Below are 144,179 nucleotides of genomic sequence, written 5' to 3' on the forward strand. Positions count from 1 at the left end.
TGTGAGTGTGGTTGCAACATTACGCTCCCATTGAGTACATTTATGGAGAAAGGACATCTGTTGCACCACAGGACAGGGAGGAGGGTGCCGAGCACGATACATTTTCATTCTTTGGTAAGAATTTTTTTGTGTTTTATACTTTTGGAATTTTGGTCTTTCATGTTGATTCCAAAATGAACTTTTTCATGTTTGAAATGTTCTAACTCTTTTTTTCTTCACAGCAGGTCAACTTGTGAGTGTGGTTGCAACATTACGCTCCCATTGAGTACATTTATGGAGAAAGGGACATCTGTTGCACCACAGGACAAGGAGGAGGGTGCGGAGCACGATACCTTTTCATTCTTTGGTAAGAATTTTTTTGTATTTTATACTTTTGGAATTTTGGTCTTTCATGTTGATTCCAAAATGACCATTTTCATGTTTGAAACGTCCTAACTCTTTTTTTCTTCACAGCAGGTCAACTTGTGTGTGGTTGCAACATTACGCTCCAATGGAGTACATTTATGGAGAAAGGGACATCTTTTGCACCACAGGACAGGGAGGAGGGTGCCGAGCACGATACATTTTCATTCTTTGGTAAGAATTTTCTTGTGTATTATACTTTTGGAATTTTGGTCTTTCATGTTGATTCCAAAATGACCTATTTCATGTTTGAAACGTACTAACTCTTTTTTTCTTCACAGCAGGTCAACTTGTGAGTGTGGTTGCAACATTACGCTCCCATTGAGTACATTTATGGAGAAAGGGACATCTGTTGCACCACAGGACAGGGAGGAGGGTGCCGAGCACGATACATTTTCATTCTTTGGTAAGAATTCTTTCGTTTTTTATACTTTTGGAATTTTGGTCTTTCATGTTGATTCCAAAATGACCTTTTTCATGTTTGAAACGTACTAACTCTTTTTTTCTTCACAGCAGGTCAACTTGTGTGTGGTTGCAACATTACGCTCCCATTGAGTACATTTATGGAGAAAGGGACATCTGTTGCACCACAGGACAGGGAGGAGGGTGCCGAGCACGATACATTTTCATTCTTTGGTAAGAATTCTTTCGTTTTTTATACTTTTGGAATTTTGGTCTTTCATGTTGATTCCAAAATGACCTTTTTCATGTTTGAAACGTACTAACTCTTTTTTTCTTCACAGCAGGTCAACTTGTGTGTGGTTGCAACATTACGCTCCCATTGAGTACATTTATGGAGAAAGGGACATCAGTTGCACCACAGGACAGGGACGAGGGTGCCGAGCACGATACATTTTTATTCTTTGGTAATAATTTTTTTGTGTTTTTTACTTTTGGAATTTTGGTTTTTCATGTGGATTTCAAAATGATCTTTTTCATATTTGAAACGTACTAACTCGTTTTTTCCTCACTGCAGGTCAACTTGTGTGTGTGGTTGCAACATTACGCTCCCATTGAGAACATTTATGGAGAAGGGGACATCAGTTGCACCACAGGACAGGGACAAGGGTGTCGAGCACGACACATTTTTATTCTTTGGTAATAATTTTTTTGTGTTTTACACTTTTGGAATTTTGGTTTTTCATGTGGATTTCAAAATGGTCTTTTTCATGTTTGAAACGTACTAACTCGTTTTTTCCTCACAGCAGGTCAACTTGTGAGTGTGGTTGCAACATGACGCTCCCATTGAGTACATTTATGGAGAAAGGGACATCTGTTGCACCACAGGACAGGGAGGAGGGTGCCGAGCACGATACATTTTTATTGTTTGGTAATAATTTTTTTGTGTTTTATACTTTTGGAATTTTGGTTTTTCATGTGGATTTCAAAATGATCTTTTTCATGTTTGAAACATACTAACTCGTTTTTTCCTCACAGCAGGTCAACTTGTGAGTGTGGTTGCAACATTACGCTCCCATTGAGTACATTTATGGAGAAAGGACATCTGTTGCACCACAGGACAGGGAGGAGGGTGCCGAGCACGATACATTTTCATTCTTTGGTAAGAATTCTTTTGTGTTTTATACTTTTGGAACTTTGGTCTTTCATGTTGATTCCAAAATGACCTTTTTCATGTTTGAAACGTCCTAACTCTTTTTTTCTTCACAGCAGGTCAACTTGTGAGTGTGGTTGCAACATTACGCTCCTATTGAGTACATTTATGGAGAAAGGGACATCTGTTGCACCACAGGACAGGGAGGAGGGTGCCGAGCACGATACATTTTCATTCTTTGGTAAGAATGTTCTTGTGTTTTATACTTTTGGAATTTTGGTCTTTCATGTTGATTCCAAAATGACCTTTTTCATGTTTGAAACGTCCTAACTCTTTTTTTCTTCACAGCAGGTCAACTTGTGAGTGTGGTTGCAACATTACGCTCCCATTGAGTACATTTATGGAGAAAGGGACATCTGTTGCACCACAGGACAGGGAGGAGGGTGCCGAGCACGATACATTTTCATTCTTTGGTAAGAATTCTTTCGTGTTTTATACTTTTGGAATTTTGGTCTTTCATGTTGATTCCAAAATGACCTTTTTCATGTTTGAAACGTACTAACTCGTTTTTTCTTCACAGCAGGTCAACTTGTGAGTGTGGTTGCAACATTACGCTCCCATTGAGTACATTTATGGAGAAAGGGACATCTGTTGCACCACAGGACAGGGAGGAGGGTGCCGAGCACGATACATTTTAATTCTTTGGTAAGAATTCTTTTGTGTTTTATACTTTTGGAATTTTGGTCTTTCATGTTGATTCCAAAATGACCTTTTTCATGTTTGAAACGTCCTAACTCTTTTTTTCTTCACAGCAGGTCAACTTGTGAGTGTGGTTGCAACATTACGCTCCCATTGAGTACATTTATGGAGAAAGGGACATCTGTTGCACCACAGGACAGGGAGGAGGGTGCCGAGCAGGACACATTTTTAATCTTTGGTAATAATTTTTTTGTGTTTTATACTTTTGGAATTTTGTTTTTTCATGTAGATTTCAAAATGATCTTTTTCATGTTTGAAACGTACTAACTCGTTTTTTCCTCACAGCAGGTCAACTTGTGAGTGTGGTTGCAACATTACGCTCCCATTGAGTACATTTATGGAGAAAGGGACATCTGTTGCACCACAGGACAGGGAGGAGGGTGCCGAGCACGATACATTTTCATTCTTTGGTAAGAATTTTTTTGTGTTTTATACTTTTGGAACTTTGGTCTTTCATGTTGATTCCAAAATGACCTTTTTCATGTTTGAAACGTCCTAACTCTTTTTTTCTTCACAGCAGGTCAACTTGTGAGTGTGGTTGCAACATTACGCTCCCATTGAGTACATTTATCTAGAAAGGACATCTGTTGCACCACAGGACAGGGAGGAGGGTGCCGAGCACGATACATTTTCATTCTTTGGTAAGAATTCTTTTGTGTTTTATACTTTTGGAATTTTGGTCTTTCATGTTGATTCCAAAATGACCTTTTTCATGTTTGAAATCTCCTAACTCTTTTTTTCTTCACAGCAGGTCAACTTGTGAGTGTGGTTGCAACATTACGCTCCCATTGAGTACATTTATGGAGAAAGGGACATCTGTTGCACCACAGGACAGGGAGGAGGGTGCCGAGCACGACACATTTTTGTTCTTTGGTAATAATTTTTTTGTGTTTTATACTTTTGGAATTTTGGTTTTTCATGTGGATTTCAAAATGATCTTTTTCATGTTTGAAACGTACTAACTCGTTTTTTCCTCACAGCAGGTCAACTTGTTAGTGTGGTTGCAACATTACGCTCCCATTGAGTACATTTATGGAGAAAGGGACATCTGCTGCACCACAGGACAGGGAGGAGGGTGCCGAGCACGATACATTTTCATTCTTTGGTAAGAATTTTTTGTGTCTTATACTTTTGGAACTTTGGTCTTTCATGTTGATTCCAAAATGACCTTTTTTATGTTTGAAACGTCCTAACTCTTTTTTTCTTCACAGCAGGTCAACTTGCGAGTGTGGTTGCAACATTACGCTCCCATTGAGTACATTTATGGAGAAAGGGACATCTGTTGCACCACAGGACAGGGAGGACGGTGCCGAGCACGATACATTTTCATTCTTTGGTAAGAATTTTCTTGTGTTTTATACTTTTGGAATTTTGGTGTTTCATGTTGATTCCAAAATGACCTTTTTCATTTTTGAAACGTACTAACTCGTTTTTTCCTCACACCAGGTCAACTTGTGTGTGTGGTTGCAACATTACGCTCCCATTGAGTACATTTATGGAGAAAGGGACATCTGTTGCACCACAGGACAGGGAGGAGGGTGCCGAGCACGATACATTTTCATTCTTTGGTAAGAATTCTTTTGTGTTTTATACTTTTGGAACTTTGGTCTTTCATGTTGATTCCAAAATGACCTTTTTCATGTTTGAAACGTCCTAACTCTTTTTTTCTTCACAGCAGGTCAACTTGTGAGTGTGGTTGCAACATTACGCTCCCATTGAGTACATTTATGGAGAAAGGGACATCTGTTGCACCACTGGACAGGGAGGAGGGTGCCGAGCACGATACATTTTAATTATTTGGTAAGAATTCTTTTGTGTTTTATACTTTTGGAATTTTGGTCTTTCATGTTGATTCCAAAATGACCTTTTTCATGTTTGAAACGTCCTAACTCTTTTTTTCTTCACAGCAGGTCAACTTGTGAGTGTGGTTGCAACATTACGCTCCCATTGAGTACATTTATGGAGAAAGGACATCTGTTGCACCACAGGACAGGGAGGAGGGTGCCGAGCACGATACATTTTCATTCTTTGGTAAGAATTTTCTTGTGTTTTATACTTTTGGAATTTTGGTCTTTCATGTTGATTCCAAAATGACCTTTTTCATGTTGGAAACGTCCTAACTCTTTTCTTCTTCACAGCAGGTCAACTTGTGAGTGTGGTTGCAACATTACGCTCCCATTGAGTACATTTATGGAGAAAGGGACATCTGTTGCACCACAGGACAGGGAGGAGGGTGCCGAGCACGATACATTTTCATTCTTTGGTAAGAATTCTTTTGTGTTTTATACTTTTGGAATTTTGGTCTTTCATGTTGATTCCAAAATGACCTTTTTCATGTTTGAAACGTCCTAACTCTTTTTTTCTTCACAGCAGGTCAACTTGTGAGTGTGGTTGCAACATTACGCTCCCATTGAGTACATTTATGGAGAAAGGGACATCTGTTGCACCACAGGACAGGGAGGAGGGTGCCGAGCACGATACATTTTCATTCTTTGGTAAGAATTTTCTTGTGTTTTATACTTTTGGAATTTTGGTCTTTCATGTTGATTCCAAAATGACCTTTTTCATGTTTGTAACGTACTAACTCGTTTTTTCCTCATAGCAGGTCAACTTGTGTGTGTGGTTGCAACATTACGCTCCCATTGAGAACATTTATGGAGAAAGGGACATCAGTTGCACCACGGGACAGGGAGGAGTTTGCCGAGCACGATACATTTTCATTCTTTGGTAAGAATTCTTTTGTGTTTTATACTTTTGGAATTTTGGTCTTTCATGTTGATTTCAAAATGTCCTTTTTCATGTTTGAAACGTCCTAACTCTTTTTTTCTTCACAGCAGGTCAACTTGTGTGTGGTTGCAACATTACGCTCCCATTGAGAACATTTATGGGGAAAGGGACATCAGTTGCACCACAGGACAGGGACGAGGGTGCCGTGCACGATACATTTCCAATCTTTGGTAAGATTTTTTTTGTGGTTTATACTTCTGGAATTTTGGTTTTTCATGTGGATTTCAAAATGATCTTTTTCATGTTTGAAACGTACTAACTCGTTTTTTCCTCACAGCAGGTCAACTTGTGTGTGTGGTTGCAACATTACGCTCCCATTGAGTACATTTATGGAGAAAGGGACATCAGTTGCACTACGGGACAGGGAGGAAGGTGCCGAGCACGATTCATTTTCATTCTTTGGTAAGAATTTTCTTGTGTTTTATACTTTTGGAATTTTGGTCTTTCATGTTGATTCCAAAATGACCTTTTTCATGTTTGAAACGTCCTAACTCTTTTTTTCTTCACAGCAGGTCAACTTGTGTGTGGTTGCAACATTACGCTCCCATTGAGAACATTTATGGAGAAAGGGACATCAGTTGCACCACAGGACAGGGACGAGGGTGCCGAGCACGATACATTTTCATTCTTTGGTAAGAATTTTTTTGTGTTTTATACTTTTGGAATATTGGTCTTTCATGTTGATTCCAAAATGACCTATTTCATGTTTGAAACGTCCTAACTCTTTTTTTCTTCACAGCAGGTCAACTTGTGAGTGTGGTTGCAACATTACGCTCCCATTGAGTACATTTATGGAGAAAGGGACATCTGTTGCACCACTGGACAGGGAGGAGGGTGCCGAGCACGATACATTTTAATTATTTGGTAAGAATTCTTTTGTGTTTTATACTTTTGGAATTTTGGTCTTTCATGTTGATTCCAAAATGACCTTTTTCATGTTTGAAACGTCCTAACTCTTTTTTTCTTCACAGCAGGTCAACTTGTGAGTGTGGTTGCAACATTACGCTCCCATTGAGTACATTTATGGAGAAAGGACATCTGTTGCACCACAGGACAGGGAGGAGGGTGCCGAGCACGATACATTTTCATTCTTTGGTAAGAATTTTCTTGTGTTTTATACTTTTGGAATTTTGGTCTTTCATGTTGATTCCAAAATGACCTTTTTCATGTTGGAAACGTCCTAACTCTTTTCTTCTTCACAGCAGGTCAACTTGTGAGTGTGGTTGCAACATTACGCTCCCATTGAGTACATTTATGGAGAAAGGGACATCTGTTGCACCACAGGACAGGGAGGAGGGTGCCGAGCACGATACATTTTCATTCTTTGGTAAGAATTCTTTTGTGTTTTATACTTTTGGAATTTTGGTCTTTCATGTTGATTCCAAAATGACCTTTTTCATGTTTGAAACGTCCTAACTCTTTTTTTCTTCACAGCAGGTCAACTTGTGAGTGTGGTTGCAACATTACGCTCCCATTGAGTACATTTATGGAGAAAGGGACATCTGTTGCACCACAGGACAGGGAGGAGGGTGCCGAGCACGATACATTTTCATTCTTTGGTAAGAATTTTCTTGTGTTTTATACTTTTGGAATTTTGGTCTTTCATGTTGATTCCAAAATGACCTTTTTCATGTTTGAAACGTCCTAACTCTTTTTTTCTTCACAGCAGGTCAACTTGTGAGTGTGGTTGCAACATTACGCTCCCATTGAGTACATTTATGGAGAAAGGGACATCTGTTGCACCACAGGACTGGGAGGAGGGTGCCGAGCACGATACATTTTCATTCTTTGGTAAGAATTCTTTTGTGTTTTATACTTTTGGAACTTTGGTCTTTCATGTTGATTCCAAAATGACCTTTTTCATGTTTGAAACGTCCTAACTCTTTTTTTCTTCACAGCAGGTCAACTTGTGAGTGTGGTTGCAACATTACGCTCCCATTGAGAACATTTATGGGGAAAGGGACATCAGTTGCACCACAGGACAGGGACGAGGGTGCCGTGCACGATACATTTCCAATCTTTGGTAAGATTTTTTTTGTGGTTTATACTTCTGGAATTTTGGTTTTTCATGTGGATTTCAAAATGATCTTTTTCATGTTTGAAACGTACTAACTCGTTTTTTCCTCACAGCAGGTCAACTTGTGTGTGTGGTTGCAACATTACGCTCCCATTGAGTACATTTATGGAGAAAGGGACATCAGTTGCACTACGGGACAGGGAGGAAGGTGCCGAGCACGATTCATTTTCATTCTTTGGTAAGAATTTTCTTGTGTTTTATACTTTTGGAATTTTGGTCTTTCATGTTGATTCCAAAATGACCTTTTTCATGTTTGAAACGTCCTAACTCTTTTTTTCTTCACAGCAGGTCAACTTGTGTGTGGTTGCAACATTACGCTCCCATTGAGAACATTTATGGAGAAAGGGACATCAGTTGCACCACAGGACAGGGACGAGGGTGCCGAGCACGATACATTTTCATTCTTTGGTAAGATTTTTTTTGTGTTTTATACTTCTGTAATTTTGGTTTTTCATGTTGATTCCAAAATGACCTTTTTCATGTTTGAAACGTCCTAACTCTTTTTTTCTTCACAGCAGGTCAACTTGTGAGTGTGGTTGCAACATTACGCTCCCATTGAGTACATTTATGGAGAAAGGACATCTGTTGCACCACAGGACAGAGAGGGGGGTGCCGAGCACGATACATTTTCATTCTTTGGTAAGAATTCTTTTGTGTTTTATACTTTTGGAATTTTGGTCTTTCATGTTGATTCCAAAATGACCTTTTTCATGTTTGAAACGTCCTAACTCTTTTTTTCTTCACAGCAGGTCAACTTGTGAGTGTGGTTGCAACATTACGCTCCCATTGAGTACATTTATGGAGAAAGAGACATCTGTTGCACCACAGGACAGGGAGGAGGGTGCCGAGCACGACACATTTTTATTCTTTGGTAATAATTTTTTTGTGTTTTATACTTTTGGAATTTTGGTTTTTCATGTGGATTCCAAAATTATCTTTTTCATGTTTGAAACGTACTAACTCGTTTTTTCCTCACAGCAGGTCAACTTGTGAGTGTGGTTGCAACATTACGCTCCCATTGAGTACATTTATGGAGAAAGGACATCTGTTGCACCACAGGACAGGGAGGAGGGTGCCGAGCACGATACATTTTCATTCTTTGGTAAGAATTCTTTGGTGTTTTATACTTTTGGAACTTTGGTCTTTCATGTTGATTCCAAAATGATCTTTTTCATGTTTGAAACGTCCTAACTCTTTTTTTCTTCACAGCAGGTCAACTTGTGAGTGTGGTTGCAACATTACGCTCCCATTGAGTACATTTATGGAGAAAGGGACATCTGTTGCACCACAGGACAGGGAGGAGGGTGCCGAGCACGATACATTTTCATTCTTTGGTAAGAATTCTTTGGTTTTTTATACTTTTGGAATTTTGGTCTTTCATGTTGATTCCAAAATGACCTTTTTCATGTTTGAAACGTCCTAACTCTTTTTTTCTTCACAGCAGGTCAACTTGTGAGTGTGGTTGCAACATTACGCTCCCATTGAGTACATTTATGGAGATAGGGACATCTGTTGCACCACAGGACAGGGAGGAGGGTGCCGAGCACGATACATTTTCATTCTTTGGTAAGAATTTTCTTGTGTTTTATACTTTTGGAATTTTGGTGTTTCATGTTGATTCCAAAATGACCTTTTTCATGTTTGTAACGTACTAACTCGTTTTTTCCTCACAGCAGTTCAACTTGTGTGTGTGGTTGTACATTACGCTCCCATTGAGAACATTTTTGGAGAAAGGGACATCAGTTGCACCACAGGACAGGGAGGAGGGTGCTGAGCACGATACATTTTCATTCTTTGGTAAGAATTCTTTTGTGTTTTATACTTTTGGAATTTTGGTCTTTCATGTTGATTCCAAAATGACCTTTTTCATATTTGAAACGTCCTAACTCTTTTTTTCTTCACAGCAGGTCAACTTGTGTGTGGTTGCAACATTACGCTCCCATTGAGAACATTTATGGAGAAAGGGACATCAGTTGCACCACAGGACAGGGACGAGGGTGCCGAGCACGATACATTTTCATTCTTTGGTAAGATTTTTTTTGTGTTTTATACTTCTGGAATTTTGGTTTTTCATGTGGATTTCAAAATGATCTTTTTCATGTTTGAAACATACTAACTCGTTTTTTCCTCACAGCAGGTCAACTTGTGTGTGTGGTTGCAACATTACGCTCCCATTGAGAACATTTATGGAGAAAGGGACATCTGTTGCACCACAGGACAGGGAGGAGGGTGCCGAGCACGATACATTTTCATTCTTTGGTAAGAATTCTTTTGTGTTTCATACTTTTGGAATTTTGGTCTTTCATGTTGATTCCAAAATGACCTTTTTCATGTTTGAAACGTCCTAACTCTTTTTTTCTTCACAGCAGGTCAACTTGTGTGTGGTTGCAACATTACGCTCCCATTGAGAACATTTATGGAGAAAGGGACATCAGTTGCACCACAGGACAGGGACGAGGGTGCCGAGCACGATACATTTTCATTCTTTGGTAAGATTTTTTTTGTGTTTTATACTTCTGTAATTTTGGTTTTTCATGTTGATTCCAAAATGACCTTTTTCATGTTTGAAACGTCCTAACTCTTTTTTTCTTCACAGCAGGTCAACTTGTGAGTGTGGTTGCAACATTACGCTCCCATTGAGTACATTTATGGAGAAAGGACATCTGTTGCACCACAGGACAGGGAGGAGGGTGCCGAGCACGATACATTTTCATTCTTTGGTAAGAATTCTTTTGTGTTTTATACTTTTGGAATTTTGGTCTTTCATGTTGATTCCAAAATGACCTTTTTCATGTTTGAAACGTCCTAACTCTTTTTTTCTTCACAGCAGGTCAACTTGTGAGTGTGGTTGCAACATTACGCTCCCATTGAGTACATTTATGGAGAAAGGGACATCTGTTGCACCACAGGACAGGGAGGAGGGTGCCGAGCACGACACATTTTTATTCTTTGGTAATAATTTTTTTGTGTTTTATACTTTTGGAATTTTGGTTTTTCATGTGGATTCCAAAATTATCTTTTTCATGTTTGAAACGTACTAACTCGTTTTTTCCTCACAGCAGGTCAACTTGTGAGTGTGGTTGCAACATTACGCTCCCATTGAGTACATTTATGGAGAAAGGACATCTGTTGCACCACAGGACAGGGAGGAGGGTGCCGAGCACGATACATTTTCATTCTTTGGTAAGAATTCTTTTGTGTTTTATACTTTTGGAACTTTGGTCTTTCATGTTGATTCCAAAATGATCTTTTTCATGTTTGAAACGTCCTAACTCTTTTTTTCTTCACAGCAGGTCAACTTGTGAGTGTGGTTGCAACATTACGCTCCCATTGAGTACATTTATGGAGAAAGGGACATCTGTTGCACCACAGGACAGGGAGGAGGGTGCCGAGCACGATACATTTTCATTCTTTGGTAAGAATTCTTTGGTTTTTTATACTTTTGGAATTTTGGTCTTTCATGTTGATTCCAAAATGACCTTTTTCATGTTTGAAACGTCCTAACTCTTTTTTTCTTCACAGCAGGTCAACTTGTGAGTGTGGTTGCAACATTACGCTCCCATTGAGTACATTTATGGAGACAGGGACATCTGTTGCACCACAGGACAGGGAGGAGGGTGCCGAGCACGATACATTTTCATTCTTTGGTAAGAATTTTCTTGTGTTTTATACTTTTGGAATTTTGGTGTTTCATGTTGATTCCAAAATGACCTTTTTCATGTTTGTAACGTACTAACTCGTTTTTTCCTCACAGCAGTTCAACTTGTGTGTGTGGTTGTACATTACGCTCCCATTGAGAACATTTTTGGAGAAAGGGACATCAGTTGCACCACAGGACAGGGAGGAGGGTGCTGAGCACGATACATTTTCATTCTTTGGTAAGAATTCTTTTGTGTTTTATACTTTTGGAATTTTGGTCTTTCATGTTGATTCCAAAATGACCTTTTTCATATTTGAAACGTCCTAACTCTTTTTTTCTTCACAGCAGGTCAACTTGTGAGTGTGGTTGCAACATTACGCTCCCATTGAGTACATTTATGGAGAAAGGGACATCAGTTGCACCACAGGACAGGGAGGAGGTTGCCGAGCACGATACATTTTCATTCTTTTGTAAGAATTTTCTTGTGTTTTATACTTTTGGAATTTTGGTCTTTCATGTTGATTCCAAAATGACCTTTTTCATGTTTGAAACGTCCTAACTCTTTTTTTCTTCACAGCAGGTCAACTTGTGTGTGGTTGCAACATTACGCTCCCATTGAGAACATTTATGGAGAAAGGGACATCAGTTGCACCACAGGACAGGGACGAGGGTGCCGAGCACGATACATTTTCATTCTTTGGTAAGATTTTTTTTGTGTTTTATACTTCTGGAATTTTGGTTTTTCATGTGGATTTCAAAATGATCTTTTTCATGTTTGAAACATACTAACTCGTTTTTTCCTCACAGCAGGTCAACTTGTGTGTGTGGTTGCAACATTACGCTCCCATTGAGAACATTAATGGAGAAAGGGACATCTGTTGCACCACAGGACAGGGAGGAGGGTGCCGAGCACGATACATTTTCATTCTTTGGTAAGAATTCTTTTGTGTTTTATACTTTTGGAATTTTGGTCTTTCATGTTGATTCCAAAATGACCTTTTTCATGTTTGAAACGTCCTAACTCTTTTTTTCTTCACAGCAGGTCAACTTGTGAGTGTGGTTGCAACATTACGCTCCCATTGAGTACATTTATGGAGAAAGTGACATCAGTTGCACCACAGGACAGGGAGGAGGGTGCCGAGCACGATACATTTTCATTCTTTGGTAAGAATTCTTTTGTGTTTTATACTTTTGGAACTTTGGTCTTTCATATTGATTCCAAAATGACCTTTTTCGTGTTTGAAACGTCCTAACTCTTTTTTTCTTCACAGCAGGTCAACTTGTGAGTGTGGTTGCAACATTACGCTCCCATTGAGTACATTTATGGAGAAAGGACATCTGTTGCACCACAGGACAGGGAGGAGGGTGCCGAGCACGATACATTTTCATTCTTTGGTAAGAATTCTTTTGTGTTTTATACTTTTGGAACTTTGGTCTTTCATGTTGATTCAAAAATGACCTTTTTCATGTTTGAAACGTCCTAACTCTTTTTTTCTTCACAGCAGGTCAACTTGTGAGTGTGGTTGCAACATTACGCTCCCATTGAGTACATTTATGGAGAAAGGGACATCTGTTGCACCACAGGACAGGGAGGAGGGTGCCGAGCACGATACATTTTCATTCTTTGGTAAGAATTCTTTTGTGTTTTATACTTTTGGAACTTTGGTCTTTCATGTTGATTCCAAAATGACCTTTTTCATGTTTGAAACGTCCTAACTCTTTTTTTCTTCACAGCAGGTCAACTTGTGAGTGTGGTTGCAACATTACGCTCCCATTGAGTACATTTATGGAGAAAGGACATCTGTTGCACCACAGGACAGGGAGGAGTGTGCCGAGCACGATACATTTTCATTCTTTGGTAAGAATTCTTTTGTGTTTTATACTTTTGGAACTTTGGTCTTTCATGTTGATTCCAAAATGACCTTTTTCATGTTTGAAACGTCCTAACTCTTTTTTTCTTCACAGCAGGTCAACTTGTGTGTGTGGTTGCAACATTACGCTCCCATTGAGTACATTTATGGAGAAAGGGACATCTGTTGCACCACAGGACAGGGAGGAGGGTGCCGAGCATGATACATTTTCATTCTTTGGTAAGAATTCTTTTGTGTTTTATACTTTTGGAATTTTGGTCTTTCATGTTGATTCCAAAATGACCTTTTTCATGTTTGAAACGTCCTAACTCTTTTTTTCTTCACAGCAGGTCAACTTGTGAGTGTGGTTGCAACATTACGCTCCCATTGAGTACATTTATGGAGAAAGGGACATCTGTTGCACCACAGGACAGGGAGGAGGGTGCCGAGCACGATACATTTTCATTCTTTGGTAAGAATTCTTTTGTGTTTTATACTTTTGGAACTTTGGTCTTTCATATTGATTCCAAAATGACCTTTTTCGTGTTTGAAACGTCCTAACTCTTTTTTTCTTCACAGCAGGTCAACTTGTGAGTGTGGTTGCAACATTACGCTCCCATTGAGTACATTTATGGAGAAAGGACATCTGTTGCACCACAGGACAGGGAGGAGGGTGCCGAGCACGATACATTTTCATTCTTTGGTAAGAATTCTTTTGTGTTTTATACTTTTGGAACTTTGGTCTTTCATGTTGATTCCAAAATGACCTTTTTCATGTTTGAAACGTCCTAACTCTTTTTTTCTTCACAGCAGGTCAACTTGTGAGTGTGGTTGCAACATTACGCTCCCATTGAGTACATTTATGGAGAAAGGGACATCTGTTGCACCACAGGACAGGGAGGAGGGTGCCGAGCACGATACATTTTCATTCTTTGGTAAGAATTCTTTTGTGTTTTATACTTTTGGAACTTTGGTCTTTCATGTTGATTCCAAAATGACCTTTTTCATGTTTGAAACGTCCTAACTCTTTTTTTCTTCACAGCAGGTCAACTTGTGAGTGTGGTTGCAACATTACGCTCCCATTGAGTACATTTATGGAGAAAGGACATCTGTTGCACCACAGGACAGGGAGGAGGGTGCCGAGCACGATACATTTTCATTCTTTGGTAAGAATTCTTTTGTGTTTTATACTTTTGGAACTTTGGTCTTTCATGTTGATTCCAAAATGTCCTTTTTCATGTTTGAAACGTCCTAACTCTTTTTTTCATCACAGCAGGTCAACTTGTGAGTGTGGTTGCAACATTACGCTCCCATTGAGTACATTTATGGAGGAAGGGACATCTGTTGCACCACAGGACAGGGAGGAGGGTGCCGAGCACGATACATTTTCATTCTTTGGTAAGAATTCTTTTGTGTTTTATTCTTTTGGAATTTTGGTCTTTCATGTTGATTCCAAAATGACCTTTTTCATGTTTGAAACGTCCTAACTCTTTTTTTCTTCACAGCAGGTCAACTTGTGAGTGTGGTTGCAACATTACGCTCCCATTGAGTACATTTATGGAGAAAGGGACATCTGTTGCACCACAGGACAGGGAGGAGGGTGCCGAGCACGATACATTTTCATTCTTTGGTAAGAATTCTTTTGTGTTTTATACTTTTGGAACTTTGGTCTTTCATGTTGATTCCAAAATGACCTTTTTCATGTTTGAAACGTCCTAACTCTTTTTTTCTTCACAGCAGGTCAACTTGTGAGTGTTTTTGCAACATTACGCTCCCATTGAGTACATTTATGGAGAAAGGACATCTGTTGCACCACAGGACAGGGAGGAGGGTGCCGAGCACGATACATTTTCATTCTTTGGTAAGAATTCTTTTGTGTTTTATACTTTTGGAACTTTGGTCTTTCATGTTGATTCCAAAATGACCTTTTTCATGTTTGAAACGTCCTAACTCTTTTTTTCTTCACAGCAGGTCAACTTGTGAGTGTGGTTGCAACATTACGCTCCCATTGAGTACATTTATGGAGAAAGGGACACCTGTTGCACCACAGGACAGGGAGGAGGGTGCCGAGCACGATACATTTTCATTCTTTGGTAAGAATTCATTTGTGTTTTATACTTTTGGAACTTTGGTCTTTCGTGTTGATTCCAAAATGACCTTTTTCATGTTTGAAACGTCCTAACTCTTTTTTTCTTCACAGCAGGTCAACTTGTGAGTGTGGTTGCAACATTACGTTCCCATTGAGTACATTTATGGAGAAAGGACATCTGTTGCACCACAGGACAGGGAGGAGGGTGCCGAGCACGATACATTTTCATTCTTTGGTAAGAATTCTTTTGTGTTTTATACTTTTGGAACTTTGGTCTTTCATGTTGATTCCAAAATGACCTTTTTCATGTTTGAAACGTCCTAACTCTTTTTTTCTTCACAGCAGGTCAACTTGTGAGTGTGGTTGCAACATTACGCTCCCATTGAGTACATTTATGGAGAAAGGGACATCTGTTGCACCACAGGACAGGGAGGAGGGTGCCGAGCACGATACATTTTCATTCTTTGGTAAGAATTCTTTTGTGTTGTATTCTTTTGGAATTTTGGTCTTTCATGTTGATTCCAAAATGACCTTTTTCATGTTTGTAACGTACTAACTCGTTTTTTCCTCACAGCAGGTCAACTTGTGTGTGTGGTTGCAACATTACGCTCCCATTGAGAACATTTATGGAGAAAGGGACATCTGTTGCACCACAGGACAGGGAGGAGGGTGCCGAGCACGATACATTTTCATTCTTTGGTAAGAATTCTTTTGTGTTTTATACTTTTGGAATTTTGGTCTTTCATGTTGATTCCAAAATGTTCTTTTTCATGTTTGTAACGTACTAACTCGTTTTTTCCTCACAGCAGGTCAACTTGTGAGTGTGGTTGCAACATTACGCTCCCATTGAGTACATTTATGGAGAAAGGGACATCAGTTGCACCACAGGACAGGGAGGAGGGTGCCGAGCACGATACATTTTCATTCTTTGGTAAGAATTTTCTTGTGTTTTATACTTTTGGAATTTTGGTCTTTCATGTTGATTCCAAAATGACCTTTTTCATGTTTGAAACGTCCTAACTCTTTTTTTCTTCACAGCAGGTCAACTTGTGAGTGTGGTTGCAACATTACGCTCCCATTGAGTACATTTATGGAGAAAGGGACATCTGTTGCACCACAGGACAGGGAGGAGGGTGCCGAGCACGATACATTTTCATTCTTTGGTAAGAATTCTTTTGTGTTTTATACTTTTGGAATTTTGGTCTTTCATGTTGATTCCAAAATGACCTTTTTCATGTTTGTAATGTACTAACTCGTTTTTTCCTCACAGCAGGTCAACTTGTGAGTGTGGTTGCAACATTACGCTCCCATTGAGTACATTTATGGAGAAAGGGACATCAGTTGCACCACAGGACAGGGAGGAGGGTGCCGAGCACGATACATTTTCATTCTTTGGTAAGAATTTTCTTGTGTTTTATACTTTTGGAATTTTGGTCTTTCATGTTGATTCCAAAATGACCTTCTTCATGTTTGAAACGTCCTAACTCTTTTTTTCTTCACAGCAGGTCAACTTGTGTGTGGTTGCAACATTACGCTCCCATTGAGAACATTTATGGAGAAAGGGACATCAGTTGCACCACAGGACAGGGACGAGGGTGCCGAGCACGATACATTTTCATTCTTTGGTAAGATTTTTTTTGTGTTTTATACTTCTGGAATTTTGGTTTTTCATGTGGATTTCAAAATGATCTTTTTCATGTTTGAAACGTACTAACTCGTTTTTTCCTCACAGCAGGTCAACTTGTGTGTGTGGTTGCAACATTACGCTCCCATTGAGAACATTTATGGAGATAGGGACATCTGTTGCACCACAGGACAGGGAGGAGGGTGCCGAGCATGATACATTTTCATTCTTTGGTAAGAATTCTTTTGTGTTTTATACTTTTGGAATTTTGGTCTTTCATGTTGATTCCAAAATGACCTTTTTCATGTTTGAAACGTCCTAACTCTTTTTTTCTTCACAGCAGGTCAACTTGTGAGTGTGGTTGCAACATTACGCTCCCATTGAGTACATTTATGGAGAAAGGGACATCAGTTGCACCACAGGACAGGGAGGAGGGTGCCGAGCACGATACATTTTCATTCTTTGGTAAGAATTTTCTTGTGTTTTATACTTTTGGAATTTTGGTCTTTCATGTTGATTCCAAAATGACCTTTTTGATGTTTGAAACGTCCTAACTCTTTTTTTCTTCACAGCAGGTCAACTTGTGTGTGGTTGCAACATTACGCTCCCATTGAGTACATTTATGGAGAAAGGGACATCAGTTGCACCACAGGACAGGGACGAGGGTGCCGAGCACGATACATTTTTATTCTTTGGTAATAATTTTTTTGTGTTTTATACTTTTGGAATTTTGGTTTTTCATGTGGATTTCAAAATGATCTTTAGTATGTTTGAAACGTACCAACTCTTTTTTTCCTCACAGCAGGTCAACTTGTGTGTGGTTGCAACATTACGATCCCATTCAGTACACTTTTGGAGAAAGGGATAGCTGTTGCACTACAGGACGGGAGGAGGGTGCGGATCACAATAAATTTCCTTTCATTAGTAAGCATCTTTTTTTGTTTTATACTTTTGGAATTTGGTTTTGCTTGTTGATTTTAAAATGACCTTTTCTATGTTTGAAATGTACTACCTTTTTTTCCTCACAGCAGGTCAACTTGTGTGTGTTTTCAACATTACGTTCACATTGGGTACACTTTTGGAGAAAGGGACATCTGTTGCACCACAGGGCAGGTAGGATGTTGCGGAGCACGTTTCATTTTCTTTCTTTGGTAAGAATTTTTCTCTGTGCTATAACTTTTGGAATTTTGGTTTTTCAAGTTGATTTTATAATGAGTTTTTTCATGTTTGAAATGTACTAACTCATTTTTTCCTCACAGCAGGTCATTATGTGTGTGGTTGGAGCATTACGCTGCCATTGAGTACACTTTTGGAGAAAGGGACATCTGCTGCACCACAGGGCGGGAGGAGGGTGCGGATCACAATACATTTTCTTTCTTTGGTAAGCATCTTTTTGTGTTTTATACTTCTGGAATTTTGGTTTTGCATGTTGATTTTAAAATGACGTTTTTCATGTTTGAAATGTACTAACTCTATTTTTCCTCACAGCGGGTCAACCTGTGTGTGGTTGCAACATTACGTTCCCATTGAGTACTCTTTTGGAGAAAGGGACACCTGTTGCACCGCAGGGCAGGTAGGATGTTGCGGAGCACGATACATTTTCTTTCCTTGGTAATCATTTTCCTCTGCGTTATACTTTTGGAATTTTGGTTTTTCCTGTGATTTTAAAGTGTATTTTTTCATGTTTTAAAAGTACTACTCATTTTTTCCTCACAGCAGGTCATTATGTGTGTGGTTGCAAGATTACGATCCCATTGAGTACAAGTTTGGAGAAAGTGACATCTGTTGCACCACAGGACGGGAGGAGGGTGTGGGTCACAATACATTTCCTTCCTTTGGTAAGCATCTTATTGTGTTTTATACTTTGGTAATTTGGTTTTGCATGTTGATTTTAAAATGATCTTTTTCATGTTTGAAATGTACTAACTCATTTCTTCCTCACAGCAAGCCAACTTGTGTGTGTTTGCAACATTACGATCCCATTGAGCACACTTTTGGAGAAAGGGACATCTGTTGCACCACAGGGCAGGTAGGATGTTGTGGAGCACGATACATTTTCTTTCTTTGGTAAGCATTCTTCTCTGTGTTATACTTTTAGAATTTTCATATTTTAATTTGATTTTAAAATGACTTTTTTCATGTTTGAAAAGTACTAACTCATTTTTTCCTCACAGCAGGACATTATATGTGTGGTTGTAACATTACGATCCCATTGAGTACACTTTTGGAGAAAAGGGACATCAGTTGCACCACAGAACGGGAGGAGGTTGCGGATCACAATACATTTCCTTTCTTTGGTAAGCATCTTTTTGTGTTTTATACTTTTGCAATTTGGTTTTGCATGTTGATTTTAAAACGACTGTTTTCATGTTTGAAATGTACTAACTATTTTTTTCCTCGCAGCAGGTCAACTTGTGTGTGGTTGCAACATTACGATCCCATTGAGTACACTTCCGTAGAAAGGGACATCTGTTGCACCACAGGGCAGGTAGGATGTTGTGGAGCACGATACATTTTCTTTCTTTGGTAAGCATTTTTCTCTGTGTTATACTTTTGGAATTTTGGTTTTGCATGTTGATTTTAAAATGACCTTTTTCATGTTTGAAATGTACTAACTCTTTTCTTCCTCACAGCAAGCCAACTTGTGTGTGGTTGCAACATTACGATCCCATTGAGTACACTTTTGGAGAAAGGGACATCTGTTGCACCACAGGGCAGGTAGGATGTTGTGGAGCACGATACATTTTCTTTCTTTGGTAAGCATTTTTCGCTGTGTTATACTTTTGGAATTTTGGTTTTGCATGTTGATTTAAAATGACCTTTTTCATGTTTGAAATGTACTAGCTCTTTTTTTCCTCACAGCAGGTCAACTAGTGTGTGGTTGCAACATTACGATCCCATTGAGTACACTAATGGAGAAAGGGACATCTGTTGCACCACAGGGTGCGACGAGGGTGCGGATCACAATACATTTTCTTTCTTTGGTAAGCATCATTTTGTGTTTTATACTTTTGGAATTTTGGTATTGCATGTTGATTTTCAAATGACCTTTTTCATGTATGAAATGTACTAACTTTTTTTCCTCACAGCAGGTCAACTTGTGTGTGTTTTCAACGTTACGTTCACATTGAGTACACTTTTGGAGAAAGGGACATCTGTTGCACCACAGGGCAGGTAGGATGTTGCGGAGCACGATTCATTTTCTTTCTTTGGTATGCATTTTTCTCTGTGCCATAACTTTTGGAATTTTGGTTTTTCAAGTTCATTTTATAATGAGTTTTTTTAATGTTTGAAATGTACTAACTCATTTTTTCCTCACAGCAGGTCATTATGTGTGTGGTTGCAACATTACGCTCCCATTGAGTACACTTTTTGAGAAAGGGACATCTGCTGCACCACAGGGCGGGAGGAGGGTGCGGATCACAATACATTTTCTTTCTTTGGTAAGCATCTTTTTGTGTTTTATACTTCTGGAATTTTGGTTTTGCATGTTGATTTTAAAATGACGTTTTTCATGTTTGAAATTTACTAACTCTTTTTTTCCTCATAGCGGGTCAACCTGTGTGTGGTTGCAACATTACGTTCCCATTGAGTACTCTTTTGGAGAAAGGGACACCTGTTGCACCACAGGGCAGGTAGGATGTTGCGGAGCACGATACATTTTCTTTCTTTGGTAAGCATTTTCCTCTGCGTTATACTTTTGGAATTTTGGTTTTTCCTGTTGATTTTAAAGTGTCTTTTTTCATGTTTTAAAAGCACTAATCATTTTTTCCTCACAGCAGGTCATTATGTGTGTGGTTGCAAGATTACGATCCCATTGAGTACAAGTTTGGAGAAAGTGACATCTGTTGCACCAGAAGACGGGAGGAGGGTGTGGGTCACTATACATTTCCTTCCTTTGGTAAGCATCTTATTGTGTTTTATACTTTTGGAATTTGGTTTTGCATGTTGATTTTAAAACGACTGTTTTCATGTTTGAAATGTACTTATTATTTTTTTCCTTACAGCAGGTCAACTTGTGTGTGGTTGCAACATTACGATCCCATTGAGTACACTTTTGTAGAAAGGGACATCTGTTGCACCACAGGGCAGGTAGGATGTTGTGGAGCACGATACATTTTCTTTCTTTGGTAAGCATTTTTCTCTGTGTTTTACTTTTGGAATTTTGGTTTTGCATGTTGATTTTAAAATGACCTTTTTCATGTTTGAAATGTACTAACTCTTTTCTTCCTCACAGCAAGCAAACTTGTGTGTGGTTGCAACATTATGATCCCATTGAGTACACTTTTGGAGAAAGGGACATCTGTTGCACCACAGGGCAGGTAGGATATTGTGGAGCACGATACATTTTATTTCTTTGGTAAGCATTTTTCTCTGTGTTATACTTTTAGAATTTTGGTTTTGCATGTTGATTTAAAATGGCCTTTTTCATGTTTGAAATGTACTAACTCTTTTTTTCCTCTCAGCAGCTCAACTTGTGTGTGGTTGCAACATTACGATCCCATTGAGTACACTTTTGGAGAAAGGGACATCTGTTGCACCACAGGGCGGGAGGAGGGTGCGGATCACGATACATTTTCTTTCTTTGGTAAGCATCTTTTTGTGTTTTATACTTTTCTAATTTTGTTTTGCATGTTGATTTTAAAATGACCTTTTTCAAGTTTGAAATGTACTAACTCTTTTTTTCCTCACAGCAGGTCAACTTGTGTGTGGTTGCAACATTACGATCCCATTGAGTACACTTTTGTAGAAAGGGACATCTGTTGAACCACAGGGCAGGTAGGATGTTGCGGAGCACGATACATTTTCTTTCTTTGGTAATCATTTTTCTCTGCGTTATACTTTTGGAATTTTTTTTTTTCGTGTCAATTTTAAAGTGTTTTTTTTCATGTTTTAAAAGCACTAACTCTTTTTTTCCTCACAGCAGGTCAACTTGTGTGTGGTTGCAACATTACGATCCCATTGAGTACACGTTTGGAGAAAGGGACATCTGTTGCACCACAGGGCGGGGGGAGAGTGCGGATCACAATACATTTTCTTTCTTTGGTAAGCATCTTTTTGTGTTTTATACTTTTGGAATTTTGGTTTTGCATGTTGATTTTAAAATAACCTTTTTCATGTTTGAAATGTACTAACTCTTTTCTTCCTCACAGCAAGCTAACTTGTGTTTGGTTGCAACATTACGATCCCATTGAGCACACTTTTGGAGAAAGGGACATCTGTTGCACCACAGGGCAGGTAGGATGTTGTGGAGCACGATACATTTTCTTTCTTTGGTAAGCATTTTTCTCTGTGTTATTCTTTTGGAATTTTGGTTTTGCATGTTGATTTTAAAATGACCTTTTTCATGTTTGAAATGTACTATCTCTTTTCTTCCTCACAGTAAGCCAACTTGTGTGTGGTTGCAACATTATGATCCCACTGAGTACACTTTTGGAGAAATGGACATCTGTTGCACCACAGGGCAGGTAGGATGTTGTGGAGCACGATACATTTTCTTTCTTTGGTAAGCATTTTTCTCTGGTTTATACTTTTGGAATTTTGGTTTTGCATGTTGATTTTAAAATGACGTTTTTCATGTTTGAAATGTACTAACTCTTTTTTTCCTCACAGCAGCTCAACTTGTGTGTGGTTGCAACATTACGATCCCATTGAGTACACTTTTGGAGAAAGGGACATCTGTTGCACCACAGTGCAGGAGGAGGGTGTGGATCACAATACATTTTGTTTCTTAAGCATCTTTTGTGTTTTATACTTTTGGAATTTTGGTTTTGCATGTTGATTTTAAAATGCCTTTTTTCATGTTTGGAATGTACTAACTCATTTTTTCCTCACAGCAGGTCATTATGTGTGTGGTTCCAACATTACGATCCCATTGAGTACACTTTTGGAGAAAGGGACATCTGTTGCACCACAGGGCGGGAGGAGGGAGTGGATCACAATAGATTTTCTTTCTTTGGTAAGCATCTTTTTGTGTTTTATACTTTTGGAATTTTGGTTTTGCATGTTGATTTTAAAATGACCTTTTTCATGTTTGAAATGTACTAACCCTTTTTTTCCTCACAGCAGGTCAACTTGTGTGTGGTTGCAACACTACGATCCCATTGAGTACACTTTTGGAGGAAGGGAAATCTGCTGCACCACAGGGCAGGTAGGATGTTGCGGAACACGATACATTTTCTTTCTTTGGTAAGCATTTTTCTCTGTGTTATATTTTTGGAATTTTGGTTTTGCATGTTGATTTTAAAATGACCTTTTTCATGTTTGGAATGTACTAACTCTTTTTTTCCTCACAGCAGGTCAACTTGTGTGTAGTTGCAACTTTACGACCCATTGAGTACACTTTCGGAGAAAGGGACATCTGTTGCACCACAGGGCAGAGGGAGGGTGCGGATCACAATACATTTTCTTTCTTTGGTAAGCACCTTTTTGTGTTTTATACTTTTGGAATTTTGGTTTTGCATGTTGATTTTAAAATGACCTTTTTCATGTTTGAAATGTACTAACTCATTATTTCCTCACAGAAGGTCAACTTGTGCGTGGTTGCAACATTACGATCCCATTGAGTACACTTTTGGAGAAAGGCACATCTGTTGCACCACAGGGCGGGAGGAGGGTGCAGATCACAATACATTTTCTTTCTTTGGTAAGCATCTTTTTGTGTTTTATACTTTTGGAATTTCGGTTTTGCATGTTGATTTTAAAATGACCCTTTTTCATGTTTGAAATGTACTAACTCTTTTTTTCCTCACAGCAGGTCATTATGTGTGTGGTTGCAACATTACGCTCCCATTGTGTACACTTTTGGAGAAAGGGACATCTGTTGTGTTATATCCTAGCCAGTAATGCCACCCGAGCCCGCTGCCAAAAGGTTGGCAGCATCTAAGTCCGGACGCCGTCCGCATAAGCAGCGCCAGTGAGACAGGAAATCGCCGCAAGTCTGCGCGCGCCACCGCTGGCTTCTGGTTTCTTAAGCGCTGGAGTCGCGAGCGCTAGGACAGTTCTGTATTCGCCGCTCAGTTGTATACTCGCCACCGAATTGTGTACTTGCTAGTCAGTTGTGTGTTCATCGCAGGAGAGTTGTTGTTTGTCGTCATTTGACGTTGACCTAGCCGCTCCGACTCGAACTAGACAGATTTCTGTAGACACGGAGTTCACTACTGTGTTTCTGTATCTTCGTTAATAAAGATAAGTACCGACTTTTATTTAATCAGAGTGTTTGGGTTTTCATCTTTCTGTTCACTGTTCCAGCGGACCGGTCGGCCCACTATTAAAAGTGTGGCGGTGACTTCGTAAGCCGTTTCTACAGCGAATTGTTTGTCGCTACGAACGCCGCCACAAAACTGGCGACGAGGGCTTCCGAACTCGTGTGCAGGGCTGGTTCAACTTGTTTCTGGTTCTACTAATTATAGCGATAAAATTTTGGGGGCTGGTTTAATTTGTGTTCACTATGTCTGCCGAATTACAGCAGTTGATCTTGTTACAGAGTCAGCAAATACAAAGTCTGGTGGAAGCAATCGCCAAACAAGCGGCTAATCCTCCAACACAGCAGGAACAAGCACAGGCAGCACCACCTTTCCGTGCTTTTGATGCATCACGAGAAGAATGGCGAGAATATTTCGCGCAGTTGCAGGCGCACATGACGGTCTACAAAATCACGGGTACTGAGCGGCAGCATTATTTAATTTCCACTGCAGGCGTGGAAGTCTATCGACTACTTTGTAAGTTGTTCCCGGAATCCAAGCCAGAAGCTTTAGACTATGACGTTGTTGTTCACAAGCTTGCTGAGTATTTCGAGTCGCGAGTTCATGTGGCAGCAGCCAGATTAAAGTTCTTCAGATTAAAGAAACTGCCACATCAGTCTAATAAACAGTGGTTAACAGATTTACGGGGCCTCACCCGTCAGTGCCGATTTAATTGTGTGTGTGGAGCTTCCTACAGTGATGTCATGTTACGAGACGCTATTACTCAAAAACATTGCAGATTCTCGTATTCGTGCTGCTATCTTAGCCGCGCGGGATTAGCAGAGCGGTCTAAGGCGCTGCAGTCATGGACTGGGCGGCTGATCCCGGCGGAGGTTCGAATCCTCCCTCGGGCATGGATGTGTGTGTTTGTCCTTAGGATAATTTAGGTTAAGTAGTGTGTAAGCTTAGGGACTGATGACCTTAGCAGTTAAGTCCCATAAGATTCCACACACATTTGAACATTTTTTTGCTGCTATCTTAAAGTTGCCTGACCCGTCATTAGAGACTGTGATGAACATCATTGAAGCCCAAGATACTTTTGACTATGCTGAGTGTGAGTTAGATCAGCCATGTATTTCTCAAATTGCCTGTGCTAAGCAAGTTATGTCACGCCCGCGGCCCCACCGGCAGGTCAGACTGTAAACACTAGCCGGCCGCGTCATGTTAAACACATTCGTCAGCCGCGTGTGCAAAATGATAGAGTTCAGTCTTGCCCTAAGTGTGTTCTTGCTCATCCTCGTGATCGTTGCCCGTTAAGAAACGCGGTTTGTCACTTTTGTCAAAGGAAAGGACACATCCAGACTGTTTGTTTGCGTAAACGCATGAACAATTCTAATCCTGCCCAGCCCATGGATATTCATGTTCTTCAAAGCCAGCCCGCCCAGAAGGTCGCGTTTAAAGACTCTTCCACGGTTCGTGTGGGTAATAAACTTGTTCGCAATAAGCCACCCACCCAGCCCTCTGCTATGCGACCCAAGCGTAATTCAAACGCTGTAAAACGTAATGTACAGACTGCAAGTGAAGCGGGAGTTGTTGTTCCACCCGCCCAACCCACGAGTTGTCGTAAGCAGCGAACACGCGCTGATTTTGTGTCTTCTGCCTCCACTGCACCGATCCAGAGACAGTGTAATAAACTATTTGTGAAGCTACGCATCCAGGATAAGACCTTTAATTTTCAATTAGACACTGGTGCGTCTGTGACTCTCATAAATAGTGCTACGTATGCGGCTATTGGCCGCCCTAAACTCTCAGCGGCAAAACATTCTTTGGCTACTTATAGTGGAGAACAAATTCCTGTGTTTGGTGTCTGTAGCGTGCCAGCCACATTCCGTGGCAATACAAAAACAGTTTCATTCACAGTGCTCCGTGCTACAGACAGTGTAAACATTTTCGGATTAGACTGTTTTGACTTGTTTGGCCTGTCTATCCAAGACAATGTGTTGCAAATTAATTCTGTTGTTGTTCCTCAAGACAGCATAACCGATTTGTGTAAACAATACAGTGACATATTTAAAGACGAACTAGGTTGTGCTGCGATCTTTGCCGCTCATATTACGTTAAAAGATAATGCTCAGCCTCGATTTTTTCGTGATCGTCCAGTGCCTCACGCCCTCCGGGCACCTGTAGCAGATGAACTTCGTCGTTGGCAAAACAACGGTGTTATTCAACCCGTTTCAGCGAGCCAGTGGGCTTCTCCCTCAGTTATTATAAAGAAACCGTCTGGCAAGTTACGTTTGTGTGCTGATTTTAAGTCGACAGTTAATCCTCAGACTGTCATTGATTCTTTTCCTTTGCCTAGACTGGACGAGCTGATGGATAAGTTAGGGGAAGCTCGTTTCTTTTCCAAAATTGATCTCCGTGAAGCATATTTGCAATTGCCCCTCGACGAGCAATCACAACAGTATTTTGTCATAAACACGTCGTTGGGGTTGTTCCGTTGTCTGCGTTTGCCTTTTGGTTGTGCGTCAGCTCCAGCTGCTTTTCAGCGTTTTTTGTCACAACTTCTGGCTAATGTGCCATCGTGTTGCAACTATTTAGACGATATTGTTGTGTCCGGTCGGACGCCTGCTGAACATTTCCGTAATTTGGAGTGTTTGTTTACAGTGTTGTCTCAGGCAGGCCTACGTTGCAACATCGATAAATGTTCATTTTTCCTTACGGAGATGGAGTATCTGGGACATGTTATTAATGCTCAAGGCATTCATCCCTCCCAGCCACATTTAGCAGCTATTCGTGATTTGCCCGCCCCTCGCAATCTGCAGGAATTGCAAGCAGTTCTTGGCAAATTGACATATTATATTAGGTTTATAACTAATGCATCACAGATTGCTGCACCGTTGCATCGTCTCCGCCGTAAGAATGTTCCGTTTGTGTGGTCAGCTGATTGCCAATCAGCCTTTCAGCAGCTTAAAGAGGCTTTCTTGAATGATCGTTGTCTGGTCCATTACGACCCTAACAAGCCTCTGGTGTTAGCTTGTGATGCCTCTTCTTTCGGCCTCGGTGCTGTGTTGTCTCACCGAGTCGGTAACACCGAACGTCCTATAGCGTTCGCATCTAAATTGCTAAACAAAGCTCAGTGTAATTATAGCGAATTGGACAAGGAAGCGTTGGCTATTGTGTTCGGTGTCACAAAATTCCATCACTACCTCTATGGTAGACCATTCTATTTAGTAACAGATCACAAGCCCCTGACGTCACTGTTTCATCCATCTAAACCAGTTCCTCAGCGGACAGCTCAGAGACTACAACGTTGGGCTCTTTTGTTATCACAATACCAGTATGAGATACTGTATCGCCCTACAGCTCAGCATGCCAACGCTGACGCGCTTTCTAGATTGCCGATTGCTGCGGATGATGTCTTCGATTCCTCTGACGACTCTTGCCATCAGATTGACGCCGATGAGCATCAATCCCTCCGGGATTTTCCGATTGATTATCGTCAGGTGGCACGTGAGACAGCTACGGATCCTCATCTGAGTTTCCTATTACGTTTTGTTCAACGTGGTAGGCCGTCCAAGGCAAAGGACATATCGGATCCTGTGGTTCGTCGCTATTATCCGCAACGTCATCTGTTGTCTGTTTCGCACGGAGTTTTGCTGTTACGCACTGAGAATGACCAGCTTCGTGTAGTGGTTCCCCAAGTGCTCCAATCCAAGGTCCTCGACTTGTTGCATCAAGGTCATTGGGGAGTGGTCCGCACCAAGCAGCTTGCCCGCCGTCGTTGTACATGGATCGGCATTGATAAGCAGATTACGCAGATGTCTACAGATTGTTCGACGTGTGCCGAACACCAAGCTGCTCCACCTCAACGCTATTTTGAGTGGGCAAGCCCTGCCGGTCCCTGGCAGCGGGTACATATTGATTTCGCTGGTCCATATTGGCATTCTCGTTGGCTCATCGTGATAGATGCATTTAATAATTTTCCGTTTGTTGTGCCCATGCAGTCTACAACGTCTGCACAAACTATACAGGCGTTGACTTCAATTTTTTGTATTGAGGGTCTTCCACAAGTTTTAGTGTCTGACAATGGTCCACAATTTACCTCTGCTGAATTTGAAAGTTTTTGTTCTGCCAATGGCATTCGCCATGTTCTTACTCCGCCGTTCCACCCTCAATCGAATGGTGCAGCGGAACGTTTTGTACGCACATTCAAGGATCATATGGACCGCCTTTGTGCTACGCACTCTCGTCAGCAGGCCCTCATCACGTTCCTGTTGTCGTACCGGACCATGCCACGCGACGGCCCTTCGCCTGCGGAGCTTCTCCACGGCCGTCGTCATCGCACCCTACTACGGTTGTTGCACCCCCCGGATCGACCCGCCGCTTCTGAGCATCGCACGCGTTTTCAGCGCAACGACGCCGTTTCTTTCAGAGTTTATCACGGTCGCCGTCGTTGGGAACATGGTACCGTGATAAGTGTCCAGGGTCGCGGTTTTTATACTGTTCAAGGTGCTACTGGGGTGCACAGGAGGCATCAGAACCAGTTGCGCCGCGCTGGCCGCCCGGATTCTGCCACTCGGTCTTTGTCCACAGATTTGGTCCGCGGCGGGTTCCAGCCGCGCCTTCCGACTTCGCTGCCGCCCCCAGGGCAGCAGCAGCAGCCGTCGCCGCTACCACGCCGACAGCCCGTCCCGTTGATGCCTCCTGCACAGCTTCATCTGGGAGCACCCCAGGTGGTCGCTCCGGCGCCTGCGGTCCCTCTTCAGTCGCCACCGCCTTCGGAGCTGATGGACGTCGACCCCGCAGCCGGGCCGCTTTCCCAAGCGGTGGCTGTGCAGCCTGTCCTGCAGCCGCTTTCCTTGGGCACCCCCAAGGAGTCTGCCACCGCAGCGCCTTGTCCGGCGCCCACTCAGCAGCCGTCGACGCAGCGTCAGGAGACGTTGCCTCTCTTCGTGGGTCCCGACGCCCCCTCGCGTCCAGTACCAGAAGCTGCGCCTGTGGTCGCGGGCGTGCACCCTGACCTCGGTTTTCAGTCGGTGTTTCACGAGGCCCCGCGCAGCCAATGCTGGGGTGTGGGCCGGGGACTGCCACCGACAACAGTCTCTGCCCCGGTCTCTTCTGCTACGCCTGCGGCCAGATCCCTCCCCCGCCGTCGACGCTCGCCATGTCATTATTCAACGACGGTGCGGCGATTTGGGGGGGAGGAGTGTTATATCCTAGCCAGTAATTCCACCCGAGCCCTCTGCCAAAAGGTTGGCAGCATCTAAGTCCGGACGCCGTCCGCATAAGCAGCGCCAGTGAGACAGGAAATCGCCGCAAGTCTGCGCGCGCCACCGCTGGCTTCTGGTTTCTTAAGCGCTGGAGTCGCGAGCGCTAGGACAGTTCTGTATTCGCCGCTCAGTTGTATACTCGCCAACGAATTGTGTACTTGCTAGTCAGTTGTGTGTTCATCGCAGCAGAGTTGTTGTTTGTCGTCAGCTGACATTGACCTAGCCGCTCCGACTCGAACTAGACAGATTTCTGTAGACACGGAGTTCACTACTGTGTTTCTGTATCTTCGTTAATAAAGATAAGTACCGACTTTTATTTAATCAGAGTGTTTGGGTTTTCATCTTTCTGTTCACTGTTCCAGCGGACCGGTCGGCCCGCTATTAAAAGTGTGGCGGTGACTTCGTAAGCCATTTCTACAGTGAATTGTTTGTCGCTACGAACGCCACCACAAAATGTTGCACCACAGGGCAGGAGGAGGGTGCGGATCACAATACATTTTCTTTCTTTGGTAAGCATCTTTTTGTGTTTTATACTTTTGGAATTTTGGTTTTAGATGTTGATTTTAAAATGACCTTTTTCATGTTTGAAATGTACTAACTCTTTTTTTCCTCACAGCAGGTCATTATGTGTGTGGTTGCAACATTACGATCCCATTGAGTACACTTTTGAAGAAAGGGACATCTGTTGCACCACAGGGCAGGAGGAGGGTGCGGATCACAATACATTTTCTTTCTTTGGTAAGCATCTTTTTGTGTTTTATACTTTTGGAATTTTGGTTTTGCATGTTGATTTTAAAATGACCTTTTTCATGTTTCAAATGTACTAACTCTTCTTTTCCTCACAGCAGGTCAACTTGTGTGTGGTTGCAACATTACGATCCCATTGAGTACACTTTTGGAGAAAGGGACATCTGTTGCACCACAGGGCGGGAGGAGGGTGCGGATCACAATACATTTTCTTTCTTTGGTAAGCATTTTTCTCTATATTATACTTTTGGAATTTTGGTTTTGCATGTTGATTTTAAATTGACCTTTTTCATGTTTCAAATATACTAACTCTTTTTTTCCTCACAGCAGGTCAACTTGTGTGTGGTTGCAACATTACGATCCCACTGAGTACACTTTTGGAGAAAGGGACATCTGTTGCACCACAGGGCGGGAGGAGGGTGCGGATCACAATACATTTTCTTTCTTTGGTAAGCATCTTTTTGTGTTTTATACTTTTGGAATTTTGGTTTTGCATGTTGATTTTAAAATGACCTTTTTCATGTTTTAAATGTACTAACTCGTTTTTTCTTCGCAGCAGGTCAACTTGTTTGTGTTGTTGCAACATTACACTCCCATTGAGTACATTTTTGGTGAAAGGGACATATGTTGCACCACAGGGCAGGCAGGAAGGTGCGGATCACGATACATTTTCTTTCTTTGGTAAGGATTTTTCCCTGTTTTATACTTTTGGAATTTTGGTTATATTTTTGTAATTTCGGTTTTCATGTTGATTTTAAAATGACCTTTTTCATGTTTGAAATGTACTAACTCGTTTTTTCCTCACAGCAGGTCAACTTGTGTGTGAGGTTGCAACATTACCCTCCCACTGAGTACATTTTTGTAGAAAGGGACATCTGTTGCACCATAGGGAAGGGAGGAGGGTGCAGAGCACGATACATTTTCTTTTTTTGGTAAGCATATTTTGTGTTTTATACTTCCGGAATTTTTGTTTTTCATGTTGATTTTAAAATGACCTGATTCATGTTTGACATGTACTAACTCGTTGTTTCCTCACAGCAGGTCAACTTGTGTGTGTTGTTGCAACAATACACTCCCATTGAGTGTATTTTTCAAGAAAGCGACATATGTTGCACCATAGGGCAGGGAGGAGGATGCGGAGCATGATACATTTTTTATCTTTGGTAAGCATTTTTTGTGTTTTATACTTTTGGAATTTCGGGTTTTCATGTTGATTTTAAAGTGACCTTTTTCATGTTTGAAATGTACTAACTCGTTTTTTCCTCACAGCAGGGCAACTTGTGTGTGTGGTTGCAACATTACGCTGAGTGATATTAAATGTGTCTCGGAAACCATTTGGAATAGGCATACGTCCACACCGCTTTTGTTCAGAATCAGTAATATTATCGCCCCTCAAAGCATCTACCTTTCCTCCTGGTTCACCCTATATTTGCTCAGCAATAGTGACAGGATACAAATTTCAGAATATCTTAGCAGTTAACATCAAATGTTTGGTGATGAGGACGAAGACTTGAAGAACAAGTGGAAAAAATTCAAAGGAATCGTTCAATATGTTCTAGACAAGTATGTTGCGAGTAAGGTTTTAACGGATGGGAAGGATCCACCATGGGTTTTAATAGCCCAAAGTCGCTCAGCTGGGAGGGGAACAAGATTATGCCGCAAGCCGCTCAACTGGGAGGGGAACAAGATTATGCCGAATCCTGCTTGCCATGTGGAGATGGAAAAGCTGAGTCCCTTATGTAAAAAGGCAGTCAGTGAGTGCTCAGATATGGAAAATTTGGACGGTGATTGCTCGTATTGCCGGAGTGCAGGAGATGTACCAGTAACGGTGGTGTTTAAGGCAGTCAGAAATATGGCTACTTACAACTCACAGGAATTCAATAATAAATCGCAGTTCCATAGTCAGCCACATCTGAATACACATGCAGTCTCAGAAAAGTGAAGCACATCCAATGAAACAATAACATATTTTAAAACCTACAAAAGTGAATAATTTATAGTTACCAAATATCTACACAATGAAACTCAAAACTAACCACTTTTAAATGATTTGTGTGATTTCAACAGTGTCTCTGATCATAGCATAGCACTTTAGCTATTGTGGTGTGCGTACTGTAAGACCTTCGGTACACATATTATCAGATTATTTGACCTGTCGCTCTATGCGAGTGTCAGCAATATATCTCGTGGTCTTATCATGGCGTGTTTATCTCCTGCGTTACGTCAGACGATAGAAATGCCACTTGCACACTTAGAGTAGCAGGTTGACGGTGACCAACTTTAAACAGAACTTGATTAATTTTCACACACATTTATTAAAATAATAAAAAGCATAGATATTACATAACTTGATTCTGGATGCTGTTTGCAATTGACAATCTGAAGTTCCTTTGGTCTTGGTATGTTAATCTTATTCTCACATATCTCTGATACTTGACAAAGTGTCTATTCATTTATCTTCATGGCTATGTACAGGAATATGATAATCTTATTAGGCACAGACTGAAACTTGATTATACACTAATGCAGACTGACTAATCAGAGGTCTGTACACTCGTTATAATACCTCGAGCGTTCAGGTATCACTGCATGAGTGTGATCCGCGAGGAGAAAAGGTTCTACGTTAGCAGCAATCTCATTAGCTGCGTTACATGTTAATACGCGGATCGGTGGAAGCAGAATTTGGTCTGTCTCTAAGACAGCGCCATCTCATAGTGTGGAGATGGACGAGCGCTGCTTATTACATATTAATACGCTGATCGGCGGAAGCAGAATTTGGTCCGTCTCTAAGACAGTGCCATCTCATAGTATCAAGATGGACGAGCGCTGCGCCTGTGTTGTTGTGCTTAGCAGGGTGCACTCTATTGGGAAAATTCTGTGTGCGCTGACTACGCGGAACTATGTACACAACAGCTATCATCCCTGAAAGCTTAACATCTGTATCTATTTTATTTATTGATGTATTATGTTTTTATATCTTTTTCATTGTGAAAACGTCTGTCAGAACATTGTGCTCTGCACAATAACACAGCAATCGAATGCAGCATGAATGACAAATGTTTTGTCATATTTGTGTAGTTATTTAATAAGTATTTTACTACTTTTGCCAGTAACTTAATTTAAATTTTGATGATAGTTGATACTAAAAACCACTGTAACTTAAAAGTGATCACTTGCATGTATTGGCTGACACCATACTTCAAAAGACTGCCAGAAGATGCTTCTGTCAAGATGGCCTAAGGAACTGTTTAATGTGAACACACATGTGCAAGAATTCCACCTTGTTCATTTATGAATGAACTATTATTTGTGCTTATTTTAAATGGTCTGATTGTGGCCAAATATTTGTGACATTCTTGTTATTAAAAATTGTTACAATTTATTATTTTAGAGCTGAAAGTGGTCAAGTTTAGTCACGCCTATAGAACACAAGAATAATGTATTTTTGGTGAATGTGGCTTTCAGCCAATGAGAATTAGCTAGTGGAGGTACAGTACTGGAATCAAGTGAAGATGGGCACTTTTTGAGTGGTGCTCTCAAGGGAGTGATTAAGAACTTTTACATTGAGATGTGGAAGAAGGCTCAACTGCCTGAGGTACCATAAGATACTTTTGTGTAGTTGATAAATTCTGGGTTATAAATGTCTGCTAGACTGCTTTAACTTGCAATGGGACTTTAACTTCCATAAAGTCAGAAGAGGCCCCTGTTCAGAACTCTGACTTTTTCTCCCTGCAGTAACACGATTCACATATTCCATCGCATTTCACATAGTGTAGACCGGGAACTGTCTGCTAGGCATGCCCGTGAGAACTGATTGGGCACGGCAGGTGCTGCCTGAGTTGTTGTTGTTCCGCCGGCAGAGGGCGCGGCCGAATTCTCGCGTGCCCTCTTGTGAAATGGGAGATACGATACTGCGTGAAGAGTTTGATAGAGCAATGAAAGACCTGAGTCGAAACAAGGCCCCGGGGGTAGACAATATTCCATTAGAACTACTAATGGCCTTGGGAGAGCCAATCATGACAAAACTCTACCATCTGGTGAGCAAGATGTATGAGACAGGCGAAATACCCTCAGACTTCAAGAACAATATAATAATTCCAATCCCAAAGAAAGCAGGTGTTGACAGATGTGAAAATTACCGAACTATCAATTTAATAAGTCACAGCTGCAAAATACTAACGCGAATTCTTTATAGACGAATGGAAAAACTGGTAGAAGCGGACCTCGGAGAAGATCAGTTTGGATTCCATAGAAATGTTGGAACACGTGAGGCAATACTAACCTTATGACCTATCTTAGAAGAAAGATTAAGAAAAGGCAAACCTACGTTTCTAGCATTTGTAGACTTAGAGAAAGCTTTTGACAATGTTAACTGGAATACTCTCTTTCAAATTCTGAAGGTGGCAGGGGTAAAATACAGGGAGCGAAAGGCTATTAACAATTTGTACAGAAACCAGATGGCAGTTATAAGAGTCGAGGGGCATGAAAGGAAGCAGTGGTTGGGAAAGGAGTGAGACAGGGTTGCAGCCTCTCCCTGATGTTATTCAATCTGTATATTGAGCAAGCAGTAAAGGAAACAAAAGAAAAATTCGGAGTAGGTATTAAAATTCATGGAGAAGTAATAAAAACTTTGAGGTTCGCCGATGGCATTGTAATACTGTCAGAGACAGCAAAGGACTTGGAAGAGCAGTTGAACGGAATGGACAGTGTCTTGAAAGGAGGATATAACATGAACATCAACAAAAGCAAAACGAGGATAATGGAATGTAGTCAAATTAAGTCTGGTGATGCTGAGGGAATTAGATTAGGAAATGAGACACTTAAAGTAGTAAAGGAGTTTTGCTATTTAGGGAGTAAAATAACTGATGATGGTCGAAGTAGAGAGGATATAAAATGTAGACTGGCAATGGCAAGGAAATCGTTTCTGAAGAAGAGAAATTTGTTAACATCGAGTATAGATTTAAGTGTCAGGAAGTCGTTTCTGAAAGTATTTGTATGGAGTGTAGCCATGTATGGAAGTGAAACATGGACGATAACTAGTTTGGACAAGAAGAGAATAGAAGCTCTCGAAATGTGGTGCTACAGAAGAATGCTGAAGATAAGGTGGGTAGATCACGTAACTAATGAGGAAGTATTGAATAGGATTGGGGAGAAGAGAAGTTTGTGGCACATCTTGACTAGAAGAAGGGATCGGTTGGTAGGACACGTTTTGAGGCATCAAGGGATCACAAATTTAGCATTGGAGGGCAGCGTGGAGGGTAAAAATCGTAGAGGGAGACCAAGAGATGAATACACTCAGCAGATTCAGAAGGATGTAGGTTGCAGTAGGTACTGGGAGATGAAGAAGCTTGCACAGGATAGAGTAGCATGGACAGCTGCATCAAACCAGTCTCAGGACTGAAAACCACAACAACAACAACTCTGGTGGATGGGACTTTACTTGCAGCAACTACTGTCCGTGATGCGCCGTGCCGATGTGCGCCTCCTGCGATCTTTCTGGTGGCTACTGCACTCCTCCTCCTTGGGGGAGGGGGGGGGGTGAAGCCACTGTGATGGAAAGTGGAGCGTTGTGCAGTAGCGATGACCTCCACGTCCATCGGAAGGCTGGAGTCGGTGGAATCTGCCAACCCTCGAGCGGAACCTTCGAATATGGTAGGAAGTGACCCACATGAAGAGGCCCCCGTCATCCCACCGCCAGAGCCCGGGACAGAACAGGCGACAAGCCATCGAACTCCAGATCCCGGGCCACCTTGGGAGGGGCGAGACTCAGTGGCGGGGACGATGGTGAAGGGACAATCACAGGTGAACCAGCCTCCTGACAAACCGGACCTGTGAGGGGGGCCGGCTCTCGCCGGGGCATCTCTAATGCTGGCGGTGCTGGAGCTACTGGAGGCCACCGAGACTGAGAACCACTGAAGTGTGGGAGTCACAGGGGGGAGGGGCGGTAGCATCCCCTGAGAAAACAACACAGTGCCAGCAAAGGGGAAGCCGGCGCCTGAGGGATCGGAGGGTGGGTGCCCAAACGTGGATGTAGCTGATTTTGGTGATGATGCACCTCCCGGTCCCCCGCCTGCAAGGTATAGAGCCGGCGGCCATTGCGGCACAGGACCACCACCGGTATCTGGCGTGGATTGCGACCAAACCCACGTGCCTGGACTGACATACCCGGTGGAAAGCCAGGTACCCCATTTTGCGAAGACTATTGAAGACTGGGCAGCAGGAGGTGCGGCAGAGTCCTACGTTGGCGCCCGTGGAGGAGCTCTGCGGGGCTGTGTTCTCCCATCGGTGTGGTCCAGTATGCCGTCAGGAAAAACGTCAACGCCTCCTCCGCAGGAAATTCATGCACTTACTTTTCATCTGTGTCTTAAATGTGTGCACCATGAGCTCGGCTTTCCCATTCGGTTGTGGCTGAAAGGGGGGAAAGCAAACGTGGCGAATACCGAAGCGCCTACAAAAATCCTGGAAGGTCTGCGAAATAAACTGAGGTCCATTGTCCGATACCAGGGTGACTGGCAGACCTTCCACAGAAAAGATTATAGCTAGTGCCTGGATTGCAACTTCTGAAGTGGGTGAGGAGCGGCGAACCACATATGGGACTGGGGAATAAGCATCAATGACAATGAGCCAAAAGCCATTGAGAAATGGGTCCGCAAAATCTATGTGAACACATTCCCATGCCTGGGTTACAGGCGGCCATGACGAGAGCGCTGACCTGGGAGATGCCTGTTGGCTCACACACTGGGAACAGGCGGCCACCAAGTGGTCAATTTCTCTGTCAATACCGGGCCAGTACACATGTATGCGAGCCAAGGTTTTAGTATGGGAAACACCCCAGTGCCCCTCATGTAATGACGTGAGGACCTCCCTTCACAAACTTGCAGGAACAACCACATGAGGAGCTGTATCATTGGTAGCCAGAAGGAGAACTCCTTCCAAGACTGAGGCGGTCTCGTAGAACAAAATAATTACGAAAAGGGCCTGAGGCCTGGCCTGGAGGTCAGTACGACCACCCCTGCTGAACGAGGTGAACTACTTGCCGGAGAACTGCGTCAGCTGCCATTTCCCTGGCGACTCTAGAACTAGTGATCAGGAAGCCATCAACCACTTGGCGGGATGACACATCCAAAAGAAAACACATAATCTCCTCCCGATCGAACTTAGGATCTGGGCCCACCAGAAGACGGGAAAGAGCGTCGATGTTGGCATGCTGTCCGGTAGGGCGAAAATGAATGTCATAATGGTACTTAGAGAGGAACAAGGCCCAGCATTGCAGTCTGTGAGCCGCTCTATCTGGAATCTGAGAGGCAGGGCCAAATAATGATATTAATGGCTTATGGTCGGTGATTAACTGAAACTTCGTGCCATACAAGAAAGGGTGAAACTTGGTAACAGCGTAGACAATTGCCGAAGCCTCTTTTCCACCTGGGAGTAATGGACCTGCACGGGACTAAGAGTTTTAGACACAAACGCCAGTGGCTGCTCAGAGCCATCCGCATTGCGATGGGCCAGGACCGCCCCCACACCATACTGCGAAGCATCTGTAGCTAGGACCAACAGCTTATTGGGGTCAAAAGTAGCCAAACAAGGCGCTGACGTGAGGAGGCCCTTCAATGAAGTGAACACTCACTCGCATGCAGGCGACCAATCAAAAGGAACACCTTTGCGGAGAAGGCAGTAAAGGGGGCGGGCTATGGTGGAAGCCCTGGGAATAAACCAGTGGTAACAGGCAATCTTGCCTAAAAAAGCTTGTAACTCCTTCAGCGAATCGGGCCGCGGATGGTCGACGATACCTTGGACCAAACTTCCTAGTGGCTGGACGCTGTGCCGAGAGATGGTGTAGCCCACATACTCAATGGACGGTTGGAAGAAGTTCGATTTACGCAGTTTGAAACGCAGGCCCACGGACCTGAATTTGAGAAAGAGGGTGCGAAGGTTGTGCAAGTGTTCCTTAGTGCTGCGGCCTGTGACAGTTATGTCATCCAGGTAATTAATACAATGAGGGATTGTCGACGTGATGTGCTCAAGATAACGCTGGAATATCTCTGGGGCACTGGATATTCGGAAGGCCAAATGCTGGTATTGGTAAAGGCCAAACGGGGTGTTGACGACTACCAGCCATTTGGAGTCCTCAAGTGGTATCTGATGATAAGCCTCTGAAAGATCGATTTTCGAAAAATATTGGCCTCCCGCCACGGTGGAGAACAATTCATCAGAACGAGGCAAGGGACAGGTGTCCACCACCAATTGGGAATTAATGGTGGCCTTGAAATTGCCACAAAGACGTAATTTTCCCAAGGGTTTCCTAACAATAACGAGGGGCGAAGCCCACTCACTAGAAGAAATGGGAAGAACGACCACTAGGGCTATCAGCCGGTCTAGCTCTTCCTTTACCTGAGGGTGGAGAGCCAAGGGAATCTGCCTCACGCGTAGAAAACGCGTGCGAGCCGACGCCTTCAACGTTAAGTGAGCTTCAAAGTCTGAAACACGCCCCAGGCCCTCCTCAAAGATATCCTTAAAGTCAGAGATCAAAGATTTCAATGATTGATAGGGAACGTCTTCTGAGACCAACTGTACGGTGTCTGTGATAGAAAAACCGAAAGCTTGAAAGGCATCCAATCCAAAAAAGGATAGCGGAGCTCACATCACTGACAACAATAAAAGTAAGAGGCTGAGTGACTGATTTGTAAGTAACGTCAGTAGTGAATTGCCCCAGTAGGAGAATGAACTGTTTACCATTACCGCATAGACACCGGTAAACTGGCGCCAACGGGGGTGACCCAAGGTCAGAGTAAGTTTTTCTTGCTAGTCTTCCCGCCAGCTGCGAACACAATACGGGCATTGTTTACACACTAGCATCCCGTTTTCCTAGCACTGACACCTTCTTCACGCCTGTATCTACTTGCAGTTGTAATCGGCGCAACCGAACCGACACCTCGATAAAAAGTTTGTGTGCCAATGCGTCGGGATCCCGGCCCGAAGAAACTTCCTGAAAGTCAACGTCCATGTCCTCTGTACCTGCTTCCTTCCATTCTTTTGAGGCTGAGCGGCAAACTTTAGCAATGTGTCCCTTTTTATTACATTTGCGACAAACGGCCCAACGCTGGGGGCACTCTCACCGATCATGATGTATATAGCACGACGCACAGGAAGGTAACAGGGACCGGTGGCCGGAACTCTGTTTACGCGCCGTTCGGGAGTGGCTGTAATGGCCGGATTGTACCGCTCGCATGTCGTCCACCCCAGACGTAGTGGACACGGCCACGCTTCCCTCAACTGCTGCGACGTCGCACCACGCTTCCAACTGTTGACCTGCAGTGTGAGAGACTTCATACGATTGAGCAATGGACATGACTTCCTCAAGGGAAGGGTCTTCCAACTGCAGGGCCCAATGCCGGACCTCCCTATCACGGGCCGAACGAACAATGACATCGCGCACCATAACGTGGGCATATGACTCTCGCGACTGCTCCGTGACAAAATGACACTTGCAACTAAGACCGTGCAGGGTAGCGGCCCATGCCCAGTAAGACTGATGGGGCTGTTTCTTGCATTGATAGAACTCGACCCTAGCCGCCACAACATGCGTGCGGCAGCGATAATATGAAGACAGCAAGGAACAGAATGCGTCAAAAGACAAGGACGAGGGTTCCTGCAACGGCACTAGGTACCGCAAAACTTGAGATATTCAAGACAAGAAAAGAGCACGACATACCTCCGCATCGGCAACATGAAACGCCTGGAAGTGCTGCCGAAGGCAATGGTCATACACATCTCAATCCTCCGCCGTCTCATCATACGGGGGAAAGGGAGGAGGGAACGGCACTGGAGCAGACTGCGTGGAGAGCAACGCCGGAAGCACTTGTTTCATGGTTGCCAAGAGCTCCGTCTGCTGCTCAACCAAAACCCACACTAAAACCTCCATGCCGTGGATAAGCTGTGAAACCGGAACAATGACGCAACATGCGAAAGAACTACCCTATTCATTGCCAATTGTGTAGTAACACAATTCACGTTTTCCATCACACTTCACATAGCGTAGACCGGGAACTGTCTGCTAGGCATGCCAGTGTGAACTGACTGGGCACGGCCAGTGCTGCCTGAGTTGTTGTTGTTCTGCCAGCAGAGGGCGCGGCCGAATTCTCGCGTACCCTCTGGTGGACGGGACTTTACTTGCAGCAACTACTGTCCGTGACGCGCCATGCCGATGTGCACCTCCCGCAATCTTTCTGGTGTCTACTGCACTCCCTGTATTATGGAATTAAAACTAGACACAGTATGAGTATCTATTCCTTATCTCTTGTGTGTTTATGCATAAACCGTCACGCAGAATCGTGAATTATTTTGAGCTAATGACTATTTCATTTACTGTGATTACAAAACGAACTGAAGTTTTATGCATTTCTTGGATGACTATTTACCTTGAGGATTCTGATGCCATTCTTGTAACACAATTACCTTCATTGCATTTTAATAAGGTTATCTTTCTGACTGTTGTATAACTTGTAATTGTAGGACCACTTACCATTTATTTGAGATTAGTTACTGGAATAAACATTATTTAATGTAATTCTCTGGTGTCATCTTCAAAAATTTCAGACATTAGAATAAAACCATTTTACTAATTATTTATTATCTTTTATTTAATATTTCTGATTATTTTATTAATTCATACTTCTGACTGATGCATTCACAATTTGACAGCAAGATCACAGGTACATGTCATTATTTGTAACGAGTTTAGGTGCAGGGCATGACAGAAGATCTAAACGGTCGCCCCTGCGAATTTATTGAGCCATTCTTTTTAAACAGACCTATGCATAGCCCAGTTTTCTAAGTATCTCATTACTGATCCTTTTTTTGTTTTTCAAAATTAAAAAAAAAAACATTTTCATGTGACAATGTCAGCACTGTAAGTGTTGCAAGTAGCAGTTACGGCTGAAGAATAGCAGGTGTTGGGATATGCCTATACCTGCACATGTCAACAGCTTGTGCTTCACAAACAATAAAGTCACTTCTAAATACTCACAGTCATGCTGGAGGATTGTTGTTTGGTCTCTTTATACTCCAAACCCACCAACCGACCATGCTGAAGGATATTATATCAAGTTATCTGATACACATATTCTACACTCCTGGAAATGGAAAAAAGAACACATTGACACCGGTGTGTCAGACCCACCATACTTGCTCCGGACACTGCGAGAGGGCTGTACAAGCAATGATCACACGCACGGCACAGCGGACACACCAGGAACCACGGTGTTGGCCGTCGAATGGCGCTAGCTGCGCAGCATTTGTGCACCGCCGCCGTCAGTGTCAGCCAGTTTGCCGTGGCATACGGAGCTCCATCGCAGTCTTTAACACTGGTAGCATGCCGCGACAGCGTGGACGTGAACCGTATGTGCAGTTGACGGACTTTGAGCGAGGGCGTATAGTGGGCATGCGGGAGGCCGGGTGGACGTACCGCCGAATTGCTCAACACATGGGGCGTGAGGTCTCCACAGTACATCGATGTTGTCGCCAGTGGTCGGCGGAAGGTGCACGTGCCCGTCGACCTGGGACCGGACCGCAGCGACGCACGGATGCACGCCAAGACCGTAGGATCCTACGCAGTGCCGTAGGGGACCGCACCGCCACTTCCCAGCAAATTAGGGACACTGTTGCTCCTGGGGTATCGGCGAGGACCATTCGCAACCGTCTCCATGAAGCTGGGCTACGGTCCCACACACCGTTAGGCCGTCTTCCGCTCACGCCCCAACATCGTGCAGCCCGCCTCCAGTGGTGTCGCGACAGGCGTGAATGGAGGGACGAATGGAGACGTGTCGTCTTCAGCGATGAGAGTCGCCTCTGCCTTGGTGCCAATGATGGTCGTATGCGTGTTTGGCGCCGTGCAGGTGAGCGCCACAATCAGGACTGCATACGACCGAGGCACACAGGGCCAACACCCGGCATCATGGTGTGGGGAGCGATCTCCTACACTGGCCGTACACCACTGGTGATCGTCGAGGGGACACTGAATAGTGCACGGTACATCCAAACCGTCATCAAACCCATCGTTCTACCATTCCTAGACCGGCAAGGGAACTTGCTGTTCAAACAGGACAATGCACGTCCACATGTATCCCGTGCCACCCAACGTGCTCTAGAAGGTGTAAGTCAACTACCCTGGCCAGCAAGATCTCCGGATCTGTCCCCCATTGAGCATGTTTGGGACTGGATGAAGCGTCGTCTCACGCGGTCCGCATGTCCAGCACGAACGCTGGTCCAACTGAGGCGCCAGGTGGAAATGGCATGGCAAGCCGTTCCACAGGACTACATCCAGCATCTCTACGATTGTCTCCATGGGAGAATAGCAGCCTGCATTGCTGCGAAAGGTGGAAATACACTGTACTAGTGCTGACATTGTTCATGCTCTGTTGCCTGTGTCTATGTGCCTGTGGGTCTGTCAGTGTGATCATGTGATGTATCTGACCCCAGGAATGTGTCAATAAAGTTTCCCCTTCCTGGGACAATGAATTCACGGTGTTCTTATTTCAATTTCCAGGAGTGTACTTCTTTTTTCTTCACTTTTCAAATAAGTGTGTCGTGTTGCTGAGATTAACAATTGAGAGCAGTTTATAAGAGATGTGAGCACACTTGATCCCTCATGAGAGATGTAAATGTTATAAAAAGTGTACGCCAAATGATACTTTTTCACGGGTGGGCAAACATTCGTTTCTTATTATGTCATGATGAATGTATTCGCCAATGAGTGTCCACTGTTTGCCAAGTGGACAGGAATTATGTGGGCTACCCATATCAAGACATGACATTTGGATACTGCAAAACTCTATTCATCAGGCAAGGTGATTAGAGGATATCAATTTAGTGCATTCCAAGTTTACTTATGTTTTCTCTTGTCTCAACAGACGAACAATTTTATCAAATCTTAGTGTGAGCTATTTTAAAGCGTGCCTTCTCCCCAACATTGTGGAAAAGAAATATTAATTATATTGAAGCTGGAAAATGTTGTCATATCATAAACTTTGTACAACTGGGGTACAAACGGAAAGAAAAATAAGTGTAGACATTACTCAATTGCAGGAATGCTTGCTGTTGGTTGAATAGGAGCCTATGGCTGAGTGTGTCGCAGCAGAAAAGCACGTGGAAATCACAAATACTGATCAACAGTATTCATCAAATCGTGTGCATATGTGCGTATTGCCATATTTTCAGCTGTGCTGTTTATAATGTTAAGCTGCAAACATAGTACACAAAATCAAAAAGTTACGATACAAAAAAACTGTACAATACCTTTCTGCTGCACTGTGATTATGTGTCAACTTAGCTTCATCCTTGAGCTCCTGAAAGAAGGATGGAGAACATCTGTAATAATAATAAATAATAATAATAACAATAATCACAACAACACCTGTGTGGAGTTGCCATTCTGCCATCAGGCACGTCCCCAGATATAAGATGGAGAAATATTGATCAGGTATGGAGGGTATCAGAGAAAAAAAAATATCTTGGGTGGACCAAAACTGCCATCCATAGATCACGTCTCTATGACATGTTGGTGTCAGTGTTCAGCAGCACCTGCACCAAGCTGAGTAGTCAACTTTGGAGCCCACAACCTAAGAAGTTATTTCAGTATCATCACAGCAAAGTGTTCCTAAAGCAATTAAGCATGCTGACAATGTCCCCGACAGATGTAACTGCTGCAGGTGATAAGTAACAAGGTAAAACCATCAATACAACAAGTCACGCATCTGTGCGTTTTGGTTTTGAGGAGCCCAAAACAACACGCAAGGACGATTCAGATCACTGTTGTAAATAAAATCACAAAATTAAAACCCAAAATAAGCTATTGGCTTGGAACATTAAGAGCTGACTGTACGAAGCAGTTGATTCTAGACATGCACAAAAAAGAACGTTGATCTAGCTTGCCTTGGAAACCTGCATTGCATAAACATTACTCTGTGATTGCTTCACTGCAAACTAGGATCAACAGTAACTAGCAACATTTTGCAAACTGAATCAAGTTCAGTTGCAGTCATTATGTAACAATCTAGTGAAACTATAAAAGAATAGATTTTGTTTAACTCAAGCATAAGCTGAAGGTAAATATAAAATAAAGTGCTGTTAACACTCCCACACTGATGATGTAAGAAATGATTTTTTGGATTTATAAAGTTATGTCCAAGAGAATAATGGTGATGTAGATAATGACTACAGTTAATTGATCTAAAACAATTCTTAATGGAAAGTATGACTGGGAAATTCGAACTATTTGCAGCAAACAGTTAAGTTTATGGAGATCGACTACATTCAATAATGACTGAACATCTGTAACAAAAATGACTAGGCTTGAACAGCAGTAACTACACATGTCATATTAACTTTTAACCTATCGAACAAGTGCTTAATCTGCTGTGGCAACTGCACATCAATTAATGAACAGAAATAGTATGAACGTGTAAGACAATTATTAAGGTCATGTTTACAGGCCAATTACGGAATGAAGCTGTCTTGGAAGCTTAGTGATTACATGCTGAACTAAAGTGCCAATGGTACAGCAGTGAGTGAATGTATGGCAGACCCAGGATTTCCCCCCCCCCCCCCCCCACCACGCACACACACACACACACACACACACACACCTCTGACAATGCTGGTTAATCTGCAAAACAGCAAGCTGCAATGCACTGCATCATTGTACATATTAAACTGTTGGTCCCCAAATAGCTAGTTATCAGATGTCTGAGAAAGGCAATTATCATATCAACGAACCACTGTAGTTGTAAGACCAACCTTTTAGTAGGCAGCAAACAACATAAATGTGCTCTCTGTGTTAATAATTTCTTTAGCAATGAGTAACAATGGCTTTAATACCTCCTAAGTATTAAAAAGCACATTCAGCAAATGCTGAAAGTATAACACGATGCCACAGTCATCTACAGTTTGTGTTCACAGTGCAGCTGGATGTGCCTCCTAATGGAAAATGGTAGGCGGCCAAAAATTATCAACTGTGAAACGATATATTCTCTAGAATATTGGTTACAAAGATAACAATGACAACTCTATGTTTTGAAACCATACCACCGGACAATGAAACATGCTTTTTCCTAGCATTAAGTGCCACTGTGATGGACAGCACTCTATGTCCAAGAACCTTAGTGCTGAGAATTATACAGTTTCTGCAGTATTGATTGGCATCTTCATTGACCACACCTGGTGTACCATGAGCTGCTCTCAGCTATGCAAGAGAGAGAGCACTTTTAAACCTGCCGTCAGCGCAAACTCACTATCCGTCACTTGCTGTTCTCCATTGGGTGGCGCCAAGCATACTGCCACCAGAGCTGATGTGATCTAACTGCATGCAACAGTGATTGGCCATCCTTTTAAGCAACCATGCTCAGCGTTTCACACTGAGGTTTAGTGCACTGACAGACTTATCAACATAAGTACAAAAATCCTGAAGTGAAGACAATATGTCAACTTAGCATGACACTACTAAACATTACTGTGTGTCAGAGACTTAAGTAAGTGTATCAGCATTCAAGAATATTTGTTACAATCAATAACTTTATTCTCTCTGTATGTAGCTCAGCACCACAGAAGAACCTACAACAATTCAAGTTACATATATCTCAACTCCTAATGTACACAGTGAAAATGAATATATTACTGAGTTATCTTCTTGTACACACCTAACTGTGTTGGTTGGCCGCCTCCTTTACCAGTACAACTGTTTCTTTTCATTTGTTTTGCAGATATCTACTTCTACATTTTTTAGCTGTGGAGAAGTTTCTTTAAGAAGCTTGAAAGGCTTCATCTACTTATTTCACTCCATCTTTACAAAATGAAACATACAATAATAAATATTCTGTATCTATGATGTAAGATTAATTCCTGGAGTCAAAAAGCAATAATCATGTCAATGGTTGATTTAGAGGTGTTGCCAAGCATGTCTCATTCAGTTGGTCTATGTCCAGTGTTACACAACATAATTCATGAGCTGCATTCATTTTATGAATACAAAGGGGAACTCACATGCTGGGCCTCAACAGTTTCCTTCATACTTACAGGTTCTGGAGATCAGTGGCCAGACACCAGTTTACAATAGCAGTATGACACAATTCTCAAAAATATTCGAAAAAATTGACTTTGAAGATTTACAAGTGCTGTTAAGTACAAAACATTTCATGTAATGTAACAGAACTGGTACTAAATGAGTGCACAATACCGAAATCTAGTAATTGCAAAGTTACTGGTTTCAATCCCGCTTAAAGGAATTTTCTTTTTTTATTTTTATTTATTTATTTATTTATTAATTCAATATTTATTAGCAAATGGTAATTTTAATTAATAAATACAGGATTAAAAAATAACATTTCACCATTTTTTATTACTAATGACATGAAATGCAAGTATTCACAACAAAGTAAAACTCTGCACAAAAATGCAAAACATCACATTTATTTCTAATCACTGAACAATATTATTGACATACAGGTTCAATCTAAAAGTTGCATACAGACTTAAGGAGCTGACTGACAAGTCAAAATACAACAACTTTAGAATAGGAGCTTATGGTCTTGGAAGTAATCCTCAGCCAGTGAAAGCTTACGAATGTCAAGAACACCAAGGATAATCAATGCACATACACCGCAACTTCAGCACAGATAATGTACCGTTCATGCATACATACAACTTCTTGTCATTCAAACAAATTCCATCTGTTGTCATGCTGTTAAGGTCTCATGTATAAGTTGATGTGTACATATATTTGACTACCATTTGTCATTGGAAATAATTTATTTCTGAAAGTAAATGTAACTGTATATCTAAAAACAAAGATGCTGTAACTTACCAAACGAAACATTGGTATGCTGATAGAGACAATAACAAACACAAACACACAAACACACACACAAATTTCAAGCTTTCGCAACCCACGGTTGCTTCATCAGGAAAGAGGGAAGGAAAGGGAAAGACGAAAGGATGTGGGTTTTAAGGGAGAGGGTAAGGAGTCATTTCAATCCTGGGAGCGAAAAGTTACAGCATCTTTGTTTTTAGATATATTTTTCCCACATGGAATGTTTCCCTCTGTTATATTCATATCAGTAAATGTAACTGGATAGATGAAAAATCTATTCACCAAGAGGTAGCAGGAGACCACACACATAAAAATGCACTGAAATTTGCATGCTTTCGGAGCCAGTGCCTCCTCCGTCTGGCAGAAGGGTTGAAGGGGAATGAAGAGGGGTGCAGCAAAAGGACTACTGAAATTTAGGAAATGGTGAGAGTTCAGAACAGTTGCCCAGAACCCCAGGTCACGAGAGACTTCCTAGATGAGATGAGAAGGAATCTGTGCTCTTTGAGACAAGTGGGTTGTTATTGCAGTACTTCTATGGACTGGTAATGTGCACTGCAGCATTCCCAAAGACAAATGCAATGTTTGGGGCATGTACAGTACTTTGCAAAATGTAATAGACGATGTTTATGGTTGCCTTATATGCTTGGTAGTGTGTGTCAGAATTCTGTGTGATGTCGTTACGGGTGTATTGAACATGGTGGTCACAGCTGAGTAAACAGAACATCATCTTTTCTAAACTTAAGGTAAATGCGCACTGTTTGTCCTTGTTGTTCCAACATTCCAAAGCATTCACAGAACTACTTCCAATATCATAAATTCCTACTCCAATATTGTTGTATGTTACATCCTTCAATTTGTGCATGACCTTCTGAATACTAATTTACATATATTTCTTTATCAAATTTTTATTACTTTCTTATGGCTGGTAACGAAAAATAAATGTATATTATTCACAAAAATCATAATTCAGTATTTGCTTGTGTGGTAATTAATATATCCATTTGATAAAAAAAAATTGAAATAATTTTTTTTTAAAAGGTTGCTAAAATCAGATTTGTACCACCAACTTTGCTATTACAAGGCTTTTACACTATACTCTCAGCTACCAATGACTCTTTTACGGTTTTTGAAATGTTTTGTACTCATCAGTTCTCGGAAATCATCAAATCTTGAGCAACTTGTAGTGTCTCCTTGTAAGATCAACATTGATCTCCAGAGAGTGCCATTTATACAGTAGCCTCTAAATATTCTAGCACTGATAAAAGATAATAGACCCAAAGAACTGGCAAATATGCTCAATTCACTACAAAGTAAAATATCATCATTACAACAAACCAGATTTACACATGAAGAAACACCAGATTCAGATAATTATAGTATGTGCAAAGAGAAACCAGGAAAAACCTCACTAGGTACTACATTCATAATTAACAAATCATTAACAGATTCAGTGTTAAATTTTTCACTACCTTCAGGAAGATTCTCTCCTCTCACAGTACAGTATGGGAATAAGAGGTACACATTAATTAATGCATATGCATCAACCAATAATGACAAGAAAAAAATAACCCAGAGAAACTACAGGAGTTCTGGGAACAATGGTACAAAGTTAGATAAAGTGCCATGTAAAAATGTAAACATTTTATTAGGAGATTTTAATGCTCAGACTGGTTAAGAAAATGTATTTGGAAAAATTATTTGCAATGATTCTGTTTGCACATAAATGAATATAAATAGAAAAGACTCATACATCCGTGTGAAAATTTTCACATGAAAATAGTGCTAACAAAATTCATAAAGTTACCTAAAAACATGATCAACCAATAACATGATTAGAGAATTTCAGGTAGATCATGTTGCAACAACTGAGTGGAATTCCAAAGGGATAACGAAAGTGAAAAATAAAAAAAAAGATTCAATGAAGAAACTGATCATTTTTTGCAACAAAAGTAAGCAAACACTCCTATAATTAGGGTATCTACAGCTAAAGTAATTATGCATAATGAATGGAACACTCAAACAAATTAAAATATATTGAGATGTTGAAATGCTACTTAAAACTGACTGAGAGTCAAATTTGCCGCATTAGCTGTTTTATTGCAGTTGCTCACAGACTGGCACCATGCACTTACATCCTCAGGTGTTCTTAAGGTCTAATTGTCCCATATTATTTAAAATGCATTAAACAATTTAGTTGACATGGGACATTAAAGTGTTCCTTTCAATATATACAGGGTGATTCATGGAGATATGTTATTCTACAAGCGAAACTAAAGACAAAAGTTCATATAGACATAGGTCTGCAAATGTTTAGTTATGGCTGATAAGAGAATTTGCCTGAAATTTAGCAACTTCGCTGATATAAAACACTCACAAAATTGTACAAGGATAAAAATGGCTCAAATGGTTCAAATGGCTCTGAGCACTATGGGACTCAACTGCTGAGGTCATTAGTCCCCTAGAACTTAGAACTAGTTAAACCTAACTAACCTAAGGACATCACAAACATCCATGCCCGAGGCAAGATTCGAACATGCGACCGTAGCGGTCTTGCGGTTCCAGACTGCAGCGCCTTTAACCACACGGCCACTTTGACCAGCTACAAGCATAAAGTATAGCACGATTTCCATTTACTTTATTGTTATTAATCTGGTGAATCTAATAAATCATGTCCCAGGCATGTACCTGCAGTAGTTTTCCAGACTATCCACAGAAAGAAAGAAGTCATTTTGAAAAATTTTTAATTTATTAACTACTTGGCCGAAGTTGTTTTTTTAAATTCTAGACAACTGCACAGTTTTCAACAGAAGTTATAGAGAATTTAATTTTGGAAAAATTCCTCTGCAGTAAATTTGAAACGTATCCCTATTTCATAAATAATCTGCAAACTACAACAGTTACTATGTGGTTTCACTTAAATACACTGTTATGTTATGTTCTTTCACTGAAAAATACAGAAAACTCACTCGTTTCAAGGATTGGAAATGACTGAAACAACTCACTATCGGTTACCAACAATGACATAAAAGTTCCTACATTCTTAACGGAAAGTAAACAAATTTATATGTATAATAATCTCTCTTCCTCTGGATGTTCTGTAAAACTGCTGCAGATACATGTCTGGGACATGTTTCATTAGATTCACTAGTCCAGTAACAACAAACAAATGTAAATCAAGCATTACTTTAACCCTGTACAGGTTTGCAATGGCTTCATATTAGCGAAGTCACTAAATTTCAGGCAAAATCTTTTATTAGCCATAACTAAACATTTGCACACCTATGTTTATATGAACTTTTTGCTTTAGTTTTACTTGTACAATAACATATTAAAATATTTACATATCTCCATGAATCACCCGCATAAAAAAGGAAGGCTTCTGGTCCACAATATGCAATAATCAAATTCTCAAAACATTTTTAAATTTACAAATTAAAACTTAAAGAAGATAATATATAGTTAAACAGAAGCATGAGAAAATTAGATTCAGGGAATGAGGAAGAAGTAGAAGAGAAATTACATCATGAAGCAAAACAAAAAATCCCAGAGAAAAGAACACAAAACACCTGTGCAGTGGTGCATCAAAAACTACTACTGGGCTCCCATGAAAGGTTCCAAAACAGACCGTTTGCTGCGTTACTCGCCTGGACAGAAGCCGTCGATGTACGTGTTCTATCAATCACGATACAATTTCTATGTTTCACCTTCAATGAGTATTTGTAAATATGCAGTGGTGCATCGGAAACTACTACTGGGCTCCCAGGAAAGGTTCCAAAACAGACCGTTTGCAGCGTTACTCCCCTGGACAGACGTTGACATTGTGCCTGGTGTAATAAATCCCCATGCAATTATTGTGTTCCATCGACAATGTGAAGCTCCAAGGGTTACAGTAAACCTGCAGTGGCGCATCAATAACTACTACTGGGCTCCCAGGAAAGGTTCCAAGCACAGACCGTTTGCTGCGTAACGCGCCTGGACAGAAGTCGTCATAGTACGTGTTGTATCAATCACCATGCAATTTCTGTGTTTTATATCCAATGAGAATTTGTAAACCTGCACTGGTGCATCGGAAACTACTACTGGGCTCCCAGGAAAGGTTCCAAAATAGACCGTTTGCTGCGTTACTGGCCTGGACAGAAGTCGTCATAGTGCGTGTTGTATCAATCACGATGCAATTTCTGTGTCTCATATCCAATGAGAATTTGTAAACCAGCAGTGGTGCATCGGAAACTACTACTGGGCTCCCAGGAAAGGTTCCAAAACAGACCGTTTGCAGCGTTACTCCCCTGGACAGAAGTCGTCATAGTGCACGTTGTATCAATCACCATGCAATTTTTGTGTCTCATATCCAATGAGAATTTGTAAACCTGCAGTGGTGCATCGGAAACTACTACTGGGCTCCCAGGAAAGGTTCCAAAACAGACCGTTTGCAGCGTTACTCCCCTGGACAGAAGTCGACATTGTGCCTGGTGTAATAAATCCTGATGCAATTATTGTGTTCCATCGACAATGTGAAGCTCCAAGGGTTACAGTAAACCAGCAGCGGTGCATCAAAAACTACTACTGGGCTCCCAGGAAAGGTTCCAAGCACAGACCGTTTGCTGCGTTACTCGCCTGGACAGAAGACGTCATAGTATTTGTTGTATCAATCACCATGCAATTTCTGTGTTTTATATCCAATGAAAATTTCTAAACCTGCACTGGTGCATCGGAAACTACTACTGGGCTCCCAGGAAAGGTTCCAAAACAGACTGTTTGCAGCGTTACTCCCCTGGACAGACGTTGACATTGTGCCTGGTGTAATAAATCCCGATGCAATTATTGTGTTCCATCGACAATGTGAAGCTCCAAGGGTTACAGTAAACCAGCAGCGGTGCATCAAAAACTACTACTGGGCTCCCAGGAAAGGTTCCAAGCACAGACCGTTTGCTGCGTTACTCGCCTGGACAGAAGACGTCATAGTATGTGTTGTATCAATCACCATGCAATTTCTGTGTTTTATATCCAATGAGAATTTGTAAACCTGCACTGGTGCATCGGAAACTACTACTGGGTTCCCAGGAAAGGTTCCAAAACAGACCGTTTGCAGCGTTACTCCCCTGGACAGACGTTGACATTGTGCCTGGTGTAATAAATCCCGATGCAATTATTGTGTTCCATCGACAATGTGAAGCTCCAAGGGTGACAGTAAACCTGCAGTGGCGCATCAATAACTACTACTGGGCTCCCAGGAAAGGTTCCAAGCACAGACCGTTTGCTGCGTTACTCGCCTGGACAGAAGTCGTCATAGTATGTGTTGTATCAATCACCATGCAATTTCTGTGTTTTATATCCAATGAGAATTTGTAAACCTGCACTGGTGCATCGGAAACTACTACTGGGCTCCCAGGAAAGGTTCCAAAACAGACCGTTTGCAGCGTTACTCCCCTGGACAGAAGTCGACATTGTGCCTGGTGTAATAAATCCCGATGCAATTATTGTGTTCCATCGACAATGTGAAGCTCCAAGGGTTACAGTAAACCAGCAGCGGTGCATCAAAAACTACTACTGGGCTCCCAGGAAAGGTTCCAAGCACAGACCGTTTGCTGCGTTACTCGCCTGGACAGAAGACGTCATAATATGTGTTGTATCAATCACCATGCAATTTCTGTGTTTTATATCCAATGAGAATTTCTAAACCTGCACTGGTGCATCGGAAACTACTACTGGGATCCCAGGAAAGGTTCCAAAACAGACCGTTTGCAGCGTTACTCCCCTGGACAGACGTTGACATTGTGCCTGGTGTAATAAATCCCGATGCAATTATTGTGTTCCATCGACAATGTGAAGCTCCAAGGGTTACAGTAAACCTGCAGTGGCGCATCAATAACTACTACTGGGCTCCCAGGAAAGGTTCCAAGCACAGACCGTTTGCTGCGTTACTCGCCTGGACAGAAGTCGTCATAGTACGTGTTGTATCAATCACCATGCAATTTCTGTGTTTTATATCCAATGAGAATTTGTAAACCTGCACTGGTGCATTGGAAACTACTACTGGGCTCCCAGGAAAGGTTCCAAAACAGATCGTTTGCAGCGTTACTCCCCTGGACAGAAGTCGACATTGTGCCTGGTGTAATAAATCCCGATGCAATTATTGTGTTCCATCGACAATGTGAAGCTCCAAGGGTTACAGTAATCCAGCAGCGGTGCATCAAAAACTACTACTGGGCTCCCAGGAAAGGTTCCAAGCACAGACCGTTTGCTGCGTTACTCGCCTGGACAGAAGTCGTCATAGTACGTGTTGTATCAATCACCATGCAATTTCTGTGTTTTATATCCAATGAGAATTTGTAAACCTGCACTGGTGCATCGGAAACTACTACTGGGCTCCCAGGAAAGGTTCCAAAACAGACCGTTTGCAGCGTTACTCCCCTGGACAGACGTTGACATTGTGCCTGGTGTAATAAATCCCGATGCAATTATTGTGTTCCATCGACAATGTGAAGCTCCAAGGGTTACAGTAAACCAGCAGCGGTGCATCAAAAACTACTACTGGGCTCCCAGGAAAGGTTCCAAGCACAGACCGTTTGCTGCGTTACTCGCCTGGACACAAGTCGTCATAGTACGTGTTGTATCAATCACCATGCAATTTCTGTGTTTTATATCCAATGAGAATTTCTAAACCTGCACTGGTGCATCGGAAACTACCACTGGGCTCCCAGGAAAAGTTCCAAAACAGACCGTTTGCAGCGTTACTCCCCTGGACAGACGTTGACATTGTGCCTGGTGTAATAAATCCCGATGCAATTATTGTGTTCCATCGACAATGTGAAGCTCCAAGGGTTACAGTAAACCAGCAGCGGTGCATCAAAAACTACTACTGGGCTCCCAGGAAAGGTTCCAAGCACAGACCGTTTGCTGCGTTACTCGCCTGGACAGAAGTTGTCATAGTACGTGTTGTATCAATCACCATGCAATTTCTGTGTTTTATATCCAATGAGAATTTGTAAACCTGCACTGGTGCATCGGAAACTACTACTGGGCTCCCAGGAAAGGTTCCAAAACAGACCGTTTGCAGCGTTACTCCCCTGGACAGAAGTCGACATTGTGCCTGGTGTAATAAATCCCGATGCAATTATTGTGTTCCATCGACAATGTGAAGCTCCAAGGGTTACAGTAAACCTGCAGTGGCGCATCAATAACTACTACTGGGCTCCCAGGAAAGGTTCCAAGCACAGACCGTTTGCTGCGTTACTCGCCTGGACAGAAGACGTCATAGTATGTGTTGTATCAATCACCATGCAATTTCTGTGTTTTATATCCAATGAGAATTTGTAAACCTGCACTGGTGCATCGGAAACTACTACTGGGCTCCCAGGAAAGGTTCCAAAACAGACCGTTTGCAGCGTTACTCCCCTGGACAGAAGTCAACATTGTGCCTGGTGTAATAAATCCCGATGCAATTATTGTGTTCCATCGACAATGTGAAGCTCCAAGGGTTACAGTAAACCAGCAGCGGTGCATCAAAAACTACTACTGGGCTCCCAGGAAAGGTTCCAAGCACATACCGTTTGCTGCGTTACTCGCCTGGACAGAAGACGTCATAATATGTGTTGTATCAATCACCATGCAATTTCTGTGTTTTATATCCAATGAGAATTTCTAAACTTGCACTGGTGCATCGGAAACTACTACTGGGATCCCAGGAAAGGTTCCAAAACAGACCGTTTGCAGCGTTACTCCCCTGGACAGACGTTGACATTGTGCCTGGTGTAATAAATCCCGATGCAATTATTGTGTTCCATCGACAATGTGAAGCTCCAAGGGTTACAGTAAACCTGCAGTGGCGCATCAATAACTACTACTGGGCTCCCAGGAAAGGTTCCAAGCACAGACCGTTTGCTGCGTTACTCGCCTGGACAGAAGTCGTCATAGTACGTGTTGTATCAATCACCATGCAATTTCTGTGTTTTATATCCAATGAGAATTTGTAAACCTGCACTGGTGCATTGGAAACTACTACTGGGCTCCCAGGAAAGGTTCCAAAACAGACCGTTTGCAGCGTTACTCCCCTGGACAGAAGTCGACATTGTGCCTGGTGTAATAAATCCCGATGCAATTATTGTGTTCCATCGACAATGTGAAGCTCCAAGGGTTACAGTAATCCAGCAGCGGTGCATCAAAAACTACTACTGGGCTCCCAGGAAAGGTTCCAAGCACAGACCGTTTGCTGCGTTACTCGCCTGGACAGAAGTCGTCATAGTACGTGTTGTATCAATCACCATGCAATTTCTGTGTTTTATATCCAATGAGAATTTGTAAACCTGCACTGGTGCATCGGAAACTACTACTGGGCTCCCAGGAAAGGATCCAAAACAGACCGTTTGCAGCGTTACTCCCCTGGACAGACGTTGACATTGTGCCTGGTGTAATAAATCCCGATGCAATTATTGTGTTCCATCGACAATGTGAAGCTCCAAGGGTTACAGTAAACCAGCAGCGGTGCATCAAAAACTACTACTGGGCTCCCAGGAAAGGTTCCAAGCACAGACCGTTTGCTGCGTTACTCGCCTGGACACAAGTCGTCATAGTACGTGTTGTATCAATCACCATGCAATTTCTGTGTTTTATATCCAATGAGAATTTCTAAACCTGCACTGGTGCATCGGAAACTACCACTGGGCTCCCAGGAAAAGTTCCAAAACAGACCGTTTGCAGCGTTACTCCCCTGGACAGACGTTGACATTGTGCCTGGTGTAATAAATCCCGATGCAATTATTGTGTTCCATCGACAATGTGAAGCTCCAAGGGTTACAGTAAACCAGCAGCGGTGCATCAAAAACTACTACTGGGCTCCCAGGAAAGGTTCCAAGCACAGACCGTTTGCTGCGTTACTCGCCTGGACAGAAGTTGTCATAATACGTGTTGTATCAATCACCATGCAATTTCTGTGTTTTATATCCAATGAGAATTTGTAAACCTGCACTGGTGCATCGGAAACTACTACTGGGCTCCCAGGAAAGGTTCCAAAACAGACCGTTTGCAGCGTTACTCCCCTGGACAGAAGTCGACATTGTGCCTGGTGTAATAAATCCCGATGCAATTATTGTGTTCCATCGACAATGTGAAGCTCCAAGGGTTACAGTAAACCAGCAGCGGTGCATCAAAAACTACTACTGGGCTCCCAGGAAAGGTTCCAAAACAGACCGTTTGCAGCGTTACTCCCCTGGACAGAAGTCGACATTGTGCCTGGAGTAATAAATACCGATGCAATTATTGTGTTCCATCGACAATGTGAAGCTCGAAGGGTTACAGTGAACCTGCAGTGGCGCATCAATAACTACTACTGGGCTCCCAGGAAAGGTTCCAAGCACAGACCGTTTGCTGCGTTACTCGCCTGGACAGAAGTCGTCATAGTACGTGTTGTATCAATCACCATGCAATTTCTGTGTTTTATATACAATGAGAATTTGTAAACCTGCACTGGTGCATCGGAAACTACTACTGGGCTATCAGGAAAGGTTCCAAAACAGACCGTTTGCAGCGTTACTCCCCTGGACAGAAGTCGACATTGTGCCTGGTGTAAAAAATCCCGATGCAATTATTGTGTTCCATCGACAATGTGAAGCTCCAAGGGTTACAGTAAACCTGCAGTGGCGCATCAATAACTACTACTGGGCTCCCAGGAAAGGCTCCAAGCACAGACCGTTTGCTGCGTTACTCGCCTGGACAGAAGTCGTCATAGTACGTGTTGTATCAATCACCATGCAATTTCTGTGTTTTATATCCAATGAGAATTTGTAAACCTGCACTGGTGCATCGGAAACTACTACTGGGCTCCCAGGAAAGGTTCCAAAACAGACCGTTTGCAGCGTTACTCCCCTGGACAGAAGTCGACATTGTGCCTGGTGTAATAAATCCCGATGCAATTAATGTGTTCCATCGACACTGTGAAGCTCCAAGGGTTACAGTAAAACTGCAGTGGCGCATCAATAACTACTACTGGGCTCCCAGGAAAGGTTCCAAAACAGACCGTTTGCAGCGTTACTCCCCTGGACAGAAGTCGACATTGTGCCTGGTGTAATAAATCCCGATGCAATTATTGTGTTCCATCGACAATGTGAAGCTCCAAGGGTTACAGTAAACCTGCAGTGGCGCATCAATAACTACTACTGGGCTCCCAGGAAAGGTTCCAAGCACAGACCGTTTGCTGCGTTACTCGCCTGGACAGAAGTCGTCATGGTACGTGTTGTATCAATCACGATGCAATTCCTGTGTTTTATATCCAATGAGAATTTGTAAACCTGCACTGGTGCATCGGAAACTACTACTGGGCTCCCAGGAAAGGTTCCAAAACAGACCGTTTGCAGCGTTACTCCCCTGGACAGAAGTCGACATTGTGCCTGGTGTAAAAAATCCCGATGCAATTATTGTATTCCATCGACAATGTGAAGCTCCAAGGGTTACAGTAAACCTGCAGTGGCGCATCAATAACTACTACTGGGCTCCCAGGAAAGGTTCCAAGCACAGACCGTTTGCTGCGTTACTCGCCTGGACAGAAGTCGTCATAGTACGTGTTGTATCAATCACCATGCAATTTCTGTGTTTTATATCCAATGAGAATTTGTAAACCTGCACTGGTGCATCGGAAACTACTACTGGGCTCCCAGGAAAGGTTCCAAAACAGACCGTTTGCAGCGTTACTCCCCTGGACTGAAGTCGACATTGTGCCTGGTGTAATAAATCCCGATGCAATTATTGTGTTCCATCGACAATGTGAAGCTCCAAGGGTTACAGTAAACCTGCAGTGGCGCATCAATAACTACTACTGGGCTCCCAGGAAAGGTTCCAAAACAGACCGTTTGCAGCGTTACTCCCCTGGACAGAAGTCGACATTGTGCCTGGTGTAATAAATCCCGATGCAATTAATGTGTTCCATCGACAATGTGAAGCTCCAAGGGTTACAGTAAAACTGCAGTGGCGCATCAATAACTACTACTGGGCTCCCAGGAAAGGTTCCAAGCACAGACCGTTTGCAGCGTTACTCGCCTGGACAGAAGTCGTCATAGTACATGTTGTATCAATCACCATGCAATTTCTGTGTTGTATATCCAATGAGAATTTGTAAACCTGCACTGGTGCATCGGAAACTACTACTGGGCTCCCAGGAAAGGTTCCAAAACAGACCGTTTGCAGAGTTACTTCCCTGGACAGAAGTCGACATTGTGCGTGGTGTAATAAATCCCGATGCAATTATTGTGTTCCATCGACAATGTGAAGCTCCAAGGGTTACAGTAAACCAGCAGCGGTGCATCAAAAACTACTACTGGGATCCCAGGAAAGGTTCCAAGCACAGACCGTTTGCTGCGTTACTCGCCTGAACAGAAGTCGTCATAGTACGTGTTGTATCAATCACCATGCAATTTCTGTGTTTTATATCCAATGAGAATTTCTAAACCTGCACTGGTGCATCGGAAACTACTACTGGGCTCCCAGGAAAAGTTCCAAAACAGACCGTTTGCAGCGTTACTCCCCTGGACAGACGTTGACATTGTGCCTGGTGTAATAAATCCCGATGCAATTATTGTGTTCCATCGACAATGTGAAGCTCCAAGGGTTACAGTAAACCAGCAGCGGTGCATCAAAAACTACTACTGGGCTCCCAGGAAAGGTTCCAAGCACAGACCGTTTGCTGCGTTACTCGCCTGGACACAAGTCGTCATAGTACGTGTTGTATCAATCACCATGCAATTTCTGTGTTTTATATCCAATGAGAATTTCTAAACCTGCACTGGTGCATCGGAAACTACTACTGGGCTCCCAGGAAAGGTTCCAAAACAGACCGTTTGCAGCGTTACTCCCCTGGACAGACGTTGACATTGTGCATGGTGTAATAAATCCCGATGCAATTATTGTGTTCCATCGACAATGTGAAGCTCCAAGGGTTACAGTAAACCAGCAGCGGTGCATCAAAAACTACTACTGGGCTCCCAGGAAAGGTTCCAAGCACAGACCGTTTGCTGCGTTACTCGCCTGGACAGAAGTCGTCATAGTACGTGTTGTATCAATCACCATGCAATTTCTGTGTTTTATATCCAATGAGAATTTGTAAACCTGCACTGGAGCATCGGAAACTACTACTGGGCGCCCTGGAAAGGTTCCAAAACAGCCGTTTGCAGCGTTACTCCCCTGGACAGAAGTCGACATTGTGCCTGGTGTAATAAATCCCGATGCAATTATTGTGTTCCATCGACAATGTGAAGCTCCAAGGGTTACAGTTAACCTGCAGTGGCGCATCAATAACTACTACTGGGCTCCCAGGAAAGGTTCCAAGCACAGACCGTTTGCTGCGTTACTCGCCTGGACAGAAGTCGTCATAGTACGTGTTGTATCAATCACCATGCAATTTCTGTGTTTTATATCCAATGAGAATTTGTAAACCTGCACTGGTGCATCGGAAACTACTACTGGGCTCCCAGGAAAGGTTCCAAAACAGACCGTTTGCAGCGTTACTCCCCTGGACAGAAGTCGACATTGTGCCTGGTGTAATAAATCCCGATGCAATTATTGTGTTCCATCGACAATGTGAAGCTCCAAGGGTTACAGTAAACCTGCAGTGGCGCATCAATAACTACTACTGGGCTCCCAGGAAAGGTTCCAAGCACAGACCGTTTGCTGCGTTACTCGCCTGGACAGAAGTCGTCATAGTACGTGTTGTATCAATCACCATGCAATTTCTGTGTTTTATATCCAATGAGAATTTGTAAACCTGCACTGGTGCATCGGAAACTACTACTGGGCTCCCAGGAAAGGTTCCAAAACAGACCGTTTGCAGCGTTACTCCCCTGGACAGAAGTCGACATTGTGCCTGGTGTAATAAATCCCGATGCAATTATTGTGTTCCATCGACAATGTGAAGCTCCAAGGGTTACAGTAAACCTGCAGTGGCGCATCAATAACTACTACTGGGCTCCCAGGAAAGGTTCCAAGCACAGACCGTTTGCCGCGTTTCTCGCCTGGACAGAAGTTGTCATAGTACGTGTTGTATCAATCACCATGCAATTTCTGTGTTTTATATCCAATGAGAATTTGTAAACCTGCACTGGTGCATCGGAAACTACTACTGGGCTCCCAGGAAAGGTTCCAAAACAGACCGTATGCAGCGTTACTCCCCTGGACAGAAGTCGACATTGTGCCTGGTGTAATAAATCCCGATGCAATTATTGTGTTCCATCGACAATGTGAAGCTCCAAGGGTTACAGTAAACCTGCAGTGGCGCATCAATAACTACTACTGGGCTCCCAGGAAAGGTTCCAAAACAGACCGTTTGCAGCGTTACTCCCCTGGACAGAAGTCGACATTGTGCCTGGTGTAATAAATCCCGATGCAATTATTGTGTTCCATCGACAATGTGAAGCTCCAAGGGTTACAGTAAACCTGCAGTGGCGCATCAATAACTACTACTGGGCTCCCAGGAAAGGTTCCAAAACAGACCGTTTGCAGCGTTACTCCCCTGGACAGAAGTCGACATTGTGCCTGGTGTAATAAATCCCGATGCAATTAATGTGTTCCATCGACAATGTGAAGCTCCAAGGGTTACAGTAAACCTGCAGTGGCGCATCAATAACTACTACTGGGCTCCCAGGAAAGGTTCCAAGCACAGACCGTTTGCTGCGTTACTCGCCTGGACAGAAGTCGTCATAGTACGTGTTGTATCAATCACCATGCAATTTCTGTGTTTTATATCCAATGAGAATTTGTAAACCTGCACTGGTGCATCGGAAACTACTACTGGGCTCCCAGGAAAGGTTCCAAAACAGACCGTTTGCAGCGTTACTCCCCTGGACAGAAGTCGACATTGTGCCTGGTGTAATAAATCCCGATGCAATTATTGTGTTCCATCGACAATGTGAAGCTCCAAGGGTTACAGTAAACCTGCAGTGGCGCATCAATAACTACTACTGGGCTCCCAGGAAAGGTTCCAAGCACAGACCGTTTGCTGCGTTACTCGCCTGGACAGAAGTCGTCATAGTACGTGTTGTATCAATCACCATGCAATTTCTGTGTTTTATATCCAATGAGAATTTGTAAACCTGCACTGGTGCATCGGAAACTACTACTGGGCTCCCAGGAAAGGTTCCAAAACAGACCGTTTGCAGCGTTACTCCCCTGGACAGAAGTCGACATTGTGCCTGGTGTAATAAATCCCGATGCAATTATTGTGTTCCATCGACAATGTGAAGCTCCAAGGGTTACAGTAAACCTGCAGTGGCGCATCAATAACTACTACTGGGCTCCCAGGAAAGGTTCCAAGCACAGACCGTTTGCTGCGTTACTCGCCTGGACAGAAGTCGTCATAGTACGTGTTGTATCAATCACCATGCAATTTCTGTGTTTTATATCCAATGAGAATTTGTAAACCTGCACTGGTGCATCGGAAACTACTACTGGGCTCCCAGGAAAGGTTCCAAAACAGACCGTTTGCAGCGTTACTCCCCTGGACAGAAGTCGACATTGTGCCTGGTGTAATAAATCCCGATGCAATTATTGTGTTCCATCGACAATGTGAAGCTCCAAGGGTTACAGTAAACCTGCAGTGGCGCATCAATAACTACTACTGGGCTCCCAGGAAAGGTTCCAAGCACAGACCGTTTGCTGCGTTACTCGCCTGGACAGAAGTCGTCATAGTACGTGTTGTATCAATCACCATGCAATTTCTGTGTTTTATATCCAATGAGAATTTGTAAACCTGCACTGGTGCATCGGAAACTACTACTGGGCTCCCAGGAAAGGTTCCAAAACAGACCGTTTGCAGCGTTACTCCCCTGGACAGAAGTCGACATTGTGCCCGGTGTAATAAATCCCGATGCAATTATTGTGTTCCATCGACAATGTGAAGCTCCAAGGGTTACAGTAAACCTGCAGTGGCGCATCAATAACTACTACTGGGCTCCCAGGAAAGGTTCCAAGCACAGACCGTTTGCTGCGTTTCTCGCCTGGACAGAAGTCGTCATAGTACGTGTTGTATCAATCACCATGCAATTTCTGTGTTTTATATCCAATGAGAATTTGTAAACCTGCACTGGTGCATCGGAAACTACTACTGGGCTCCCAGGAAAGGTTCCAAAACAGACCGTTTGCAGCGTTACTCCCCTGGACAGAAGTCGACATTGTGCCTGGTGTAATAAATCCCGATGCAATTATTGTGTTCCATCGACAATGTGAAGCTCCAAGGGTTACAGTAAACCTGCAGTGGCGCATCAATAACTACTACTGGGCTCCCAGGAAAGGTTCCAAAACAGACCGTTTGAAGCGTTACTCCCCTGGACAGAAGTCGACATTGTGCCTGGTGTAATAAATCCCGATGCAATTAATGTGTTCCATCGACAATGTGAAGCTCCAAGGGTTACAGTAAACCTGCAGTGGCGCATCAATAACTACTACTGGGCTCCCAGGAAAGGTTCCAAGCACAGACCGTTTGCTGCGTTACTCGCCTGGACAGAAGTCGTCATAGTACGTGTTGTATCAATCACCATGCAATTTCTGTGTTTTATATCCAATGAGAATTTGTAAACCTGCACTGGTGCATCGGAAACTACTACTGGGCTCCCAGGAAAGGTTCCAAAACAGACCGTTTGCAGCCATACTCCCCTGGACAGAAGTCGACATTGTGCCTGGTGTAATAAATCCCGATGCAATCATTGTGTTCCATCGACAATGTGAGGCTCCAAGGGTTACAGTAAACCTGCAGTGGCGCATCAATAACTACTATTGGGCTCCCAGGAAAGGTTCCAAGCACAGACCGTTTGCTGCGTTACTCGCCTGGACAGAAGTCGTCATAGTACGTGTTGTATCAATCACCATGCAATTTCTGTGTTTTATATCCAATGAGAATTTGTAAACCTGCACTGGTGCATTGGAAACTACTACTGGGCTCCCAGGAAAGGTTCCAAAACTGACCGTTTGCAGCGTTACTCCCCTGGACAGAAGTCGACATTGTGCCTGGTGTAATAAATCCCGATGCAATTATTGTGTTCCATCGACAATGTGAAGCTCCAAGGGTTACAGTAAACCTGCAGTGGCGCATCAATAACTACTACTGGGCTCCCAGGAAAGGTTCCAAGCACAGACCGTTTGCTGCGTTACTCGCCTGGACAGAAGTCGTCATAGTACGTGTTGTATCAATCACCATGCAATTTCTGTGTTTTATATCCAATGAGAATTTGTAAACCTGCACTGGTGCATCGGAAACTACTACTGGGCTCCCAGGAAAGGTTCCAAAACAGACCGTTTGCAGCGTTACTCCCCTGGACAGAAGTCGACATTGTGCGTGGTGTAATAAATCCCGATGCAATTATTGTGTTCCATCGACAATGTGAAGCTCCAAGGGTTACAGTAAACCTGCAGTGGCGCATCAATAACTACTACTGGGCTCCCAGGAAAGGTTCCAAGCACAGACCGTTTGCTGCGTTACTCGCCTGGACAGAAGTCGTCATAGTAGGTGTTGTATTAATCACCATGCAATTTCTGTGTTTTATATCCAATGAGAATTTGTAAACCTGCACTGGTGCATCGGAAACTACTACTGGGCTCCCAGGAAAGGTTCCAAAACAGACCGTTTGCAGCGTTACTCCCCTGGACAGAAGTCGACATTGTGCGTGGTGTAATAAATCCCGATGCAATTATTGTGTTCCATCGACAATGTGAAGCTCCAAGGGTTACAGTAAACCTGCAGTGGCGCATCAATAACTACTACTGGGCTCCCAGGAAAGGTTCCAAGCACAGACCGTTTGCTGCGTTACTCGCCTGGACAGAAGTCGTCATAGTACGTGTTGTATCAATCACCATGCAATTTCTGTGTTTTATATCCAATGAGAATTTGTAAACCAGCACTGGTGCATCGGAAACTACTACTGGGCTCCCGGGAAAGGTTCCAAAACAGACCGTTTGCAGCGTTACTCCCCTGGACAGAAGTCGACATTGTGCCTGGTGTAATAAATCCCGATGCAATTATTGTGTTCCATCGACAATGTGAAGCTCCAAGGGTTACAGTAAACCTGCAGTGGCGCATCAATAACTACTACTGGGCTCCCAGGAAAGGTTCCAAGCACAGACCGTTTGCTGCGTTACTCGCCTGGACAGAAGTCGTCATAGTAGGTGTTGTATTAATCACCATGCAATTTCTGTGTTTTATATCCAATGAGAATTTGTAAACCTGCACTGGAGCATCGGAAACTACTACTGGGCTCCCAGGAAAGGTTCCAAAACAGACCGTTTGCAGCGTTACTCCCCTGGACAGAAGTCGACATTGTGCCTGGTGTAATAAATCCCGATGCAATTATTGTGTTCCATCGACAATGTGAAGCTCCAAGGGTTACAGTAAACCTGCAGTGGCGCATCAATAACTACTACTGGGCTCCCAGGAAAGGTTCCAAAACAGACTGTTTGCAGCGTTACTCCCCTGGACAGAAGTCGACATTGTGCCTGGTGTAATAAATCCCGATGCAATTATTGTGTTCCATCGACAATGTGAAGCTCCGAGGGTTACAGTAAACCTGCAGTGGCGCATCAATAACTACTACTGGGCTCCCAGGAAAGGTTCCAAGCACAGACCGTTTGCTGCGTTACTCGCCTGGACAGAAGTCGTCATAGTACGTGTTGTATCAATCACCATGCAATTTCTGTGTTTTATATCCAATGAGAATTTGTAAACCTGCACTGGTGCATCGGAAACTACTACTGGGCTCCCAGGAAAGGTTCCAAAACAGACCGTTTGCAGCGTTACTCCCCTGGACAGAAGTCGACATTGTGCGTGGTGTAATAAATCCCGATGCAATTATTGTGTTCCATCGACAATGTGAAGCTCCAAGGGTTACAGTAAACCTGCAGTGGCGCATCAATAACTACTACTGGGCTCCCAGGAAAGGTTCCAAGCACAGACCGTTTGCTGCGTTACTCGCCTGGACAGAAGTCGTCATAGTACGTGTTGTATCAATCACCATGCAATTTCTGTGTTTTATATCCAATGAGAATTTGTAAACCTGCACTGGTGCATCGGAAACTACTACTGGGCTCCCAGGAAAGGTTCCAAAACAGACCGTTTGCAGCGTTACTCCCCTGGACAGAAGTCGACATTGTGCCTGGTGTAATAAATCCCGATGCAATTATTGTGTTCCATCGACAATGTGAAGCTCCAAGGGTTACAGTAAACCTGCAGTGGCGCATCAATAACTACTACTGGGCTCCCAGGAAAGGTTCCAAAACAGACCGTTTGCAGCGTTACTCCTCTGGACAGAAGTCGACATTGTGCCTGGTGTAATAAATCCCGATGCAATTAATGTGTTCCATCGACAATGTGAACCTCCAAGGGTTACAGTAAAACTGCAGTGGCGCATCAATAACTACTACTGGGCTCCCAGGAAAGGTTCCAAGCACAGACCGTTTGCTGCGTTACTCGCCTGGACAGAAGTCGTCATAGTACGTGTTGTATCAATCACCATGCAATTTCTGTGTTTTATATCCAATGAGAATTTGTAAACCTGCACTGGTGAATCGGAAACTACTACTGGGCTCCCAGGAAAGGTTCCAAAACAGACCGTTTGCAGCGTTACTTCCCTGGACAGAAGTCGACATTGTGCCTGGTGTAATAAATCCCGATGCAATTATTGTGTTCCATCGACAATGTGAAGCTCCAGTGATTACAGTAAACCTGCAGTGGCGCATCAATAACTACTACTGGGCTCCCAGGAAAGGTTCCAAAACAGACCGTTTGCAGCGTTACTCCCCTGGACAGAAGTCGACATTGTGCCTGGTGTAATAAATCCCGATGCAATTATTGTGTTCCATCGACAATGTGAAGCTCCAAGGGTTACAGTAAACCTGCAGTGGCGCATCAATAACTACTACTGGGCTCCCAGGAAAGGTTCCAAAACAGACCGTTTGCAGCGTTACTCCCCTGGACAGAAGTCGACATTGTGCGTGGTGTAATAAATCCCGATGCAATTATTGTGTTCCATCGACAATGTGAAGCTCCAAGGGTTACAGTAAACCTGCAGTGGCGCATCAATAACTACTACTGGGCTCCCAGGAAAGGTTCCAAAACAGACCGTTTGCAGCATTACTCCCCTGGACAGAAGTCGACATTGTGCCTGGTGTAATAAATCCCGATGCAATTATTGTGTTCCATCGACAATGTGAAGCTCCAAGGGTTACAGTAAACCTGCAGTGGCGCATCAATAACTACTACTGGGCTCCCAGGAAAGGTTCCAAGCACAGACCGTTTGCTGCGTAACTCGCCTGGACAGAAGTCGTCATAGTACGTGTTGTATCAATCACCATGCAATTTCTGTGTTTTATATCCAATGAGAATTTGTAAACCTGCACTGGTGCATCGGAAACTACTACCGGGCTCCCAGGAAAGGTTCCAAAACAGACCGTTTGCAGCGTTAATCCCCTGGACAGAAGTCGACATTGTGCCTGGTGTAATAAATCCCGTTGCAATTATTGTGTTCCATCGACAATGTGAAGCTCCAAGGGTTACAGTAAACCAGCAGCGGTGCATCAAAAACTACTACTGGGCTCCCAGGAAAGGTTCCAAGCACAGACCGTTTGCTGCGTTACTCGCCTGGACAGAAGACGTCAAAGTATGTGTTGTATCAATCACCATGCAATTTCTGTGTTTTATATCCAATGAGAATTTGTAAACCTGCACTGGTGCATCGGAAACTACTACTGGGCTCCCAGGAAAGGTTCCAAAACAGACCGTTTGCAGCGTTACTCCCCTGGACAGACGTTGACATTGTGCCTGGTGTAATAAATCCCGATGCAATTATTGTGTTCCATCGACAATGTGAAGCTCCAAGGGTTACAGTAAACCTGCAGTGGCGCATCAATAACTACTACTGGGCTCCCAGGAAAGGTTCCAAGCACAGACCGTTTGCTGCGTTACTCGCCTGGACAGAAGTCGTCATAGTACGTGTTGTATCAATCACCATGCAATTTCTGTGTTTTATATCCAATGAGAATTTGTAAACCTGCACTGGTGCATCGGAAACTACTACTGGGCTCCCAGGAAAGGTTCCAAAACAGACCGTTTGCAGCGTTACTCCCCTGGACAGAAGTCGACATTGTGCCTGGTGTAATAAATCCCGATGCAATTATTGTGTTCCATCGACAATGTGAAGCTCCAAGGGTTACAGTAAACCTGCAGTGGCGCATCAATAACTACTACTGGGCTCCCAGGAAAGGTTCCAAGCACAGACCGTTTGCTGCGTTACTCGCCTGGACAGAAGACGTCATAGTATGTGTTGTATCAATCACCATGCAATTTCTGTGTTTTATATCCAATGAGAATTTCTAAACCTGCACTGGTGCATCGGAAACTACTACTGGGCTCCCAGGAAAGGTTCCAAAACAGACCGTTTGCAGCGTTACTCCTCTGGACAGAAGTCGACATTGTGCGTGGTGTAATAAATCCCGATGCAATTATTGTGTTCCATCGACAATGTGAAGCTCCAAGGGTTACAGTAAACCAGCAGCGGTGCATCAAAAACTACTACTGGGCTCCCAGGAAAGGTTCCAAGCACAGACCGTTTGCTGCGTTACTCGCCTGGACAGAAGACGTCATAATATGTGTTGTATCAATCACCATGCAATTTCTGTGTTTTATATCCAATGAGAATTTCTAAACCTGCACTGGTGCATCGGAAACTACTACTGGGCTCCCAGGAAAGGTTCCAAAACAGACCGTTTGCAGCGTTACTCCCCTGGACAGACGTTGACATTGTGCCTGGTGTAATAAATCCCGATGCAATTATTGTGTTCCATCGACAATGTGAAGCTCCAAGGGTTACAGTAAACCTGCAGTGGCGCATCAATAACTACTACTGGGCTCCCAGGAAAGGTTCCAAGCACAGTCCGTTTGCTGCGTTACTCGCCTGGACAGAAGTCGTCATAGTACGTGTTGTATCAATCACCATGCAATTTCTGTGTTTTATATCCAATGAGAATTTGTAAACCTGCACTGGTGCATTGGAAACTACTACTGGGCTCCCAGGAATGGTTCCAAAACAGACCGTTTGCAGCGTTACTCCCCTGGACAGAAGTCGACATTGTGCCTGGTGTAATAAATATCGATGCAATTATTGTGTTCCATCGACAATGTGAAGCTCCAAGGGTTACAGTAATCCAGCAGCGGTGCATCAAAAACTACTACTGGGCTCCCAGGAAAGGTTCCAAGCACAGACCGTTTGCTGCGTTACTCGCCTGGACAGAAGTCGTCATAGTACGTGTTGTATCAATCACCATGCAATTTCTGTGTTTTATATCCAATGAGAATTTGTAAACCTGCACTGGTGCATCGGAAACTACTACTGGGCTCCCAGGAAAGGTTCCAAAACAGACCGTTTGCAGCGTTACTCCCCTGGACAGACGTTGACATTGTGCCTGGTGTAATAAATCCCGATGCAATTATTGTGTTCCATCGACAATGTGAAGCTCCAAGGGTTACAGTAAACCAGCAGCGGTGCATCAAAAACTACTACTGGGCTCCCAGGAAAGGTTCCAAGCACAGACCGTTTGCTGCGTTACTCGCCTGGACACAAGTCGTCATAGTACGTGTTGTATCAATCACCATGCAATTTCTGTGTTTTATATCCAATGAGAATTTCTAAACCTGCACTGGTGAATCGGAAACTACCACTGGGCTCCCAGGAAAGGTTCCAAAACAGACCGTTTGCAGCGTTACTCCCCTGCACAGACGTTGACATTGTGCCTGGTGTAATAAATCCCGATGCAATTATTGTGTTCCATCGACAATGTGAAGCTCCAAGGGTTACAGTAAACCAGCAGCGGTGCATCAAAAACTACTACTGGGCTCCCAGGAAAGGTTCCAAGCACAGACCGTTTGCTGCGTTACTCGCCTGGACAGAAGTCGTCATAGTACGTGTTGTATCAATCACCATGCAATTTCTGTGTTTTATATCCAATGAGAATTTGTAAACCTGCACTGGTGCATCGGAAACTACTACTGGGCTCCCAGGAAAGGTTCCAAAGCAGACCGTTTGCAGCGTTACTCCCCTGGACAGAAGTCGACATTGTGCCTGGTGTAATAAATCCCGATGCAATTATTGTGTTCCATCGACAATGTGAAGCTCCAAAGGTTACAGTAAACCAGCAGCGGTGCATCAAAAACTACTACTGGGCTCCCAGGAAAGGTTCCAAAACAGACCGTTTGCAGCGTTACTCCCCTGGACAGAAGTCGACATTGTGCCTGGTGTAATAAATACCGATGCAATTATTGTGTTCCATCGACAATGTGAAGCTCGAAGGGTTACAGTAAACCTGCAGTGGCGCATCAATAACTACTACTGGGCTCCCAGGAAAGGTTCCAAGCACAGACCGTTTGCTGCGTTACTCGCCTGGACAGAAGTCGTCATAGTACGTGTTGTATCAATCACCATGCAATTTCTGTGTTTTATATCCAATGAGAATTTGTAAACCTGCACTGGTGCATCGGAAACTACTACTGGGCTCCCAGGAAAGGTTCCAAAACAGACCGTTTGCAGCGTTACTCCCCTGGACAGAAGTCGACATTGTGCCTGGTGTAATAAATCCCGATGCAATTATTGTGTTCCATCGACAATGTGAAGCTCCAAGGGTTACAGTAAACCTGCAGTGGCGCATCAATAACTACTACTGGGCTCCCAGGAAAGGTTCCAAAACAGACCGTTTGCTGCGTTACTCGACTGGACAGAAGTCGTCATAGTACGTGTTGTATCAAGCACCATGCAATTTTTGAGTTTTATATCCAATGAGAATTTGTAAACCTGCACTGGTGCATCGGAAACAACTACTGGGCTCCGAGGAAAGGTTCCAAAACAGACCGTTTGCAGCGTTACTCCCCTGGACAGAAGTCGACATTGTGCCTGGTGTAATAAATCCCGATGCAATTATTGTGTTCCATCGACAATGTGAAGCTCCAAGGGTTACAGTAAACCTGCAGTGGCGCATCAATAACTACTACTGGGCTCCCAAGAAAGGTTCCAAAACAGACCGTTTGCAGCGTTACTCCCCTGGACAGAAGTCGACATTGTGCCTGGTGTAATAAATCCCGATGCAATTAATGTGTTCCATCGACAATGTGAAGCTCCAAGGGTTACAGTAAACCTGCAGTGGCGCATCAATAACTACTACTGGGCTCCCAGGAAAGGTTCCAAGCACAGACCGTTTGCTGCGTTACTCGCCTGGACAGAAGTCGTCATAGTACGTGTTGTATCAATCACCATGCAATTTCTGTGTTTTATATCCAATGAGAATTTGTAAACCTGCACTGGTGCATCGGAAACTACTACTGGGCTCCCAGGAAAGGTTCCAAAACAGACCGTTTGCAGCGTTACTCCCCTGGACAGAAGTCGACATTGTGCCTGGTGTAATAAATCCCGATGCAATTATTGTGTTCCATCGACAATGTGAAGCTCCAAGGGTTACAGTAAACCTGCAGTGGCGCATCAATAACTACTACTGGGCTCCCAGGAAAGGTTCCAAGCACAGACCGTTTGCTGCGTTACTCGCCTGGACAGAAGTCGTCATAGTACGTGTTGTATCAATCACCATGCAATTTCTGTGTTTTATATCCAATGAGAATTTGTAAACCTGCACTGGTGCATTGGAAACTACTACTGGGCTCCCAGGAATGGTTCCAAAACAGACCGTTTGCAGCGTTACTCCCCTGGACAGAAGTCGACATTGTGCCTGGTGTAATAAATATCGATGCAATTATTGTGTTCCATCGACAATGTGAAGCTCCAAGGGTTACAGTAATCCAGCAGCGGTGCATCAAAAACTACTACTGGGCTCCCAGGAAAGGTTCCAAGCACAGACCGTTTGCTGCGTTACTCGCCTGGACAGAAGTCGTCATAGTACGTGTTGTATCAATCACCATGCAATTTCTGTGTTTTATATCCAATGAGAATTTGTAAACCTGCACTGGTGCATCGGAAACTACTACTGGGCTCCCAGGAAAGGTTCCAAAACAGACCGTTTGCAGCGTTACTCCCCTGGACAGACGTTGACATTGTGCCTGGTGTAATAAATCCCGATGCAATTATTGTGTTCCATCGACAATGTGAAGCTCCAAGGGTTACAGTAAACCAGCAGCGGTGCATCAAAAACTACTACTGGGCTCCCAGGAAAGGTTCCAAGCACAGACCGTTTGCTGCGTTACTCGCCTGGACACAAGTCGTCATAGTACGTGTTGTATCAATCACCATGCAATTTCTGTGTTTTATATCCAATGAGAATTTCTAAACCTGCACTGGTGAATCGGAAACTACCACTGGGCTCCCAGGAAAGGTTCCAAAACAGACCGTTTGCAGCGTTACTCCCCTGGACAGACGTTGACATTGTGCCTGGTGTAATAAATCCCGATGCAATTATTGTGTTCCATCGACAATGTGAAGCTCCAAGGGTTACAGTAAACCAGCAGCGGTGCATCAAAAACTACTACTGGGCTCCCAGGAAAGGTTCCAAGCACAGACCGTTTGCTGCGTTACTCGCCTGGACAGAAGTCGTCATAGTACGTGTTGTATCAATCACCATGCAATTTCTGTGTTTTATATCCAATGAGAATTTGTAAACCTGCACTGGTGCATCGGAAACTACTACTGGGCTCCCAGGAAAGGTTCCAAAGCAGACCGTTTGCAGCGTTACTCCCCTGGACAGAAGTCGACATTGTGCCTGGTGTAATAAATCCCGATGCAATTATTGTGTTCCATCGACAATGTGAAGCTCCAAAGGTTACAGTAAACCAGCAGCGGTGCATCAAAAACTACTACTGGGCTCCCAGGAAAGGTTCCAAAACAGACCGTTTGCAGCGTTACTCCCCTGGACAGAAGTCGACATTGTGCCTGGTGTAATAAATACCGATGCAATTATTGTGTTCCATCGACAATGTGAAGCTCGAAGGGTTACAGTAAACCTGCAGTGGCGCATCAATAACTACTACTGGGCTCCCAGGAAAGGTTCCAAGCACAGACCGTTTGCTGCGTTACTCGCCTGGACAGAAGTCGTCATAGTACGTGTTGTATCAATCACCATGCAATTTCTGTGTTTTATATCCAATGAGAATTTGTAAACCTGCACTGGTGCATCGGAAACTACTACTGGGCTCCCAGGAAAGGTTCCAAAACAGACCGTTTGCAGCGTTACTCCCCTGGACAGAAGTCGACATTGTGCCTGGTGTAATAAATCCCGATGCAATTATTGTGTTCCATCGACAATGTGAAGCTCCAAGGGTTACAGTAAACCTGCAGTGGCGCATCAATAACTACTACTGGGCTCCCAGGAAAGGTTCCAAAACAGACCGTTTGCTGCGTTACTCGACTGGACAGAAGTCGTCATAGTACGTGTTGTATCAAGCACCATGCAATTTTTGAGTTTTATATCCAATGAGAATTTGTAAACCTGCACTGGTGCATCGGAAACAACTACTGGGCTCCGAGGAAAGGTTCCAAAACAGACCGTTTGCAGCGTTACTCCCCTGGACAGAAGTCGACATTGTGCGTGGTGTAATAAATCCCGATGCAATTATTGTGTTCCATCGACAATGTGAAGCTCCAAGGGTTACAGTAAACCTGCAGTGGCGCATCAATAACTACTACTGGGCTCCCAAGAAAGGTTCCAAAACAGACCGTTTGCAGCGTTACTCCCCTGGACAGAAGTCGACATTGTGCCTGGTGTAATAAATCCCGATGCAATTAATGTGTTCCATCGACAATGTGAAGCTCCAAGGGTTACAGTAAACCTGCAGTGGCGCATCAATAACTACTACTGGGCTCCCAGGAAAGGTTCCAAGCACAGACCGTTTGCTGCGTTACTCGCCTGGACAGAAGTCGTCATAGTACGTGTTGTATCAATCACCATGCAATTTCTGTGTTTTATATCCAATGAGAATTTGTAAACCTGCACTGGTGCATCGGAAACTACTACTGGGCTCCCAGGAAAGGTTCCAAAACAGACCGTTTGCAGCGTTACTCCCCTGGACAGAAGTCGACATTGTGCCTGGTGTAATAAATCCCGATGCAATTATTGTGTTCCATCGACAATGTGAAGCTCCAAGGGTTACAGTAAACCTGCAGTGGCGCATCAATAACTACTACTGGGCTCCCAGGAAAGGTTCCAAGCACAGACCGTTTGCTGCGTTACTCGCCTGGACAGAAGTCGTCATAGTACGTGTTGTATCAATCACCATGCAATTTCTGTGTTTTATATCCAATGAGAATTTGTAAACCTGCACTGGTGCATCGGAAACTACTACTGGGCTCCCAGGAAAGGTTCCAAAACAGACCGTTTGCAGCGTTACTCCCCTGGACAGAAGTCGACATTGTGCATGGTGTAATAAATCCCGATGCAATTATTGTGTTCCATCGACAATGTGAAGCTCCAAGGGTTACAGTAAACCTGCAGTGGCGCATCAATAACTACTACTGGGCTCCCAGGAAAGGTTCCAAGCACAGACCGTTTGCTGCGTTACTCGCCTGGACAGAAGTCGTCATAGTACGTGTTGTATCAATCACCATGCAATTTCTGTGTTTTAAATCCAATGAGAATTTGTAAACCTGCACTGGTGCATCGGAAACTACTACTGGGCTGCAAGGAAAGGTTCCAAAACAGACCGATTGCAGCGTTACTCCCCTGGACAGACGTTGACATTGTGCCTGGTGTAATAAATCCCGATGCAATTATTGTGTTCCATCGACAATGTGAAGCTCCAAGGGTTACAGTAAACCAGCAGCGGTGCATCAAAAACTACTACTGGGCTCCCAGGAAAGGTTCCAAGCACAGACCGTTTGCTGCGTTACTCGCCTGGACACAAGTCGTCATAGTACGTGTTGTATCAATCACCATGCAATTTCTGTGTTTTATATCCAATGAGAATTTCTAAACCTGCACTGGTGAATCGGAAACTACCACTGGGCTCCCAGGAAAGGTTCCAAAACAGACCGTTTGCAGCGTTACTCCCCTGGACAGACGTTGACATTGTGCCTGGTGTAATAAATCCCGATGCAATTATTGTGTTCCATCGACAATGTGAAGCTCCAAGGGTTACAGTAAACCAGCAGCGGTGCATCAAAAACTACTACTGGGCTCCCAGGAAAGGTTCCAAGCACAGACCGTTTGCTGCGTTACTCGCCTGGACAGAAGTCGTCATAGTACGTGTTGTATCAATCACCATGCAATTTCTGTGTTTTATATCCAATGAGAATTTGTAAACCTGCACTGGTGCATCGGAAACTACTACTGGGCTCCCAGGAAAGGTTCCAAAACAGACCGTTTGCAGCGTTACTCCCCTGGACAGAAGTCGACATTGTGCCTGGTGTAATAAATCCCGATGCAATTATTGTGTTCCATCGACAATGTGAAGCTCCAAAGGTTACAGTAAACCAGCAGCGGTGCATCAAAAACTACTACTGGGCTCCCAGGAAAGGTTCCAAAACAGACCGTTTGCAGCGTTATTCCCCTGGACAGAAGTCGACATTGTGCCTGGTGTAATAAATACCGATGCAATTATTGTGTTCCATCGACAATGTGAAGCTCGAAGGGTTACAGTAAACCTGCAGTGGCGCATCAATAACTACTACTGGGCTCCCAGGAAAGGTTCCAAGCACAGACCGTTTGCTGCGTTACTCGCCTGGACAGAAGTCGTCATAGTACGTGTTGTATCAATCACCATGCAATTTCTGTGTTTTATATCCAATGAGAATTTGTAAACCTGCACTGGTGCATCGGAAACTACTACTGGGCTCCCAGGAAAGGTTCCAAAACAGACCGTTTGCAGCGTTACTCCCCTGGACAGAAGTCGACATTGTGCCTGGTGTAATACATCCCGATGCAATTATTGTGTTCCATCGACAATGTGAAGCTCCAAGGGTTACAGTAAACCTGCAGTGGCGCATCAATAACTACTACTGGGCTCCCAGGAAAGGTTCCAAAACAGACCGTTTGCTGCGTTACTCGACTGGACAGAAGTCGTCATAGTACGTGTTGTATCAAGCACGATGCAATTTTTGAGTTTTATATCCAATGAGAATTTGTAAACCTGCACTGGTGCATCGGAAACAACTACTGGGCTCCGAGGAAAGGTTCCAAATCAGACCGTTTGCAGCGTTACTCCCCTGGACAGAAGTCGACATTGTGCCTGGTGTAATAAATCCCGATGCAATTATTGTGTTCCATCGACAATGTGAAGCTCCAAGGGTTACAGTAAACCTGCAGTGGCGCCTCAATAACTACTACTGGGCTCCCAGGAAAGGTTCCAAAACAGACCGTTTGCAGCGTTACTCCCCTGGACAGAAGTCGACATTGTGCCTGGTGTAATAAATCCCGATGCAATTAATGTGTTCCATCGACAATGTGAAGCTCCAAGGGTTACAGTAAACCTGCAGTGGCGCATCAATAACTACTACTGGGCTCCCAGGAAAGGTTCCAAGCACAGACCGTTTGCTGCGTTACTCGCCTGGACAGAAGTCGTCATAGTACGTGTTGTATCAATCACCATGCAATTTCTGTGTTTTATATCCAATGAGAATTTGTAAACCTGCACTGGTGCATCGGAAACTACTACTGGGCTCCCAGGAAAGGTTCCAAAACAGACCGTTTGCAGCGTTACTCCCCTGGACAGAAGTCGACATTGTGCCTGGTGTAATAAATCCCGATGCAATTATTGTGTTCCATCGACAATGTGAAGCTCCAAGGGTTACAGTAAACCTGCAGTGGCGCATCAATAACTACTACTGGGCTCCCAGGAAAGGTTCCAAGCACAGACCGTTTGCTGCGTTACTCGCCTGGACAGAAGTCGTCATAGTACGTGTTGTATCAATCACCATGCAATTTCTGTGTTTTATATCCAATGAGAATTTGTAAACCTGCACTGGTGCATCGGAAACTACTACTGGGCTCCCAGGAAAGGTTCCAAAACAGACCGTTTGCAGCGTTACTCCCCTGGACAGAAGTCGACATTGTGCATGGTGTAATAAATCCCGATGCAATTATTGTGTTCCATCGACAATGTGAAGCTCCAAGGGTTACAGTAAACCTGCAGTGGCGCATCAATAACTACTACTGGGCTCCCAGGAAAGGTTCCAAGCACAGACCGTTTGCTGCGTTACTCGCCTGGACAGAAGTCGTCATAGTACGTGTTGTATCAATCACCATGCAATTTCTGTGTTTTAAATCCAATGAGAATTTGTAAACCTGCACTGGTGCATCGGAAACTACTACTGGGCTGCAAGGAAAGGTTCCAAAACAGACCGATTGCAGCGTTACTCCCCTGGACAGACGTTGACATTGTGCCTGGTGTAATAAATCCCGATGCAATTATTGTGTTCCATCGACAATGTGAAGCTCCAAGGGTTACAGTAAACCAGCAGCGGTGCATCAAAAACTGCTACTGGGCTCCCAGGAAAGGTTCCAAGCACAGACCGTTTGCTGCGTTACTCGCCTGGACACAAGTCGTCATAGTACGTGTTGTATCAATCACCATGCAATTTCTGTGTTTTATATCCAATGAGAATTTCTAAACCTGCACTGGTGAATCGGAAACTACCACTGGGCTCCCAGGAAAGGTTCCAAAACAGACCGTTTGCAGCGTTACTCCCCTGGACAGACGTTGACATTGTGCCTGGTGTAATAAATCCCGATGCAATTATTGTGTTCCATCGACAATGTGAAGCTCCAAGGGTTACAGTAAACCAGCAGCGGTGCATCAAAAACTACTACTGGGCTCCCAGGAAAGGTTCCAAGCACAGACCGTTTGCTGCGTTACTCGCCTGGACAGAAGTCGTCATAGTACGTGTTGTATCAATCACCATGCAATTTCTGTGTTTTATATCCAATGAGAATTTGTAAACCTGCACTGGTGCATCGGAAACTACTACTGGGCTCCCAGGAAAGGTTCCAAAACAGACCGTTTGCAGCGTTACTCCCCTGGACAGAAGTCGACATTGTGCCTGGTGTAATAAATCCCGATGCAATTATTGTGTTCCATCGACAATGTGAAGCTCCAAAGGTTACAGTAAACCAGCAGCGGTGCATCAAAAACTACTACTGGGCTCCCAGGAAAGGTTCCAAAACAGACCGTTTGCAGCGTTATTCCCCTGGACAGAAGTCGACATTGTGCCTGGTGTAATAAATACCGATGCAATTATTGTGTTCCATCGACAATGTGAAGCTCGAAGGGTTACAGTAAACCTGCAGTGGCGCATCAATAACTACTACTGGGCTCCCAGGAAAGGTTCCAAGCACAGACCGTTTGCTGCGTTACTCGCCTGGACAGAAGTCGTCATAGTACGTGTTGTATCAATCACCATGCAATTTCTGTGTTTTATATCCAATGAGAATTTGTAAACCTGCACTGGTGCATCGGAAACTACTACTGGGCTCCCAGGAAAGGTTCCAAAACAGACCGTTTGCAGCGTTACTCCCCTGGACAGAAGTCGACATTGTGCCTGGTGTAATAAATCCCGATGCAATTATTGTGTTCCATCGACAATGTGAAGCTCCAAGGGTTACAGTAAACCTGCAGTGGCGCATCAATAACTACTACTGGGCTCCCAGGAAAGGTTCCAAAACAGACCGTTTGCTGCGTTACTCGACTGGACAGAAGTCGTCATAGTACGTGTTGTATCAAGCACCATGCAATTTTTGAGTTTTATATCCAATGAGAATTTGTAAACCTGCACTGGTGCATCGGAAACAACTACTGGGCTCCGAGGAAAGGTTCCAAATCAGACCGTTTGCAGCGTTACTCCCCTGGACAGAAGTCGACATTGTGCCTGGTGTAATAAATCCCGATGCAATTATTGTGTTCCATCGACAATGTGAAGCTCCAAGGGTTACAGTAAACCTGCAGTGGCGCATCAATAACTACTACTGGGCTCCCAGGAAAGGTTCCAAAACAGACCGTTTGCAGCGTTACTCCCCTGGACAGAAGTCGACATTGTGCCTGGTGTAATAAATCCCGATGCAATTAATGTGTTCCATCGACAATGTGAAGCTCCAAGGGTTACAGTAAACCTGCAGTGGCGCATCAATAACTACTACTGGGCTCCCAGGAAAGGTTCCAAGCACAGACCGTTTGCTGCGTTACTCGCCTGGACAGAAGTCGTCATAGTACGTGTTGTATCAATCACCATGCAATTTCTGTGTTTTATATCCAATGAGAATTTGTAAACCTGCACTGGTGCATCGGAAACTACTACTGGGCTCCCAGGAAAGGTTCCAAAACAGACCGTTTGCAGCGTTACTCCCCTGGACAGAAGTCGACATTGTGCCTGGTGTAATAAATCCCGATGCAATTATTGTGTTCCATCGACAATGTGAAGCTCCAAGGGTTACAGTAAACCTGCAGTGGCGCATCAATAACTACTACTGGGCTCCCAGGAAAGGTTCCAAGCACAGACCGTTTGCTGCGTTACTCGCCTGGACAGAAGTCGTCATAGTACGTGTTGTATCAATCACCATGCAATTTCTGTGTTTTATATCCAATGAGAATTTGTAAACCTGCACTGGTGCATCGGAAACTACTACTGGGCTCCCAGGAAAGGTTCCAAAACAGACCGTTTGCAGCGTTACTCCCCTGGACAGAAGTCGACATTGTGCCTGGTGTAATAAATCCCGATGCAATTATTGTGTTCCATCGACAATGTGAAGCTCCAAGGGTTACAGTAAACCTGCAGTGGCGCATCAATAACTACTACTGGGCTCCCAGGAAAGGTTCCAAGCACAGACCGTTTGCTGCGTTACTCGCCTGGACAGAAGCCGTCATAGTACGTGTTGTATCAATCACCATGCAATTTCTGTGTTTTATATCCAATGAGAATTTGTAAACCTGCACTGGTGCATCGGAAACTACTACTGGGCTGCAAGGAAAGGTTCCAAAACAGACCGATTGCAGCGTTACTCCCCTGGACAGAAGTCGACATTGTGCGTGGTGTAATAAATCCCGATGCAATTATTGTGTTCCATCGACAATGTGAAGCTCCAAGGGTTACAGTAAACCTGCAGTGGCGCATCAATAACTACTACTGGGCTCCCAGGAAAGGTTCCAAGCACAGACCGTTTGCTGCGTTACTCGCCTGGACAGAAGTCGTCATAGTACGTGTTGTATCAATCACCATGCAATTTCTGTGTTTTATATCCAATGAGAATTTGTAAACCTGCACTGGTGCATCGGAAACTACTACTGGGCTCCCAGGAAAGGTTCCAAAACAGACCGTTTGCAGCGTTACTCCCCTGGACAGAAGTCGACATTGTGCCCGGTGTAATAAATCCCGATGCAATTATTGTGTTCCATCGACAATGTGAAGCTCCAAGAGTTACAGTAAACCTGCAGTGGCGCATCAATAACTACTACTGGGCTCCCAGGAAAGGTTCCAAGCACAGACCGTTTGCTGCGTTTCTCGCCTGGACAGAAGTCGTCATAGTACGTGTTGTATCAATCACCATGCAATTTCTGTGTTTTATATCCAATGAGAATTTGTAAACCTGCACTGGTGCATCGGAAACTACTACTGGGCTCCCAGGAAAGGTTCCAAAACAGACCGTTTGCAGCGTTACTCCCCTGGACAGAAGTCGACATTGTGCCTGGTGTAATAAATCCCGATGCAATTATTGTGTTCCATCGACAATGTGAAGCTCCAAGGGTTACAGTAAACCTGCAGTGGCGCATCAATAACTACTACTGGGCTCCCAGGAAAGGTTCCAAAACAGACCGTTTGAAGCGTTACTCCCCTGGACAGAAGTCGACATTGTGCCTGGTGTAATAAATCCCGATGCAATTAATGTGTTCCATCGACAATGTGAAGCTCCAAGGGTTACAGTAAACCTGCAGTGGCGCATCAATAACTACTACTGGGCTCCCAGGAAAGGTTCCAAGCACAGACCGTTTGCTGCGTTACTCGCCTGGACAGAAGTCGTCATAGTACGTGTTGTATCAATCACCATGCAATTTCTGTGTTTTATATCCAATGAGAATTTGTAAACCTGCACTGGTGCATCGGAAACTACTACTGGGCTCCCAGGAAAGGTTCCAAAACAGACCGTTTGCAGCGTTACTCCCCTGGACAGAAGTCGACATTGTGCCTGGTGTAATAAATCCCGATGCAATTATTGTGTTCCATCGACAATGTGAGGCTCCAAGGGTTACAGTAAACCTGCAGTGGCGCATCAATAACTACTATTGGGCTCCCAGGAAAGGTTCCAAGCACAGACCGTTTGCTGCGTTACTCGCCTGGACAGAAGTCGTCATAGTACGTGTTGTATCAATCACCATGCAATTTCTGTGTTTTATATCCAATGAGAATTTGTAAACCTGCACTGGTGCATCGGAAACTACTACTGGGCTCCCAGGAAAGGTTCCAAAACAGACCGTTTGCAGCGTTACTCCCCTGGACAGAAGTCGACATTGTGCCTGGTGTAATAAATCCCGATGCAATTATTGTGTTCCATCGACAATGTGAAGCTCCAAGGGTTACAGTAAACCTGCAGTGGCGCATCAATAACTACTACTGGGCTCCCAGGAAAGGTTCCAAGCACAGACCGTTTGCTGCGTTACTCGCCTGGACAGAAGTCGTCATAGTACGTGTTGTATCAATCACCATGCAATTTCTGTGTTTTATATCCAATGAGAATTTGTAAACCTGCACTGGTGCATCGGAAACTACTACTGGGCTCCCAGGAAAGGTTCCAAAACAGACCGTTTGCAGCGTTACTCCCCTGGACAGAAGTCGACATTGTGCGTGGTGTAATAAATCCCGATGCAATTATTGTGTTCCATCGACAATGTGAAGCTCCAAGGGTTACAGTAAACCTGCAGTGGCGCATCAATAACTACTACTGGGCTCCCAGGAAAGGTTCCAAGCACAGACTGTTTGCTGCGTTACTCGCCTGGACAGAAGTCGTCATAGTAGGTGTTGTATTAATCACCATGCAATTTCTGTGTTTTATATCCAATGAGAATTTGTAAACCTGCACTGGTGCATCGGAAACTACTACTGGGCTCCCAGGAAAGGTTCCAAAACAGACCGTTTGCAGCGTTACTCCCCTGGACAGAAGTCGACATTGTGCCTGGTGTAATAAATCCCGATGCAATTATTGTGTTCCATCGACAATGTGAAGCTCCAAGGGTTACAGTAAACCTGCAGTGGCGCATCAATAACTACTACTGGGCTCCCAGGAAAGGTTCCAAAACAGACCGTTTGCAGCGTTACTCCCCTGGACAGAAGTCGACATTGTGCCTGGTGTAATAAATCCCGATGCAATTAATGTGTTCCATCGACAATGTGAAGCTCCAAGGGATACAGTAAACCTGCAGTGGCGCATCAATAACTACTACTGGGCTCCCAGGAAAGGTTCCAAGCACAGACCGTTTGCTGCGTTACTCGCCTGGACAGAAGTCGTCATAGTACGTGTTGTATCAATCACCATGCAATTTCTGTGTTTTATATCCAATGAGAATTTGTAAACCTGCACTGGTGCATCGGAAACTACTACTGGGCTCCCAGGAAAGGTTCCAAAACAGACCGTTTGCAGCGTTACTCCCCTGGACAGAAGTCGACATTGTGCCTGGTGTAATAAATCCCGATGCAATTATTGTGTTCCATCGACAATGTGAAGCTCCGAGGGTTACAGTAAACCTGCAGTGGCGCATCAATAACTACCACTGGGCTCCCAGGAAAGGTTCCAAGCACAGACCGTTTGCTGCGTTACTCGCCTGGACAGAAGTCGTCATAGTACGTGTTGTATCAATCACCATGCAATTTCTGTGTTTTATATCCAATGAGAATTTGTAAACCTGCACTGGTGCATCGGAAACTACTACTGGGCTCCCAGGAAAGGTTCCAAAACAGACCGTTTGCAGCGTTACTCCCCTGGACAGAAGTCGACATTGTGCGTGGTGTAATAAATCCCGATGCAATTATTGTGTTCCATCGACAATGTGAAGCTCCAAGGGTTACAGTAAACCTGCAGTGGCGCATCAATAACTACTACTGGGCTCCCAGGAAAGGTTCCAAGCACAGACCGTTTGCTGCGTTACTCGCCTGGACAGAAGTCGTCATAGTACGTGTTGTATCAATCACCATGCAATTTCTGTGTTTTATATCCAATGAGAATTTGTAAACCTGCACTGGTGCATCGGAAACTACTACTGGGCTCCCAGGAAAGGTTCCAAAACAGACCGTTTGCAGCGTTACTCCCCTGGACAGAAGTCGACATTGTGCCTGGTGTAATAAATCCCGATGCAATTATTGTGTTCCATCGACAATGTGAAGCTCCAAGGGTTACAGTAAACCTGCAGTGGCGCATCAATAACTACTACTGGGCTCCCAGGAAAGGTTCCAAAACAGACCGTTTGCAGCGTTACTCCCCTGGACAGAAGTCGACATTGTGCCTGGTGTAATAAATCCCGATGCAATTAATGTGTTCCATCGACAATGTGAACCTCCAAGGGTTACAGTAAAACTGCAGTGGCGCATCAATAACTACTACTGGGCTCCCAGGAAAGGTTCCAAGCACAGACCGTTTGCTGCGTTACTCGCCTGGACAGAAGTCGTCATAGTACGTGTTGTATCAATCACCATGCAATTTCTGTGTTTTATATCCAATGAGAATTTGTAAACCTGCACTGGTGCATCGGAAACTACTACTGGGCTCCCAGGAAAGGTTCCAAAACAGACCGTTTGCAGCGTTACTTCCCTGGACAGAAGTCGACATTGTGCCTGGTGTAATAAATCCCGATGCAATTATTGTGTTCCATCGACAATGTGAAGCTCCAATGGTTACAGTAAACCTGCAGTGGCGCATCAATAACTACTACTGGGCTCCCAGGAAAGGTTCCAAAACAGACCGTTTGCAGCGTTACTCCCCTGGACAGAAGTCGACATTGTGCCTGGTGTAATAAATCCCGATGCAATTATTGTGTTCCATCGACAATGTGAAGCTCGAAGGGTTACAGTAAACCTGCAGTGGCGCAGCAATAACTATTACTGGGCTCCCAGGAAAGGTTCCAAAACAGACCGTTTGCAGCGTTACTCCCCTGGACAGAAGTCGACATTGTGCGTGGTGTAATAAATCCCGATGCAATTATTGTGTTCCATCGACAATGTGAAGCTCCAAGGGTTACAGTAAACCTGCAGTGGCGCATCAATAACTACTACTGGGCTCCCAGGAAAGGTTCCAAAACAGACCGTTTGCAGCATTACTCTCCTGGACAGAAGTCGACATTGTGCCTGGTGTAATAAATCCCGATGCAATTATTGTGTTCCATCGACAATGTGAAGCTCCAAGGGTTACAGTAAACCTGCAGTGGCGCATCAATAACTACTACTGGGCTCCCAGGAAAGGTTCCAAGCACAGACCGTTTGCTGCGTAACTCGCCTGGACAGAAGTCGTCATAGTACGTGTTGTATCAATCACCATGCAATTTCTGTGTTTTATATCCAATGAGAATTTGTAAACCTGCACTGGTGCATCGGAAACTACTACCGGGCTCCCAGGAAAGGTTCCAAAACAGACCGTTTGCAGCGTTAATCCCCTGGACAGAAGTCGACATTGTGCCTGGTGTAATAAATCCCGATGCAATTATTGTGTTCCATCGACAATGTGAAGCTCCAAGGGTTACAGCAAACCAGCAGCGGTGCATCAAAAACTACTACTGGGCTCCCAGGAAAGGTTCCAAGCACAGACCGTTTGCTGCGTTACTCGCCTGGACAGAAGACGTCAAAGTATGTGTTGTATCAATCACCATGCAATTTCTGTGTTTTATATCCAATGAGAATTTGTAAACCTGCACTGGTGCATCGGAAACTACTACTGGGCTCCCAGGAAAGGTTCCAAAACAGACCGTTTGCAGCGTTACTCCCCTGGACAGACGTTGACATTGTGCCTGGTGTAATAAATCCCGATGCAATTATTGTGTTCCATCGACAATGTGAAGCTCCAAGGGTTACAGTAAACCTGCAGTGGCGCATCAATAACTACTACTGGGCTCCCAGGAAAGGTTCCAAGCACAGACCGTTTGCTGCGTTACTCGCCTGGACAGAAGTCGTCATAGTACGTGTTGTATCAATCACCATGCAATTTCTGTGTTTTATATCCAATGAGAATTTGTAAACCTGCACTGGTGCATCGGAAACTACTACTGGGCTCCCAGGAAAGGTTCCAAAACAGACCGTTTGCAGCGTTACTCCCCTGGACAGAAGTCGACATTGTGCCTGGTGTAATAAATCCCGATGCAATTATTGTGTTCCATCGACAATGTGAAGCTCCAAGGGTTACAGTAAACCTGCAGTGGCGCATCAATAACTACTACTGGGCTCCCAGGAAAGGTTCCAAGCACAGACCGTTTGCTGCGTTACTCGCCTGGACAGAAGACGTCATAGTATGTGTTGTATCAATCACCATGCAATTTCTGTGTTTTATATCCAATGAGAATTTCTAAACCTGCACTGGTGCATCGGAAACTACTACTGGGCTCCCAGGAAAGGTTCCAAAACAGACCGTTTGCAGCGTTACTCCCCTGGACAGAAGTCGACATTGTGCGTGGTGTAATAAATCCCGATGCAATTATTGTGTTCCATCGACAATGTGAAGCTCCAAGGGTTACAGTAAACCAGCAGCGGTGCATCAAAAACTACTACTGGGCTCCCAGGAAAGGTTCCAAGCACAGACCGTTTGCTGCGTTACTCGCCTGGACAGAAGATTTCATAATATGTGTTGTATCAATCACCATGCAATTTCTGTGTTTTATATCCAATGAGAATTTCTAAACCTGCACTGGTGCATCGGAAACTACTACTGGGCTCCCAGGAAAGGTTCCAAAACAGACCGTTTGCAGCGTTACTCCCCTGGACAGACGTTGACATTGTGCCTGGTGTAATAAATCCCGATGCAATTATTGTGTTCCATCGACAATGTGAAGCTCCAAGGGTTACAGTAAACCTGCAGTGGCGCATCAATAACTACTACTGGGCTCCCAGGAAAGGTTCCAAGCACAGACCGTTTGCTGCGTTACTCGCCTGGACAGAAGTCGTCATAGTACGTGTTGTATCAATCACCATGCAATTTCTGTGTTTTATATCCAATGAGAATTTGTAAACCTGCACTGGTGCATTGGAAACTACTACTGGGCTCCCAGGAAAGGTTCCAAAACAGACCGTTTGCAGCGTTACTCCCCTGGACAGAAGTCGACATTGTGCCTGGTGTAATAAATATCGATGCAATTATTGTGTTCCATCGACAATGTGAAGCTCCAAGGGTTACAGTAATCCAGCAGCGGTGCATCAAAAACTACTACTGGGCTCCCAGGAAAGGTTCCAAGCACAGACCGTTTGCTGCGTTACTCGCCTGGACAGAAGTCGTCATAGTACGTGTTGTATCAATCACCATGCAATTTCTGTGTTTTATATCCAATGAGAATTTGTAAACCTGCACTGGTGCATCGGAAACTACTACTGGGCTCCCAGGAAAGGCTCCAAAACAGACCGTTTGCAGCGTTACTCCCCTGGACAGACGTTGACATTGTGCCTGGTGTAATAAATCCCGATGCAATTATTGTGTTCCATCGACAATGTGAAGCTCCAAGGGTTACAGTAAACCAGCAGCGGTGCATCAAAAACTACTACTGGGCTCCCAGGAAAGGTTCCAAGCACAGACCGTTTGCTGCGTTACTCGCCTGGACACAAGTCGTCATAGTACGTGTTGTATCAATCACCATGCAATTTCTGTGTTTTATATCCAATGAGAATTTCTAAACCTGCACTGGTGCATCGGAAACTACCACTGGGCTCCCAGGAAAGGTTCCAAAACAGACCGTTTGCAGCGTTACTCCCCTGGACAGACGTTGACATTGTGCCTGGAGTAATAAATCCCGATGCAATTATTGTGTTCCATCGGCAATGTGAAGCTCCAAGGGTTACAGTAAACCAGCAGCGGTGCATCAAAAACTACTACTGGGCTCCCAGGAAAGGTTCCAAGCACAGACCGTTTGCTGCGTTACTCGCCTGGACAGAAGTCGTCATAGTACGTGTTGTATCAATCACCATGCAATTTCTGTGTTTTATATCCAATGAGAATTTGTAAACCTGCACTGGTGCATCGGAAACTACTACTGGGCTCCCAGGAAAGGTTCCAAAACAGACCGTTTGCAGCGTTACTCCCCTGGACAGAAGTCGACATTGTGCCTGGTGTAATAAATCCCGATGCAATTATTGTGTTCCATCGACAATGTGAAGCTCCAAAGGTTACAGTAAACCAGCAGCGGTGCATCAAAAACTACTACTGGGCTCCCAGGAAAGGTTCCAAAACAGACCGTTTGCAGCGTTACTCCCCTGGACAGAAGTCGACATTGTGCCTGGTGTAATAAATACCGATGCAATTATTGAGTTCCATCGACAATGTGAAGCTCGAAGGGTTACAGTAAACCTGCAGTGGCGCATCAATAACTACTACTGGGCTCCCAGGAAAGGTTCCAAGCACAGACCGTTTGCTGCGTTACTCGCCTGGACAGAAGTCGTCATAGTACGTGTTGTATCAATCACCATGCAATTTCTGTGTTTTATATCCAATGAGAATTTGTAAACCTGCACTGGTGCATCGGAAACTACTACTGGGCTCCCAGGAAAGATTCCAAAACAGACCGTTTGCAGCGTTACTCCCCTGGACAGAAGTCGACATTGTGCCAGGTGTAAAAAATCCCGATGCAATTATTGTGTTCCATCGACAATGTGAAGCTCCAAGGGGTACAGTAAACCTGCAGTGGCGCATCAATAACTACTACTGGGCTCCCAGGAAAGGCTCCAAGCACAGACCGTTTGCTGCGTTACTCGCCTGGACAGAAGTCGTCATAGTACGTGTTGTATCAATCACCATGCAATTTCTGTGTTTTATATCCAATGAGAATTTGTAAACCTGCACTGGTGCATCGGAAACTACTACTGGGCTCCCAGGAAAGGTTCCAAAACAGACCGTATGCAGCGTTACTCCCCTGGACAGAAGTCGACATTGTGCCTGGTGTAATAAATCCCGATGCAATTAATGTGTTCCATCGACACTGTGAAGCTCCAAGGGTTACAGTAAAACTGCAGTGGCGCATCAATAACTACTACTGGGCTCCCAGGAAAGGTTCCAAAACAGACCGCTTGCAGCGTTACTCCCTTGGACAGAAGTCGACATTGTGCCTGGTGTAATAAATCCCGATGCAATTATTGTGTTCCATCGACAATGTGAAGCTCCAAGGGTTACAGTAAACCTGCAGTGGCGCATCAATAACTACTACTGGGCTCCCAGGAAAGGTTCCAAGCACAGACCGTTTGCTGCGTTACTCGCCTGGACAGAAGTCGTCATAGTATGTGTTGTATCAATCACGATGCAATTCCTGTGTTTTATATCCAATGAGAATTTGTAAACCTGCACTGGTGCATCGGAAACTACTACTGGCCTCCCAGGAAAGGTTCCAAAACAGACCGTTTGCAGCGTTACTCCCCTGGACAGAAGTCGACATTGTGCCTGGTGTAAAAAATCCCGATGCAATTATTGTGTTCCATCGACAATGTGAAGCTCCAAGGGTTACAGTAAACCTGCAGTGGCGCATCAAAAACTACTACTGGGCTCCCAGGAAAGGTTCCAAGCACAGACCGTATGCTGCGTTACTCGCCTGGACAGAAGTCGTCATAGTACGTGTTGTATCAATCACCATGCAATTTCTGTGTTTTATATCCAATGAGAATTTGTAAACCTGCACTGGTGCATCGGAAACTACTACTGGGCTCCCAGGAAAGGTTCCAAAACAGACCGTTTGCAGCGTTACTCCCCTGGACAGAAGTCGACATTTTGCCTGGTGTAATAAATCCCGATGCAATTATTGTGTTCCATCGACAATGTGAAGCTCCAAGGGTTACAGTAAACCTGCAGTGGCGCATCAATAACTACTACTGGGCTCCCAGGAAAGGTTCCAAAACAGACCGTTTGCAGCGTTACTCCCCTGGACAGAAGTCGACATTGTGCCTGGTGTAATAAATCCCGATGCAATTAATGTGTTCCATCGACAATGTGAAGCTCCAAGGGTTACAGTAAAACTGCAGTGGCGCACCAATAACTACTACTGGGCTTCCAGGAAAGGTTCCAAGCACAGACCGTTTGCTGCGTTACTCGCCTGAACAGAAGTCGTCATAGTACGTGTTGTATCAATCACCATGCAATTTCTGTGTTTTATATCCAATGAGAATTTGTAAACCTGCACTGGTGCATCGGAAACTACTACTGGGCTCCCAGGAAAGGTTCCAAAACAGACCGTTTGCAGCGTTACTCCCCTGGACAGAAGTCGACATTGTGCCTGGTGTAATAAATCCCGATGCAATTATTGTGTTCCATCGACAATGTGAAGCTCCAAGGGTTACAGTAAACCTGCAGTGGCGCATCAATAACTACTACTGGGCTCCCAGGAAAGGCTCCAAGCACAGACCGTTTGCTGCGTTACTCGCCTGGACAGAAGTCGTCATAGTACGTGTTGTATCAATCACCATGCAATTTCTGTGTTTTATATCCAATGAGAATTTGTAAACCTGCACTGGTGCATCGGAAACTACTACTGGGCTCCCAGGAAAGGTTCCAAAACAGACCGTTTGCAGCGTTACTCCCCTGGACAGAAGTCGACATTGTGCCTGGTGTAATAAATCCCGATGCAATTAATGTGTTCCATCGACACTGTGAAGCTCCAAGGGTTACAGTAAAACTGCAGCGGCGCATCAATAACTACTACTGGGCTCCCAGGAAAGGTTCCAAAACAGACCGTTTGCAGCGTTACTCCCCTGGACAGAAGTCGACATTGTGCCTGGTGTAATAAATCCCGATGCAATTATTGTGTTCCATCGACAATGTGAAGCTCCAAGGGTTACAGTAAACCTGCAGTGGCGCATCAATAACTACTACTGGGCTCCCAGGAAAGGTTCCAAGCACAGACCGTTTGCTGCGTTACTCGCCTGGACAGAAGTCGTCATAGTATGTGTTGTATCAATCACGATGCAATTCCTGTGTTTTATATCCAATGAGAATTTGTAAACCTGCAGTGGTGCATCGGAAACTACTACTGGGCTCCCAGGAAAGGTTCCAAAACAGACCGTTTGCAGCGTTACTCCCCTGGACAGAAGTCGACATTGTGCCTGGTGTAAAAAATCCCGATGCAATTATTGTGTTCCATCGACAATGTGAAGCTCCAAGGGTTACAGTAAACCTGCAGTGGCGCATCAATAACTACTACTCGGCTCCCAGGAAAGGTTCCAAGCACAGACCGTATGCTGCGTTACTCGCCTGGACAGAAGTCGTCATAGTACGTGTTGTATCAATCACCATGCAATTTCTGTGTTTTATATCCAATGAGAATTTGTAAACCTGCAGTGGTGCATCGGAAACTACTACTGGGCTCCCAGGAAAGGTTCCAAAACAGACCGTTTGCAGCGTTACTCCCCTGGACAGAAGTCGACATTGTGCCTGGTGTAATAAATCCCGATGCAATTATTGTGTTCCATCGACAATGTGAAGCTCCAAGGGTTACAGTAAACCTGCAGTGGCGCATCAATAACTACTACTGGGCTCCCAGGAAAGGTTCCAAAACAGACCGTTTGCAGCGTTACTCCCCTGGACAGAAGTCGACATTGTGCCTGGTGTAATAAATCCCGATGCAATTATTGTGTTCCATCGACAATGTGAAGCTCCAAGGGTTACAGTAAACCTGCAGTGGCGCATCAATAACTACTACTGGGCTCCCAGGAAAGGTTCCAAAACAGACCGTTTGCAGCGTTACTCCCCTGGACAGAAGTCGACATTGTGCCTGGTGTAATAAATCCCGATGCAATTAATGTGTTCCATCGACAATGTGAAGCTCCAAGGGTTACAGTAAAACTGCAGTGGCGCATCAATAACTACTACTGGGCTCCCAGGAAAGGTTCCAAGCACAGACCGTTTGCTGCGTTTCTCGCCTGGACAGAAGTCGTCATAGTACGTGTTGTATCAATCACCGTGCAATTTCTGTGTTTTATATCCAATGACAATTTGTAAACCTGCACTGGTGCATCGGAAACTACTACTGGGCTCCCAGGAAAGGTTCCAAAACAGACCGTTTGCAGCGTTACTCCCCTGGACAGAAGTCGACATAGTGCGTGGTGTAATAAATCCCGATGTAATTATTGTGTTCCATCGACAATGTGAAGCTCCAAGGGTTACAGTAAACCTGCAGTGGCGCATCAATAACTACTACTGGGCTCCCAGGAAAGGTTCCAAAACAGATCGTTTGCAGCGTTACTCCCCTGGACAGAAGTCGACATTGTGCCTGGTGTAATAAATCCCGATGCAATTATTGTGTTCCATCGACAATGTGAAGCTCCAAGGGTTACAGTAAACCAGCAGCGGTGCATCAAAAACTACTACTGGGCTCCCAGGAAAGGTTCCAAGCACAGACCGTTTGCTGCGTTACTCGCCTGGACAGAAGACGTCGTAATATGTGTTGTATCAATTACCCTGCAATTTCTGTGTTTTATAACCAATGAGAATTTCTAAACCTGCACTGGTGCATCGGAAACTACTATTGGGCTCCCAGGAAAGGTTCCAAAACAGACCGTTTGCAGCGTTACTCCCCTGGACAGACGTTGACATTGTGCCTGGTGTAATAAATCCCGATGCAATTATTGTGTTCCTTCGACAATGTGAAGCTCCAAGGGTTACAGTAAACCTGCAGTGGCGCATCAATAACTACTACTGGGCTCCCAGGAAAGGTTCCAAGCACAGACCGTTTGCTGCGTTACTCGCCTGGACAGAAGTCGTCATAGTACGTGTTGTATCAATCACCATGCAATTTCTGTGTTTTATATCCAATGAGAATTTGTAAACCTGCACTGGTGCATTGGAAACTACTACTGGGCTCCCAGGAAAGGTTCCAAAACAGACCGTTTGCAGCGTTACTCCCCTGGACAGAAGTCGACATTGTGCCTGGTGTAATAAATCCCGATGCAATTATTGTGTTCCATCGACAATGTGAAGCTCCAAGGGTTACAGTAAACCAGCAGCGGTGCATCAAAAACTACTACTGGGCTCCCAGGAAAGGTTCCAAGCACAGACCGTTTGCTGCGTTACTCGCCTGAACAGAAGTCGTCATAGTACGTGTTGTATCAATCACCATGCAATTTCTGTGTTTTATATCCAATGAGAATTTGTAAACCTGCACTGGTGCATCGGAAACTACTACTGGGCTCCCAGGAAAGGTTCCAAAACAGACCGTTTGCAGCGTTACTCCCCTGGACAGAAGTCGACATTGTGCCTGGTGTAATAAATCCCGATGCAATTATTGTGTTCCATCGACAATGTGAAGCTCCAAGGGTTACAGTAAACCAGCAGCGGTGCATCAAAAACTACTACTGGGCTCCCAGGAAAGGTTCCAAAACAGACCGTTTGCAGCGTTACTCCCCTGGACAGAAGTCGACATTGTGCCTGGTGTAATAAATACCGATGCAATTATTGTGTTCCATCGACAATGTGAAGCTCGAAGGGTTACAGTAAACCTGCAGTGGCGCATCAATAACTACTACTGGGCTCCCAGGAAAGGTTCCAAGCACAGACCGTTTGCTGCGTTAGTCGCCTGGACAGAAGTCGTCATAGTACGTGTTGTATCAATCACCATGCAATTTCTGTGTTTTATATCCAATGAGAATTTGTAAACCTGCACTGGTGCATCGGAAACTACTACTGGGCTCCCAGGAAAGGTTCCAAAACAGACCGTTTGCAGCGTTACTCCCCTGGACAGTAGTCGACATTGTGCCTGGTGTAAAAAATCCCGATGCAATTATTGTGTTCCATCGACAATGTGAAGCTCCAAGGGTTACAGTAAACCTGCAGTGGCGCATCAATAACTACTACTGGGCTCCCAGGAAAGGCTCCAAGCACAGACCGTTTGCTGCGTTACTCGCCTGGACAGAAGTCGTCATAGTACGTGTTGTATCAATCACCATGCAATTTCTGTGTTTTATATCCAATGAGAATTTGTAAACCTGCACTGGTGCATCGGAAACTACTACTGGGCTCCCAGGAAAGGTTCCAAAACAGACCGTTTGCAGCGTTACTCCCCTGGACAGAAGTCGACATTGTGCCTGGTGTAATAAATCCCGATGCAATTAATGTGTTCCATCGACACTGTGAAGCTCCAAGGGTTACAGTAAAACTGCAGTGGCGCATCAATAACTACTACTGGGCTCCCAGGAAAGGTTCCAAAACAGACCGTTTGCAGCGATACTCCCCTGGACAGAAGTCGACATTGTGCCTGGTGTAATAAATCCCGATGCAATTATTGTGTTCCATCGACAATGTGAAGCTCCAAGGGTTACAGTAAACCTGCAGTGGCGCATCAATAACTACTACTGGGCTCCCAGGAAAGGTTCCAAGCACTGACCGTTTGCTGCGTTACTCGCCTGGTCAGAAGTCGTCATAGTATGTGTTGTATCAATCACGATGCAATTCCTGTGTTTTATATCCAATGAGAATTTGTAAACCTGCAGTGGTGCATCGGAAACTACTACTGGGCTCCCAGGAAAGGTTCCAAAACAGACCGTTTGCAGCGTTACTCCCCTGGACAGAAGTCGACATTGTGCCTGGTGTAATAAATCCCGATGCAATTATTGTGTTCCATCGACAATGTGAAGCTCCAAGGGTTACAGTAAACCTGCAGTGGCGCATCAATAACTACTACTGGGCTCCCAGGAAAGGTTCCAAAACAGACCGTTTGCAGCGTTACTCCCCTGGACAGAAGTCGACATTGTGCCTGGTGTAATAAATCCCGATGCAATTAATGTGTTCCATCGACAATGTGAAGCTCCAAGTGTTACAGTAAAACTGCAGTGGCGCATCAATAACTACTACTGGGCTTCCAGGAAAGGTTCCAAGCACAGACCGTTTGCTGCGTTACTCGCCTGGACAGAAGTCGTCATAGTACGTGTTGTATCAGTCACCATGCAATTTCTGTGTTTTATATCCAATGAGAATTTGTAAACCTGCACTGGTGCATCGGAAACTACTACTGGGCTCCCAGGAAAGGTTCCAAAACAGACCGTTTGCAGCGTTACTCCCCTGGACAGAAGTCGACATTGTGCCTGGTGTAAAAAATCCCGATGCAATTATTGTGTTCCATCGACAATGTGAAGCTCCAAGGGTTACAGTAAACCTGCAGTGGCGCATCAATAACTACTACTGGGCTCCCAGGAAAGGCTCCAAGCACAGACCGTTTGCTGCGTTACCCGCCTGGACAGAAGTCGTCATAGTACGTGTTGTATCAATCACCATGCAATTTCTGTGTTTTATATCCAATGAGAATTTGTAAACCTGCACTGGTGCATCGGAAACTACTACTGGGCTCCCAGGAAAGGTTCCAAAACAGACCGTTTGCAGCGTTACTCCCCTGGACAGAAGTCGACATTGTGCCTGGTGTAATAAATCCCGATGCAATTATTGTGTTCCATCGACACTGTGAAGCTCCAAGGGTTACAGTAAAACTGCAGTGGCGCATCAATAACTACTACTGGGCTCCCAGGAAAGGTTCCAAAACAGACCGTTTGCAGCGTTACTCCCCTGGACAGAAGTCGACATTGTGCCTGGTGTAATAAATCCCGATGCAATTATTGTGTTCCATCGACAATGTGAAGCTCCAAGGGTTACAGTAAACCTGCAGTGGCGCATCAATAACTACTACTGGGCTTCCAGGAAAGGTTCCAAAACAGACCGTTTGCAGCGTTACTCCCCTGGACAGAAGTCGACATTGTGCCTGGTGTAATAAATCCCGATGCAATTAATGTGTTCCATCGACAATGTGAAGCTCCAAGTGTTACAGTAAAACTGCAGTGGCGCATCAATAACTACTACTGGGCTTCCAGGAAAGGTTCCAAGCACAGACCGTTTGCTGCGTTACTCGCCTGGACAGAAGTCGTCATAGTACGTGTTGTATCAGTCACCATGCAATTTCTGTGTTTTATATCCAATGAGAATTTGTAAACCTGCACTGGTGCATCGGAAACTACTACTGGGCTCCCAGGAAAGGTTCCAAAACAGACCGTTTGCAGCGTTACTCCCCTGGACAGAAGTCGACATTGTGCCTGGTGTAAAAAATCCCGATGCAATTATTGTGTTCCATCGACAATGTGAAGCTCCAAGGGTTACAGTAAACCTGCAGTGGCGCATCAATAACTACTACTGGGCTCCCAGGAAAGGCTCCAAGCACAGACCGTTTGCTGCGTTACCCGCCTGGACAGAAGTCGTCATAGTACGTGTTGTATCAATCACCATGCAATTTCTGTGTTTTATATCCAATGAGAATTTGTAAACCTGCACTGGTGCATCGGAAACTACTACTGGGCTCCCAGGAAAGGTTCCAAAACAGACCGTTTGCAGCGTTACTCCCCTGGACAGAAGTCGACATTGTGCCTGGTGTAATAAATCCCGATGCAATTATTGTGTTCCATCGACACTGTGAAGCTCCAAGGGTTACAGTAAAACTGCAGTGGCGCATCAATAACTACTACTGGGCTCCCAGGAAAGGTTCCAAAACAGACCGTTTGCAGCGTTACTCCCCTGGACAGAAGTCGACATTGTGCCTGGTGTAATAAATCCCGATGCAATTATTGTGTACCATCGACAATGTGAAGCTCCAAGGGTTACAGTAAACCTGCAGTGGCGCATCAATAACTACTACTGGGCTCCCAGGAAAGGTTCCAAGCACAGACCGTTTGCTGCGTTACTCGCCTGGACAGAAGTCGTCATAGTATGTGTTGTATCAATCACGATGCAATTCCTGTGTTTTATATCCAATGAGAATTTGTAAACCTGCAGTGGTGCATCGGAAACTACTACTGGGCTCCCAGGAAAGGTTCCAAAACAGACCGTTTGCAGCGTTACTCCCCTGGACAGAAGTCGACATTGTGCCTGGTGTAAAAAATCCCGATGCAATTATTGTGTTCCATCGACAATGTGAAGCTCCAAGGGTTACAGTAAACCTGCAGTGGCGCATCAATAACTACTACTCGGCTCCCAGGAAAGGTTCCAAGCACAGACCGTATGCTGCGTTACTCGCCTGGACAGAAGTCGTCATAGTACGTGTTGTATCAATCACCATGCAATTTCTGTGTTTTATATCCAATGAGAATTTGTAAACCTGCACTGGTGCATCGGAAACTACTACTGGGCTCCCAGGAAAGGTTCCAAAACAGACCGTTTGCAGCGTTACTCCCCTGGACAGAAGTCGACATTGTGCCTGGTGTAATAAATCCCGATGCAATTATTGTGTTCCATCGACAATGTGAAGCTCCAAGGGTTACAGTAAACCTGCAGTGGCGCATCAATAACTACTACTGGGCTCCCAGGAAAGGTTCCAAAACAGACCGTTTGCAGCGTTACTCCCCTGGACAGAAGTCGACATTGTGCCTGGTGTAATAAATCCCGATGCAATTATTGTGTTCCATCGACAATGTGAAGCTCCAAGGGTTACAGTAAACCTGCAGTGGCGCATCAATAACTACTACTGGGCTCCCAGGAAAGGTTCCAAAACAGACCGTTTGCAGCGTTACTCCCCTGGACAGAAGTCGACATTGTGCCTGGTGTAATAAATCCCGATGCAATTAATGTGTTCCATCGACAATGTGAAGCTCCAAGGGTTACAGTAAAACTGCAGTGGCGCATCAATAACTACTACTGGGCTCCCAGGAAAGGTTCCAAGCACAGACCGTTTGCTGCGTTTCTCGCCTGGACAGAAGTCGTCATAGTACGTGTTGTATCAATCACCGTGCAATTTCTGTGTTTTATATCCAATGAGAATTTGTAAACCTGCACTGGTGCATCGGAAACTACTATTGGGCTCCCAGGAAAGGTTCCAAAACAGACCGTTTGCAGCGTTACTCCCCTGGACAGACGTTGACATTGTGCCTGGTGTAATAAATCCGGATGCAATTATTGTGTTCCTTCGACAATGTGAAGCTCCAAGGGTTACAGTAAACCTTCAGTGGCGCATCAATAACTACTACTGGGCTCCCAGGAAAGGTTCCAAGCACAGACCGTTTGCAGCGTTACTCCCCTGGACAGAAGTCGACATTGTGCCTGGTGTAATAAATCCCGATGCAATTATTGTGTTCCATCGACAATGTGAAGCTCCAAGGGTTACAGTAAACCAGCAGCGGTGCATCAAAAACTACTACTGGGCTCCCAGGAAAGGTTCCAAAACAGACCGTTTGCAGCGTTACTCCCCTGGACAGAAGTCGACATTGTGCCTGGTGTAATAAATACCGATGCAATTATTGTGTTCCATCGACAATGTGAAGCTCGAAGGGTTACAGTAAACCTGCAGTGGCGCATCAATAACTACTACTGGGCTCCCAGGAAAGGTTCCAAGCACAGACCGTTTGCTGCGTTACTCGCCTGGACAGAAGTCGTCATAGTACGTGTTGTATCAATCACCATGCAATTTCTGTGTTTTATATCCAATGAGAATTTGTAAACCTGCACTGGTGCATCGGAAACTACTACTGGGCTCCCAGGAAAGGTTCCAAAACAGACCGTTTGCAGCGTTACTCCCCTGGACAGAAGTCGACATTGTGCCTGGTGTAATAAATCCCGATGCAATTAATGTGTTCCATCGACACTGTGAAGCTCCAAGGGTTACAGTAAAACTGCAGCGGCGCATCAATAACTACTACTGGGCTCCCAGGAAAGGTTCCAAAACAGACCGTTTGCAGCGTTACTCCCCTGGACAGAAGTCGACATTGTGCCTGGTGTAATAAATCCCGATGCAATTATTGTGTTCCATCGACAATGTGAAGCTCCAAGGGTTACAGTAAACCTGCAGTGGCGCATCAATAACTACTACTGGGCTCCCAGGAAAGGTTCCAAGCACAGACCGTTTGCTGCGTTACTCGCCTGGACAGAAGTCGTCATAGTATGTGTTGTATCAATCACGATGCAATTCCTGTGTTTTATATCCAATGAGAATTTGTAAACCTGCAGTGGTGCATCGGAAACTACTACTGGGCTCCCAGGAAAGGTTCCAAAACAGACCGTTTGCAGCGTTACTCCCCTGGACAGAAGTCGACATTGTGCCTGGTGTAAAAAATCCCGATGCAATTATTGTGTTCCATCGACAATGTGAAGCTCCAAGGGTTACAGTAAACCTGCAGTGGCGCATCAATAACTACTACTCGGCTCCCAGGAAAGGTTCCAAGCACAGACCGTATGCTGCGTTACTCGCCTGGACAGAAGTCGTCATAGTACGTGTTGTATCAATCACCATGCAATTTCTGTGTTTTATATCCAATGAGAATTTGTAAACCTGCACTGGTGCATCGGAAACTACTACTGGGCTCCCAGGAAAGGTTCCAAAACAGACCGTTTGCAGCGTTACTCCCCTGGACAGAAGTCGACATTGTGCCTGGTGTAATAAATCCCGATGCAATTATTGTGTTCCATCGACAATGTGAAGCTCCAAGGGTTACAGTAAACCTGCAGTGGCGCATCAATAACTACTACTGGGCTCCCAGGAAAGGTTCCAAGCACAGACCGTTTGCTGCGTTACTCGCCTGGACAGAAGTCGTCATAGTATGTGTTGTATCAATCACGATGCAATTCCTGTGTTTTATATCCAATGAGAATTTGTAAACCTGCAGTGGTGCATCGGAAACTACTACTGGGCTCCCAGGAAAGGTTCCAAAACAGACCGTTTGCAGCGTTACTCCCCTGGACAGAAGTCGACATTGTGCCTGGTGTAATAAATCCCGATGCAATTATTGTGTTCCATCGACAATGTGAAGCTCCAAGGGTTACAGTAAACCTGCAGTGGCGCATCAATAACTACTACTGGGCTCCCAGGAAAGGTTCCAAAACAGACCGTTTGCAGCGTTACTCCCCTGGACAGAAGTCGACATTGTGCCTGGTGTAATAAATCCCGATGCAATTATTGTGTTCCATCGACAATGTGAAGCTCCAAGGGTTACAGTAAACCTGCAGTGGCGCATCAATAACTACTACTGGGCTCCCAGGAAAGGTTCCAAAACAGACCGTTTGCAGCGTTACTCCCCTGGACAGAAGTCGACATTGTGCCTGGTGTAATAAATCCCGATGCAATTAATGTGTTCCATCGACAATGTGAAGCTCCAAGGGTTACAGTAAAACTGCAGTGGCGCATCAATAACTACTACTGGGCTCCCAGGAAAGGTTCCAAGCACAGACCGTTTGCTGCGTTTCTCGCCTGGACAGAAGTCGTCATAGTACGTGTTGTATCAATCACCGTGCAATTTCTGTGTTTTATATCCAATGACAATTTGTAAACCTGCACTGGTGCATCGGAAACTACTACTGGGCTCCCAGGAAAGGTTCCAAAACAGACCGTTTGCAGCGTTACTCCCCTGGACAGAAGTCGACATAGTGCGTGGTGTAATAAATCCCGATGTAATTATTGTGTTCCATCGACAATGTGAAGCTCCAAGGGTTACAGTAAACCTGCAGTGGCGCATCAATAACTACTACTGGGCTCCCAGGAAAGGTTCCAAAACAGATCGTTTGCAGCGTTACTCCCCTGGACAGAAGTCGACATTGTGCCTGGTGTAATAAATCCCGATGCAATTATTGTGTTCCATCGACAATGTGAAGCTCCAAGGGTTACAGTAAACCAGCAGCGGTGCATCAAAAACTACTACTGGGCTCCCAGGAAAGGTTCCAAGCACAGACCGTTTGCTGCGTTACTCGCCTGGACAGAAGACGTCGTAATATGTGTTGTATCAATTACCCTGCAATTTCTGTGTTTTATAACCAATGAGAATTTCTAAACCTGCACTGGTGCATCGGAAACTACTATTGGGCTCCCAGGAAAGGTTCCAAAACAGACCGTTTGCAGCGTTACTCCCCTGGACAGACGTTGACATTGTGCCTGGTGTAATAAATCCCGATGCAATTATTGTGTTCCTTCGACAATGTGAAGCTCCAAAGGTTACAGTAAACCTGCAGTGGCGCATCAATAACTACTACTGGGCTCCCAGGAAAGGTTCCAAGCACAGACCGTTTGCTGCGTTACTCGCCTGGACAGAAGTCGTCATAGTACGTGTTGTATCAATCACCATGCAATTTCTGTGTTTTATATCCAATGAGAATTTGTAAACCTGCACTGGTGCATTGGAAACTACTACTGGGCTCCCAGGAAAGGTTCCAAAACAGACCGTTTGCAGCGTTACTCCCCTGGACAGAAGTCGACATTGTGCCTGGTGTAATAAATCCCGATGCAATTATTGTGTTCCATCGACAATGTGAAGCTCCAAGGGTTACAGTAAACCAGCAGCGGTGCATCAAAAACTACTACTGGGCTCCCAGGAAAGGTTCCAAGCACAGACCGTTTGCTGCGTTACTCGCCTGAACAGAAGTCGTCATAGTACGTGTTGTATCAATCACCATGCAATTTCTGTGTTTTATATCCAATGAGAATTTGTAAACCTGCACTGGTGCATCGGAAACTACTACTGGGCTCCCAGGAAAGGTTCCAAAACAGACCGTTTGCAGCGTTACTCCCCTGGACAGAAGTCGACATTGTGCCTGGTGTAATAAATCCCGATGCAATTATTGTGTTCCATCGACAATGTGAAGCTCCAAGGGTTACAGTAAACCAGCAGCGGTGCATCAAAAACTACTACTGGGCTCCCAGGAAAGGTTCCAAAACAGACCGTTTGCAGCGTTACTCCCCTGGACAGAAGTCGACATTGTGCCTGGTGTAATAAATACCGATGCAATTATTGTGTTCCATCGACAATGTGAAGCTCGAAGGGTTACAGTAAACCTGCAGTGGCGCATCAATAACTACTACTGGGCTCCCAGGAAAGGTTCCAAGCACAGACCGTTTGCTGCGTTAGTCGCCTGGACAGAAGTCGTCATAGTACGTGTTGTATCAATCACCATGCAATTTCTGTGTTTTATATCCAATGAGAATTTGTAAACCTGCACTGGTGCATCGGAAACTACTACTGGGCTCCCAGGAAAGGTTCCAAAACAGACCGTTTGCAGCGTTACTCCCCTGGACAGTAGTCGACATTGTGCCTGGTGTAAAAAATCCCGATGCAATTATTGTGTTCCATCGACAATGTGAAGCTCCAAGGGTTACAGTAAACCTGCAGTGGCGCATCAATAACTACTACTGGGCTCCCAGGAAAGGCTCCAAGCACAGACCGTTTGCTGCGTTACTCGCCTGGACAGAAGTCGTCATAGTACGTGTTGTATCAATCACCATGCAATTTCTGTGTTTTATATCCAATGAGAATTTGTAAACCTGCACTGGTGCATCGGAAACTACTACTGGGCTCCCAGGAAAGGTTCCAAAACAGACCGTTTGCAGCGTTACTCCCCTGGACAGAAGTCGACATTGTGCCTGGTGTAATAAATCCCGATGCAATTAATGTGTTCCATCGACACTGTGAAGCTCCAAGGGTTACAGTAAAACTGCAGTGGCGCATCAATAACTACTACTGGGCTCCCAGGAAAGGTTCCAAAACAGACCGTTTGCAGCGATACTCCCCTGGACAGAAGTCGACATTGTGCCTGGTGTAATAAATCCCGATGCAATTATTGTGTTCCATCGACAATGTGAAGCTCCAAGGGTTACAGTAAACCTGCAGTGGCGCATCAATAACTACTACTGGGCTCCCAGGAAAGGTTCCAAGCACAGACCGTTTGCTGCGTTACTCGCCTGGTCAGAAGTCGTCATAGTATGTGTTGTATCAATCACGATGCAATTCCTGTGTTTTATATCCAATGAGAATTTGTAAACCTGCAGTGGTGCATCGGAAACTACTACTGGGCTCCCAGGAAAGGTTCCAAAACAGACCGTTTGCAGCGTTACTCCCCTGGACAGAAGTCGACATTGTGCCTGGTGTAATAAATCCCGATGCAATTATTGTGTTCCATCGACAATGTGAAGCTCCAAGGGTTACAGTAAACCTGCAGTGGCGCATCAATAACTACTACTGGGCTCCCAGGAAAGGTTCCAAAACAGACCGTTTGCAGCGTTACTCCCCTGGACAGAAGTCGACATTGTGCCTGGTGTAATAAATCCCGATGCAATTAATGTGTTCCATCGACAATGTGAAGCTCCAAGTGTTACAGTAAAACTGCAGTGGCGCATCAATAACTACTACTGGGCTTCCAGGAAAGGTTCCAAGCACAGACCGTTTGCTGCGTTACTCGCCTGGACAGAAGTCGTCATAGTACGTGTTGTATCAGTCACCATGCAATTTCTGTGTTTTATATCCAATGAGAATTTGTAAACCTGCACTGGTGCATCGGAAACTACTACTGGGCTCCCAGGAAAGGTTCCAAAACAGACCGTTTGCAGCGTTACTCCCCTTGACAGAAGTCGACATTGTGCCTGGTGTAAAAAATCCCGATGCAATTATTGTGTTCCATCGACAATGTGAAGCTCCAAGGGTTACAGTAAACCTGCAGTGGCGCATCAATAACTACTACTGGGCTCCCAGGAAAGGCTCCAAGCACAGACCGTTTGCTGCGTTACCCGCCTGGACAGAAGTCGTCATAGTACGTGTTGTATCAATCACCATGCAATTTCTGTGTTTTATATCCAATGAGAATTTGTAAACCTGCACTGGTGCATCGGAAACTACTACTGGGCTCCCAGGAAAGGTTCCAAAACAGACCGTTTGCAGCGTTACTCCCCTGGACAGAAGTCGACATTGTGCCTGGTGTAATAAATCCCGATGCAATTATTGTGTTCCATCGACACTGTGAAGCTCCAAGGGTTACAGTAAAACTGCAGTGGCGCATCAATAACTACTACTGGGCTCCCAGGAAAGGTTCCAAAACAGACCGTTTGCAGCGTTACTCCCCTGGACAGAAGTCGACATTGTGCCTGGTGTAATAAATCCCGATGCAATTATTGTGTTCCATCGACAATGTGAAGCTCCAAGGGTTACAGTAAACCTGCAGTGGCGCATCAATAACTACTACTGGGCTCCCAGGAAAGGTTCCAAAACAGACCGTTTGCAGCGTTACTCCCCTGGACAGAAGTCGACATTGTGCCTGGTGTAATAAATCCCGATGCAATTAATGTGTTCCATCGACAATGTGAAGCTCCAAGTGTTACAGTAAAACTGCAGTGGCGCATCAATAACTACTACTGGGCTTCCAGGAAAGGTTCCAAGCACAGACCGTTTGCTGCGTTACTCGCCTGGACAGAAGTCGTCATAGTACGTGTTGTATCAGTCACCATGCAATTTCTGTGTTTTATATCCAATGAGAATTTGTAAACCTGCACTGGTGCATCGGAAACTACTACTGGGCTCCCAGGAAAGGTTCCAAAACAGACCGTTTGCAGCGTTACTCCCCTGGACAGAAGTCGACATTGTGCCTGGTGTAAAAAATCCCGATGCAATTATTGTGTTCCATCGACAATGTGAAGCTCCAAGGGTTACAGTAAACCTGCAGTGGCGCATCAATAACTACTACTGGGCTCCCAGGAAAGGCTCCAAGCACAGACCGTTTGCTGCGTTACCCGCCTGGACAGAAGTCGTCATAGTACGTGTTGTATCAATCACCATGCAATTTCTGTGTTTTATATCCAATGAGAATTTGTAAACCTGCACTGGTGCATCGGAAACTACTACTGGGCTCCCAGGAAAGGTTCCAAAACAGACCGTTTGCAGCGTTACTCCCCTGGACAGAATTCGACATTGTGCCTGGTGTAATAAATCCCGATGCAATTATTGTGTTCCATCGACACTGTGAAGCTCCAAGGGTTACAGTAAAACTGCAGTGGCGCATCAATAACTACTACTGGGCTCCCAGGAAAGGTTCCAAAACAGACCGTTTGCAGCGTTACTCCCCTGGACAGAAGTCGACATTGTGCCTGGTGTAATAAATCCCGATGCAATTATTGTGTACCATCGACAATGTGAAGCTCCAAGGGTTACAGTAAACCTGCAGTGGCGCATCAATAACTACTACTGGGCTCCCAGGAAAGGTTCCAAGCACAGACCGTTTGCTGCGTTACTCGCCTGGACAGAAGTCGTCATAGTATGTGTTGTATCAATCACGATGCAATTCCTGTGTTTTATATCCAATGAGAATTTGTAAACCTGCAGTGGTGCATCGGAAACTACTACTGGGCTCCCAGGAAAGGTTCCAAAACAGACCGTTTGCAGCGTTACTCCCCTGGACAGAAGTCGACATTGTGCCTGGTGTAAAAAATCCCGATGCAATTATTGTGTTCCATCGACAATGTGAAGCTCCAAGGGTTACAGTAAACCTGCAGTGGCGCATCAATAACTACTACTCGGCTCCCAGGAAAGGTTCCAAGCACAGACCGTATGCTGTGTTACTCGCCTGGACAGAAGTCGTCATAGTACGTGTTGTATCAATCACCATGCAATTTCTGTGTTTTATATCCAATGAGAATTTGTAAACCTGCACTGGTGCATCGGAAACTACTACTGGGCTCCCAGGAAAGGTTCCAAAACAGACCGTTTGCAGCGTTACTCCCCTGGACAGAAGTCGACATTGTGCCTGGTGTAATAAATCCCGATGCAATTATTGTGTTCCATCGACAATGTGAAGCTCCAAGGGTTACAGTAAACCTGCAGTGGCGCATCAATAACTACTACTGGGCTCCCAGGAAAGGTTCCAAAACAGACCGTTTGCAGCGTTACTCCCCTGGACAGAAGTCGACATTGTGCCTGGTGTAATAAATCCCGATGCAATTATTGTGTTCCATCGACAATGTGAAGCTCCAAGGGTTACAGTAAACCTGCAGTGGCGCATCAATAACTACTACTGGGCTCCCAGGAAAGGTTCCAAAACAGACCGTTTGCAGCGTTACTCCCCTGGACAGAAGTCGACATTGTGCCTGGTGTAATAAATCCCGATGCAATTAATGTGTTCCATCGACAATGTGAAGCTCCAAGGGTTACAGTAAAACTGCAGTGGCGCATCAATAACTACTACTGGGCTCCCAGGAAAGGTTCCAAGCACAGACCGTTTGCTGCGTTTCTCGCCTGGACAGAAGTCGTCATAGTACGTGTTGTATCAATCACCGTGCAATTTCTGTGTTTTATATCCAATGAGAATTTGTAAACCTGCACTGGTGCATCGGAAACTACTACTGGGCTCCCAGGAAAGGTTCCAAAACAGACCGTTTGCAGCGTTACTCCCCTGGACAGAAGTCGACATTGTGCGTGGTGTAATAAATCCCGATGCAATTATTGTGTTCCATCGACAATGTGAAGCTCCAAGGGTTACAGTAAACCTGCAGTGGCGCATCAATAACTACTACTGGGCTCCCAGGAAAGGTTCCAAAACAGATCGTTTGCAGCGTTACTCGCCTGGACAGAAGACGTCATAATATGTGTTGTATCAATTACCCTGCAATTTCTGTGTTTTATAACCAATGAGAATTTCTAAACCTGCACTGGTGCATCGGAAACTACTATTGGGCTCCCAGGAAAGGTTCCAAAACAGACCGTTTGCAGCGTTACTCCCCTGGACAGACGTTGACATTGTGCCTGGTGTAATAAATCCGGATGCAATTATTGTGTTCCTTCGACAATGTGAAGCTCCAAGGGTTACAGTAAACCTTCAGTGGCGCATCAATAACTACTACTGGGCTCCCAGGAAAGGTTCCAAGCACAGACCGTTTGCAGCGTTACTCCCCTGGACAGAAGTCGACATTGTGCCTGGTGTAATAAATCCCGATGCAATTATTGTGTTCCATCGACAATGTGAAGCTCCAAGGGTTACAGTAAACCAGCAGCGGTGCATCAAAAACTACTACTGGGCTCCCAGGAAAGGTTCCAAAACAGACCGTTTGCAGCGTTACTCCCCTGGACAGAAGTCGACATTGTGCCTGGTGTAATAAATACCGATGCAATTATTGTGTTCCATCGACAATGTGAAGCTCGAAGGGTTACAGTAAACCTGCAGTGGCGCATCAATAACTACTACTGGGCTCCCAGGAAAGGTTCCAAGCACAGACCGTTTGCTGCGTTACTCGCCTGGACAGAAGTCGTCATAGTACGTGTTGTATCAATCACCATGCAATTTCTGTGTTTTATATCCAATGAGAATTTGTAAACCTGCACTGGTGCATCGGAAACTACTACTGGGCTCCCAGGAAAGGTTCCAAAACAGACCGTTTGCAGCGTTACTCCCCTGGACAGTAGTCGACATTGTGCCTGGTGTAAAAAATCCCGATGCAATTATTGTGTTCCATCGACAATGTGAAGCTCCAAGGGTTACAGTAAACCTGCAGTGGCGCATCAATAACTACTACTGGGCTCCCAGGAAAGGCTCCAAGCACAGACCGTTTGCTGCGTTACTCGCCTGGACAGAAGTCGTCATAGTACGTGTTGTATCAATCACCATGCAATTTCTGTGTTTTATATCCAATGAGAATTTGTAAACCTGCACTGGTGCATCGGAAACTACTACTGGGCTCCCAGGAAAGGTTCCAAAACAGACCGTTTGCAGCGTTACTCCCCTGGACAGAAGTCGACATTGTGCCTGGTGTAATAAATCCCGATGCAGTTAATGTGTTCCATCGACACTGTGAAGCTCCAAGGGTTACAGTAAAACTGCAGTGGCGCATCAATAACTACTACTGGGCTCCCAGGAAAGGTTCCAAAACAGACCGTTTGCAGCGTTACTCCCCTGGACAGAAGTCGACATTGTGCCTGGTGTAATAAATCCCGATGCAATTATTGTGTTCCATCGACAATGTGAAGCTCCAAGGGTTACAGTAAACCTGCAGTGGCGCATCAATAACTACTACTGGGCTCCCAGGAAAGGTTCCAAGCACAGACCGTTTGCTGCGTTACTCGCCTGGTCAGAAGTCGTCATAGTATGTGTTGTATCAATCACGATGCAATTCCTGTGTTTTATATCCAATGAGAATTTGTAAACCTGCAGTGGTGCATCGGAAACTACTACTGGGCTCCCAGGAAAGGTTCCAAAACAGACCGTTTGCAGCGTTACTCCCCTGGACAGAAGTCGACATTGTGCCTGGTGTAAAAAATCCCGATGCAATTATTGTGTTCCATCGACAATGTGAAGCTCCAAGGGTTACAGTAAACCTGCAGTGGCGCATCAATAACTACTACTCGGCTCCCAGGAAAGGTTCCAAGCACAGACCGTATGCTGCGTTACTCGCCTGGACAGAAGTCGTCATAGTACGTGTTGTATCAATCACCATGCAATTTCTGTGTTTTATATCCAATGAGAATTTGTAAACCTGCACTGGTGCATCGGAAACTACTACTGGGCTCCCAGGAAAGGTTCCAAAACAGACCGTTTGCAGCGTTACTCCCCTGGACAGAAGTCGACATTGTGCCTGGTGTAATAAATCCCGATGCAATTATTGTGTTCCATCGACAATGTGAAGCTCCAAGGGTTACAGTAAACCTGCAGTGGCGCATCAATAACTACTACTGGGCTCCCAGGAAAGGTTCCAAAACAGACCGTTTGCAGCGTTACTCCCCTGGACAGAAGTCGACATTGTGCCTGGTGTAATAAATCCCGATGCAATTATTGTGTTCCATCGACAATGTGAAGCTCCAAGGGTTACAGTAAACCTGCAGTGGCGCATCAATAACTACTACTGGGCTCCCAGGAAAGGTTCCAAAACAGACCGTTTGCAGCGTTACTCCCCTGGACAGAAGTCGACATTGTGCCTGGTGTAATAAATCCCGATGCAATTAATGTGTTCCATCGACAATGTGAAGCTCCAAGGGTTACAGTAAACCTGCAGTGGCGCATCAATAACTACTACTGGGCTCCCAGGAAAGGCTCCAAGCACAGACCGTTTGCTGCGTTACTCGCCTGGACAGAAGTCGTCATAGTACGTGTTGTATCAATCACCATGCAATTTCTGTGTTTTATATCCAATGAGAATTTGTAAACCTGCACTGGTGCATCGGAAACTACTACTGGGCTCCCAGGAAAGGTTCCAAAACAGACCGTTTGCAGCGTTACTCCCCTGGACAGAAGTCGACATTGTGCCTGGTGTAATAAATCCCGATGCAATTAATGTGTTCCATCGACACTGTGAAGCTCCAAGGGTTACAGTAAAACTGCAGTGGCGCATCAATAACTACTACTGGGCTCCCAGGAAAGGTTCCAAAACAGACCGTTTGCAGCGTTACTCCCCTGGACAGAAGTCGACATTGTGCCTGGTGTAATAAATCCCGATGCAATTATTGTGTTCCATCGACAATGTGAAGCTCCAAGGGTTACAGTAAACCTGCAGTGGCGCATCAATAACTACTACTGGGCTCCCAGGAAAGGTTCCAAGCACAGACCGTTTGCTGCGTTACTCGCCTGTTCAGAAGTCGTCATAGTATGTGTTGTATCAATCACGATGCAATTCCTGTGTTTTATATCCAATGAGAATTTGTAAACCTGCAGTGGTGCATCGGAAACTACTACTGGGCTCCCAGGAAAGGTTCCAAAACAGACCGTTTGCAGCGTTACTCCCCTGGACAGAAGTCGACATTGTGCCTGGTGTAAAAAATCCCGATGCAATTATTGTGTTCCATCGACAATGTGAAGCTCCAAGGGTTACAGTAAACCTGCAGTGGCGCATCAATAACTACTACTTGGCTCCCAGGAAAGGTTCCAAGCACAGACCGTATGCTGCGTTACTCTCCTGGACAGAAGTCGTCATAGTACGTGTTGTATCAATCACCATGCAATTTCTGTGTTTTATATCCAATGAGAATTTGTAAACCTGCACTGGTGCATCGGAAACTACTACTGGGCTCCCAGGAAAGGTTCCAAAGCAGACCGTTTGCAGCGTTACTCCCCTGGACAGAAGTCGACATTGCGCGTGGTGTAATAAATCCCGATGCAATTATTGTGTTCCATCGACAATGTGAAGCTCCAAGGGTTACAGTAAACCTGCAGTGGCGCATCAATAACTACTACTGGACTCCCAGGAAAGGTTCCAAAACAGACCGTTTGCAGCGTTACTCCCCTGGACAGAAGTCGACATTGTGCCTGGTGTAATAAATCCCGATGCAATTATTGTGTTCCATCGACAATGTGAAGCTCCAAGGGTTACAGTAAACCAGCAGCGGTGCATCAAAAACTACTACTGGGCTCCCAGGAAAGGTTCCAAAACAGACCGTTTGCAGCGTTACTCCCCTGGACAGAAGTCGACATTGTGCCTGGTGTAATAAATACCGATGCAATTATTGTGTTCCATCGACAATGTGAAGCTCGAAGGGTTACAGTAAACCTGCAGTGGCGCATCAATAACTACTACTGGGCTCCCAGGAAAGGTTCCAAGCACAGACCGTTTGCTGCGTTACTCGCCTGGACAGAAGTCGTCATAGTACGTGTTGTATCAATCACCATGCAATTTCTGTGTTTTATATCCAATGAGAATTTGTAAACCTGCACTGGTGCATCGGAAACTACTACTGGGCTCCCAGGAAAGGTTCCAAAACAGACCGTTTGCAGCGTTACTCCCCTGGACAGAAGTCGACATTGTGCCTGGTGTAAAAAATCCCGATGCAATTATTGTGTTCCATCGACAATGTGAAGCTCCAAGGGTTACAGCAAACCTGCAGTGGCGCATCAATAACTACTACTGGGCTCCCAGGAAAGGCTCCAAGCACAGACCGTTTGCTGCGTTACTCGCCTGGACAGAAGTCGTCATAGTACGTGTTGTATCAATCACCATGCTATTTCTGTGTTTCATATCCAATGAGAATTTCTAAACCTGCACTGGTGCATCGGAAACTACTACTGGGCTCCCAGGAAAGGTTCCAAAACAGACCGTTTGCAGCGTTACTCCCCTGGACAGAAGTCGACATTGTGCCTGGTGTAATAAATCCCGATGCAATTAATGTGTTCCATCGACACTGTGAAGCTCCAAGGGTTACAGTAAAACGGCAGTGGCGCATCAATAACTACTACTGGGCTCCCAGGAAAGGTTCCAAAACAGACCGTTTGCAGCGTTACTCCCCTGGACAGAAGTCGACATTGTGCCTGGTGTAATAAATCCCGATGCAATTATTGTGTTCCATCGACAATGTGAAGCTCCAAGGGTTACAGTAAACCTGCAGTGGCGCATCAATAACTACTACTGGGCTCCCAGGAAAGGTTCCAAGCACAGACCGTTTGCTGCGTTACTCGCCTGGACAGAAGTCGTCATAGTATGTGTTGTATCAATCACGATGCAATTCCTGTGTTTTATATCCAATGAGAATTTGTAAACCTGCAGTGGTGCATCGGAAACTACTACTGGGCTCCCAGGAAAGGTTCCAAAACAGACCGTTTGCAGCGTTACTCCCCTGGACAGAAGTCGACATTGTGCCTGGTGTAAAAAATCCCGATGCAATTATTGTGTTCCATCGACAATGTGAAGCTCCAAGGGTTACAGTAAACCTGCAGTGGCGCATCAATAACTACTACTGGGCTCCCAGGAAAGGTTCCAAGCACAGACCGTATGCTGCGTTACTCGCCTGGACAGAAGTCGTCATAGTACTTGTTGTATCAATCACCATGCAATTTCTGTGTTTTATATGCAATGAGAATTTGTAAACCTGCACTGGTGCATCGGAAACTACTACTGGGCTCCCAGGAAAGGTTCCAAAACAGACCGTTTGCAGCGTTACTCCCCTGGACAGAAGTCGACATTGTGCCTGGTGTAATAAATCCCGATGCAATTATTGTGTTCCATCGACAATGTGAAGCTCCAAGGGTTACAGTAAACCTGCAGTGGCGCATCAATAACTACTACTGGGCTCCCAGGAAAGTTTCCAAAACAGACAGTTTGCAGCGTTACTCCCCTGGACAGAAGTCGACATTGTGCCTGGTGTAATAAATCCCGATGCAATTATTGTGTTCCATCGACAATGTGAAGCTCCAAGGGTTACAGTAAACCTGCAGTGGCGCATCAATAACTACTACTGGGCTCCCAGGAAAGGTTCCAAAACAGACCGTTTGCAGCGTTACTCCCCTGGACAGAAGTCGACATTGTGCCTGGTGTAATAAATCCCGATGCAATTAATGTGTTCCATCGACAATGTGAAGCTCCAAGGGTTACAGTAAAACTGCAGTGGCGCATCAATAACTACTACTGGGCTCCCAGGAAAGGTTCCAAGCACAGACCGTTTGCTGCGTTACTCGCCTGGACATAAGTCGTCATAGTACGTGTTGTATCAATCACCATGCAATTTCTGTGTTTTATATCCAATGAGAATTTGTAAACCTGCACTGGTGCATCGGAAACTACTACTGGGCTCCCCGGAAAGGTTCCAAAACAGACCGTTTGCAGCGTTACTCCCCTGGACAGAAGTCGACATTGTGCGTGGTGTAATAAATCCCGATGCAATTATTGTGTTCCATCGACAATGTGAAGCTCCAAGGGTTACAGTAAACCTGCAGTGGCGCATCAATAACTACTACTGGGCTCCCAGGAAAGGTTCCAAAACAGACCGTTTGCAGCGTTACTCCCCTGGACAGAAGTCGACATTGTGCCTGGTGTAATAAATCCCGATGCAATTATTGTGTTCCATCGACAATGTGAAGCTCCAAGGGTTACAGTAAACCAGCAGCGGTGCATCAAAAACTACTACTGGGCTCCCAGGAAAGGTTCCAAGCACAGACCGTTTGCTGCGTTACTCGCCTGGACAGAAGACGTCATAATATGTGTTGTATCAATCACCATGCAATTTCTGTGTTTTATAACCAATGAGAATTTCTAAACCTGCACTGGTGCATCGGAAACTACTATTGGGCTCCCAGGAAAGGTTCCAAAACAGACCGTTTGCAGCGTTACTCCCCTGGACAGACGTTGACATTGTGCCTGGTGTAATAAATCCCGATGCAATTATTGTGTTTCTTCGACAATGTGAAGCTCCAAGGGTTACAGTAAACGTGCAGTGGCGCATCAATAACTACTACTGGGCTCCCAGGAAAGGTTCCAAGCACAGACCGTTTGCTGCGTTACTCGCCTGGACAGAAGTCGTCATAGAACGTGTTGTATCAATCACCATGCAATTTCTGTGTTTTATATCCAATGAGAATTTGTAAACCTGCACTGGTGCATTGGAAACTACTACTGGGCTCCCAGGAAAGGTTCCAAAACAGACCGTTTGCAGCGTTACTCCCCTCGACAGAAGTCGACATTGTGCCTGGTGTAATAAATCCCGATGCAATTATTGTGTTCCATCGACAATGTGAAGCTCCAAGGGTTACAGTAAACCAGCAGCCGTGCATCAAAAACTACTACTGGGCTCCCAGGAAAGGTTCCAAGCGCAGACCGTTTGCTGCGTTACTCGCCTGAACAGAAGTCGTCATAGTACGTGTTGTATCAATCACCATGCAATTTCTGTGTTTTATATCCAATGAGAATTTCTAAACCTGCACTGGTGCATCGGAAACAACTACTGGGCTCCCAGGAAAGGTTCCAAAACAGACCGTTTGCAGCGTTACTCCCCTGGACAGACGTTGACATTGTGCATGGTGTAATAAATCCCGATGCAATTATTGTGTTCCATCGACAATGTGAAGCTCCAAGGGTTACAGTAAACCAGAAGCGGTGCATCAAAAACTACTACTGGGCTCCCAGGAAAGGTTCCAAGCACAGACCGTTTGCTGCGTTACTCGCCTGGACAGAAGTCGTCATAGTACGTGTTGTATCAAGCACCATGCAATTTTTGTGTTTTATATCCAATGAGAATTTGTAAACCTGCACTGGTGCATCGGAAACTACTACTGGGCTCCCAGGAAAGGTTCCAAAACAGACCGTTTGCAGCGTTACTCCCCTGGACAGAAGTCGACATTGTGCGTGGTGTAATAAATCCCGATGCAATTATTGTGTTCCATCGACAATGTGAAGCTCCAAGGGTTACAGTAAACCTGCAGTGGCGCATCAATAACTACTACTGGGCTCCCAGGAAAGGTTCCAAAACAGACCGTTTGCAGCGTTACTCCCCTGGACAGAAGTCGACATTGTGCCTGGTGTAATAAATCCCGATGCAATTAATGTGTTCCATCGACAATGTGAAGCTCCAAGGGTTACAGTAAACCTGCAGTGGCGCATCAATAACTACTACTGGGCTCCCAGGAAAGGTTCCAAGCACAGACCGTTTGCTGCGTTACTCGCCTGGACAGAAGTCGTCATAGTACGTGTTGTATCAATCACCATGCAATTTCTATGTTTTATATCCAATGAGAATTTGTAAACCTGCACTGGTGCATCGGAAACTACTACTGGGCTCCCAGGAAAGGTTCCAAAACAGACCGTTTGCAGCGTTACTCCCCTGGACAGAAGTCGACATTGTGCATGGTGTAATAAATCCCGATGCAATTATTGTGTTCCATCGACAATGTGAAGCTCCAAGGGTTACAGTAAACCTGCAGTGGCGCATCAATAACTACTACTGGGCTCCCAGGAAAGGTTCCAAGCACAGACCGTTTGCTGCGTTACTCGCCTGGACAGAAGTCGTCATAGTACGTGTTGTATCAATCACCATGCAATTTCTGTGTTTTATATCCAATGAGAATTTGTAAACCTGCACTGGTGCATCGGAAACTACTACTGGGCTCCCAGGAAAGGTTCCAAAACAGACCGTTTGCAGCGTTACTCCCCTGGACAGAAGTCGACATTGTGCGTGGTGTAATAAATCCCGATGCAATTATTGTGTTCCATCGACAATGTGAAGCTCCAAGGGTTACAGTAAACCTGCAGTGGCGCATCAATAACTACTACTGGGCTCCCAGGAAAGGTTCCAAGCACAGACCGTTTGCTGCGTTACTCGCCTGGACAGAAGTCGTCATAGTACGTGTTGTATCAATCACCATGCAATTTCTGTGTTTTATATCCAATGAGAATTTGTAAACCTGCACTGGTGCATCGGAAACTACTACTGGGCTCCCAGGAAAGGTTCCAAAACAGACCGTTTGCAGCGTTACTCCCCTGGACAGAAGTCGACATTGTGCCTGGTGTAATAAATCCCGATGCAATTAATGTGTTCCATCGACAATGTGAAGCTCCAAGAGTTACAGTAAAACTGCAGTGGCGCATCAATAACTACTACTGGGCTCCCAGGAAAGGTTCCAAGCACAGACCGTTTGCTGCGTTACTCGCCTGGACATAAGTCGTCAGAGTACGTGTTGTATCAATCACCATGCAATTTCTGTGTTTTATATCCAATGAGAATTTGTAAACCTGCACTGGTGCATCGGAAACTACTACTGGGCTCCCCGGAAAGGTTCCAAAACAGACCGTTTGCAGCGTTACTCCCCTGGACAGAAGTCGACATTGTGCGTGGTGTAATAAATCCCGATGCAATTATTGTGTTCCATCGACAATGTGAAGCTCCAAGGGTTACAGTAAACCTGCAGTGGCGCATCAATAACTACTACTGGGCTCCCAGGAAAGGTTCCAAAACAGACCGTTTGCAGCGTTACTCCCCTGGACAGAAGTCGACATTGTGCCTGGTGTAATAAATCCCGATGCAATTATTGTGTTCCATCGACAATGTTAAGCTCCAAGGGTTACAGTAAACCAGCAGCGGTGCATCAAAAACTACTACTGGGCTCCCAGGAAAGGTTCCAAGCACAGACAGTTTGCTGCGTTACTCGCCTGGACAGAAGACGTCATAATATGTGTTGCATCAATCACCATGCAATTTCTGTGTTTTATAACCAATGAGAATTTCTAAACCTGCACTGGTGCATCGGAAACTACTATTGGGCTTCCAGGAAAGGTTCCAAAACAGACCGTTTGCAGCGTTACTCCCCTGGACAGACGTTGACATTGTGCCTGGTGTAATAAATCCCGATGCAATTATTGTGTTTCTTCGACAATGTGAAGCTCCAAGGGTTACAGTAAACCTGCAGTGGCGCATCAATAACTACTACTGGGCTCCCAGGAAAGGTTCCAAGCACAGACCGTTTGCTGCGTTACTCGCCTGGACAGAAGTCGTCATAGAACGTGTTGTATCAATCACCATGCAATTTCTGTGTTTTATATCCAATGAGAATTTGTAAACCTGCACTGGTGCATTGGAAACTACTACTGGGCTCCCAGGAAAGGTTCCAAAACAGACCGTTTGCAGCGTTACTCCCCTGGACAGAAGTCGACATTGTGCCTGGTGTAATAAATCCCGATGCAATTATTGTGTTCCATCGACAATGTGAAGCTCCAAGGGTTACAGTAAACCAGCAGCCGTGCATCAAAAACTACTACTGGGCTCCCAGGAAAGGTTCCAAGCGCAGACCGTTTGCTGCGTTACTCGCCTGAACAGAAGTCGTCATAGTACGTGTTGTATCAATCACCATGCAATTTCTGTGTTTTATATCCAATGAGAATTTCTAAACCTGCACTGGTGCTTCGGAAACTACTACTGGGCTCCCAGGAAAGGTTCCAAAACAGACCGTATGCAGCGTTACTCCCCTGGACAGACGTTGACATTGTGCCTGGTGTAATAAATCCCGATGCAATTATTGTGTTCCATCGACAATGTGAAGCTCCAAGAGTTACAGTAAACCAGCAGCGGTGCATCAAAAACTACTACTGGGCTCCCACGAAAGGTTCCAAGCACAGACCGTTTGCTGCGTTACTCGCCTGGACAGAAGTCGTCATAGTACGTGTTGCATCAATCACCATGCAATTTCTGTGTTTTATATCCAATGAGAATTTCTAAACCTGCACTGGTGCATCGGAAACTACTACTGGGCTCCCAGGAAAGGTTCCAAAACAGACCGTTTGCAGCGTTACTCCCCTGGACAGACGTTGACATTGTGCATGGTGTAATAAATCCCGATGCAATTATTGTGTTCCATCGACAATGTGAAGCTCCAAGGGTTACAGTAAACCAGAAGCGGTGCATCAAAAACTACTACTGGGCTCCCAGGAAAGGTTCCAAGCACAGACCGTTTGCTGCGTTACTCGCCTGGACAGAAGTCGTCATAGTACGTGTTGTATCAATCACCATGCAATTTCTGTGTTTTATATCCAATGAGAATTTGTAAACCTGCACTGGTGCATCGGAAACTACTACTGGGCGCCCTGGAAAGGTTCCAAAACAGACGTTTGCAGCGTTACTCCCCTGGACAGAAGTCGACATTGTGCCTGGTGTAATAAATCCCGATGCAATTATTGTGTTCCATCGACAATGTGAAGCTCCAAGGGTTACAGTAAACCTGCAGTGGCGCATCAATAACTACTACTGGGCTCCCAGGAAAGGTTCCAAGCACAGACCGTTTGCTGCGTTACTCGCCTGGACAGAAGTCGTCATAGTACGTGTTGTATCAATCACCATGCAATTTCTGTGTTTTATATCCAATGAGAATTTGTAAACCTGCACTGGTGCATCGGAAACTACTACTGGGCTCCCAGGAAAGGTTCCAAAACAGACCGTTTGCAGCGTTACTCCCCTGGACAGAAGTCGACATTGTGCCTGGTGTAATAAATCCCGATGCAATTATTGTGTTCCATCGACAATGTGAAGCTCCAATGGTTAGAGTAAACCTGCAGTGGCGCATCAATAACTACTACTGGGCTCCCAGGAAAGAATCCAAGCACAGACCGTTTGCCGCGTTTCTCGCCTGGACAGAAGTCGTCATAGTACGTGTTGTATCAATCACCATGCAATTTCTGTGTTTTATATCCAATGAGAATTTGTAAACCTGCACTGGTGCATCGGAAACTACTACTGGGCTCCCAGGAAAGGTTCCAAAACAGACCGTTTGCAGCGTTACTCCCCTGGACAGAAGTCGACATTGTGCGTGGTGTAATAAATCCCGATGCAATTATTGTGTTCCATCGACAATGTGAAGCTCCAAGGGTTACAGTAAACCTGCAGTGGCGCATCAATAACTACTACTGGGCTCCTAGGAAAGGTTCCAAGCACAGACCGTTTGCTGCGTTACTCGCCTGGACAGAAGTCGTCATAGTACGTGTTGTATCAAGCACCATGCAATTTTTGTGTTTTATATCCAATGAGAATTTGTAAACCTGCACTGGTGCATCGGAAACTACTACTGGGCTCCCAGGAAAGGTTCCAAAACAGACCGTTTGCAGCGTTACTCCCCTGGACAGAAGTCGACATTGTGCCTGGTGTAATAAATCCCGATGCAATTATTGTGTTCCATCGACAATGTGAAGCTCCAAGGGTTACAGTAAACCTGCAGTGGCGCATCAATAACTACTACTGGGCTCCCAGGAAAGGTTCCAAAACAGACCGTTTGCAGCGTTACTCCCCTGGACAGAAGTCGACATTGTGCCTGGTGTAATAAATCCCGATGCAATTAATGTGTTCCATCGACAATGTGAAGCTCCAAGGGTTACAGTAAACCTGCAGTGGCGCATCAATAACTACTACTGGGCTCCCAGGAAAGGTTCCAAGCACAGACCGTTTGCTGCGTTACTCGCCTGGACAGAAGTCGTCATAGTACGTGTTGTATCAATCACCATGCAATTTCTATGTTTTATATCCAATGAGAATTTGTAAACCTGCACTGGTGCATCGGAAACTACTACTGGGCTCCCAGGAAAGGTTCCAAAACAGACCGTTTGCAGCGTTACTCCCCTGGACAGAAGTCGACATTGTGCCTGGTGTAATAAATCCCGATGCAATTATTGTGTTCCATCGACAATGTGAAGCTCCAAGGGTTACAGTAAACCTGCAGTGGCGCATCAATAACTACTACTGGGCTCCCAGGAAAGGTTCCAAGCACAGACCGTTTGCTGCGTTACTCGCCTGGACAGAAGTCGTGATAGTACGTGTTGTATCAATCACCATGCAATTTCTGTGTTTTATATCCAATGAGAATTTGTAAACCTGCACTGGTGCATCGGAAACTACTACTGGGCTCCCAGGAAAGGTTCCAAAACAGACCGTTTGCAGCGTTACTCCCCTGGACAGAAGTCGACATTGTGCGTGGTGTAATAAATCCCGATGCAATTATTGTGTTCCATCGACAATGTGAAGCTCCAAGGGTTACAGTAAACCTGCAGTGGCGCATCAATAACTACTACTGGGCTCCCAGGAAAGGTTCCAAGCACAGACCGTTTGCTGCGTTACTCGCCTGGACAGAAGTCGTCATAGTACGTGTTGTATCAATCACCATGCAATTTCTGTGTTTTATATCCAATGAGAATTTGTAAACCTGCACTGGTGCATCGGAAACTACTACTGGGCTGCCAGGAAAGGTTCCAAAACAGACCGATTGCAGCGTTAGTCCCCTGGACAGAAGTCGACATTGTGCGTGGTGTAATAAATCCCGATGCAATTATTGTGTTCCATCGACAATGTGAAGCTCCAAGGGTTACAGTAAACCTGCAGTGGCGCATCAATAACTACTACTGGGCTCCCAGGAAAGGTTCCAAGCACAGACCGTTTGCTGCGTTACTCGCCTGGACAGAAGTCGTCATAGTACGTGTTGTATCAATCACCATGCAATTTCTGTGTTTTATATCCAATGAGAATATGTAAACCTGCACTGGTGCATCGGAAACTACTACTGGGCTCCCAGGATAGGTTCCAAAACAGACCGTTTGCAGCGTTACTCCCCTGGACATAAGTCGACATTGTGCCTGGTGTAATAAATCCCGATGCAATTATTGTGTTCCATCGACAATGTGAAGCTCCAAGGGTTACAGTAAACCTGCAGTGGCGCATCAATAACTACTACTGGGCTCCCAGGAAAGGTTCCAAGCACAGACCGTTTGCTGCGTTACTCGCCTGGACAGAAGTCGTCATAGTACGTGTTGTATCAATCACCATGCAATTTCTGTGTTTTATATCCAATGAGAATTTGTAAACCTGCACTGGTGCATCGGAAACTACTACTGGGCTCCCAGGAAAGGTTCCAAAACAGACCGTTTGCAGCGTTACTCCCCTGGACAGAAGTCGACATTGTGCCTGGTGTAATAAATCCCGATGCAATTATTGTGTTCCATCGACAATGTGAAGCTCCAAGGGTTACAGTAAACCTGCAGTGGCGCATCAATAACTACTACTGGGCTCCCAGGAAAGGTTCCAAAACAGACCGTTTGAAGCGTTACTCCCCTGGACAGAAGTCGACATTGTGCCTGGTGTAATAAATCCCGATGCAAATAATGTGTTCTATCGACAATGTGAAGCTCCAAGGGTTACAGTAAACCTGCAGTGGCGCATCAATAACTACTACTGGGCTCCCAGGAATGGTTCCAAGCACAGACCGTTTGCTGCGTTACTCGCCTGGACATAAGTCGTCATAGTACGTGTTGTATCAATCACCAAGCAATTTCTGTGTTTTATATCCAATGAGAATTTGTAAACCTGCACTGGTGCATCGGAAACTACTACTGGGCTCCCAGGAAAGGTTCCAAAACAGACCGTTTGCAGCGTTACTCCCCTGGACAGAAGTCGACATTGTGCGTGGTGTAATAAATCCCGATGCAATTATTGTGTTCCATCGACAATGTGAAGCTCCAAGGGTTACAGTAAACCTGCAGTGGCGCATCAATAACTACCACTGGGCTCCCAGGAAAGGTTCCAAGCACAGACCGTTTGCTGCGTTACTCGCCTGGACAGAAGTCGTCATAGTACGTGTTGTATCAAGCACCATGCAATTTTTGTGTTTTATATCCAATGAGAATTTGTAAACCTGCACTGGTGCATCAATAACTACTACTGGGCTCCCAGGAAAGGTTCCAAGCACAGACCGTTTGCTGCGTTACTCGCCTGGACAGAAGTCGTCATAGTACGTGTTGTATCAATCACCATGCAATTTCTGTGTTTTATATCCAATGAGAATTTCTAAACCTGCACTGGTGCATCGGAAACTACTACTGGGCTCCCAGGAAAGGTTCCAAAACAGACCGTTTGCAGCGTTACTCCCCTGGACAGAAGTCGACATTGTGCGTGGTGTAATAAATCCCGATGCAATTATTGTGTTCCATCGACAATGTGAAGCTCCAAGGGTTACAGTAAACCTGCAGTGGCGCAACAATAACTACTACTGGGCTCCCAGGAAAGGTTCCAAGCACAGACCGTTTGCTGCGTTACTCGCCTGGACAGAAGTCGTCATAGTACGTGTTGTATCAATCACCATGCAATTTCTGTGTTTTATATCCAATGAGAATTTGTAAACCTGCACTGGTGCATCGGAAACTACTAATGGGCTCCCAGGAAAGGTTCCAAAACAGACCGTTTGCAGCGTTACTCCCCTGGACAGAAGTCGACATTGTGCCTGGTGTAATAAATCCCGATGCAATTAATGTGTTCCATCGACAATGTGAAGCTCCAAGGGTTACAGTAAACCTGCAGTGGCGCATCAATAACTACTACTGGGCTCCCAGGAAAGGTTCCAAGCACAGACCGTTTGCTGCGTTACTCGCCTGGACAGAAGTCGTCATAGTACGTGTTGTATCAATCACCATGCAATTTCTGTGTTTTATATCCAATGAGAATTTGTAAACCTGCACTGGTGCATCGGAAACTACTACTGGGCTCCCAGGAAAGGTTCCAAAACAGACCGTTTGCAGCGTTACTCCAATGGACAGAAGTCGACATTGTGCCTGGTGTAATAAATCCCGATGCAATTATTGTGTTCCATCGACAATGTGAGGCTCCAAGGGTTACAGTAAACCTGCAGTGGCGCATCAATAACTACTACTGGGCTCCCAGGAAAGGTTCCAAGCACAGACCGTTTGCTGCGTTACTCGCCTGGACAGAAGTCGTCATAGTACGTGTTGTATCAATCACCATGCAATTTCTGTGTTTTATATCCAATGAGAATTTGTAAACCTGCACTGGTGCATCGGAAACTACTACTGGGCTCCCAGGAAAGGTTCCAAAACAGACCGTTTGCAGCGTTACTCCCCTGGACAGAAGTCGACATTGTGCCTGGTGTAATAAATCCCGATGCAATTATTGTGTTCCATCGACAATGTGAAGCTCCAAGGGTTACAGTAAACCTGCAGTGGCGCATCAATAACTACTACTGGGCTCCCAGGAAAGGTTCCAAGCACAGACCGTTTGCTGCGTTACTCGCCTGGACAGAAGTCGTCATAGTACGTGTTGTATCAATCACCATGCAATTTCTGTGTTTTATATCCAATGAGAATTTGTAAACCTGCACTGGTGCATCGGAAACTACTACTGGGCTCCCAGGAAAGGTTCCAAAACAGACCGTTTGCAGCGTTACTCCCCTGGACAGAAGTCGACATTGTGCCTGGTGTAATAAATCCCGATGCATTTATTGTGTTCCATCGACATTGTGAAGCTCCAAGGGTTACAGTAAACCTGCAGTGGCGCATCAATAACTACTACTGGGCTCCCAGGAAAGGTTCCAAGCACAGACCGTTTGCTGCGTTACTCGTCTGGACAGAAGTCGTCATAGTACGTGTTGTATCAATCACCATGCAATTTCTGTGTTTTATATCCAATGAGAATTTGTAAACCTGCACTGGTGCATCGGAAACTACTACTGGGCTCCCAGGAAAGGTTCCAAAACAGACTGTTTGCAGCGTTACTCCCCTGGACAGAAGTCGACATTGTGCGTGGTGTAATAAATCCCGATGCAATTATTGTGTTCCATCGACAATGTGAAGCTCCAAGGGTTACAGTAAACCTGCAGTGGCGCATCAATAACTACTACTGGGCTCCCAGGAAAGGTTCCAAGCACAGACCGTTTGCTGCGTTACTCGCCTGGACAGAAGTCGTCATAGTACGTGTTGTATCAATCACCATGCAATTTCTGTGTTTTATATCCAATGAGAATTTGTAAACCTGCACTGGTGCATCGGAAACTACTACTGGGCTCCCAGGAAAGGTTCCAAAACAGACCGTTTGCAGCGTTACTCCCCTGGACAGAAGTCGACATTGTGCCTGGTGTAATAAATCCCGATGCAATTATTGTGTTCCATCGACAATGTGAAGCTCCAAGGGTTACAGTAAACCTGCAGTGGCGCATCAATAACTACTACTGGGCTCCCAGGAAAGGTTCCAAAACAGACCGTTTGCAGCGTTACTCCCCTGGACAGAAGTCGACATTGTGCCTGGTGTAATAAATCCCGATGCAATTAATGTGTTCCATCGACAATGTGAAGCTCCAAGGGATACAGTAAACCTGCAGTGGCGCATCAATAACTACTACTGGGCTCCCAGGAAAGGTTCCAAGCACAGACCGTTTGCTGCGTTACTCGTCTGGACAGAAGTCGTCATAGTACGTGTTGTATCAATCACCATGCAATTTCTGTGTTTTATATCCAATGAGAATTTGTAAACCTGCACTGGTGCATCGGAAACTACTACTGGGCTCCCAGGAAAGGTTCCAAAACAGACCGTTTGCGGCGTTACTCCCCTGGACAGAAGTCGACATTGTGCCTGGTGTAATAAATCCCGATGCAATTATTGTGTTCCATCGACAATGTGAAGCTCCAAGTGTTACAGTAAACCTGCAGTGGCGCATCAATAACTACTACTGGGCTCCCAGGAAAGGTTCCAAGCACAGACCGTTTGCTGCGTTACTCGCCTGGACAGAAGTCGTCATAGTACGTGTTGTATCAATCACCATGCAATTTCTGTGTTTTATATCCAATGAGAATTTGTAAACCTGCACTGGTGCATCGGAAACTACTACTGGGCTCCCAGGAAAGGTTCCAAAACAGACCGTTTGCAGCGTTACTCCCCTGGACAGAAGTCGACATTGTGCCTGGTGTAATTAATCCCGATGCAAATATTGTGTTCCATCGAAAATGTGAAGCTCCAAGGGTTACAGTAAACCTGCAGTGGCGCATCAATAACTACTACTGGGCTCCCAGGAAAGGTTCCAAAACAGACCGTTTGCAGCGTTACTCCCCTGGACAGAAGTCGACATTGTGCCTGGTGTAATAAATCCCGATGCAATTAATGTGTTCCATCGACAATGTGAAGCTCCAAGGGTTACAGTAAAACTGCAGTGGCGCATCAATAACTACTACTGGGCTCCCAGGAAAGGTTCCAAGCACAGACCGTTTGCTGCGTTACTCGCCTGGACAGAAGTCGTCATAGTACGTGTTGTATCAATCACCATGCAATTTCTGTGTTTTATATCCAATGAGAATTTGTAAACCTGCACTGGTGCATCGCAAACTACTACTGGGCTCCCAGGAAAGGTTCCAAAACAGACCGTTTGCAGCGTTACACCCCTGGACAGAAGTCGACATTGTGCCTGGTGTAATAAATCCCGATGCAATTATTGTGTTCCATCGACAATGTGAAGCTCCAATGGTTACAGTAAACCTGCAGTGGCGCATCAATAACTACTACTGGGCTCCCAGGAAAGGTTCCAAAACAGACCGTTTGCAGCGTTACTCCCCTGGACAGAAGTCGACATTGTGCCTGGTGTAATAAATCCCGATGCAATTATTTTGTTCCATCGACAATGTGAAGCTCCAAGGGTTATAGTAAACCTGCAGTGGCGCATCAATAACTACTACTGGGCTCCCAGGAAAGGTTCCAAAACAGACCGTTTGCAGCGTTACTCCCCTGGACAGAAGTCGACAATGTGCGTGGTGTAATAAATCCCGATGCAATTATTGTGTTCCATCGACAATGTGAAGCTCCAAGGGTTACAGTAAACCTGCAGTGGCGCATCAATAACTACTACTGGGCTCCCAGGAAAGGTTCCAAAACAGACCGTTTGCAGCGTTACTCCCCTGGACAGGAGTCGACATTGTGCCTGGTGTAATAAATCCCGATGCAATTAATGTGTTCCATCGACAATGTGAAGCTCCAAGGGTTACAGTAAACCTGCAGTGGCGCATCAATAACTACTACTGGGCTCTCAGGAAAGGTTCCAAGCACAGACCGTTTGCTGCGTTACTCGCCTGGACAGAAGTCGTCATAGTACGTGTTGTATCAATCACCATGCAATTTCTGTGTTTTATATCCAATGAGAATTTGTAAACCTGCACTGGTGCATCGGAAACTACTACTGGGCTCCCAGGAAAGGTTCCAAAACAGACCGTTTGCAGCGTTACTCCCCTGGACAGAAGTCGACATTGTGCGTGGTCTAATAAATCCCGATGCAATTATTGTGTTCCATCGACAATGTGAAGCTCCAAGGGTTACAGTAAACCTGCAGTGGCGCATCAATAACTACTACTGGGCTCCCAGGAAAGGTTCCAAGCACAGACCGTTTGCTGCGTTACTCGCCTGGACAGAAGTCGTCATAGTACGTGTTGTATCAATCACCATGCAATTTCTGTGTTTTATATCCAATGAGAATTTGTAAACCTGCACTGGTGCATCGGAAACTACTACTGGGCTCCCAGGAAAGGTTCCAAAACAGACCGTTTGCAGCGTTACTCCCCTGGACAGAAGTCGACATTGTGCCTGGTGTAATAAATCCCGATGCAATTATTGTGTTCCATCGACAATGTGAAGCTCCAAGGGTTACAGTAAACCTGCAGTGGCGCATCAATAACTACTACTGGGCTCCCAGGAAAGGTTCCAAGCACAGACCGTTTGCTGCGTTACTCGCCTGGACAGAAGTCGTCATAGTACGCGTTGTATCAATCACCATGCAATTTCTGTGTTTTATATCCAATGAGAATTTGTAAACCTGCACTGGTGCATCGGAAACTACTACTGGGCTCCCAGGAAAGGTTCCAAAACAGACCGTTTGCAGCGTTACTCCCCTGGACATAAGTCGACATTGTGCGTGGTGTAATAAATCCCGATGCAATTATTGTGTTCCATCGACAATGTGAAGCTCCAAGGGTTACAGTAAACCTGCAGTGGCGCATCAATAACTACTACTGGGCTCCCAGGAAAGGTTCCAAAACAGACCGTTTGCAGCGTTACTCCCCTGGACAGAAGTCGACATTGTGCCTGGTGTAATAATTCCCGATGCAATTATTGTGTTCCATCGACAATGTGAAGCTCCAAGGGTTACAGTAAACCTGCAGTGGCGCATCAATAACTACTACTGGGCTCCCAGGAATGGTTCCAAGCACAGACCGTTTGCTGCGTTCCTCGCCTGGACAGAAGTCGTCATAGTACGTGTTGTATCAATCACCATGCAATTTCTGTGTTTTATATCCAATGAGAATTTGTAAACCTGCACTGGTGCATCGGAAACTACTACTGGGCTCCCAGGAAAGGTTCCAAAACAGACCGTTTGCAGCGTTACTCCCCTGGACAGAAGTCGACATTGTGCCTGGTGTAATAAATCCCAATGCAATTATTGTGTTCCATCGACAATGTGAAGCTCCAAGGGTTACAGTAAACCTGCAGTGGTGCATCAATAACTACTACTGGGCTCCCAGGAAAGGTTCCAAGCACAGACCGTTTGCTGCGTTACTCGCCTGGACAGAAGTCGTCATAGTACGTCTTGTATCAATCACCATGCAATTTCTGTGTTTTATATCCAATGAGAATTTGTAATCCTGCACTGGTGCATCGGAAACTACTACTGGGCTCCCAGGAAAGGTTCCAAAACAGACCGTTTGCAGCGTTACTCCCCTGGACAGAAGTCGACATTGTGCGTGGTGTAATAAATCCCGATGCAATTATTGTGTTCCATCGACAATGTGAAGCTCCAAGGGTTACAGTAAACCTGCAGTGGCGCATCAATAACTACTACTGGTTTCCCAGGAAAGGTTCCAAGCACAGACCGTTTGCTGCGTTACCCGCCTGGACAGAAGTCGTCAAAGTACGTGTTGTATCAATCACCATGCAATTTCTGTGTTTTATTTCCAATGAGAATTTGTAAACCTGCAGTGGTGCATCGGAAACTACTACAGGGCTCCCAGGAAAGGTTCCAAAACAAACCGTTTGCAGCGTTACTCCCCTGGACAGAAGTCGACATTGTGCCTGGTGTAATAAATCCCGATGCAATTATTGTGTTCCATCGACAATGTGAAGCTCCAAGGGTTACAGTAAACCTGCAGTGGCGCATCAATAACTACTACTGGGCTCCCAGGAAAGGTTCCAAGCACAGACCGTTTGCTGCGTTACTCGCCTGGACAGAAGTCGTCATAGTACGTGTTGTATCAATCACCATGCAATTTCTGTGTTTTATATCCAATGAGAATTTGTAAACCTGCAGTGGTGCATCGGAAACTACTACAGGGCTCCCAGGAAAGGTTCCAAAACAAACCGTTTGCAGCGTTACTCCCCTGGACAGAAGTCGACATTGTGCCTGGTGTAATAAATCCCGATGCAATTATTGTGTTCCATCGACAATGTGAAGCTCCAAGGGTTACAGTAAACCTGCAGTGGCGCATCAATAACTACTACTGGGCTCCCAGGAAAGGTTCCAAGCACAGACCGTTTGCTGCGTTACTCGCCTGGACACAAGTCGTCATAGTACGTGTTGTATCAATCACCATGCAATTTCTGTGTTTTATATCCAATGAGAATTTGTAAACCTGCAGTGGTGCATCGGAAACTACTACTGGGCTCCCAGGAAAGGTTCCAAAACAGACCGTTTGCAGCGTTACTCCCCTGGACAGAAGTCGACATTGTGCCTGGTGTAATAAATCCCGATGCAATTATTGTGTTCCATCGACAATGTGAAGCTCCAAGGGTTACAGTAAACCTGCAGTGGCGCATCAATAACTACTACTGGGCTCCCAGGAAAGGTTCCAAGCACAGACCGTTTGCTGCGTTACTCGCCTGGACAGAAGTCGTCATAGTACGTGTTGTATCAATCTCCATGCAATTTCTGTGTTTTATATCCAATGAGAATTTGTAAACCTGCACTGGTGCATCGGAAACTACTACTGGGCTCCCAGGAAAGGTTCCAAAACAGACCGTTTGCAGCGTTACTCCCCTGGACAGAAGTCGACAATGTGCGTGGTGTAATAAATCCCGATGCAATTATTGTGTTCCATCGACAATGTGAAGCTCCAAGGGTTACAGTAAACCTGCAGTGGCGCATCAATAACTACTACTGGGCTCCCAGGAAAGGTTCCAAAACAGACCGTTTGCAGCGTTACTCCCCTGGACAGAAGTCGACATTGTGCCTGGTGTAATAAATCCCGATGCAATTAATGTGTTCCATCGACAATGTGAAGCTCCAAGGGTTACAGTAAACCTGCAGTGGCGCATCAATAACTACTACTGGGCTCCCAGGAAAGGTTCCAAGCACAGACCGTTTGCTGCGTTACTCGCCTGGACAGAAGTCGTCATAGTACGTGTTGTATCAATCACCATGCAATTTCTGTGTTTTATATCCAATGAGAATTTGTAAACCTGCACTGGTGCATCGGAAACTACTACTGGGCTCCCAGGAAAGGTTCCAAAACAGACCGTTTGCAGCGTTACTCCCCTGGACAGAAGTCGACATTGTGCCTGGTGTAATAAATCCCGATGCAATTATTGTGTTCCATCGACAATGTGAAGCTCCAAGGGTTACAGTAAACCTGCAGTGGCGCATCAATAACTACTACTGGGCTCCCAGGAAAGGTTCCAAGCACAGACCGTTTGCTGCGTTACTCGCCTGGACAGAAGTCGTCATAGTACGTGTTGTATCAATCACCATGCAATTTCTGTGTTTTATATCCAATGAGAATTTGTAAACCTGCACTGGTGCATCGGAAACTACTACTGGGCTCCCAGGAAAGGTTCCAAAACAGACCGTTTGCAGCGTTACTCCCCTGGACAGAAGTCGACATTGTGCCTGGTGTAATAAATCCCGATGCAATTATTGTGTTCCATCGACAATGTGAAGCTCCAAGGGTTATAGTAAACCTGCAGTGGCGCATCAATAACAACTACTGGGCTCCCAGGAAAGGTTCCAAAACAGACCGTTTGCAGCGTTACTCCCCTGGACAGAAGTCGACATTGTGCCTGGTGTAATAAATCCCGATGCAATTATTGTGTTCCATCGACAATGTGAAGCTCCAAGGGTTACAGTAAAACTGCAGTGGCGCAACAATAACTACTACTGGGCTCCCAGGAAAGGTTCCAAGCACAGACCGTTTGGTGCGTTACTCGCCTGGACAGAAGTCGTCATAGTACGTGTTGTATCAATCACCATGCAATTTCTGTGTTTTATATCCAATGAGAATTTATAAACCTGCACTGGTGCATCGGAAACTACTACTGGGCTCCCAGGAAAGGTTCCAAAACAGACCGTTTGCAGCGTTACTCCCCTGGACAGAAGTCGACATTGTGCCTGGTGTAATAAATCCCGATGCAATTATTGTGTTCCATCGACAATGTGAAGCTCCAATGGTTAGAGTAAACCTGCAGTGGCGCATCAATAACTACTACTGGGCTCCCAGGAAAGGTTCCAAAACAGAACGTTTGCAGCGTTACTCCCCTGGACAGAAGTCGACATTGTGCCTGGTGTAATAAATCCCGATGCAATTATTGTGTTCCATCGACAATGTGAAGCTCCAAGGGTTACAGTAAACCTGCAGTGGCGCATCAATAACTACTACTGGGCTCCCAGGAAAGGTTCCAAAACAGACCGGTTGCAGCGTTACTCCCCTGGACAGAAGTCGACATTGTGCGTGGTGTAATAAATCCCGATGCAATTATTGTGTTCCATCGACAATGTGAAGCTCCAAGGGTTACAGTAAACCTGCAGTGGCGCATCAATAACTACAACTGGGCTCCCAGGAAAGGTTCCAAGCACAGACCGTTTGCTGCGTTACTCGCCTGGACAGAAGTCGTCATAGTACGTGTTGTATCAATCACCATGCAATTTCTGTGTTTTATATCCAATGAGAATTTGTAAACCTGCACTGGTGCATCGGAAACTACTACTGGGCTCCCAGGAAAGATTCCAAAACAGACCGTTTGCAGCGTTACTCCCCTGGACAGAAGTCGACATTGTGCCTGGTGTAATAAATCCCGATGCAATTATTGTGTTCCATCGACAATGTGAAGCTCCAAGGGTTACAGTAAACCTGCAGTGGCGCATCAATAACTACTACTGGGCTCCCAGGAAAGGTTCCAAGCACAGACCGTTTGCTGCGTTACTCGCCTGGACAGAAGTCGTCATAGTACGTGTTGTATCAATCACCATGCAATTTCTGTGTTTTATATCCAATGAGAATTTGTAAACCTGCACTGGTGCATCGGAAACTACTACTGGGCTCCCAGGAAAGGTTCCAAAACAGACCGTTTGCAGCGTTACTCCCCTGGACAGAAGTCGACATTGTGCGTGGTGTAATAAATCCCGATGCAACTATTGTGTTCCATCGACAATGTGAAGCTCCAAGGGTTACAGTAAGCCTTCAGTGGCGCATCAATAACTACTACTGGTTTCCCAGGAAAGGTTCCAAGCACAGACCGTTTGCTGCGTTACTCGCCTGGACAGAAGTCGTCATAGTACGTGTTGTATCAATCACCATGCAATTTCTGTGTTTTATATCCAATGAGAATTTGTAAACCTGCAGTGGTGCATCGGAAACTACTACAGGGCTCCCAAGAAAGGTTCCAAAACAAACCGTTTGCAGCGTTACTCCCCTGGACAGAAGTCGACATTGTGCCTGGTGTAATAAATCCCGATTCAATTATTGTGTTCCATCGACAATGTGAAGCTCCAAGGGTTACAGTAAACCTGCAGTGGCGCATCAATAACTACTACTGGGATCCCAGGAAAGGTTCCAAGCACAGACCGTTTGCTGCGTTACCCGCCTGGACAGAAGTCGTCAAAGTACGTGTTGTATCAATCACCATGCAATTTCTGTGTTTTATTTCCAATGAGAATTTGTAAACCTGCAGTGGTGCATCGGAAACTACTACAGGGCTCCCAGGAAAGGTTCCAAAACAAACCGTTTGCAGCGTTACTCCCCTGGACAGAAGTCGACATTGTGCCTGGTGTAATAAATCCCGATGCAATTATTGTGTTCCATCGACAATGTGAAGCTCCAAGGGTTACAGTAAACCTGCAGTGGCGCATCAATAACTACTACTGGGCTCCCAGGAAAGGTTCCAAGCACAGACCGTTTGCTGCGTTACTCGCCTGGACACAAGTCGTCATAGTACGTGTTGTATCAATCACCATGCAATTTCTGTGTTTTATATCCAATGAGAATTTGTAAACCTGCAGTGGTGCATCGGAAACTACTACTGGGCTCCCAGGAAAGGTTCCAAAACAGACCGTTTGCAGCGTTACTCCCCTGGACAGAAGTCGACATTGTGCCTGGTGTAATAAATCCCGATGCAATTATTGTGTTCCATCGACAATGTGAAGCTCCAAGGGTTACAGTAAACCTGCAGTGGCGCATCAATAACTACTACTGGGCTCCCAGGAAAGGTTCCAAGCACAGACCGTTTGCTGCGTTACTCGCCTGGACAGAAGTCGTCATAGTACGTGTTGTATCAATCTCCATGCAATTTCTGTGTTTTATATCCAATGAGAATTTGTAAACCTGCACTGGTGCATCGGAAACTACTACTGGGCTCCCAGGAAAGGTTCCAAAACAGACCGTTTGCAGCGTTACTCCCCTGGACAGAAGTCGACAATGTGCGTGGTGTAATAAATCCCGATGCAATTATTGTGTTCCATCGACAATGTGAAGCTCCAAGGGTTACAGTAAACCTGCAGTGGCGCATCAATAACTACTACTGGGCTCCCAGGAAAGGTTCCAAAACAGACCGTTTGCAGCGTTACTCCCCTGGACAGAAGTCGACATTGTGCCTGGTGTAATAAATCCCGATGCAATTAATGTGTTCCATCGACAATGTGAAGCTCCAAGGGTTACAGTAAACCTGCAGTGGCGCATCAATAACTACTACTGGGCTCCCAGGAAAGGTTCCAAGCACAGACCGTTTGCTGCGTTACTCGCCTGGACAGAAGTCGTCATAGTACGTGTTGTATCAATCACCATGCAATTTCTGTGTTTTATATCCAATGAGAATTTGTAAACCTGCACTGGTGCATCGGAAACTACTACTGGGCTCCCAGGAAAGGTTCCAAAACAGACCGTTTGCAGCGTTACTCCCCTGGACAGAAGTCGACATTGTGCCTGGTGTAATAAATCCCGATGCAATTATTGTGTTCCATCGACAATGTGAAGCTCCAAGGGTTACAGTAAACCTGCAGTGGCGCATCAATAACTACTACTGGGCTCCCAGGAAAGGTTCCAAGCACAGACCGTTTGCTGCGTTACTCGCCTGGACAGAAGTCGTCATAGTACGTGTTGTATCAATCACCATGCAATTTCTGTGTTTTATATCCAATGAGAATTTGTAAACCTGCACTGGTGCATCGGAAACTACTACTGGGCTCCCAGGAAAGGTTCCAAAACAGACCGTTTGCAGCGTTACTCCCCTGGACAGAAGTCGACATTGTGCCTGGTGTAATAAATCCCGATGCAATTATTGTGTTCCATCGACAATGTGAAGCTCCAAGGGTTACAGTAAACCTGCAGTGGCGCATCAATAACAACTACTGGGCTCCCAGGAAAGGTTCCAAAACAGACCGTTTGCAGCGTTACTCCCCTGGACAGAAGTCGACATTGTGCCTGGTGTAATAAATCCCGATGCAATTATTGTGTTCCATCGACAATGTGAAGCTCCAAGGGTTACAGTAAAACTGCAGTGGCGCATCAATAACTACTACTGGGCTCCCAGGAAAGGTTCCAAGCACAGACCGTTTGGTGCGTTACTCGCCTGGACAGAAGTCGTCATAGTACGTGTTGTATCAATCACCATGCAATTTCTGTGTTTTATATCCAATGAGAATTTATAAACCTGCACTGGTGCATCGGAAACTACTACTGGGCTCCCAGGAAAGGTTCCAAAACAGACCGTTTGCAGCGTTACTCCCCTGGACAGAAGTCGACATTGTGCCTGGTGTAATAAATCCCGATGCAATTATTGTGTTCCATCGACAATGTGAAGCTCCAATGGTTAGAGTAAACCTGCAGTGGCGCATCAATAACTACTACTGGGCTCCCAGGAAAGGTTCCAAAACAGAACGTTTGCAGCGTTACTCCCCTGGACAGAAGTCGACATTGTGCCTGGTGTAATAAATCCCGATGCAATTATTGTGTTCCATCGACAATGTGAAGCTCCAAGGGTTACAGTAAACCTGCAGTGGCGCATCAATAACTACTACTGGGCTCCCAGGAAAGGTTCCAAAACAGACCGTTTGCAGCGTTACTCCCCTGGACAGAAGTCGACATTGTGCGTGGTGTAATAAATCCCGATGCAATTATTGTGTTCCATCGACAATGTGAAGCTCCAAGGGTTACAGTAAACCTGCAGTGGCGCATCAATAACTACAACTGGGCTCCCAGGAAAGGTTCCAAGCACAGACCGTTTGCTGCGTTACTCGCCTGGACAGAAGTCGTCATAGTACGTGTTGTATCAATCACCATGCAATTTCTGTGTTTTATATCCAATGAGAATTTGTAAACCTGCACTGGTGCATCGGAAACTACTACTGGGCTCCCAGGAAAGATTCCAAAACAGACCGTTTGCAGCGTTACTCCCCTGGACAGAAGTCGACATTGTGCCTGGTGTAATAAATCCCGATGCAATTATTGTGTTCCATCGACAATGTGAAGCTCCAAGGGTTACAGTAAACCTGCAGTGGCGCATCAATAACTACTACTGGGCTCCCAGGAAAGGTTCCGAGCACAGACCGTTTGCTGCGTTACTCGCCTGGACAGAAGTCGTCATAGTACGTGTTGTATCAATCACCATGCAATTTCTGTGTTTTATATCCAATGAGAATTTGTAAACCTGCACTGGTGCATCGGAAACTACTACTGGGCTCCCAGGAAAGGTTCCAAAACAGACCGTTTGCAGCGTTACTCCCCTGGACAGAAGTCGACATTGTGCGTGGTGTAATAAATCCCGATGCAACTATTGTGTTCCATCGACAATGTGAAGCTCCAAGGGTTACAGTAAGCCTTCAGTGGCGCATCAATAACTACTACTGGTTTCCCAGGAAAGGTTCCAAGCACAGACCGTTTGCTGCGTTACTCGCCTGGACAGAAGTCGTCATAGTACGTGTTGTATCAATCACCATGCAATTTCTGTGTTTTATATCCAATGAGAATTTGTAAACCTGCAGTGGTGCATCGGAAACTACTACAGGGCTCCCAAGAAAGGTTCCAAAACAAACCGTTTGCAGCGTTACTCCCCTGGACAGAAGTCGACATTGTGCCTGGTGTAATAAATCCCGATGCAATTATTGTGTTCCATCGACAATGTGAAGCTCCAAGGGTTACAGTAAACCTGCAGTGGCGCATCAATAACTACTACTGGGATCCCAGGAAAGGTTCCAAGCACAGACCGTTTGCTGCGTTACTCGCCTGGACAGAAGTCGTCATAGTACGTGTTGTATCAATCACCATGCAATTTCTGTGTTTTATATCCAATGAGAATTTGTAAACCTGCACTGGTGCATCGGAAACTACTACTGGGCTCCCAGGAAAGGTTCCAAAACAGACCGTTTGCAGCGTTACTCCCCTGGACAGAAGTCGACATTGTGCGTGATGTAATAAATCCCGATGCAATTATTGTGTTCCATCGACAATGTGAAGCTCCAAGGGTTACAGTAAACCTGCAGTGGCGCATCAATAACTACTACTGGGCTCCCAGGAAAGGTTCCAAAACAGACCGTTTGCAGCGTTACTCCCCTGGACAGAAGTCGACATTGTGCCTGGTGTAATAAATCCCGATGCAATTAATGTGTTCCATCGACAATGTGAAGCTCCAAGGGTTACAGTAAACCTGCAGTAGCGCATCAATAACTACTACTGGGCTCCCAGGAAAGGTTCCAAGCACAGACCGTTTGCTGCGTTACTCGCCTGGACAGAAGTCGTCATAGTACGTGTTGTATCAATCACCATGCAATTTCTGTGTTTTATATCCAATGAGAATTTGTAAACCTGCACTGGTGCATCGGAAACTACTACTGGGCTCCCAGGAAAGGTTCCAAAACAGACCGTTTGCAGCGTTACTCCCCTGGACAGAAGTCGACATTGTGCGTGGTGTAATAAATCCCGATGCAATAATTGTGTTCCATCGACAATGTGAAGCTCCAAGGGTTACAGTAAACCTGCAGTGGCGCATCAATAACTACTACTGGGCTCCCAGGAAAGGTTCCAAGCACAGACCGTTAGCTGCGTTACTCGCCTGGACAGAAGTCGTCACAGTACGTGTTGTATCAATCACCATGCAATTTCTGTGTTTTATATCCAATGAGAATTTGTAAACCTGCACTGGTGCATCGGAAACTACTACTGGGCTCCCAGGAAAGGTTCCAAAACAGACCGTTTGCAGCGTTACTCCCCTGGTCAGAAGTCGACATTGTGCCTGGTGTAATAAATCCCGATGCAATTATTGTTTTCCATCGACAATGTGAAGCTCCAAGGGTTACAGTAAACCTGCAGTGGCGCATCAATAACTACTACTGGGCTCCCAGGAAAGGTTCCAAAACAGACCGTTTGCAGCGTTACTCCCCTGGACAGAAGTCGACATTGTGCCTGGTGTAATAAATAACGATGCAATTAATGTGTTCCATCGACAGTGTGAAGCTCCAAGGGTTACAGTAAAACTGCAGTGGCGCATCAATAACTACTACTGGGCTCCCAGGAAAGGTTCCAAGCACAGACCGTTTGCTGCGTTACTCGCCTGGACAGAAGTCGTCATAGTACGTGTTGTATCAATCACCATGCAATTTCTGTGTTTTATATCCAATGAGAATTTGTAAACCTGCACTGGTGCATCGGAAACTACTACTGGGCTCCCAGGAAAGGTTCCAAAACAGACCGTTTGCAGCGTTACTCCCCTGGACAGAAGTCGACATTGTGCCTGGTGTAATAAATCCCGATGCAATTATTGTGTTCCATCGACAATGTGAAGCTCCAAGGGTTACAGTAAACCTGCAGTGGCGCATCAATAACTACTACTGGACTCCCAGGAAAGGTTCCAAAACAGACCGTTTGCAGCGTTACTCCCCTGGACAGAAGTCGACATTGTGCCTGGTGTAATAAATCCCGATGCAATTAATGTGTTCCATCGACAATGTGAAGCTCCAATGGTTACAGTAAACCTGCAGTGGCGCATCAATAACTACTACTGGGCTCCCAGGAAAGGTTCCAAAACAGACCGTTTGCAGCGTTACTCCCCTGGACAGAAGTCGACATTGTGCCTGGTGTAATAAATCCCGATGCAATTATTGTGTTCCATCGACAATGTGAAGCTCCAAGGGTTACAGTAAACCTGCAGTGGCGCATCAATAACTACAACTGGGCTCCCAGGAAAGGTTCCAAAACAGACCGTTTGCAGCGTTACTCCCCTGGACAGAAGTCGACATTGTGCGTGGTGTAATAAATCCCGATGCAATTATTGTGTTCCATCGACAATGTGAAGCTCCAAGGGTTACAGTAAACCTGCAGTGGCGCATCAATAACTACTACTGGGCTCCCAGGAAAGGTTCCAAAACAGACCGTTTGCAGCGTTACTCCCCTGGACAGAAGTCGACATTGTGCCTGGTGTAATAAATCCCGATGCAATTAATGTGTTCCATCGACAATGTGAAGCTCCAAGGGTTACAGTAAACCTGCAGTGGCGCATCAATAACTACTACTGGGCTCCCAGGAAAGGTTCCAAGCACAGACCGTTTGCTGCGTTACTCGCCTGGACAGAAGTCGTCATAGTACGTGTTGTATCAATCACCATGCAATTTCTGTGTTTTATATCCAATGAGAATTTGTAAACCTGCACTGGTGCATCGGAAACTACTACTGGGCTCCCAGGAAAGGTTCCAAAACAGACCGTTTGCAGCGTTACTCCCCTGGACAGAAGTCGACATTGTGCGTGGTGTAATAAATCCCGATCCAATTATTGTGTTCCATCGACAATGTGAAGCTCCAAGGGTTACAGTAAACCTGCAGTGGCGCATCAATAACTACTACTGGGCTCCCAGGAAAGGTTCCAAGCACAGACCGTTTGCTGCGTTCCTCGCCTGGACAGAAGTCGTCATAGTACGTGTTGTATCAATCAACATGCAATTTCTGTGTTTTATATCCAATGAGAATTTGTAAACCTGCACTGGTGCATCGGAAACTACTACTGGGCTCCCAGGAAAGGTTCCAAAACAGACCGTTTGCAGCGTTACTCCCCTGGACAGAAGTCGACATTGTGCCTGGTGTAATAAATCCCGATGCAATTATTGTGTTCTATCGACAATGTGAAGCTCCAAGGGTTACAGTAAACCTGCAGTGGCGCATCAATAACTACTACTGGGCTCCCAGGAAAGGTTCCAAGCACAGACCGTTTGCTGCGTTACTCGCCTGGACAGAAGTCGTCATAGTACGTGTTGTATCAATCACCATGCAATTTCTGTGTTTTATATCCAATGAGAATTTGTAAACCTGCACTGGTGCATCGGAAACTACTACTGGGCTCCCAGGAAAGGTTCCAAAACAGACCGTTTGCAGCGTTACTTCCCTGGACAGAAGTCGACATTGTGCCTGGTGTAATAAATCCCGATGCAATTATTGTGTTCCATCGACAATGTGAAGCTCCAAGGGTTACAGTAAACCTGCAGTGGCGCATCAATAACTACTACTGGTTTCCCAGGAAAGGTTCCAAGCACAGACCGTTTGCTGCGTTACTCGCCTGGACAGAAGTCGTCATAGTACGTGTTGTATCAATCACCATGCAATTTCTGTGTTTTATATCCAATGAGAATTTGTAAACCTGCAGTGGTGCATCGGAAACTACTACAGGGCTCCCAGGAAAGGTTCCAAAACAAACCGTTTGCAGCGTTACTCCCCTGGACAGAAGTCGACATTGTGCCTGGTGTAATAAATCCCGATGCAATTATTGTGTTCCATCGACAATGTGAAGCTCCAAGGGTTACAGTAAACCTGCAGTGGCGCATCAATAACTACTACTGGGCTCCCAGGAAAGGTTCCAAGCACAGACCGTTTGCTGCGTTACTCGCCTGGACAGAAGTCGTCATAGTACGTGTTGTATCAATCACCATGCAATTTCTGTGTTTTATATCCAATGAGAATTTGTAAACCTGCAGTGGTGCATCGGAAACTACTACTGGGCTCCCAGGAAAGGTTCCAAAACAGACCGTTTGCAGCGTTACTCCCCTGGACAGAAGTCGACATTGTGCCTGGTGTAATAAATCCCGATGCAATTATTGTGTTCCATCGACAATGTGAAGCTCCAAGGGTTACAGTAAACCTGCAGTGGCGCATCAATAACAACTACTGGGCTCCCAGGAAAGGTTCCAAAACAGACCGTTTGCAGCGTTACTCCCCTGGACAGAAGTCGACATTGTGCCTGGTGTAATAAATCCCGATGCAATTATTGTGTTCCATCGACAATGTGAAGCTCCAAGGGTTACAGTAAAACTGCAGTGGCGCAACAATAACTACTACTGGGCTCCCAGGAAAGGTTCCAAGCACAGACCGTTTGGTGCGTTACTCGCCTGGACAGAAGTCGTCATAGTACGTGTTGTATCAATCACCATGCAATTTCTGTGTTTTATATCCAATGAGAATTTATAAACCTGCACTGGTGCATCGGAAACTACTACTGGGCTCCCAGGAAAGGTTCCAAAACAGACCGTTTGCAGCGTTACTCCCCTGGACAGAAGTCGACATTGTGCCTGGTGTAATAAATCCCGATGCAATTATTGTGTTCCATCGACAATGTGAAGCTCCAATGGTTAGAGTAAACCTGCAGTGGCGCATCAATAACTACTACTGGGCTCCCAGGAAAGGTTCCAAAACAGAACGTTTGCAGCGTTACTCCCCTGGACAGAAGTCGACATTGTGCCTGGTGTAATAAATCCCGATGCAATTATTGTGTTCCATCGACAATGTGAAGCTCCAAGGGTTACAGTAAACCTGCAGTGGCGCATCAATAACTACTACTGGGCTCCCAGGAAAGGTTCCAAAACAGACCGTTTGCAGCGTTACTCCCCTGGACAGAAGTCGACATTGTGCGTGGTGTAATAAATCCCGATGCAATTATTGTGTTCCATCGACAATGTGAAGCTCCAAGGGTTACAGTAAACCTGCAGTGGCGCATCAATAACTACAACTGGGCTCCCAGGAAAGGTTCCAAGCACAGACCGTTTGCTGCGTTACTCGCCTGGACAGAAGTCGTCATAGTACGTGTTGTATCAATCACCATGCAATTTCTGTGTTTTATATCCAATGAGAATTTGTAAACCTGCACTGGTGCATCGGAAACTACTACTGGGCTCCCAGGAAAGATTCCAAAACAGACCGTTTGCAGCGTTACTCCCCTGGACAGAAGTCGACATTGTGCCTGGTGTAATAAATCCCGATGCAATTATTGTGTTCCATCGACAATGTGAAGCTCCAAGGGTTACAGTAAACCTGCAGTGGCGCATCAATAACTACTACTGGGCTCCCAGGAAAGGTTCCAAGCACAGACCGTTTGCTGCGTTACTCGCCTGGACAGAAGTCGTCATAGTACGTGTTGTATCAATCACCATGCAATTTCTGTGTTTTATATCCAATGAGAATTTGTAAACCTGCACTGGTGCATCGGAAACTACTACTGGGCTCCCAGGAAAGGTTCCAAAACAGACCGTTTGCAGCGTTACTCCCCTGGACAGAAGTCGACATTGTGCGTGGTGTAATAAATCCCGATGCAACTATTGTGTTCCATCGACAATGTGAAGCTCCAAGGGTTACAGTAAGCCTTCAGTGGCGCATCAATAACTACTACTGGTTTCCCAGGAAAGGTTCCAAGCACAGACCGTTTGCTGCGTTACTCGCCTGGACAGAAGTCGTCATAGTACGTGTTGTATCAATCACCATGCAATTTCTGTGTTTTATATCCAATGAGAATTTGTAAACCTGCAGTGGTGCATCGGAAACTACTACAGGGCTCCCAAGAAAGGTTCCAAAACAAACCGTTTGCAGCGTTACTCCCCTGGACAGAAGTCGACATTGTGCCTGGTGTAATAAATCCCGATGCAATTATTGTGTTCCATCGACAATGTGAAGCTCCAAGGGTTACAGTAAACCTGCAGTGGCGCATCAATAACTACTACTGGGATCCCAGGAAAGGTTCCAAGCACAGACCGTTTGCTGCGTTACTCGCCTGGACAGAAGTCGTCATAGTACGTGTTGTATCAATCACCATGCAATTTCTGTGTTTTATATCCAATGAGAATTTGTAAACCTGCACTGGTGCATCGGAAACTACTACTGGGCTCCCAGGAAAGGTTCCAAAACAGACCGTTTGCAGCGTTACTCCCCTGGACAGAAGTCGACATTGTGCGTGATGTAATAAATCCCGATGCAATTATTGTGTTCCATCGACAATGTGAAGCTCCAAGGGTTACAGTAAACCTGCAGTGGCGCATCAATAACTACTACTGGGCTCCCAGGAAAGGTTCCAAAACAGACCGTTTGCAGCGTTACTCCCCTGGACAGAAGTCGACATTGTGCCTGGTGTAATAAATCCCGATGCAATTAATGTGTTCCATCGACAATGTGAAGCTCCAAGGGTTACAGTAAACCTGCAGTAGCGCATCAATAACTACTACTGGGCTCCCAGGAAAGGTTCCAAGCACAGACCGTTTGCTGCGTTACTCGCCTGGACAGAAGTCGTCATAGTACGTGTTGTATCAATCACCATGCAATTTCTGTGTTTTATATCCAATGAGAATTTGTAAACCTGCACTGGTGCATCGGAAACTACTACTGGGCTCCCAGGAAAGGTTCCAAAACAGACCGTTTGCAGCGTTACTCCCCTGGACAGAAGTCGACATTGTGCGTGGTGTAATAAATCCCGATGCAATAATTGTGTTCCATCGACAATGTGAAGCTCCAAGGGTTACAGTAAACCTGCAGTGGCGCATCAATAACTACTACTGGGCTCCCAGGAAAGGTTCCAAGCATAGACCGTTAGCTGCGTTACTCGCCTGGACAGAAGTCGTCACAGTAGGTGTTGTATCAATCACCATGCAATTTCTGTGTTTTATATCCAATGAGAATTTGTAAACCTGCACTGGTGCATCGGAAACTACTACTGGGCTCCCAGGAAAGGTTCCAAAACAGACCGTTTGCAGCGTTACTCCCCTGGTCATAAGTCGACATTGTGCCTGGTGTAATAAATCCCGATGCAATTATTGTTTTCCATCGACAATGTGAAGCTCCAAGGGTTACAGTAAACCTGCAGTGGCGCATCAATAACTACTACTGGGCTCCCAGGAAAGGTTCCAAAACAGACCGTTTGCAGCGTTACTCCCCTGGACAGAAGTCGACATTGTGCCTGGTGTAATAAATAACGATGCAATTAATGTGTTCCATCGACAGTGTGAAGCTCCAAGGGTTACAGTAAAACTGCAGTGGCGCATCAATAACTACTACTGGGCTCCCAGGAAAGGTTCCAAGCACAGACCGTTTGCTGCGTTACTCGCCTGGACAGAAGTCGTCATAGTACGTGTTGTATCAATCACCATGCAATTTCTGTGTTTTATATCCAATGAGAATTTGTAAACCTGCACTGGTGCATCGGAAACTACTACTGGGCTCCCAGGAAAGGTTCCAAAACAGACCGTTTGCAGCGTTACTCCCCTGGACAGAAGTCGACATTGTGCCTGGTGTAATAAATCCCGATGCAATTATTGTGTTCCATCGACAATGTGAAGCTCCAAGGGTTACAGTAAACCTGCAGTGGCGCATCAATAACTACTACTGGACTCCCAGGAAAGGTTCCAAAACAGACCGTTTGCAGCGTTACTCCCCTGGACAGAAGTCGACATTGTGCCTGGTGTAATAAATCCCGATGCAATTAATGTGTTCCATCGACAATGTGAAGCTCCAATGGTTACAGTAAACCTGCAGTGGCGCATCAATAACTACTACTGGGCTCCCAGGAAAGGTTCCAAAACAGACCGTTTGCAGCGTTACTCCCCTGGACAGAAGTCGACATTGTGCCTGGTGTAATAAATCCCGATGCAATTATTGTGTTCCATCGACAATGTGAAGCTCCAAGGGTTACAGTAAACCTGCAGTGGCGCATCAATAACTACAACTGGGCTCCCAGGAAAGGTTCCCAAACAGATCGTTTGCAGCGTTACTCCCCTGGACAGAAGTCGACATTGTGCGTGGTGTAATAAATCCCGATGCAATTATTGTGTTCCATCGACAATGTGAAGCTCCAAGGGTTACAGTAAACCTGCAGTGGCGCATCAATAACTACTACTGGGCTCCCAGGAAAGGTTCCAAAACAGACCGTTTGCAGCGTTACTCCCCTGGACAGAAGTCGACATTGTGCCTGGTGTAATAAATCCCGATGCAATTAATGTGTTCCATCGACAATGTGAAGCTCCAAGGGTTACAGTAAACCTGCAGTGGCGCATCAATAACTACTACTGGGCTCCCAGGAAAGGTTCCAAGCACAGACCGTTTGCTGCGTTACTCGCCTGGACAGAAGTCGTCATAGTACGTGTTGTATCAATCACCATGCAATTTCTGTGTTTTATATCCAATGAGAATTTGTAAACCTGCACTGGTGCATCGGAAACTACTACTGGGCTCCCAGGAAAGGTTCCAAAACAGACCGTTGCAGCGTTACTCCCCTGGACAGAAGTCGACATTGTGCGTGGTGTAATAAATCCCGATCCAATTATTGTGTTCCATCGACAATGTGAAGCTCCAAGGGTTACAGTAAACCTGCAGTGGCGCATCAATAACTACTACTGGGCTCCCAGGAAAGGTTCCAAGCACAGACCGTTTGCTGCGTTCCTCGCCTGGACAGAAGTCGTCATAGTACGTGTTGTATCAATCAACATGCAATTTCTGTGTTTTATATCCAATGAGAATTTGTAAACCTGCACTGGTGCATCGGAAACTACTACTGGGCTCCTAGGAAAGGTTCCAAAACAGACCGTTTGCAGCGTTACTCCCCTGGACAGAAGTCGACATTGTGCCTGGTGTAATAAATCCCGATGCAATTATTGTGTTCTATCGACAATGTGAAGCTCCAAGGGTTACAGTAAACCTGCAGTGGCGCATCAATAACTACTACTGGGCTCCCAGGAAAGGTTCCAAGCACAGACCGTTTGCTGCGTTACTCGCCTGGACAGAAGTCGTCATAGTACGTGTTGTATCAATCACCATGCAATTTCTGTGTTTTATATCCAATGAGAATTTGTAAACCTGCACTGGTGCATCGGAAACTACTACTGGGCTCCCAGGAAAGGTTCCAAAACAGACCGTTTGCAGCGTTACTTCCCTGGACAGAAGTCGACATTGTGCCTGGTGTAATAAATCCCGATGCAATTATTGTGTTCCATCGACAATGTGAAGCTCCAAGGGTTACAGTAAACCTGCAGTGGCGCATCAATAACTACTACTTGTTTCCCAGGAAAGGTTCCAAGCACAGACCGTTTGCTGCGTTACTCGCCTGGACAGAAGTCGTCATAGTACGTGTTGTATCAATCACCATGCAATTTCTGTGTTTTATATCCAATGAGAATTTGTAAACCTGCAGTGGTGCATCGGAAACTACTACAGGGCTCCCAGGAAAGGTTCCAAAACAAACCGTTTGCAGCGTTACTCCCCTGGACAGAAGTCGACATTGTGCCTGGTGTAATAAATCCCGATGCAATTATTGTGTTCCATCGACAATGTGAAGCTCCAAGGGTTACAGTAAACCTGCAGTGGCGCATCAATAACTACTACTGGGCTCCCAGGAAAGGTTCCAAGCACAGACCGTTTGCTGCGTTACTCGCCTGGACAGAAGTCGTCATAGTACGTGTTGTATCAATCACCATGCAATTTCTGTGTTTTATATCCAATGAGAATTTGTAAACCTGCAGTGGTGCATCGGAAACTACTACTGGGCTCCCAGGAAAGGTTCCAAAACAGACCGTTTGCAGCGTTACTCCCCTGGACAGAAGTCGACATTGTGCCTGGTGTAATAAATCCCGATGCAATTATTGTGTTCCATCGACAATGTGAAGCTCCAAGGGTTACAGTAAACCTGCAGTGGCGCATCAATAACTACTACTGGGCTCCCAGGAAAGGTTCCAAGCACAGACCGTTTGCGGCGTTACTCGCCTGGACAGAAGTCGTCATAGTACGTGTTGTATCAATCACCATGCAATTTCTGTGTTTTATATCCAATGAGAATTTGTAAACCTGCACTGGTGCATCGGAAACTACTACTGGGCTCCCAGGAAAGATTCCAAAACAGACCGTTTGCAGCGTTACTCCCCTGGACAGAAGTCGACATTGTGCCTGGTGTAATAAATCCCGATGCAATTATTGTGTTCCATCGACAATGTGAAGCTCCAAGGGTTACAGTAAACCTGCAGTGGCGCATCAATAACTACTACTGGGCTCCCAGGAAAGGTTCCAAGCACAGACCGTTTGCTGCGTTACTCGCCTGGACAGAAGTCGTCATAGTACGTGTTGTATCAATCACCATGCAATTTCTGTGTTTTATATCCAATGAGAATTTGTAAACCTGCACTGGTGCATCGGAAACTACTACTGGGCTCCCAGGAAAGGTTCCAAAACAGACCGTTTGCAGCGTTACTCCCCTGGACAGAAGTCGACATTGTGCGTGGTGTAATAAATCCCGATGCAACTATTGTGTTCCATCGACAATGTGAAGCTCCAAGGGTTACAGTAAGCCTTCAGTGGCGCATCAATAACTACTACTGGTTTCCCAGGAAAGGTTCCAAGCACAGACCGTTTGCTGCGTTACTCGCCTGGACAGAAGTCGTCATAGTACGTGTTGTATCAATCACCATGCAATTTCTGTGTTTTATATCCAATGAGAATTTGTAAACCTGCAGTGGTGCATCGGAAACTACTACAGGGCTCCCAAGAAAGGTTCCAAAACAAACCGTTTGCAGCGTTACTCCCCTGGACAGAAGTCGACATTGTGCCTGGTGTAATAAATCCCGATGCAATTATTGTGTTCCATCGACAATGTGAAGCTCCAAGGGTTACAGTAAACCTGCAGTGGCGCATCAATAACTACTACTGGGATCCCAGGAAAGGTTCCAAGCACAGACCGTTTGCTGCGTTACCCGCCTGGACAGAAGTCGTCAAAGTACGTGTTGTATCAATCACCATGCAATTTCTGTGTTTTATTTCCAATGAGAATTTGTAAACCTGCAGTGGTGCATCGGAAACTACTACAGGGCTCCCAGGAAAGGTTCCAAAACAAACCGTTTGCAGCGTTACTCCCCTGGACAGAAGTCGACATTGTGCCTGGTGTAATAAATCCCGATGCAATTATTGTGTTCCATCGACAATGTGAAGCTCCAAGGGTTACAGTAAACCTACAGTGGCGCATCAATAACTACTACTGGGCTCCCAGGAAAGGTTCCAAGCACAGACCGTTTGCTGCGTTACTCGCCTGGACAGAAGTCGTCATAGTACGTGTTGTATCAATCACCATGCAATTTCTGTGTTTTATATCCAATGAGAATTTGTAAACCTGCAGTGGTGCATCGGAAACTACTACAGGGCTCCCAGGAAAGGTTCTAAAACAAACCGTTTGCAGCGTTACTCCCCTGGACAGAAGTCGACATTGTGCCTGGTGTAATAAATCCCGATGCAATTATTGTGTTCCATCGACAATGTGAAGCTCCAAGGGTTACAGTAAACCTGCAGTGGCGCATCAATAACTACTACTGGGCTCCCAGGAAAGGTTCCAAGCACAGACCGTTTGCTGCGTTACTCGCCTGGACACAAGTCGTCATAGTACGTGTTGTATCAATCACCATGCAATTTCTGTGTTTTATATCCAATGAGAATTTGTAAACCTGCAGTGGTGCATCGGAAACTACTACTGGGCTCCCAGGAAAGGTTCCAAAACAGACCGTTTGCAGCGTTACTCCCCTGGACAGAAGTCGACATTGTGCCTGGTGTAATAAATCCCGATGCAATTATTGTGTTCCATCGACAATGTGAAGCTCCAAGGGTTACAGTAAACCTGCAGTGGCGCATCAATAACTACTACTGGGCTCCCAGGAAAGGTTCCAAGCACAGACCGTTTGCTGCGTTACTCGCCTGGACAGAAGTCGTCATAGTACGTGTTGTATCAATCTCCATGCAATTTCTGTGTTTTATATCCAATGAGAATTTGTAAACCTGCACTGGTGCATCGGAAACTACTACTGGGCTCCCAGGAAAGGTTCCAAAACAGACCGTTTGCAGCGTTACTCCCCTGGACAGAAGTCGACAATGTGCGTGGTGTAATAAATCCCGATGCAATTATTGTGTTCCATCGACAATGTGAAGCTCCAAGGGTTACAGTAAACCTGCAGTGGCGCATCAATAACTACTACTGGGCTCCCAGGAAAGGTTCCAA

Source organism: Schistocerca serialis, chromosome 8 (genome assembly GCF_023864345.2).
Source record: "Schistocerca serialis cubense isolate TAMUIC-IGC-003099 chromosome 8, iqSchSeri2.2, whole genome shotgun sequence".
Classification (NCBI taxonomy): domain Eukaryota; kingdom Metazoa; phylum Arthropoda; class Insecta; order Orthoptera; family Acrididae; genus Schistocerca; species Schistocerca serialis.